This window comes from Pseudopodoces humilis, chromosome 21 (genome assembly GCF_049639895.1).
Source record: "Pseudopodoces humilis isolate 2021_Gansu_Grassland_sample_001 chromosome 21, ASM4963989v1, whole genome shotgun sequence".
Lineage (NCBI taxonomy): Eukaryota > Metazoa > Chordata > Aves > Passeriformes > Paridae > Pseudopodoces > Pseudopodoces humilis.
The window spans coordinates 4,553,513-4,675,918 of record NC_142220.1 but is presented as its reverse complement, the minus strand read 5'-3'; the positions used below and the strand labels follow the sequence as shown (position 1 = coordinate 4,675,918).

At 44.0% G+C, this 122,406-nt stretch overlaps 3 protein-coding genes across 6 annotated transcripts; 1 reads left to right on the top strand and 2 right to left on the bottom strand.

Moving 5' to 3' along the window:
- Positions 1-16,380: 16,380 nt before the first annotated feature.
- HLF (HLF transcription factor, PAR bZIP family member) lies at positions 16,381-52,003 on the top strand. 3 transcript variants are annotated; one of them, XM_088065400.1, is made up of 5 exons: positions 16,381-16,605; positions 17,768-18,103; positions 44,667-44,887; positions 47,799-47,989; positions 48,114-52,003. In XM_088065400.1, exons 1-5 carry the CDS (start codon positions 16,500-16,502, stop codon positions 48,127-48,129), a joined length of 870 nt encoding a protein of 289 aa, XP_087921526.1. In that variant the 5' UTR covers positions 16,381-16,499; the 3' UTR covers positions 48,130-52,003. The 3 variants fall into 3 exon arrangements, with proteins under 3 accessions (XP_087921526.1, XP_087921525.1, XP_005526763.1); XM_088065399.1 differs by having other exon boundaries at positions 16,382-16,605; positions 47,799-52,003; XM_005526706.3 differs by having other exon boundaries at positions 16,383-16,605; positions 47,802-52,003.
- A 9,067-nt stretch (positions 52,004-61,070) lies between these two features.
- MMD (monocyte to macrophage differentiation associated) lies at positions 61,071-102,353 on the bottom strand. Of its 2 annotated transcripts, none has more exons than XM_088065532.1 (7): positions 102,298-102,353; positions 72,231-72,312; positions 65,869-66,029; positions 65,004-65,078; positions 64,503-64,604; positions 64,046-64,115; positions 61,071-63,262 (listed from the first exon to the last, which is right to left on the bottom strand). In XM_088065532.1, the coding sequence occupies exons 1-7, from the start codon at positions 102,336-102,338 to the stop codon at positions 63,062-63,064; spliced, it is 732 nt and encodes a 243-aa protein (XP_087921658.1). In that variant the 5' UTR covers positions 102,339-102,353; the 3' UTR covers positions 61,071-63,061. The 2 variants fall into 2 exon arrangements, with proteins under 2 accessions (XP_087921658.1, XP_005526762.1); XM_005526705.3 differs by lacking the exon at positions 102,298-102,353 and adding an exon at positions 78,327-78,438.
- A 23-nt stretch (positions 102,354-102,376) lies between these two features.
- SMIM36 (small integral membrane protein 36) lies at positions 102,377-102,706 on the bottom strand. Its single transcript, XM_088065533.1, has one exon. It carries the CDS (start codon positions 102,704-102,706, stop codon positions 102,377-102,379), a length of 330 nt encoding a protein of 109 aa, XP_087921659.1.
- Between the last annotated feature and the right edge of the window lie 19,700 nt (positions 102,707-122,406).

Here is a 122,406-nt window from a genome sequence, read left to right as displayed (position 1 = left end):
TGTTGCTGAGAATAGCAGGAGCATGGGGTTCTCCAGGGATGGGGGAGCTCTCAGGCCCTGGCTGAGCTGCACATTTTAATCTCCAGTTGGAGCCACTGGGGACCCATCGTTAGGGACTGTAATTAGTCACTGTGTGGGTTATGTGTTCCAAGCTACAGACAACTAAAAACAACTTCACTGATGGCACGGCAGGAGCAGGAGCAGAGAGGCCTAGTAAGAACCTTCCTGGCACTTTCAGACCATATTACTCCTTCAATTAAATGCAGAACTGTTGTAAATAATAAAGATACAGAGGACCAGGAAACAGGCCATAACTGTTGAACTATGGCTGTCTTGTTACTTGGCTAATTGAAGGATGCAACCAAAAGAAATCATTTTGGTATTAACTGAAAATGTGAAAATGTGTAAATCTTCTTAGTCCTTTCTCTGCTCAGCTTTGGGAATGCAGTCCCTTAAGCCTAAACTCTCCATGGATGTGCTTAACCCATTTTGGCTGCAGATGCTGAAGCAGCAGTTGTGCAGGCTCTGCCGTTTCCAGTAACCACTTAGAGTCCTGCAGAGAATAATACAAAAGCCAAAAATTAAATCAATAGTAAACGTTCACTAACAGGAAAACTCCTGTGGCTGGCTGAGGATAACAGAAAAGAGTTTTACTGCTGTGCTCAAAGGTTGTTTGGTACAAAACCTCGAGGTCTGTTTCAGACCAAGTTTGTTATTGCTGCTTGTCCCGATGTTTTGGATACACAACTTAACCCACTTACAGGAAACCTGAGGAAAAGGCCTTGATAATTTTGCCACATACATAAAAATGCAGGTTCTCATTTATAAGAAAACTCAGTAGCCATCATGACTGAAGTTTTGAACAGCACCATTGGCTGCTCCCAAGGGGCTGTTCTGGGCCAGGGACACTTGCCTGGAGCATGGGGGGAATTAACAATTCAGCTTCTGATATGGCTGAGGGAAATTACAGCTCTTCAGGTAAGGAGAAGGATTGAGTTCCTTTTTTTGCTATAGCCAGAAGGGCAAGGGTAGCCAAGGGTTCTGGGGCTGGAGTGAGAACAGGGCACCCTGCCAAGGGCATCACCACCTCCCTGAGCATGGGAGCTGGATCCTAGGGAGTTACCAGGGGAGCTCTCCCTTGCTCTGACAACTTTTAGCTCATTGTAGTGAAAAGCCCTCAATCCAAAAACCAGTGTGCTCTGCAAAGGCACCAACAAGCTGCAGCTGCAGGCAGGTGAACGAGCAGAGACCTGCAGAGCAGGCTGTAATTCCTGGCCAAAGACAAGGCCACAGTTCAGCCTCCTCCCTCTGTGCCCACTGCATCCAGAAATTGTTCTGGGATCCACCTACAGCTCTCCTGCCCACCCCAGTTCTGATCATGATCCCTGCCCTGAAGCAGAGCAGTACTCAGCTCACTCTCCCTGCCACTACCACGTTTCCAAGGGAAGGACTGTAGCTGTGATAGCTCCCAAGTGGGTAAATTGAGTTGCAGTAATCCCATATACGTGAGATAAGAAGCACAGCTCTGCTATAGAGGCTGAGGGCTTTAAAAGCAGGGAGGCACAGGGACTTGGATGCATGTACGTGCCTCATGTCATGTGTCTCTGCCAGGGCTGAAGCCTAACTGGATTTCACAAATGTAACTTCTGTGCCTCTTGATCACAAAACCCAATTAAATCAACCTCAAGAAGTTTTGAATAAATCCATACCTGAAAGTTTGCCTCAGAAAGAAAAAAAAATTATATATCACTCCATCTCCTCCTCTGCCTCAGCAGGGGAACAAAATGAAAACTTCAGAACTATTGCTTTAAAACAAATAAGAGAAGCAAAGCACAGCCAGCAGATCTGAATTCCTGGGTGCACTGAATAAAATCAGTCATGTGATAATGATGGGATTTTCTAGAACACCTTTTAGGCATGCAATTTCTGCATTAAATTTATTCAGATGTCCCTAGAACATCTGCTTCTTCTATAAAATGGGAGTAACAGCCACTTTTTACAGTGTACTGACAGCTACAGATAAAAGCCTGGTAATTGCTAGCAGGAACTAGTGCCTAACCAGAGATTTTCTTCAAAGTTAGCCTGCCAAGATTTTTAAGACTATTGCACATGATAACCCTGTGCCGGCTCACACAATTCTGGGAGGTGGAGTACGTGTTTGAATTGTAGATAACAGTGGGTTTCAAACAGATTCCAGCCTCCCTTGAAGGCAGATCAGAGCGGCTGATGCCTGGAGCCGGGGGAGCAGAGCAAATCTCCAGATTCGCTGTTAATGGGACCGAAAATCAGTGGGAGCTGCTTTAGCAGGTGGGTGCTATGGGCTGCTGTGCTTCCCTTCAGGGAGACACCCAACACCTGCTAAAACCCTGGGCAGCCCCAAAAGAGAGGAGTCATTTATAGGCACTGCCCGGGAAGAGCCACAGCTCTGCAGCAACACGGTCCTGGTGCCTTCTCATCTCCTCCCTCTCTGCTATGTTTATTCATGAGTCAGGGTGCAGGGAAGATGAAAAGGCTGCTGGCAGGCTTCTCCCGGAGTCTCCACTTGAAATGGTACCACATTCCAGGGAAGCCTCACTTGTGCTCCCAACAAGGTTGATCCTCATGGGAACGCCGCTCTCTGCAGCTCTCAAGGCAGGCAAACATCGTCCATACACCAAGGCACAAAAAGTCAATAAACCTCACCTGCTTTGGTGAGATCCAGAGCTGGAGTGAGATTTTACCGCTCTTGGAAAACCCACTATTTTGATGGATTAGCCCGGTGCCAGGCTGTCCCTCTGGTGTTTACAGCAGCCACTTGAACAGCTGTAAAACAGCACCTAAAAACCAGGGGACTGCTGTCACATGGGGCTCGAGCAAAGCAAGTTCTGCTACAGAAAACCCAGCTGAGATCTTTCTTTGTAAAAGGGAATAGCAGCTAGTGGAACAGAAAAAAAGAAATCCATGTCTGAATGAAAGTGACATTAGGGAGGACTTCTGAGCTCAGAATAGCTCCTGCCATCCTCTGTCACAGCCTCACTCCATGAGCCAGGGACAGGCTGCCAGGGTGCTCAATTCTTGTAGGCAGTCCTCTGCCTGGAGCACCTGCAACCTGCACTAAAAATCAGTCTGATTTTAGTAATTTTGAGAGGAAGTGTTTAAAATATTAAAAAGAAATCACGTCTCCTGTTAACTAGTTATAAAACTGGAAAGCCTAATGGGTTTTTTAGTTGATTTCAGACTCCCATCAGTGCTGCTGGTGCTGCTGTTGTATCACAAAGGGGTCTCTGCTGACAAGTTTGTTCTCTAAACAAAGCAAAACCACAGCATTTTATGTCTGCAACTGCAGTGTGTGTTAGAGTTACAGGGTCCTCTTCCTCAAACTCACGCATTTTACTTTTTATTCAAATTTAGATGCACACTCAAATGACAGCAAATCCTATGTTTATAATAAAGTCAGTGTTCCCTTTCCAGAAAAGCCAGTTGTATGGACCACCATGACCCTTATGCCAGAAATATGACATTTCTAAAGATTTATTTGAATTTCAAACCAAGCCACACAGGGAGCAGTTTCAACAGTGAGAGTGAATTGTTCTAGTAGAGATCACTCAAGAGCAACTAATCTTAGCATAAAGCCATTGACAGACTTCCAAAGGGTCTCAGTGCAACTCTTAAGTAAATCAGTCTCACCTACTCACAACACAGAGCAATCAAGGTGTTTTCTTGCAGGAGTCATGTCTCAGTGTCCTTGTCCCAGGCTGGACCCCAACCTGACACATTCATCACCTGCTCTGAGGGGCTGAAGGTGGCTCAGCTCTCAACAACCACCAGCACACATCAGGATCAACCCCCCCAGATCCAACTGGGATCTAAGCAGCTCAGTTTTCCTATGAGGAGCAATTGTAAGAGGGTTTGTGCAGAAATCTGCAATAACTGAGATCGATGCTGACGCTGATGCTGTTGCCAAGCTGACATTGCCTCTGAGCAGTTCAGTAAAAGGGCTTGGTAGATGGAAGATCTTCATCCTAAAAGGATGTTACTGTGAGGTTCAGAGAAATCTCATGTACTGCTGTAAGACTTCTTACTCAAACAAGTACCTGGCTGCTGTGTACAAGAGGTTTGCAACTTGTCAGTGTCAGACCTTATTACCTTACATATCTAAGAAACCACACAGTTAACTCTGGCAAATACTCACCTGGCATACAGCTGTTACCTTCTTAAGATCCCCCCACCTGATCCTACAGGAAACAGCGACAGAGAGACAACACTGGTGAAAACCCAGTGATTTGTCCAAGGTCATGCAGCAAGCGGTGGCAGGGGCTGGAGAGCTGAGGTCACCAGCCTGGTGGTTCTGCACCAGTTAGCCCTGAACTGTCTCAGGAAGTGAAGGGTTCAGATGAAGAGTAACTGTATAAATTATAAGAAATTTTTGTTTTTCAAAACCAGGGTTTTTTTTGAAAAAAAAAATAAGGGTTCAAACTTTTTTATCTCCTGCTCAAGAAAATAAAAATAATAAGACAATATGAGCTTCTTGCAGAAAGGAGAGGTTTTCCAGGAAAGAATTTACACAACAGAATAGCTGACAAGTCAGATAATGACCAAGATAAAACACTGGTGCTGGATGTCTGAGCACAGCATCTGAGAAATGTTCCAAAAATCTTGTCTAAAAGTCTGTAGCAGCTGACGTTTTGTTTCTGTTGCATGGAAGCTTCTTGGCCATGGAGGCACTGCCCTGCCCGATGGCTCCAGGACAGAGGAAGGAGTTCCCTAAGGAGAAAAACAATCCCCGAGTTGTACAAGCACAAATGCAGAGTATTGTGAGGGGCTGATTGTGCTGAATGGAGCCAGCGGATGGGACTCTGTATCCATGGTAGCTGAGGAGGTGACTCATGGCTCCACTATAAATACAAACTTGCCTGCAAGGAGCACACTCGAGTAAAATCTGTAATTGTACTGCGTTTGCATAACAAGCTTGAGACTCAACTTCTCCCGGCGTTCCCAGTGCATCCCTCAGGATGAGATACTGGTGTGGAACAGGAGAGAAGCCACAGTCCCCCTGCTCTGCCTCCTCTTGTCGCAGCAGGGACATGGCAGCACATCCCGGGCTGAAGAAGGGATCATGCCACGAGGGCACCAAAGCAGGGAGGGAACATGGCTGGGTACAACAGCAAGAGCTTAACTTACAGTAATTCAAAATGTTTGCTTCACTCAAGAACAATCCCCTGGCAGGGGCAGTGCCGTCCGTCACTAAGAACAGAGTGATGGCACAGGAGGAGGAGGTGGCTGCAAATGGGATAGCCATTAAACAGCTGCACAGCACCTCACCTGGATCTCTCCTGGGAAGGAAGAACGTGGCAGTAGAATATCTGAAAGTTCCTAGAAGGAATCGCAGCCCTCGTAAAGACATCAGGCAAAGCTCTGCTGGCAGCCTGGAATTCGCATCAGCAAATAGTTTGGGATGTTTGCGCTTGGAGAGGAGACTGCAGCTTGCCTGCCTCGGAAAAAAAGGCAAGAGGCAAAAAGGCAGCCTCTCCAAACTGAGAGAAGTGCCATTGGCTTCGGAGATGGGGAGTTCAGTACCCCTGGGGCAAATGCAAAGCCTGTGGCTTTCAGAGCACGCTGCTCCCCCGGCCAAGAGGACGAGGGTGGAGATGCTCTCCCGGTACTCCTCCAACTCAGCGATGGATGTGAGTGAATCGGTGGGGAAAGAGCTACGCTCACGGCTGCTCTGCAGTCAGAGGTCTTTAAGAGACAGAAATAAGACTTTTAAAAAATATTATACCGAATTCTTAACGATTTTTAGGAGGCAGAAATAACTCTCGTTACAACCTTCTTCTCTCTGCATTGTTTAAACATCCCCTGACATGGTGAAGGTGGGAAAAAAGTCAGAAAGCTGATTTGGTTCAACACTTTGAAAAACGCTTTGAAAAAAATAGTGATAGACAAGCACTTCCTCTCCATTCAGGTTCACAAACCAAATGAAATCTCACTGTTCTTGTAATTTTTCGCAGGTGTTATTGTATGGCTTGAGATTCCAATAAAATGGAAAGATAATCAAATTGGAATCCCCATTAGTATGTACCTGTTGTAAGATTAGCAATTTCACAGTATATTATTTTTTTTCCTAGATTAGTTTAAATGTGTAACAGCACTTGATTTAACAAAGCTGCATGGGCAGACAGTATTTCAACACTGTAAACATCTGTTCTGAGTTACCAAAATTCCAGCTCAAAAACAAATATTTCCCCTATAAATCAACCCAAACATTATTCTGAGTGTTGTAACAGATGCAAAATGATTCTGGCTCCCTCTGCCCTGTGGTTTGGCTCTTTCCTTAAACTCGATGTGAATATATTTGTTTAAACACTTCAAGAAATACACATCTGAAATGGCTATTTAAGCTTCCTTGGAGTGTGTCTGATGTTGGTTCAACATTTATGGTCAGTTGACAGACTGCCTTATTAACTACAGATTCTAATAATTAGTGTAAGCTCTGTTTACAGCTTTGCAGATAAACCTGTTCTGGAGCAGCACTTAAAGTCCCACTCAAGTGTTCTGAACTCTTCAGCCCAAGAGCACAGAATTGATGAGCCTGAGTTTGTGAGAGGGGCAGAGTTTATCTTGGGGTTTATATTCATACTGTTTCAGCCTGTTTCAGTGGGCTCTTTGCCCCCATTGTAACTGCTGCTGGTCATCTTTCATGAGCTAAATTAATTAGAAGAGGTATTGATTTATCTGGCATAAAGAAATGAGATTTGTTTACTAAACATGAAATTTGGAAAGAGGCTTTGCAAGAGGGTTCCCAGTTAATGGTTTGAGAATGTGAATAAAAATATTTACTTAGGCAGAAGCAGCAATTCCATACCCTTAGGTGTTTAATTGCATTAAGCTTCATATAAGCAACTGGGATTCAAGTTGTTGTATTTTTTTTTAATAGTTTATATGTAACAGCTAAGCCAGACAAAGAGAGAACCGAATTTGTGGTACCATAAATAACTACAAACTCCTGTAGAGAGAAAAATCCTTTTGGTTCATCCCTCTTTGCACAAAATACCCTTTGGGGGCAGAAAGAAAGCCATGTTTTGAGGGTGACATTTTGGAGTTGTTAATCATTTTCTGTCTTAAATGCTTGGAGAAAAACAGTGTGTGTGGATTAAATATAAATCTGCCTTTAGTGCAGATTGGGAAATGGGAGTCCCAGGCCAGTTCTCTCCCATGAACATGGGAACACGTGGGGCACAGAGAGACAGGAGGATGGCAAAAAGGGAGAACTGCAGGACCCAGGAGTCTGTGTCAGTCAGTGGAAACCACACAGGGGGTTCAGCCATAAGAACCTGCACTATTCCCCTCAGGGATGCCAAAGTTGTTTGGAAGTTGAGGGCCACGTTTTCCAAAGGCAATTTGTTAATAAGGCATAACAGTAGAAATACCAGGGAGCTACAGATATGTAAACCTGCATAAAAGTGCTCATTTTGTTCAACATTTCTATTTGTAAAGAGATCAGAACACATTCTATATGCAGTAGGCTACATCCTTCTATCACGTTATACATTAGCTTTATATATTGTTAATTAGACCTAATTTAGGCCTCAAAAAATCTCATTAAAATTCTGATTAGTGCTTTTGGCAAGCAGCCATCTAAAAAGCTTCTATTTCTTTCTTTGATAAGTTTGAAGCCACTATAACAAACAGTAAAATAAGATCACAGCCTTCTTTCTCATGCTAATCAACATAATGTATTCTCCAGGTCAAAGTCATTTAAGGGAAAATACAGGAGGAGGACATCTTTATTTCCCTGCATGGATGCTGTCAGGTGGCTATAGAAAATTATATGTTTATGCCCTCTGGCAGTTAAAAAAACCAACCAACCAACAAACCCCAAACCTAAGAAACTTGTTGTGAAAATGCCAGTTGTAAACCTTTAAAATCAACTTACTCTGCAAGCCAATTAAATAAGGGTTTTTTTAAAGGTTTTAAAAATTAATGGGAATAAAAATATTACAAAGCTAGTTTAATATTAAAACAGTTCTGTCTGATGTTTTCTGCATAACTTTCTTCCTGATGATTTCCATAGCTTGTAGTCTAAATGCCTGGCCAGGAAAACATACAGACAAGAATATCTTTAGTCCAAATACAGTCATGTACCCACATTGCTGTAGATCAGAGCAGATAACTTTAAAAGAAATAATGGAATAAAAAAAAGTCAAAGGCAAAATAAAGCAAAAAACAATAGCAGGGCTGCTCTGCTCCTTGTGCCTGTGTATGTTGAGGGTTTGTTATGATACAGCTGCCAACTATCATTGTATTCATCTCAATTAACTTCAACATTTCACTTTAATGCAGAAAAACTTTACAAAGCTGAGCACTGCTTGAAATGGCAAACACAAGGTGTCTCTCTCAGTGTACATTGTTCCTGTGCACATCTGTCCTCGCAGGAGACATAAGCAATGAGTCTGGACTTGTAGAGGAGCCACTAGAACTCTGCAGAGCTGCTGACACCAGCAGAGAGGCAGGAGGGCTCTGATCTGTCCCTGTCCCTCAGAGGACAGTCCCCAGTGTGCAGCTGCTCTAAAAGTCCAGACTCATTGCTTATGTCTGGACACTGGTAAGACAAAGCCAACATATGATTATGGGAAAGTACCACCTTTTCCTTCTGATAAACACTCAGCCATGCCACTGAAATCCAGCTTTGGGATGCTCTCTATCTGTAAAGCTGATTCTGGGTTGTAATATACATTTTAAAGAAGTCCAACTTAATAATATTCTATTTTTCCAAGCCCTTTTAAACTGTAATCTTTAGAGGCCTAATCAGATTTACTGTATCAAATAAAGTGGGGAGATAAACACACACAGAATCCAGGGTGCATTTGCCTCATAAGACAGTGATCAGTCTCTGTGTTGCATTGATATTTGCGTAAGTAGGTTTCCAAAAACCTGGGAAGCCTGGTAGCTTGTATTTAACATATTCTGATATGATATGGCAACGAGTTACCAGCTGAAATTCCTGATGAGAGATTTAAATAGAATAAAATGGGCCAAAAGAGAGGTGGTGATTTAGCAGAATGCCCTGGCTGGGAGTATCTGGGGTACCCAGGAAGGGCACTGTGGGCTGGCAGCAGTGTCAAGAATCTGCTCAGGTACTGCGTAGAACTGAAATGGGGAGTGCATTAAAAAGACAGGGAAAAGAAAACCCCCAGTCTCATCAACAAGATTTAATGAATCTAAACCTGCAGGACAAACTGCATACAGTTAATAATGTGCTTTTCTGCACTACTTGCTGCTGTTACAATAATTCTTTCATAAGAAGACATAGCATGACTGTAATGCCCTTACATTTAGAAGTAATTTTTGTCTGCAGGAATTTTCCCAGTCTTCCTCAGAAGGTCAGGCTTTCCTGCCAAAGATAAGAAAGGTTTCTCACATTTCTGGGTTCTTAATAATTGAAACTCATATGATTAAGAACTGGTCTGTGCTTTCTGCATTTTGTTTTTTTTGAGAGGGAGCAAGGTGAATATCACAGAACTAATCACAGAAAGAAATCCCAAGCTTAGGGCAGCCTAGCAAGCCTGAAGCCCAGGGCAGAAATCACTTCAGTGACTTTGAGAAAGCTCGTTGGAGAGCAGGGGTTTGCAGTATCAAGCTGTACAGATCCCAGCCTGATAAGCCTATGCATGTGGAATTTTTCAGGCGAAATTCTGCCTGGCCTTCCCCAGCACTGTGCCTCCGGCAAGCTCTCTGAAAGCAGCCATTTGAAGTCAGAGAAATCTGGGTCATTGACTTCAATAGAAACTCTGATTAAAGGAGGGGATGATGCTCAGCTCCTGCACCTTTCACTCCTCCCTTCTGCTGTAGCTCTGCCTGGGGATGGGCTGTTTTATTCTGTGCTCGTGGGTGCTCTTCTGTCTCCAGTAAAACCAATGCCAAATTCCAAAATCAAACAGCCTGAGCATGTAAGAACAGCTATTTCTAAACTATCTTTCTGCAGCACGCAAGCCAAGAGTGAAAAAGGAAGAGGAATGGAGTGCAGAGGAATAAGTGGAATGATCAAGTTGTTTTTCCCATTGGCACCAGCTGGGAGTTGTCCTTATTCAGGGGAAGGTCTGACTGCAAAACGGGCCAGCTACTCCCTTGTCTCAATCCAGTTCTGTCATCTGGCTGCTTACACCTACTGGGTCTAAATAATTCGTCAAGACACCAAAGGCATGAGGTGCCTGGAATGGCCTTGAGAGTCTGGTTAATGCTTTACAGGGGGAAGGCTGCTTTAAAAAGCAGAGCAGAGTATTTGTTCCAAAGCTGTAGTCATCACTGAGAGCCACACTTACTGAGTTCAAACCAGGTCAGCTGCCCAGGCAAGAACATGTATTTGATCTACCCTGTCATGGTAAAGGCTGCCTGTAAACTTTGGCAGAGAAAATTATTAATCTTTCAACTCACAGCATATAAGCAATGACTAGTAATACCTATCTTTCTGAGAACTGGAATGCCTTTTGGAACCACCCCAGATTACTTAAGAAAAGTTCCTCTGCCATCACTCAAAAACAGTTCCAAACCTGTCTCTCCCACATTCAATTAAACTTAAAAAAAATATATATATAAAAAATAATGAAAAAAAAAGGCGGGGGCAGCTCATGGTTCATTCAACAGGCATTTTTTGTTTTGTGAGGAGCCCCAGCAGCTTGCTCAGCTGCACCCCATGGGGACAATAAACATCCATTTTGCAGTAATTCAGTGCTGTGGGTAGCGGCTTTCACTTGGAAAGCCGAGTGAAAGCTCTGGCCAGAACCTCTGTGGAGAGGAGGGAGGTGAGGGGCAAGCATTGCTCCTTGGTGTCTCTCGACCTTCTCTTCAAAAGCTGCTGCTTTCCAGCTCAGTTGGGTGTGGGTATGTGAGCGTTCTCATGTGGCTTTTCATGGCCCTCCGCGCACTGCGTCACATAGCTGGAAATGCACTGCCCTGCGAGGCCAGCCTGGGAACTTGCACTGCTTTGGGACAAATCAGAACTAAAACAAAGGCAGGATCGTGAGCCTCTTCCAATTCTCTCCTGTCTAGTTTTCTGGGTTTTTGGGGGTGGGTTTTGTTTTTGTTTGTTTGTTGGCTTTTTCGTGTTTGGGGTTTTTTTTGTTTGTTCTTTGTTTTTTGGGGTTTTGGTTTGGTTTGGTTGGTTGAGGGTTTTTTTGTTTGTTTGTTTTTTGTGCATCTCACTCAATCCTTTCATCCATTGTTTTGGCTCCCAAAGGGCTGAGATCCACTCAGTGGATGAACTAGTGGGTATTTAAGGTACTGTAAACCATTTGCTTTTTCAGTCTGTCCTGTGCCTTGACCCGAACACTTGTTCTGCATTATTTATCCTCTCCATCTTGCAGCTTGTTCTCTGCCTGCCTACTTTTGCAACTCTCTTCTCTAGACAGAACATATTCAACAGAGGAATGAAGTGACAATAGCAGTTCAGCTGTGACCATACAGTATCTGACTACACACTTTGCTCAGGTTTGAGAGATCTCTCACGCTGCACATACAGAACTGGCTCCCATTTAACCCTGAGACAGAAAGAGAAAAGCCTGAATTCTTCAGACCACTTGATATTTAAATACACACAGAGTTCTAGATCACAAGCCAGTACAATACCTGTCTCCCAGCACAGGAGTGGGTGTCTTTCTATCTATCAGTAACCATATTTCTGCTGAGCCATGATTATGGCATCATGTTCCTGCCCCACTTTTATTCATGTTTATGGAGAAAATACACATAGGTTCCTTGGAACATACTGGTCAGCTTGATCCCTAAAAAAACCACATTCCCTCCAGCTTTCTGTATGAGGAAAACACCCTGCAGTCATGTTTCCAGGAGATATTTCAGAACAGAGCTCCCAATTTGCATTGCAGGTTATGCCAAGGCAATGTGTAGGAGAATGGGAACTGCTGCAAAACAGTGGGGAAAATGCATCTCATGAAGCGTGCTGGAGATTTTAACCCAAAACCTGCAGTCCCTCCTTTGTAAAGCGCGCTCAAAATAACTTGGAGCGGGACGGAGAGGGGCGGGGGGAGGTTGTTGGGTTTTCAGCAAAGGGGCACGAACAGATTCAGCCCTAAGGGCAGGACCGAGCGCAGGCCGAGGGTGACCCAGACGCGGTGCCCGCTGTGCACGAAGCGGGAGGACACGACCCGGGCCAGGTCTGGCCCTCAGCGCTCCGTGCGCGGCTCCAGCGGCAGCTCCCGGGGGCCGGGGCAGCTCCTGCCTCAGCGAGGGCACGTCCCGCACGGTGTCCCGGGGCCGGACAAAGGACACGGGGGGCGATAATGGGATCGCTCCTGGAGCTGCCACTCGCCTCGGCAGCAGGAACACATCGCACGGCAAGACAACAGCCCACGGGAGGGCAACCCTCCCAGCCTGGACACCCCCTTCCTCCGGCTGCACACCCCGGACAACCCCTCCCCGGCCGGATCCCCATCCCTCGGCAGGACCCCCGCCACCAGGACGTGCCCTTTTCCCACAGGGACACCGCTCTTCCCGCGGGGACGCCCCGGTTTTGCCGCGGCGGGGGCGGAGCGGGGGAGGCGCTGAGGGGGCTGTGCGCGCTCCCGCCCGCCGGCCCCGCCATTGGCCCAAAGTAGGTCAGGGCCCGCGCGCGCGCGCGCTCACGTGACGGCCCCGCGCGCGCTGCCCCCCGGCCCGCGTGAGCGACTGGCGGGGCCCGGGGGCGCCGTGAGGGGATCGGGTCGCGGCCTCGTCGTTGTCGCTGACCCTCTGCGTGTCCTCCCCTCACGGAGCCAGCGGTGCCTTCCCCGCCGAGCCTGCGGCACCGGGGCCAGCGCTCTTCAGGTGTCGGGGTGCCCGCTCCCCCCTGGTGGCCGCCCCGCGGTGCTCGGGACCCGCTGCGGTCCTAAACCGGCCCCTGCCCTTGGGACTCCGGCTGAGCATCCCCCGACCCCACCCCGCGGTGGCCATCGGTGTCCGTGGGTGCTCGGGGACCCCAGGTGGGATGGTCCGGGGTGGTGATCATCATGTCCTTAGTGCACCTTGGTAGAAGGACCCCTGAAAAGTACGAAGATTTTTCGACTTTAAAATGGCCTTGCAGATTGTCTTTGCTAAAGATAATAATCACTCTAAAAAAAAATAAAATTTTAATGGAACATTAACCACGGGGTACTTGGTTTGAAAATAATTGGATATTTAGGCCATATAACTGATCCCAGTGATGGAAACAACCATGAGCAGGAATATAAACATGGGTTGAGATATTTTTTTTTTTAAATAAGGCACCCATCAAGATCTTTTCAATACAAAAACTAAGCAGCTGCTTAGGTCCTTCATAAGCCATAAAATAAACATTTTATGGGTGAATGCTAGGCTAAGAACACAAAAATTGTATTGCAATTGGAAAATGGAGAAATCCAGGTAGTGTATCATTAGCTCTGTTTCGTCTTGGTTGGCTTTACCTGGAGTAAAACCTTTACTTAGTGGGGTCAGCCAGTGGTCAAAACAGCATGAAGGAATTGGGAGCCACCTTTGGAAAAAAGTAGCAAGTGAAAATCAGTAATTTGTTGTACAGACAACAATATGCTGTCCTGACAGCCTGAAATTTAGGCTATTTGGGATAAAACCTGACTGTGTAGCATAGCTGGAGTTAAATTACTGTTCCTGTTGTGTGAGACCGAAAATAACAGCTCCAGCACCATGCTCAGGTACTCTGCTAAGCTTTGCTGGCTGGTCTTTAAATTAGGAAGACTTATTTTGGCTTTCTCATCCAGGAAATTCCCAGCTCCTGTGTGTTGGAAATGCAGGGTCTGTAACTACACACAGTGCTCGGAGAGGCTTCCTCTAATTCCACACTTGCACTGATCTACCCATAATTTACCCCATTCAGTGTCAAGCAGTGAAGCAGTGCAGGTTTCCTGTCCTGTGGTGTTGAAAATGCTGTTTCTTTCTGCTGAGTTGGGTCAATAATCATAAAAAACACAAGTAGTTGTCCTCAAGTTGAAGTTCTACCCAAAACTAATCTTGTTACTGGTGTTTCCCAGTATCCCCATTACTTTTACATCTTCTGTTCTACTTGCTCTTCTTTGCTGCTTATCATATCTCCTAAATGTATCTCTTTTTCTTTAGGCAACATAGAAGAAACATTCTGTACCACATCTGCATATGGATTGGCACTCACCCTAACCTTTGTGTCACTCATCTGTACCTCTGTAATTAAAGGCTTCCACTAACCATCAATTCGGCGGTCTGAGGCAACATTGGTATGTGTACAGTCATTTAATAATCCATGGGTTTTTTCCCTTGCTTAGGTGACACTTGAAAAACTCTTGTGCTGCTGCTATCACACCTGTGCTCCAGCTGTGAACCACGTGGCATCTGTGGCATCCCAAGGTTCTCCCAAGCCCTGCTCAGCCATGCCCTGAGTCTGTTCCTGTCACTTGTCTCTGGTTCTGCAGGGCCTGATGGTCACAATCCCCAGTCTTCATGTTTTTGGTTGTGCCAGTGCAGTTTTATTGATTTGAATGTACTTTGGACTTTCATCAGTTGCTTGTTTTAGGCAGATCATTTAACCACACACTGGTCAGTGCACCTAATAATAGATCATTGAATTATATAATATCCTGAGCTGGAAGGAACTGACAAGGATCATTGAGTCCAACCTCTGGCTCTGCACAGATACCCCAAGAATCCTACTCTGTGCCTGAGATCATTGTCCAAACGCTCCTGGATCTCTGGCAGCCTCAGGGCTGTGCCCATTCCCTGGGGATCATGTTCAGTGTCCCACTACCCTCTGGGGGAAGAACCTTTTCCAGCCTAACCCTTTCCAGACACAGCTCGTCATTCCTGAGTCCTGTTCCTGGTCACACATGTGATAGATAGAGTAGATACATAAGAAGAGGACATAACTGTTCCTCCAACAACTTTTATTTCTAAATACTGGGCAGTTTATGCACATAACTTATCTTTATTTGCTTCTAGTGAATATTTATGATTATTTATATTTGTTGATGATTAAAAGCCGACTTTTGAAGAGAGTCACAAATAAACACAGATGGTAAAACTTTGCAAAATGCAATCCAAAAGAAAACCCAAATGAGAAGAAGGGAGATACAGATGCCCACAGGCACCTGAAGGGTGAAGTTACTCCAGGATGAAGTTCCAGCACAGCCTGCATGGGTTGAAGGCCAGAGCAGATGGAAAGTCAACCGTGCTTCAATGAGGATAATGGTGAGTGGGGAGGAGTCCCATTCAAGTGAAAACAGGGCTGGGGGGTCTTAGTGGATGACTGTAAGCTGGCAGTGTGCCCTGGGGGCCAGGGCAGGGGTGTCCTGGGGTGCATTGGGAAGAGTGTGCCCTCTCCCTCTACTTGACCCTGATGAGGCACATACGGAGTGCTGTGTCCCATCCTGGGCTGCTCAGGACAAGAGAGACAAGGAGCTGCTGGAGAAGGTCCAGCAGAGGCCACAAAGATGATCTGAGGTCCGGAGCATCTCTTAGAAGGAATGTCTGAAGGGAGCTGGGCCTGTCTGGTCTGGAGAAGACTGAGAGGGGATCTCAACAATGCATATAAATATCTCCAAGGTGGATGCCAGGAGGATGCGTCCAGACTCTTTTTGGTAGTGCCCAGTGACAGGATGACGAAAAATGGCTATTAACTAAACCACAAAAACTTCCACCTCGTGAGGAAATACTTTCCATGGAGGGTGGCAGAGCCCTGGAACAGGGATGCTGTGGAGTTTCCCTCTCTGGAGACATTCCAAACCCAGCTGGACACGTTCCTGTGCCACCTGCTCCGGGTGACCCTGCTTGGGTAGGGCTGGGTGAAGGGTTCTGTGAGATGGCAAGAACCCTGCTTGTGCTGGTGACAGAGCTGTCATCCCGGGTGACACCCGGCACAGTGGGAAACGCTTGCAGACCCGACGGCCGGTTCCCTTAGATCTGGGTGGGACCCCCGGCCCGCCGTGCCCCGCAGCCCGGACTTCTCACACGGTGGCAGTGCCGGGTCCCGCGGCCCCGGGGGAGCCGCCACTCTCGGATGCCCCGAGCCGGGGTCAAACGTTCAGGCTCATTAACATCTCATTAACACATTCCTCCCCGTTACCGGGGAGGCGCTGCGGCCCCGCGGGGGGGTTTGGGGCGGGTGTCCCGGGGTTCTCCCCGCTCGGTACCGGCCGCGCGCGGGCCGGGGCGGGGCGCACGGGGGGGCGGGGCCGGTACCGGGGAGGGGCGTGGCCGGCGCGCCAATGGCGGGGCCGTTATCGGGCGTGACGTCAGCGGCGGCGGCGGCTGCACGTGGGCGCGGGGCGGGCGGGCGCAGAGCGGCGCAGAACGGGCGGCGGGAGCGGCGGCGGCGGAGCAGCTGCGCGGCGGAGGGCCCTGCCCCGCGCCCGGCCCGCGCCCTGCCCCGCGGCCCCGGCGCCGGGCCCGGCCCCGCGCCCGGCTCACCCGCGCCGCGACAGCGGCCACAGCAAGGGGGAAGGAACCGCTCGCCGCGCAGCTGCCCCCTCGGGCCCCCTCTCCGCCGCCGCGGGCAGCTCCCACCGACCATGTCGCGGCCACTCCCGCTGAACCCCCCGTTCCTGCCGCCCACCTACGGCGTGCTGAAGTCCCTGCTGGAAAACCCGCTCAAGCTGCCGCTCGCTCACGAAGACGGTGAGGCTTCCCCGGGACCTCTGGCAGCGCGCCCCTGTCCTGCCGCCACTCGTGCTCCCTTTTTCCCTTCCCTCCGTTCCCCCCCGCCCCGGATGCTCCCCCGGCGATGGCCCCCGGGACGGCTCGATCGGGGCGCTCTGCGGGAGCGGCGGCCGCCCCGGCCCGAGCTAACGGGACGCGTTCGGTGCTCCCATTGCCGCTCCCGGGGGATGGACGCCAAGGGCGCTCGGTGCCTCGGGTAAAGGGAGCCGGCAACATAGCGAACCGTTCCCGGCCCCGCGTCCCCCGGTTCAACGGGACAAAGTTGCTGCTTCCCCGGGAAGCGGAGGCAGCTCGGGAATACCCGTACCGTGTATGGCGAACGGATCGAGAGCGCACGAAAAGCAGAAACCGAGGGAAGGTCTTGCAGTTCCTGTCTCGTCTTTCCGAGTTCCACTGCCAAGCAACTCGCAAGATTTTACCGGGGCTGTTGTATGAGGTTAAAAATAAAATGCTGCGAAGGCTTGGTAGCTGACAGGAAGCTTTATGAGTTCAGATTCTTGCAGATCTTGCAGAGAAATCAGGCGTTTCCCTTATAAAATGTGCACTGAAATCGCTAGGGGCTGTAGAAATGAGGAAGCCTCAGTTTAACTTTTTTTTTGCTTCTACCTTTGAATATTTTGTTGTCTCTTGTGCACATCAAAACCGTGTTCTCTCAGCCTTTGCCACTGTATGTTAGTAACATTTAGAAGTGCAGAATTTGAGGACTACTTTGCTTGTGCAAGGACTAACAAGATTGGGACCTTAGTTTAGAAGAATGACGGGATCTCAGGGATTTTAGGCTAAGGCTTCCTTTTCAATAGAATATATCAGTAGCTTCCAGTTTACTGGCATACTTAAATGTTCACTTATAAGTTTGTTAAGTACTTTTTGATGCTGATGTTCAAAGCTACGCATGGAGTGGAATTGTTAACTAAAAGCAAAGCACAATCTCAAAAATGTAGTTGGTTCCCGCAGAGGCACTCTGTGACATGATCCCTCAGTTCTCTTCCAAGTCAAAGGAGTTATTTTTTTTAAGGGAATATTCCTTTCTTACACCTGAGTACAGCAGAAATAATGGAAATAATAATGATAATGGAAATTTACTGAGTTCTTACATATTTATTATGTGTTTTTGTTTAAGCATTTGGTAAAGAAAAAGACAAAGAGAAGAAGTTAGATGATGACAGCACCGGTACCACAGTCCCTCAGTCAGCTTTCTTGGGTCCAACATTATGGGACAAGACACTGCCATATGATGGAGACACTTTCCAGTTGGAATACATGGACCTGGAAGAATTCCTCTCAGAAAATGGCATTCCACCCAGCCCAAACCAGCACGAGCCTAGCCCACACCAGTCAGGTCTCCAGCAAGCTACCTCAGCATCACCTTCTGTCATGGACCTCAGCAGCAGGGCTTCTACTTCAGTCCATCCAGGCATGGTGTCGCAGAATTGCATGCAGAACCCGGTCAGACCAGGTAAATCAGCCCTTAGAACTTCCCTGTGGAATTTGGCATGAACCCCTCCTCCCCACTGTAAATCACTGCTTCTCCCTGTGCAGCTGACAGGCAGCTTAGAGCTCAGAGGATTCCTGTCACTCACACTCCAGCAAACCAAAACAATAGCTCCAGTTATCTCTAAGCTGCTCCGCCAGGATTTTTGTTTAAATTGTCAAAGGAAAGCTCTGGGAATTCCAAGGAAATTTGGCTATCCTAGTTGGTATCTTAGCTGTTACCACGTAAAAAGACCACAGACAGAATGGCATAGATGCCACAGTGTTAAAAGAGCAGGGAAAAGGACTGTGAAAGAGAATATTCCTTCAGCCAATATTTGATGTGAGAACACAGGAGTGTGCAGTTATTCTGGAGTTAAAGGTTAATGCTTCTTGAAATTTTGGCCATAATCTTACTCTACTGTGCAAAGTAAAATTTGCCACAGGAACTGAGTTTTGGAACAACATTATAATCTTGCTTAAATTGGCATAAACTGAGTGTAACTCTGACCCGAGTTCATAACTTGCATCTGTAGTTCACCTTAAGCTTAAGAAAACACCGTTGAGTCCAAGGCCTGGTTGTAATGCACAATTCCAGCCCATCTGATGTCAGTGGATGTCTTTTATTATTTTATTAGCACTTGAGATCATCCCTTTAGAGACAGCAGTCTGAATCCAGAGTAACTGCTCTGGCTTGACACTAGCATGGCTGAGATCATGGGCAGTGGAAGAGTGTCAACGTTGAAGTTTGGGAAACATGGAACTTTGCCTTTTTCCTTAAAAAAAAAAATACAGAGAGTGACTTACTTATTGTGCTGTTCTGCTCACAAGAGGTGTGCTAGAGCAAAGTGTGCTCTTGGCAGCAGGAAACCACTCCTCTCCCTTCTGCTTGATCGTTTGCCATGCTCAGCGTGCAAAGTCATTGTCAGAATCATCTGATATGGAGGCAAAATAAATAAACAGAGAGGCAAAAGTTGTGGAGCAGGATGAAATAGAAATGTCTTTCAAGTCTGCAATGTTCCTGTCTTGTTAAAAAGAAATAAAATATCCCCCAAAGCTCCCCAAACCTTTCAACAGACTCCTTGGCCCCCCATCAGAAGTGTGTGTTTAGTCATGGATTTCATTTACTTGCTTTTACTTTGTGTGAATTTGACTTTGCTTTGTGTTTCAGTTTCAAGGCTTTTCATGGTTAACTAATAACTTACAAGTGTGTCCAAAGTTAAAATATATTTGGAGTAGGCAAGAACAGAACATGAAACCCGTTGCTTTTTCTGAACCAGCTTTAAAAATAGTGCATGTGTGCTACACCATTTTCTGTCACTTGTGCACACACAAAATTAAAAGCAGATAATATGTCCTCATTCTCTTTTTTTTTTTTTTTTCAGAGGAGCCTGGTAGTGAGCCAGGCTTTTAATGATCACCTGTCAGAATTTATTTGTAATCAGCTATCTGTGTGACTTTTCAACTCATTGATTTTTTTCAGTTTTTCCTGAGCCCTTTGCAGCTCAGGGTTACAAACTTACCTCACTGTGCACTTTTTTACTGTTGTAAAGGATGTTATGTCTCTTGGGGTCAGATAAAACATCTACATTTGCAGGTATTTTCCCCAGCACCATCTTCCTTAACAAGAACAGATTTTATTTTTTTTTTAAATGTGAGGTTTTTTTGTTTTGTTTTTTTTTTTAAAGGGAGCTCATTTCACTTCTTAAATAATATTTTCTTGTCCCCCATTACAGATAGAAAGTGTGACTTAATTTAGTCTGGTTTATCACCAGGTTGTTGAAATTTGTACGTGCTGTCATGTGGAAATCTTTCTTTGACAATCAGTGCTTAAGAGAAGACCATCTCACACTTTGGCATTTGGGCAAGTTTGAGAATATAACAGCACATATTTTTAAAAAAAATTAGTAAAAGTAAAAATGAGCATTTAAGAGTTATTTAAGGGCCAAGGCAAATGTGCTGCTTTGAAATAGGGAGGTAAATGTTAACATCATTGTAATGTTAATGTATCTTAAGACATTTAAAATAGATCTTTTTTTTTGTCACATAAAGAGCGGTTTTTAGTTGGTGTGAGCTGTAATTCCAGTATGCATAGTCTTGTGATTTGTGTTACCATAATGAAGCAAAGAACAAGTAGTAGGAAGTATACAATTTCAATACAGATTACATGTGAGCTTACAACTTTCAAGAAAAGTGAATGTTTCAGGTGATAGTAATTCTAAAAATATTTCACTGGTGTGTTTTCTGAGTTTTGCTTCGCAATGGGAGCCTGTTTGAGCGTGTGGGGCTGAGGAAGGGTCCTGTGCTGTGCTGCTCCTGTCCCTGATTAAATGTCTGTGTGGGTTTGGCACCAGGGTCCCTGTCTGTGCCCTGCCAGGGCTGGGGGACGTTCCCCCTGCACATGGAGCCCCGGCTGTGACTCTGTCACTCAGGGATGCTCCCGGGCCAGGGATGGTCCATGGGAGAGCAGCATGAGGAGATTTAATTTTGTGCATGTGTTCCAGCACAAGCCTCATTCGTCTGTAGGAGTGAGTGGTGTTGCCCAAACGTGTTTTGTGATCAGGAGATCTGCACTGGCATTCCCTGAGTGTTATCAGGTTCAGCAAAGCTGTGCTGACCCTGACTGTGGACGTGACATTACCAAAATCCTCACTGATTTTCTTTCCTTCTTGCTAAAAAAATGTAGTGGCAACAAAAAGGATTTGTATGAATATAATTTAATTCTGTATTTCCAGCAGAGATTGGTCAATGGAAAGATGTTTAGGTTCACCAGTTTATCATCTACAAAGAACAAAGCAAATACCTACATCCCATACATTTCTGCTCAGGGAATATAGTTACAGAAATTTCTGGCTTTGTTTTGATGAGGGACACAGGGTAACGACTTGCGAGAGTGAAACCATATATTTATCTTTCACAGTGCTGATTTTGTTAATAAAAAATAATACTTTGATTGGTTTTTTTAGCATTCCAGACCAACATTCACTGTCATGTGCAAATGCTTTTAAAACTTCTGTTTTGTCTTGGTACTGGATGATGGTAGGTTGGTTGAAATCTGTGGTCTCCTCAGAAAAAGGTTTTCAGATTTTTATGAAGCTTTTAAAGTAACCCATTACTGTAAACACACTTTTGTGGTTCTTCATCTGTTGCACACCTCATGTAGTCTTTTTGTGGAACATAAATCTCCATTTAAATGTAGAGTCCTTAAGGAAATTTGGAGTAATTTTTAGCTGTTCGTTTGTGAAGGGAGGGTGTATATTTTGCAGGTAACTAGTTTGTTGTTGCATTTTACCTGGCTCTTTTCCCCATGTAGCCCTGATGGAGGTGGTTGGGGCAGGTGCTGTAAATGGTTTGAAAAGTGTGAATTAGAGAAGCATCAGCTAGATCTGGCAGAGAATCCTAACTAGGTTTTTGAAATTTTGTGGTTTAGATCTGAATTTTCTGTTTGCCACCAAAGCCTTGGATATGAGGCTGTGTCACAGGGATGCTGCTGGCACACTGATAACCAGGTGTTGTTTCTGCCTTGCTCCAAAGGAGGACAGAGATTTTGGGGTCTCTGAGAGAGCTCTCTCCTTTGTGTTCTCTGATGATGGTTTTCTGTCTGTGTTGCCTGCATGACTGGGTGCCTTAGACTACTTGCCAAAGATTATTTAAGGAAAGAAAAAAATGGAAAACACGTTTTGTTACCCACTGCAGAAATACACCTATGTGCAATATTTGCAAGTCTTCACTTCAAAAAAGTAAAATGTGAGGCACATTAATCACATCCCAGCCCCCAAAGATTTTTATGAAATGCTGTGGTTTATTTGATCAGTCCAGACATTCCATCTGGAGTGCAGTATCCATTACCTCTGGCTTCTCGCACAGGCACTGAGCTGCAGTGAGTGACAGCAGGCAGCACTGGGTGGGTTTCAGTGGTTTTTGGAGCCCGTGTTTGTGCCAGGCACAGCAGCCAGCTGGGAGAGGCTCGTTCTTGCTCCATGGAGCTCATCTCGGGGTGAGGGCAGCCCCCAAAGGGTGTGTGTGCAGCACTCCCTGTATTGCAGCCTTCCTTCCCCTGCATTTCTTAATGTGACCTCCTCCTCCTCCAGCACAGCTTGGCAGAGCCAAGGGCAGCATTCCCGGCTTGCCAGCCTGTGCGTGGAATCCTCTCCTAAGCTTTAATCATTGTTTACGAGCCGTCCCTGCGCGTTGCAGGAACCCCTTTTCTCCCAGAGCTTCTCCGCAGGAATTTCCCGACCTTTGGCCTCCCACGTGAGGATGGGAGCGAGCAGCTCCAGCGCTGCCGGGCCGGTAGCAGGGTCTGTTCTGCACATTGAGCCTCACGTGAGGCCGCGGGTGGCTGCAGGACCATGTGCTCCGGGCACGTGTGGCTGCCCTGTGCAGCCCGGCTCTGCCCGCTCCTAGCGCCGCCCGCCCCGCGCCCGCACCGCGCCCGCCGAGCCGCGCGAAACTGCGCCCCGCATCAAAGCACCACGCGAAATATATTCGGGAAAATATTAAAAATAGCCCGTCACATGGTAACGGGGTGGGGAGGGGAGAGAAAAAGTGCTGAATGCACAGGCTTGCTAATGCTGGAAGCAAGAACACTGTGTCTCCTTCAAGAGAGCTAATTTTAATATTCACAGTTAAGTGTTGATTATTGGTGAAATAATTGCTTGGCTGTGTGAAAGAACTTGAGGTTAGTTTGGAGTTCAGGCAGTAAACAGCATGAAATGATCTCAGGTGTTAGGCTGTACAGGGAGAGCTCCGTGTGCATGGAAGAGCTATCCAGACTTAGTGAGAGAACACAGGGAAGACCTCGGATTTGGGGTTTTGTCCTCTGAAAGATATTTCAAGGATGTCAACAAGCTTGAGTGTCAAGCTTGTTACAATTACTTAGAAAAGTACAATGTATTTTTCAGAGCGTTGCTTCCCATCTCAAAGTGCCTTGCAGAGTGAGTGAATGGTTCTCAGAGCAGTGATTTGAGTTTTTTTAAGGAGCGAGTATACCCTCAAGTGTTTCATAAAACAATATATTATAGTGAAGAGAGAAGACCTCATCAGGAGCTGTATACAAAGACACCGCTATTATCTGATTATATGAAACTACTAGGAAACACATTAAATTGTTCAATCTCTACATACTTTTGTGACAGCAAATTGGCAATTGTGGAAGCTGCAGTGGCCAGATTCTGCCAATTAATCTCAGCAATAAGTACTTTGCTCCTCATGTGGTCTCCCTGATTTCTGTATTGCTCAGCAGGTAGGCAGCTTGTTGACTGCTCTCCGTCACCTCCCAGGTGGAGCAGCAAAATGTCACCATTCACTCTCTTGTCATTCATCTTTCTGGATTTTTTTTTTTTTTTACGGGGGGTAACAGCTCTCAGTGGCCAGTGGAGTTTCTACAGGATAAAAGGACTTCGTCACCATCAGTAAAAAGGACTTTAGTACATTATGAAATCAAGTTTGGTTGCCTGGAAGTACACTATGGAGCTGTTTAGTATTTGTATCACACAAAACATGAGCACAGGTTTCTTTTTTTTTCTTTTGTTAGGTCTTCCTTTCATAACAAATAAAATATACTTTCAATATTTTGTCTGAATTTCACAGAAGACTGGGGGTCAGAAAAAATATTTCAACTAAGTTATTTTCAAGAAAAACTGTGGGTTGATCCTTAAGTTGATAATGAAAGCTCTGGAAAAAAAACATTTACTTAAACCTCAAATCTATTCTACTTAATGGACCAAGTTATACATAATCACTTGGTATAAAAAAAGTCTAAAATGCACAACTGTGTCAAAAGGAATGTATGACAAACAGGTTTCTGTGTAACTTGTATAATTTTTATTTTTTTTTTTAATTAACAAATGGTAATAAAGCAGCTCTCTGTTTATCACAAAGCTGACTTTGGTTCTGAGAGCTTGAGAGCTAACACAGGTGGGTAAGGCAGCATGTGTCACGACATTTCTTTACTTTTTTTTTTTCCTTTTATTCTGGTGTTCTTCACAGCACTTCAGCTTTGCATGACTGAGGTGTTACCTATCAAGTTTTAAACAAATGCAAAATATTGTTCAGCCTCTCACATTTCTGACATGCTTGAAGCTGTGGTACAGTTCTACTTTCCCTGCCCCATTCTCTCAACCAAGTTTTGCCAGGGCTAAATTTGGGCCAGATTTTTGTTGTGCACCCTCCAACACCATTGCTTAGCTCCTCTGATGTGGCAAGCTCTTGCTTCAGGGTTCTCTGCTCAACTTTGAGAGAAACAGCTCTAGCTTTTCATCCCACTGGCATTATTCTCTTGTTCATATTGCTTGCAATTTAATGAAAACAGGCACTGAGCATCTTGGAGCTCTTTGTTTTGGTGTATGGCTGTTGTACTAGGAAATAAAAAAATCCAAATTGCATTAGGGTTCTAGAAAACTCAGCTCCTTGTTAACTGGAACACGAATGTAAATTACTACTCAAAACAGGAACCTGTTTTGGGTGGAAACCCAAATGGGTGCATTACTATGTGTTTCCTCCAAGCAGAAGATGTAGTGACTTGGAGTAATAACTCACCTGAAACCAAATGTCATACTTAAATATGTAATTGTAAAGCAAGAGAGGCAAAAACAGAGTTTGGCAAAGATTTGTTGAAGATGGAGAATGGTTTAAAAAAAAAAGGCATTCTTTTCCAATTAGCCTTAGGGAGCTCAGCTTGCTGTAAATTCTTTGTTCTGGAACATGGCTATGGACAATAGGTCAAAGATGAAGTAATTCATTACAGAACTGGTTGGTCCTCCTGAATATAATAAACAAATGAATGGACAGGGTTCTCTGTCCACAGCAAGATCAATTAATTTATGTGGCAGTGATTGGACCTTAAGTTTTAAATAAAACACTTGCAATGTCTTCCTGTTTACTTTATGTCTATGTGGTCATTGGTGTCTTTGAGGTGACCTGGTCACTCAGCACTCATGGCACAGGTGAAGGCACTCCAACAGAAATTAAATGTGGAGAGGAAGGAAACTGTAAATTGCATTTAGAAAAAATGAAGGAACAATAATGTGAAACTTCAAAGCACAAAATACTGCAGAAATGCATTTAATGGAGCAATCAATATTTTTAGGACACCAAGATTATTGAAATAACAGCACTAAACCTTCTTGTAAAAGAGCACATTGCACAAGGCTGCAGAACATAAAGCACAGGCTCAAGGCTTGTGCTGAAGCAGAGATGACTTAAAACAATTCATTTTTACCAACTCACCATCTCAACATTTGGGAAGGAGTCTAATTCCACCAAGAAGTCTGCTTAAAACAAACAACCATGTTCTTGCCTTCAGTAATGCTTAGAAACTATGAGCTAAGCACTCAACCCCAAATTTCCTCATGACAGCAGAGAGGGTTAAACTGAATCTGAAGGGCCCTGCAGCAATCAGCCCTCAACTGCTGCCTCTCTTGTGCTGCAGAATGGAAATGTGGATGTTGGTGATGTCTGCAGTCCCTGCAGCTGCTGCCCTTCTGTGGGGCTCTGGTCCTTTGGGCACGGAACTCCTGCAGCATTTGCTTGCTGGGAGACATGAGCGTTGGGGGATTTTTTTGTTACCATTTTTCTGTGAAAACGAACCAAAACGGATCATGCTAGGGGTGTACGGCCTCTTGCTTTGTCCTGCTTGCTGGTTTTTGATTGTATCGGTAGATTTTAACCAAATGTAGTAAGAAAGATGTGATTTTGAAGAATTGATTGCAGTCCTAAAGTTTCATTAAAATAAATGAGTGGAAGTGTGAGTGGATACAGGATGGGAATGTGCTGTGAGCAGGAAGAATAATGCAAATGTGCTTTTTCTACATCAGAAAAGGTACGTAAGACCTTTAAAATGCCCAATTATGTGAAATGCTTCTAGAAAAGCTGACAACCTTTTAGACACTATGAGATGCCAATTTACTTTGAGAAAAGAATCTGCAAGGAACCACATTTAATTGGCTTAGTGTGTGTTGGAGGGAGGGAAGTTGCAAACTTTTTCCACCATTTTTTTTCTTCTTTGGAACTTCTCAGGTTCTGTGATTAGATGAGTCTGAGGTTTCATTTATAAAGAGAATTTAGAAAACAAGCTGTAAGATTTGTAAGCAAGGTCTTTGAAAGTTCTGATCCCATGCTGTGGAATGGTGTTGATCCTCTCCAAAGCCAAGAACGTTTATTTTACTGAAAAAATTTTCAACTTTATGCATCCTGGTTGTATCCTTTTCCTCTTGTGCAGCACCCCAGCTCTGCTACCTCATTTGAAACTACCTTGCAGTGATCTAACTTCAGATTTGATAGCTCTTATCATAATTATTGCAGTGTCACATGCAGGCAAGCATCCAGGTGACCTTGTGTGAGCATCCCTCCGCTCATCCCATGCTGCACATGGAGCTGGCTGGCTCTAATTTGGGAAATTTTTCACCCTGCCACCAGGGTCTGGGCTGCAGTGAGGTCAGGAGTCAGGGAGGAACAGGGAAGAGTGAGAGTGGGCTAAAAATGTTGAGGGATCAAAGAGGAGAAGTAGGTCGTGGCAGGGTATGTGCGCTGGGAGGAGGGCTTGGGGAGCACAAGCGAGGGAGAAGATTTGTTTTGCTATTGGCTTTTCAAAGTTGTGCAATTTAAGAATTGGATTAACCTGATATGACTTTGTTTTTCTGCCAGATTAGATATGTTGAGTTTCTTGGCGTTGTGAATGGTACAGTACATTGTGTGCTGTAAAATACGGGTGTGTCAGTGTGGAGCTGTAGTGACACAACCCGCTCTCGGTGTAATGCAGCACTGCTGAGTGGACTCCCCTGCTCTCCCTCCCCCAACACATCCTTGGTAGGGCATTTGCAAACCTGAGAGAACCTCTCTGGATCCCTACATTCTGTTTCCAGCACAGAATGAAGACATTTTAGTACAGTTTCTGATAAGGTGACGCTTACCTGAGGTCTAAGAACCTGTTTGGTTTGGCTGTGGCATATGCAATATTAAATGTCTCTAAAAAATTTAAAAAAATGTTTGAAAAGGCACTTAAGAATTTCTTCCTGCTTCCTCAGGATTGAATTGGAGAAAGCTTATTGGGAAATGCTGTAATTTTTTTTTGTCTGCCTTTTTTTTTTTTTTTTTGAAGAGTGAAAAAGCAGATACAGATCTGAAATAACTGCAAGTGCTGAGCTCACTGTTGTTTAAAGTATACCACAGCAGCATATCAATGTCAAAGTCAGATTTTCACAGTAGTGTGTTTGCTCAATGGTTTTGATTTTTTGGTTTTGGTGCTGCATTCATCCTGAGATAATTTGATTTGGTGTATCCTTTCTATACCCTGGGCTTGTCCTGTGAAACAGCCCAATTCTCTCTGCTTATTGCTGGTAGAGGGTGGAGTACTAAAGAAAGGTGGACAGAATCACAGCCTTGTCCAGCTGAGTGATCACTGCTCTGATTAACAGAGTGTGAAGGCTTTGGGAAGTGAAACTACACATACCTTGGGGCACTGTTGTTTAATTCCTACTCTGGTTTTTCCAGGGACCCAAGCAGGTCAATCATGAGGAACTGATCTTAGCATGGCCTTTGTCACCAGCTAAGGGCCTGTCTTCTCTGTCAAGAGCTGTACCCTGAAAACTGAGGAGTTATGTCTCTTCCTGTAGTGAAGATTGATTCTCTTGGAAGAAAAGAGCATAAATAACAGATCAGGTTAATAAATCACATATCTAGATTGTGTCATGCTCCTCAGCCATGTGTTGTTAATGTGTGTTACTCTGTTAACTCACAAAGGCAGAAAGCCACAGGGCTTGCTCACCAGCTGAAGGTGTTTCTGGAGTGGTAGAATATTTTTTTGTTTCTGGAGTGATAGAGCACTTTTTAAGAGCAACACCAATTGAGTAGAATGGAGCAGGAAGTTGACCTTGTGAACACGTGCATCACTCAAGTCTCTGAGAGAACTGGGGAAGAGTGCAGCATATTTAAAGTTAACCTGCATGTCTGCCTTCTGAGGAGGTTAAACCACAAACCTTCAGTAACACATGTTGGACAGCTGTGGTTTGAGTGTCTGCTTGAAACACCTTGCCCGTGGGTGCCTTGGCACTTAAAAAATCAGGGCATGGATTGTCCAGGCTCCAAGGCCTGATGTTGATGGATCACATTAACACAGAATCACGTTGCTGCCCTCAGAAAGGCTGATCTTTCAGCTGGTGAAAATAAAATAAACCATGCTTATCACCAGGTTTAAGCAAGCACTTTTCCAGGGTCTCTTATCTGCTCAATTTTCTCAGTGCGACATGGTTGATGTCATTGTTGAAAATGATAGTAGTCTCTGTCTGGAAGCTGTTGTGCACACGTGAAAAGGAGTCATTAGCCAAGGAGAAGGAAAGAGCTGGAGGTGTAATTGTCAACTCGTGTGCGTCTCTGATTTCACCAGGTGCTGCACGTGTCTGGTTTATCAATTTATTTCTGTTAGAAAATAAATAAATCTCACTTTTCCTACGTACTCTGGTGACTGCTTCAGCCAAGTTGCTCTTATCTGCTGCAGGGATGTACTTCTGAGGTCTTGTGTTTGGGGGCTTTTCTTTCTGCATCCACATGTAATCTGCTCTCAGGGATCACGTGCAGCTCTGACGCTGGCCAGGGATGCTGTTTGTCTCTTAAGCCAGTTATTTAAAAACATTATTATCACTGCTATCAAAATATAATACCTGATCATGGGGGCAACTGTTATCCCACATGTTTTTCAGGTTGAGTCCTTTGGCCAGGCTCTGTCTCACTCCATGAGTGTTCAGCAGTGGCTGTTCAAGGGATGTCTGCAGAGTCTGAACCCTGGTGCACCACCCATCCAGGGCCACATCCTGGCATCTCTGAGTCTCCTCAATGTGGACTTCAAAATCACTCAGCATTTTGTGTTTTTGGAGCACTGATGGGTAGCTCTCAATCCTATCCAGCAATGAACTTCCAGTGCCTTTTCCAAAGCGGGCTCTCTCAGGATGTGCATCAGGAGCTGGTGGTGTGTAACTCCAGTGGAGATCCAGCTGAACACCGGGTGCTCAGTTAACACCTCATTAAAACCCACCACTGGCAGCCCAAACCTTTAAGCAAACTCCTCAAGTAATTTTTTTCTGCCGCCCTTCCGATTTCCAGCCCGTGGCTGGTCATTTCCCACTCTCACGTTTTCCCAAGCCGCTGGTGTGTACAGTCTGAAGATCACATTTAACCAACACAAGGAAATCAGCTTGGCCCGACGGGCTTCTCTATCACGTGGCTGCAAATGTGTTCACTCTGTTCTGCCAGATTATGGCTGGCTGAGCAAAATACAGTGAAGCTCTGGGCTGCTGGCCAAGCTTTTATTTCAGTTTGGAGCTTAAAGCCACATATTTGCTCTTTGGCAGGACATCCACTGGGGTATATTTGGATAGTAATCTAGCATTGTTTTGCTGCTTTTTTTCTTCTTTTATTTATTTATTTATTTTTTTAATGCACACAGATAGTATAACCCCAACACTCTGTCCAGTCTGTATGAGATTTCTCAGTGTGCACCGTTATGTGTGTGCACTCAAAACTTGTAGCTGTGACCTTTGATAAATATAAGTCAAAGCAATTAACTTTCTTTTATTGAAAAATGCTGGATGTCCTACTCTTTCTCCCCCTCTGTGCTGATAACAGAACTGTGTTGTTACTCTTTCCAAGATCAAAAGCTTCAGTAGGGTTTGATTGAAGTCCAATTATGGAAGGAAGTAACTGTGCTGGAGCCCTGAAAATAGCAGTAATTGTTAAAATAATAAAGTGTGTCCTTGTGTGTCTTTATAATATTTAAAACTTCTTTTGGGGTGGAAGGGGGTGGCTTTCCTTTAGCTTTAAAATGAAAATATTCGCAAATGTCTTGGGAAAATAGGAGTGTGCTGTTAGAAGAATTTTTCTCTGGATTTCTTCCTTCAGTTCTATTTTCCCCCCCAAGCTACCTTCCTCAGAAGTTGTTTGCATGCAGCCTGACTCATGCAGGAAAATAAAGCTGGATTTGATTTTTAACTGTATGGGAGGCTTTGAGTTTGGGGGGGATAAAGAGTTTAATATGTGAACTCCTTTATTTTTCTGTGAAATAAAAATAGGCTTTTCAAAATGCAGCGTGTTTTGGAAAGTTGGCTCCGGTTTTGAAACCCCAACATGTCCAAGGGCACCCTTGTATGAAAAAGCAGTACAAAAGACATGCTTGGGGGAGGGATACAAAACATGAGGGCAAGGGGCAGTGTTTGAGGGGCAGTTCCTGTTGTTTTCCAAAGGGACATCGCTCTTCCAATGTGTGTGGAGGGGTTTGCTTGGTTTGGTTTAGATGGATGGGGCTGAGCCGTGAATTGTGGGGTTTTGGTGACCTCCTCAAAACCTTTGAGCTGTGAACAGACCTACACTGGCAAAGCTGAAATACTTTTCCCCAAATGTGTATGTTGGTGTTTAGAATATAAATATATTTTTGCTTCTTCTTAGTCTTTCCTGCATCCTCAGAGAGGAGGGAACCTGGGAGAGAGCCCAGTGGTGAGACTCTCATCTGTAGTCAATTGGCAGAGCTTCAGCAAGGGAGAGCTTTGGGTCTTGATCTTAAAACCCAGCATGTCTAAATGCATATTTGCCAGTTGTAGTGTTGAGTTAATTGAAACCCTGATGTGAATAAACAGAAATGAAGATGGACAGTGATTGCCATGGGGGCTGCTTTGGTGATTGTACAGCTGGGACTGGTTTGAAATTACAGCAAGATTTTACCAGGGTTTGGTTCTGTTTGTTTTTGGTTGTTTTAACTCACGTGCTTGCGCACACTTCTGATACAGGTAAGACAAGATAATCCTTACGTGAAAACCAATCCTTGTGTGCTTTTATTTCAGCCAGCTGGACTCAAAATCACTAAGTACTTGAATAAAATCTTTGCATTATAGATAAATGGTATCAAGTAATAAGCCCAGAGGATTGTACAGAGTAGGACTAGAATTTTCTTGGTCCCTTAAATCCTTATAAGAGAACATGTTAATTTATTCATTTGAATTTTACTGTTGCACTCTCTCCTCTGCAGTAAAAATTATTTAGTCTTTTTTTTTTAACTCATCTATTTATTCTGACTGTAAGACAGCTTTATGTATATAACATCTATAAAATACTCTGCCTTTTCAGCTCCCTGCTCTTACTGGGTTTGGATGGATCTTTGGAATACAAACTGCTTCATTGCCTTCTGGAAATTTTTATTTATCAAAAGCCTTAGCAAGGGGTGCCCTGTTGGTGTTTATCCAGTTGGCAGCTTGAGGCACTCTCAGAAACAGCCCTGGCTGTTCTCGAGGAGCTGCTGAAACTCATCAAGCAGGTTCCTGCTCACCAATTATCCAGTTAAGCAGAAAGAGGAAAGGTGTTTCTCATGCTTGTGTTTTTTCCTTCACTAAGTTTAACCCGTTCTTCCCCATGCCTGAGTAGTTGTGGGTGTGTAATGTGGCAATAGCAGCAGGGAGAGTCTGGGGGGAGAGGGGCAGAGGGGATCTCTGACCTTACACACTAAAAACACACCAGGATTGCATCCCTCAGGTGGGACAGGCAGCTTCCAGCATAAATCTACAGCATTCTGATTATTAGCTGAGTCCTACCCAGCGTACTTCAACCAGCTTTTTGTCTACATTTTAACAAAATCTTAGGAAAATAAAACAAATTCACCCCTCCAACCAAACTCCTCCTTACTTCAAAGCCAATAATGAATGTTTCATCGCTGCCAGAGCAAATTTGTTGATTCCCAAACACTCCTACTGTGTCTTGGTTGGAAGGCTTAAATTGCTTGCATAATAAATGCTGGGAATAATACAAAAAAATCGCTTTCTAGTAGAGTTCTGGTTTTCACTACATATTATAAGAATAAATAAATGCTCAGATGATAGCAGACAGCTGGGTTGTTCACATCTAACTGTCTTCTGCATTGATTTTTAAGACAGGCCATGTGCACGGCTGCTTGCTGGCTATCAATACCAGATGTGTCTGCTTGGAATTCAGAGGGATTGTCAAGTGACAGTGCAGTTGTGAAACAAATCATTTTTCTCATGGTTACTGAAAATAGTAAATGAGTGGGTAGGATAAAGTGAAGAGATATTCTCAATTCCAGGAGAGAACAAGAGGATAAAATGGGTTTCCTGACTGTCATTAACAGTGACTTGGTGAATATTTTTCTTTTTTTTTTTTCCTTCCTACCTTCTGCCCAAGGAATTAGCTCCAGGAGCAGCACAACCTCCATGGGCTCTCTGATGTGCAGTGAGGCTCCTGCAGCCAGGGAGGGAAGACCTTCTTTCATTTACATTGTTTTCACAAAGCTTGATGGTAGCATGTGTGGATGCATTGCTGCCAAATTTGTTGGAAATTGGCCAACAATTTCCCAAAATTTTGGGAGGGGGCTGGACAGACGTGCACAGAAGGACTGCACAAAACTCATTTCTCTGGAAAATCAGCTAAAGAATAACTGTCAAGTACTGGGGGGACTGAAATGAAGTTTGCAAAACAACTGAAGGAACTGAAGGGCTGTTTGATATCTTAATTCTGTACATGGCCATTAACCTGGTGCACTAGATGCAGTCCTTGCTCACAGGATGGATCCACGCTGGCAGATTTCTGTCTGCCTAGGACCTTTCTGGAGCACTGAAGTGTAATTTGGTGACTGCACTGATTGTTTTGAAAGTGGCTGGAAATGCTCAGGAAGAAGCAGATCAAAATATTCATCATCTTAGTCTGTGGCAGAGCTTGATCTGGATGTCTGAGCTGTGCTGCTTGAATAGTCTGTAAAGTAACCTTTGACTATAGGTAGGGCTTTTCTTTCATTTCCTGAGTAGCCCAAGGGTGTAGCTGAATATTTACTACTGTTTCACATTGCTTTTTATATTTTCAAAAGGAAGATCTGTGACTGCACATGTTGGAATGCATGTGAATAACAAAAATTGAAGAGACCCTTTCCATCATCAGGATTTTATTGAGTTTTGCTTGTGCATTGAACCCTCAAAGACCTTTTCCAGGTAGAAAAATGGAAGCCAAAGAGGTAGAGCCAAATTTTGGGGTTACTGAGCAAGGCAGCTGCAAAGCTGGATGACCACCTCATCCCTGGCAGCTTGGACAAACCCTCTGAACCAGGTAAGGGTGGGTTGTGCTTCAGTAGGTGCTTCTTCTGGGCTGCAGGTAAAGCAGGTGAGGGCTGGGGTTGGTGCTGTGCGTGGGCAGCAGCATCTGAGCTGGGTGTGAGTTGTGTGGAATGCAGGTGCATAAATAGCCTGGGCATGAGGAAGCAAAATGTTTTTACCTGTGAATAGATGAGTTACTTCTGCTGAGGTGCACAGGGACACAGGGTTAGCTTCTGTAAAGAGAACACATTAAAGGTGGCATGAAACAACTTCATTGTGAGACCAGCTCTTAATTTATTTCTGAAAATCTGGAGCACCATAAATCTGCCAGTGCCATTTTCTTTATTCCTTCTGCATTTGTAAAAGAAGAACAAATAAAATGTTCTGTAAGCTTTGCTACATTTAAAAAAAATACCATTTACATGACACAGCTCTATTTTGTATAATTTTTTCATATCCAAACTACAGAGGGCTTTAGAATAGATGAAGAAAAGCTGCATATCTGAATTTAAGATAAAATAAGATGATCCCTGTGACAGAGACAGCAGAAATGATGTGATACGACAGTTGCTGTAGCAACACCACCTACTTCATGAAAATCAGAGTTAACAGGAGTGTAAAAGGTAAAGCCCACATAATTTTCCAAGCCTATGAATTGCTGCTGCCCTCAGCCTGCAGTGCTTTCCAGCTCTCCAGTGCTTCTCCTTCCATGTGGGCACAGAATAATCACCTTTTTCCACATGGCCAACTCCTGCAGACCCCATCCTGCTTTGAACAGGGGCACACAGTGGGAATTCTGCAGGTGACCTGGAAATAGGAGGGAAAGAACATGAAGGATTTTATCCTGTCCTGTCATACCCCAAAAGCCCCAGACAATAGAACACTGTAAGGCCTGTGCTGTCTCTACAAATAATGCAGTGACCACCAGTGGAAGCCGAGAAGTCAATTTGCTTCCTGAGTGGGACTCAGCCTGTAAACACTGGTAGTTTTAATATGAATTGTTAAGTGTTATAGACACAGTAGGTCTCAGGGATAAGTGCACTTTCCTCCATCCCAAATAAACCCAAAATAGTGGTGCTCCACACATCTGCATTTATAAAATGCCAACTCCCATGTTTAAAAGCTCACATATTCAGAGAATTGATCAATGATTTGCCAGTGCACATTGGCCTCAAGGTTGCATTAAAATATATTTATTTTTAATATATTGATATTTTAAAAATATTTTGACTTAACATATTCATGATTTTTGTCATTAATTGGCAGTGGAGAGCCATGATGTGTGTGATGGCAAGAGCAAAACCCAAAGGTTTTGGTACTCGTTGCTCTGTTTGGTTCATGTGAGTGCCATTGTGAGGCACAGAACTCTCTGCAGGCATTAGTTTGGGTTTGGAGGGCTCCTCAGCAAAGCAGTTTCTTGCCATTTTCTGCTGCTCAGTGACTCCCTCACATTTAGAAGTGAATTTTTTAGTGCCCAGTGTTCAGCGCCGTAATACCTTTTAATTAGGTTTGCTTTTTGAAGTTACCTGATTTTGCCTGTGGCTGGCATGCCACCAAAACCTGTTTTATGCAGCAGCTGTATGGAGTAGTTACAGACACAGGATGTAATATATCCATATTCAACAGCCTGTTCTGGAATTTTCCCGAAGTGGTGATGTGTTCCCTTCCTTCCTCTGGCCCCCTTTTTCAGGCTACCCAGGCCTGATACATCTGTATGGTTTATAAATGGAGATAAATGCATCAGTAGAGAAAAAGCTACAACCACACACACTTTATGTGTGCTTCTTGGGAATAAAGCTAATAAATAAAAGCAACTTAGACCTCTGCAGTTATTGGGCTGTAACAACCACCCAAGTATAATTTTCCGGGATTTGCTGTTTGTTTGGGTTTTCTTTTTTTTCCCCAAAACATATTAGAGGATCCTAATCTAAGGCAGAGAGAAAATATGTACTGAACCTTACTTAGGTCCCATTCTGACAACATTTTATTTTATTTTATTTTATTTTATTTTATTTTATTTTATTTTATTTTATTTTATACAAATTTATTGTATATTATTTTATACAAATTATACATTTTATAATTTTTTATAAAAATATTTTATACAAATCATCCTCAATAAATTGTTGCATAAAAAGTGTGCTTTGCTTTAGTGAAATATAAAATGGAAAAAGTAGAAAGTGACTGCAACAGATAGTTCAGATTTAAACTGCGTGCACAGAACAGATCAAAAGAGAAGAGGAGATTTTCAAGTTCTGTAACTCTGCCCAGTGACCTCTTTTCCTTCAGGGATGTATTCCAGTGCTGCTGATAGCATCTGTTGTCTGTCTCTCGGCTCCCCATTAGCTGCTGATGGGGAGGCAGAGGAAATGTACCTGTTTCACGTGGCTTTTCCATGCCAGTTGAAATCTCCCTTGGCTGTGTTTTGATAACACACCCAGGCAAGCAGGGCTTGGGTACCAGAACTGGGTAATAGATCCACGAGTCATGGGTGGCATATGCTGTCAGAATTACAGGAGGGCTCTTTGAAAGACCTGTTTACTGAGAGCCTGCTGTCCTAGATAGGCAAATAAACAGAACAATGGGAAAGGGGCTGACTTGGAGCGTTGAAAAGCACATTGGCAGTGGCACAGACACATCTTGAGGACAAGTGTTGTCTTTGTTTTGAGCAGAATTCCTCATGAGGGTGCATTTATGGATGGTGAGGTTGTGGCAAGGTGAGGGTCTCCCAGGGAACAAGGGACAAGGCAAGAGGAAACAGCCTCAAGCTGCACCAGGGGAAGTTCTTGCTGGATGCCAGAATTATTTCTTCACTGAAAGGATGGTTTAGTATTGGAAGGGGCTGCCCACAGAGGTTTAGAGTCCCAGTTCTGGAGGTGTCCAAGGGAGGCCTGGATGTGGCACTCGGTGCTCTGCACTGGTGACAGGGTGGGGATTGGGCACAGGTGGGACTCGATGATCTTGGAGACCTTTTCCAAACTCAGTGATTCTGTGACTCTGTGGTGTATGAGGCTGTTACCTAAACCAGGGCTCTCTCTAAAATCTGGTTTATTAAAGCTGGGTACATAATTGTCCAAGGAAAGGAAAATGGATGGTTTTTTTCTCCTTCAGAGCAGGTTGACAATTCTGATGCTTCTCTGGAATCTTCCCTTGAAGAAAAGAATTACTGTACTTTACTGTACTTTTTGAGGAATCTTGCTATGTGAACTTCCAGGCAAAAAAAATATGTCAAAGGATGTCAAGAAGCACCAGTGTATCAGAGAACATAAGCATCTTGAACTGAGACATACTTCTAAGACAAGTATAAATTAAAATTAAATACTGATGTGAGCATTCTTCCCTGCAACTCTTCTTCAGGCCCTCTCCCCACTGAATTCCATCTTGGCTGATCTTTGTTAGGAAAGCAGCATCCTACAGAAAAATCAGGAAGGCATTTAGGAATGCTGTGGATTTTATGCTTTTCAAGAATATTAAAATCCCTGTTCAGTGTCGTGGGAGCAGAATCAAGCCCTCTGTTCCTCCGTGTAGCCATTCTGCGAGGGAATTGTTCAGAGCAGAAACAGCTACTGTCAGGCATCTTGCAGGGGTAGTTTGGAAGGGAATAAAAATTTAATTTCCTGGTTGTTTTCAGAGATGAGGCCTTGTTGAGCTCATAAGCGCTGCCTTCACACAGGCTAAATTCCTGGAAGGGCCTTCAGAGTATGGATCTTACAGAAGAGATGAGTCTGAAGTCCGGGAGATGCAGTGGAAGATTTTACCTGCTGGTGCCTCTTATTTGTTTGTTCATTGTTTTGAAGGGCAGAACGTTGCTGGGCCAGCAGGCAAAGGGTGTTCCATGGTAACCACAGGCAGGACTTGCAAGTGAGTGTCTCAAAGATCTGCAAACACACAACTGAAGGCCACGTGTGCAGCCTCGGATAGCAAACCTTGTCCCTTGGAAATGCAGGCTTTAATTCCATTATATCCTCCTCTTTCCCATTTTGCCTGTGGAGCTCAGACCAGCTCTGGGCTGAATCTGGGCTGTTTCAGGAAGGAAGTGGTTGTCTGTAGGATCTTGACCTCATTTACTGCAGATGTGAGAGGATGCAGGGAACAGCAGGAGGAGAAGGGAAAATCTGACAGGAAGGGACTGAAGGATCTTGTCTGGGGAGAGTGGACTTTGCTTAAAGTTTTAGCAGAATTATGAAGAGTTAATTTGATTTTGTGAACGTGTCATACTGTGTGTTTGCTTCCCTTTCTGTGAGGAGCCCAGTGTGACACCTTGGGTGGCTCTCACCTGTGTCCCACGGGTGCAGAAGCACATGAAATGTAGCCAATGACTACAACATTTGCTAACCTGAGAGAATGATGATTTGATTTAAAATATCTGTACTTCTTCATCTGCAAAGAGAAGTGTTGCCCCTTCTTTGATGGGAGTCTTGTGGGGAAGAAGCTGTTTCTGAAGCACACAGACACAGTAGTTGTCAGTGCTGGAGGGAACTCCTGAAATAGTTTCTCTACAGGAGGTTGGAATAATTGTATGGCAAATATAATATGGATTTATCTGGATAAATCAAAATGGGTGAAACAAGTGTCTCCTTAAGGAGGAAAGAATCCAGGTAAGATAGTATGTGATTGAAAATTTGAAGATTGTTGCAACCATGACTGTACTTCTTACACAGCTCTTGCACTTAATTTTAAAAACAATTCGAAAAGACAACCTAGACTTTCTCATGTCCCACTCTTACAAACAGGCACATTGGAAATTAGTAGAAATGGATGTGACAGCCCCCCACGGTGTCCTGCTGGTGGGACTGAGTAGAGGATGGCAACTGACCCCTGCTGTAAGGAGCTGAAGGACAACAGGGAGCTTTGCCAGTGTTTTGTTTGTTGAAGGGAATCTGTGGCACCTGGGAATGTGGAGCTGTGTTTGTACCATCAGCACAGGCTGATCCTGCCCTCTTCCCTTCAACAGTGCTCTTCTGCTGAATGCATTCATCACAGCCTTTGCTGGAACAGCCTACCCCTTCCAGGCTCTCTCCCTCTCATCTTTGGCTGCCAGTCTCTGTCATCCTCATCTTCCTCACCTCCTTACAACCTTCTCAGCTTTGAGTCCTGATCACTTAATGAAATCGTGCCCTTCTCCTGCCTCAGCATGCCCACAGCTGGAACATGCTGCCTGGGGAAGCATCACAGCTCTGGAGGTTTTTAAAGAAACATGTAGATGTGGCACTGAAGACATGGTTTTGTGGTGGAGTTGGCAGTGCTGAGTTAATGCTTGGACTTGATGATCTTGGAGGGTTTTTCCAATCTAAACAGTTCTGTGGTTCTCTGAAGTAACACTGACCCAGGAGCTGCTCTCTCTTCCAGTGCACAGGCTACTAGCACACTGCAGTGAAAAGCCTGCCAGAAATTTTTAACAGGTTCAAAACAAAGTATTTTTTGTGGAACCTCTTTCGGGAAACTGTAGAACCATTTTGGCAGAAACAACAGTTGGCGCACAAGAAATCCAAACAGAATGGTTGAAATCTGGCAAAGGCTGAAGGAACTGAAGACAGCATCCTCTAATGGGAAGTGTCAGACAATCTTAATAAGGCTACCAGTCCTGCCTGGAATAATACTGTAGAGGCCCAGAGCAGGAGGCACACAATGCTGAGAGAGGAAATGACAATTCTTTTATAATTAAATGCACAAGGTTTGTAAACAATGCTGATATCTTTAAAAAGTACACATTTTAAAAACACTTCTTTGTGTGCCAGTCCTCCTATAGTGTGTGTTAAAAGCAGTGAATTATGTCGTGGTTGCAGTGGGTTGAGATCCTTCTTTCCGCAGGAAGTGTTTGCAGTCACCCCATGTTCAGCAGAATCGAGTTTGTGTGAGATAAGGAATAGAGGAATACTTGTGCCAGCTTGGAGCCCTGGTCTAAATACACTGATCTCCTGTTGCTTGGGAAGGAAATAAAGCTCCTGTAATAACTGCTTGCATAAACACACCCAGAGGTGAAGTGTCTTCTTCACCCCACGGCAGAGAGTGGTTGGGTTTGTCCTTTGTTGAGGGCAGGAGGATTCCAGTGTGTGGCTTTAGTCCTTCCCACCTAAATGGTTTCTGGAAAACAGCTACAATCCAAATGGCAGGGAAATTACATAAAGTAAAGATAGATAAAATGTTGCTTATAATATTGTAGATGAGGAATGATAACCTGACAAGATGTTGCTTATAATATTGTAGATGAGGAATGATAACCTGACAAGATGCTGTCCTTAGATAAATCTTGACCTCCAGAATACCCCTTTGACTTTTCTTCCCATGGGGATTTTTGCCTGTCTCAATCCCTGCACTCTTGCTGTGTGCTCTGCAGAGAGAGAACTTTTCCTGGAGGCTGAAGGAGTTAATACAGAGCTGGATGACAGATTAGTCCAGGACAGGCTGTGATTTGGAGTAAGGGAACTATCCCAAATAGCTGCTCAGCTGCCAAGGGGATAGATGGCTTTGGAAAACATACAGGGAGAGCTGTGGAGCAGCTCTGGGTGAGGATTATTTGTCAGTTTAACCACTGTGCTGCAGAGCCTGACTGACACAAAAAAGTGCCTTCCGTTTATATAAAGAAAAATTATTACCAAACACATGTTTTATCTCTGGGCTGCTAATAAATTGAGTAGGAAACTCCTCTTTTATTTCCCTCCAATGTGTGTAAAAAATTGGGAAAAATATTTTGATTAGAACATTTTCATTCCCTTTTCTTCCTCTCTGATGCTGTTCTCCAGCCAGCTGTTGAGCTGATGAGGAGTGTAGAAGGGCTGTGAGAAGGGAGATTTTCTGAAAATCAGACACATTTCTATGGGAGTTGAGTGATTCAGAATTGTGTTCCACATAATTTACCAGGGATCTCTGGCAATACAGATAAGAAGTCTGCCAAGCAGTAGTGCAGCTGAAGAGGTTATTTCTGTCTTCACTCTCCTGGGCACAGCTGGTAGGTGGGATGTTTCAAAAAGGGGAAATTAAGAGTCAGGATATGGTGATTGAACTCCCCATGATACCAGATCAGCATTTGGGGTTTTGTAGGTATACAAAAATGCTGCTATACTTTTGGATGGTGAATTTTAATTATTGCAAGCAATTTAAAGCTGCTATTTTTTTTTTTACCACAGTTTGGTAACCTAGATGACACAAGTGAATGGCCTCAGTCCACTTCTCTCTGAAAAAGGAACCACACTGAAAATATTGCCATTACATTGGACTTCTCACTGGCAATCTCTGCTGGGAGAAGGAGGAGGATGATGAAAGAATTAGAACAGCAAACTTTCAAGTCCAGTTTTCTGGAAAATTTTCCACTATGCTAATATCTGCCAGAACAGCACCATAAGCATTGGCAAAGGCAAGATGTTAGGGCAGCAGAATTGCTGGGGTTGTCAAAACCTGCTGGTCCCTTTGGCAGGAGACACCTGGAGCTTTGTCTGTCCTGGCATACTCCTTCTTGCTTGAGTGGAGCTCTACAAGTGGGAAAGGCTCCAGACAATAGGCGAGTGTTGACATAGCTGTGGTCTCTCCAGGCCATGGTTGAGACACATCACTAGGGTGGTATGAAGGGAAGTTTCCATTAACAATTGTTCCCAGCTTGCTTCCACCACCACCACCACCGTGGAGCTCTGCAGCTGGATTTCTAAAAGAGCTTAGTGCTCAAGAGTTCCCATTTCAGCAACTTAAACAGAGGGGCTAAGTTCTTTCCAAAACACTTGGCAGTCATCAGTCCCCATTGAGAACAAAGCTTGAGCACATTAAACAATCCAGCCACTTCACTGTTGTGAAAATTTGGCCGCTGTTGTGAGCACAGAGTATTTAAATAATGCAGAGCCCAACAAAGGCATCTGGCTCCCAAAGCTGGGCACTGAGAGGCTTTACCTTGCAGAGTGGGTTTCCTCCTTGCCTGATTCCTTGTGCATCTGAGCTCTAAGCAGCCCTTTCTGTGGCTGTTGTGACAGCTGGGAAGCTTGCTGATGCAAGGGTAAGTTGGCTGCTGGGCACATGACATTCAGATTGCTGTGCTTATTTGACCTACCTCTGATTGCGAGGAATTTAGTGCATAAAAATAACACCCCTTACAAATTTGGCAGGAGGATGCAGAGCGAAAGTGCTGTGCACACCCAGGGAGAGGAGCCCGGGGAGCGATGTAACGCGAGGCCACGCTCCGCACTCCCCCAGTGACAGCGGTGCCAAGGCCAGCACAGCCCACGCTGTCATCTTGGATTACAAGTTCCAGCACCACGGAGATGTCATGGCCACTGGCCAGCAAACTAACGAAGACGGGTTCCTGGCTTGCACTATTGGCAAAACTTGATAGGATAAATAAAATATCCTGGGTGCCAGGAGTTGCCCAATGAAAAATGCTGGACAAAGCATTTCTGGTTTTTCTGCCTGGGGCGTGAGTTGCTGTTGTTAACTGTTGTTCTTGACAGAGATGCTGATCATTTGCAGGAGTATGACAGAACAGAGACTGGCTAGAGGTGAGTGTGCCATGTGGGTGTAGGATAACTCACAGGGCAGCACTCTTGGGATTCCTAGTGATGGTGTTTAGACACTTGGTTTGTTCAGGCTTTAGTGAACAGCATTCCCCTAGAACAAGCCTCTCACTGGCACTGGAACATCTTGTGTTTGCTGAAGGGCCAGGGCTGTAGTCACCAGAGCTTCCTAGAGCAGGGGAGAGGAAACGTGTGCATGGAGGGAGCAAGGCAGGACCTTGACTGCTGTGTCTTCTCCCAGACCGCTGTGGAGGTGCATTGCTCTTTTTTTTGCTCTTGCATTGCTCAGATGCAATGCCACAATGTCTCATGTTCAAAAGGACCATTTTTGCCCTTCTTTTTTCAGGGTGATAGTGTAAAATTTCTACACTACAGAGCTGATGTAGTTGTGTAATATGGCACGTTATAGATAAATGATAATACGCAAACTGATCCTGTATGTCAAGAACTTCAGCAATATTTAAATACAAGCTCACTCACATAGGACAATTAGAAAGCTGGGCCAGATTTCACAATCCACTTGACTTTTAGAAACACCCTGCAGGCTCACCAGAAATATTATAAAAGTACTCAGATTTTGTGTCTTGCTTCATTTTTATCTGTATTATAGCATGGCCATGGTTTATAGGTGTGTACATCTGTGTATTTGTCTGCAGTAAGGAATAATTGGCTGCTCCGGAGCAGGCACTCACCCCAGGAGCTTTTCTGTTTGTCCTTTAATTGAGGCTGTGGCATTGTCCTGAGACCAATCCATCCATCCATCCATCATCCATCATCCATCCATCCATCCATCCATCATCCATCATCCATCCATCCATCCATCCATCATCCATCCATCCATCCATCCATCCATCCATCATCCATCCATCCATCCATCCATCATCCATCCATCCATCCATCCATCATCCATCCATCCATCATCCATCCACTCATCATCCATCATCCATCCATCCATCATCCATCCATCATCCATCCATCCATCCATCCATCCATCATCCATCCATCCATCATCCATCCATCATCCATCCATCCATCCATCCATCATCCATCCATCATCCATCCATCATCCATCCATCATCCATCCATCATCCATCCATCATCCATCCATCCATCCATCCATCCATCATCCATCCATCCATCCATCATCCATCCATCCATCCATCCATCCATCATCCATCCATCATCCATCCATCATCCATCCATCCATCATCCATCCATCCATCCATCCATCCATCCATCCATCCATCCATCCATCATCCATCCATCATCCATCCATCCATCCATCCATCCATCATCCATCCATCATCCATCCATCCACGATGATGGATCTGCCCCCACAGCTGCCGTCCCTTGTTGGGAGGTGACACCAGGGCAGGGAGGTGACTCAAGCCCGCCCACCGCCGTCTCCAGGAGGGATGAGGCCACTCACCGGTGGCAGAAGGAGAAATGTCTGTGCTGCCATCACTTCCTGGCTGTATGACCAGGGGACAGCTGGAAACACCACATCCTTGTCCCGAGAGCGGGGAGAAGCCGGTGGCACCGCCAGTTCCCGCTGGATTAACGAGGGACAGTGGGCAGCGCGTCCCGAGCCAGGGGCGGCAGCGCTCTGCAGCGGCACAATGCGGGCAGTGCCATCCCTCCCTCTCGCCCCCTCTCCTGCAGCCACATCTATATTTTGATAACTTTGATCCTCCTTTTCTCCTCTTCCCGGCCCTCACCAGCCTTTCCTGGAAGCTGATTTTATCAGCTCTAAAATAGGAGTTACAAAAGCTCTCCCTTAGCAAGTGCAATTCCCCCAGTGCGTTTTCCGTGCGGTTCCCATATTATTAAAATAAAAACTACATTGTTAATGCTGGCCTTGGAATTAGAAATGGCATGTAATGTTTACTGTTTTACACCCTAAATATTGCAAATGTGGGCACAAGTAAGGAAATATTAAACAGCCACAGGATGTTTTTGTACTTATCATGAAAGCCGTCATCTCGCTAAAGTCAAAGTGAATTAGCAAATAGCCAATATTATAAAAGAATATCTGCTTCAATCAGAAGTCTTCCCTCTGAAGTCTGTGAGGCTTCTACTTCTGAGGCATGTGAAAACTTCTGAAAATTCTGCCCCCAGGGATAGTCTGTGCTTAGGCAGCTGACTTCAGGATCCTATTTTTGGAGCCTTTGCTTGAGATTTTAAATTGGATTTTTAGTGGGAATGGTGCCCAAATTGATGCTGTAGGATCTTGAAGGCTTTATCTAAAATAAAAAAGATAAAAACAGGAGGTATATCACTCATTTTCTGGGGATATGCTCCTTTTTATTAGATTTTATATACTATAAAAGAGAAATGCAGCATCAATAAGTGTCTTCTTCATTTTTGCAGAGCATCTTTAAGGAATCGTTGTAGCCTTTCATGCTGCTGGTTTCCTTCACTGTGTTTTAGAATATCCCTGGTAGGATTTCATCAAGAATAAATAGCAGTCTCCTTGGAGTGCTTCAGCACAGCTGAAAGTGCATTTTCATGAGATGCTATTCATGGCAAATACTGTACATTGATTGTAAAATAAACGTATGTTCAGAGGTTTAACTGTGAGGGGTTACAGTGTGCTGATAGATCTGAACTAAATGACAGTACTTTTGATCTGTTCCTGAGGATGGGATGCTAATGAAGGGGCACAGGTTGGAGCAATTTATCTTCTGCCTGCAGTCCAGTGCAACTCAGTGTTGGCTTCAGTGATGTTATGTGGGAATCCAAGATTAGCAACCAGAGTTAGGAACAGATTCTGAATGTAAAGGCCATGAGCATGTCTGGATTAGAATATGCACCTTGCAGAATGGACAATCTAATATTTAGCAAGCAAAGACACCAAATCTGAAGGGAAAGCTAAAAGAATTATTGCTTGTAAAGCATGTAGAGATCTTCTAAAATCCTTTGATACAATTAACATATTTTTTTTTAACACAGCTGTATTTATCCTGTATTTCTGTAGGTCAGATCTTGCCAGCAAACCGGAACACACCGAGCCCCATTGATCCTGAGACTATCCAAGTTCCTGTTGGCTACGAGCCTGACCCTGCAGATCTTGCTCTGTCCAGCATTCCTGGCCAGGAGATGTTCGATCCTCGCAAGCGCAAGTTCTCCGAAGAAGAGCTGAAACCCCAGCCCATGATTAAGAAAGCTCGCAAAGTCTTTATCCCAGATGACCTGAAGGTAATTTGGAGCTGGTGACAAGGTCATTCCTACAGGGTCTCTGACAGTTGCTCACTGAGGTAGAGGTTTGGAGCATGAATCTGTTCTGTCATGTGAGGTAAATCTTTCAGTCTAAATCTGACTTTGCTGTAGAATAAAACTGTTCAGGGTTCTGGATGGCACTGAAGGGAGGATGTCCCGTATTAGTTATGCAACAGTTGAAATTCATGAGCTCAATATTCATTTCCTTTGTATGCCAGAAACTTCCTGCTTGACCTTGGACAAGCTTGCTTTGTCCCATATTTCCCACTTATGAAACAGCCTGATCACGTTTCCTTTTTCTTCATCCCCTTTCTATTCATGTTTCCTTTTTCTTCATCCTCTGCCTATTCAGCACAGACTGTCAATCCAAGGAGAATGGAGGACCCTGATGACAAACTGAAGTATATTGTGTCTTATTTGGAAGTTGCTGTAGTTCTGTGTTTAATAATGAATGAGAACACTATAGTAAAAACTATTTCACTAATATATATTCACTAATCCAGGTGAAAGAATCTAGACAAGTGGTAGGAAAACAGAAGAAAACGGAATTTTTCTGCTGAGAGGTGTGTTTTAATACAATATGTAAAATACAATACTACATCAGTATTTTAGAAGAAAGAGTCTGTGCCACTCACTGCTTCTGAGATGTGAACAGCAAAGTGCATGAAGATAGAAGGAAAATTGATCAACTGATGCAGGTTATCAAACACTGAATATTATTTGCAAAGTTGTTTTCCTGGTATGTGGCTTCCAAGAGGATCTCTTTTATCAGAGGCAGTCAGGGCAGAATTTCATTCTGCTGTTGCTACTGCCCCCAAGAGACACAGCCTGAGAGCCTGTTGGAGTCAGTGGGAATCCCTGGCTGCATGTGCAGGGAGCCTGGGATGCCATGTGTTTGCACCAGATTGATAGCATTAGGGAAAGAAGCTATTTTTATCCCTGAGCATGCTGCAGTGCGAGTTAAAAGCACAGAAATCACAATTGCAGTAGTGTTCAGGTTGCTGTCACTCAGCTTTCCTTTGCAAAGTTTTGCCTGCACCTGACCTTACTTGTCCCTTACCTGGGCAAGTTCTCCTGCCTGTGATGCCCTGTTGGGTTGCAGTGCCCAAAGGAGAGGTATTTGCTGCCGGAATGGCTGGAGTTTCTCCCTTGTCACGTCTCCCAGGTACCTTTATTCATCAAAGCAAGCTTTTGGCAAAGGTCCTGTTGGCCAGAGGTGGAAGCCAGCAGTGCAGCACAGGAGTGGAGCAGGAGCTCAGGGTCTCATTCCCTTGGGATCATCCTATCGCTTGCCCTTGACTTGTTTCAGAGCACTTGACCCAAGTGCTGCTTCTGCCCTGGCATGTGGAGCAGCCTCTGGGATCTGGGGGAGGGTAAGCAGATTAGACCAGTCAATCGTCTCTGGGCTGCATGTGATTTGGAAATGCCAGCCCTACCTCTTTCAGGCCTGGATTAAGGGATTTGCCATAGCAATTTGTTAAAATAAAGAGGGATGAAGCCTAGGTGGCACACTAATAAATTGCTTAAAGCTGATTTTTATGGAGTGAATTGAGATGGGAAATTATAAACAAGATTTGGGTCATAGCTTTTTGCTGCATGCTTGTTTTTTTGGAGGATTTTGCGGGGCCTCATCTACGTACAGGTGAAGAGCCATTTAGAGATAATGCTGGCTCCAGATCAGCATTCCTGCACACTTTGTTGAGCCAAACTGATAGAAAGCAGTTCAGGAGGCCTCCTGCCAGCAGTTGTTTTGCTCCTGCTTTGCCTTGTGCAGCAGCAGAAGGTGCAGAGCAGCAGGATTAGGCTGGGCTGAAGGACCCAGGAGTGGTGGGTGTTTGTTCACTGCAGCATAGGAGCAGCTGTCTCTGCTGCCCTGTGCTGGTCCTTGGGAGCTGCACAGGGAAATGGAAGCATGTTAAGATGAAGAAAGAGGGAGTTTGAGCTCTGTGACTTTTCCAGGCAGTTTGAGGGTTGAGTGGCTGCATAACTTGTACTCCTCAGGGGGCTGAATTTCACTTTTCATGAGAGATTCTGCCTGCTTTGTATTTCCTGAGTTGTTCCAAAGTTATAGAATTTAATTCATTTACGAAGCAACATCAAAACTACCATTTTGCTGAAGACCACTGCATTGGAAGACTGGAAAAAGCAGGTGAAATTCAGTAGTTACTTCAAGTCTTTGATACACCAAGGCAGTAAGGTGATCTAGAGGCAAGTGTTCAGGGATAACACTTTGGGAATGTGCTAGCTTATGAAACCTCAGGGGGTCGTGGACCTATTTCTGTCCAATGCTTTTTTCCCCCCACAGTCAAAGCATATTGCACAAATCTCTGTGGTTGATCCCAGCCATCATCACCGTACCAAGGAATCCTCTTGCAGTGACTTAGTGGTGCAGACACGAACATTTTGGGGCTCTGCAGAGTGCTTTGAACACTGAAAAAGAGCAGAGCAGAAGATGAAACGGGTGATAGCAGCACAGAGAGTGAAGCAGGTGTTGGCTGGCAGCGCTGAGCAGGGCCAGAGGTGATTATTGCTGCTGCAGCCACTGTGCAGGGTGAATCACGGCACTTGGGTAAGGTGGATGTGCTAACTAGGTCAGCCTACAGGGGAGATGGATTGTACCTCCGGAACATTGCTTCACTTTTCCTTGGAGGAATTCCCTGTCAGGAGGATGAGGGGTTAGCGTAAACATTTTGACAGAAACATGTGACAGCATCTGCGCTGCCAGGGCGGATTGTGCCGTGCAAAGCTGCGGCTCCACGGCGTGACCCTGGAGCCACCGCGGCTGCTGGGAGCGGCTCTCGGCGGGCAGCTCTGCTTTGACCAAAATCTAACACCTTTCCCTGCCTCTCTCTGTGTGTGTGTGTGTGTGTGTGTGTGTGTGTCTCACGAGCAGGACGACAAATACTGGGCCAGGCGCAGAAAGAACAACATGGCAGCGAAGCGCTCGAGGGATGCGCGGCGGCTGAAGGAGAACCAGATCGCCATCCGCGCCTCCTTCCTGGAGAAGGAGAACTCGGCCCTGCGCCAGGAGGTGGCCGACCTGCGGAAAGAGTTGGGCAAGTGCAAGAACGTCCTGGCCAAGTACGAAGCTCGGCACGGCCCCCTGTAAATCCGAGGTGGGGGAAAGGGGGTGTTTTGATTGTTTTTGTTTTTCTTTTTCTTTTTTCTTTTCTTTTTTTCTTTTTTTTTTTTTTCTTTGTCGCAGGTTGGCATTTGACTAGATGGACAATGTGTTTCCTGTTTGATAGCACCACACCCAAACCAACCTTTCTGTCTTCAGCACTTTACCAGAAGCAGAAACAAAACTGACTTAACATCGGGATTTTTTTGGTTCTTTTTTTTTTTCTTTTTTTTTTTCTTTTTGTTTGCGTGTACGTGTCCCCGCGTGTGTGTGTGTGTGTGTGTGTCTGTGGGTGTGCATGTGCGTGGGTGCATCTCAGCACTTCCCATTTTTATCAGCCCTCTTCAAAGGGTGCCACATTTTTACCTGGACTGTTGAGAACCTCCATAGTAAGCTTTTTATTACCTTTATTTTTTTTTTTTTTTCTTTTTTCTTAAGTGCTGCTTCAGAGTAGGGGTTTTACGTTCTCGTAATCAGTTCCATCCTCCTGATTTACTTGGAAAGATCCCAGCATAAATTACAAAAAAAAAAGGAAAAAAAGAAAAAAGAAAAAAAAAGTAGATCTCAGTTTTTTTTCGAGAGTAACAAGCTATCGTTTTAAGTCTGTCTAATCAGAAAAGTTAACATGCTAATAAAGTGCACAAATAATAATTTAGTACTACACTGCAGAACTATTAATTTATAGATCGCTTTCGTTGTATTTTTAAGTTTTGGTGATAATTGTCTTCAGATTTAAAAGTGCTGTTAGACTGAGTTTAGCTATACTCATGATAGATCCCATAATGGCTTCTCTGTAGCTACTAAGGTTCCTTTTCTCTCCACGGACCCCAGGTAGGTAGGTAGGAGTTGTTGGTAGAGCACAGAGTGTGTACCTTGCACTGCCTGTACCTGAAGCAATAATCCTGCCTGCATGCTGCCCCGATGTTCCCAGTGGACATGGGATGGTTCCCTACCCAACAGGAGTCTCGATGTCTTTAACAAGGAGTTCCAAAAAGTCCCAGACACGTTCCCATGAGCATGCTGACTGTGTCCCTGCCGTGGGGGAGCGCATGTGTAAGGAGCAGGATCATTAGTTGAAAGCGAGAACAAAATTAAATAGCGTCAAATCAGATCTGATGTTGAAATCAGAGGGGCTTTTCTGTTTTCAGTTAGTTACTCCATTTTGTGATTAAAAGTTGAATAAATACCTAAATTCAGTTGTTTTTTTCCCATGTTTTGTAATATATTTTCTGTGGATTATATCTTGCTGTTTTAAAAAAAATCACTTTTATTCAGTTAGAAGAAGTCACTGGTTTGCAAAGCCCATTTTTTCCTAGTGATTGTTGTTTTGAGTGTGACATGAACTGATGGTTCTGAACTTTATTGTTTTAAACTCTGCTTTTGAAGATGTATGTTCTAATATAAAGTGGACTTCTGAAAAATGAATGTAAGAGACACTGGTGTATTTCAGAGGGGGATGGTGTTGTCATATACTGTGGTTAATCCAATCAATCTGTTTACTCTAGACCAAAAGGATAGATATTATAAAATGTATAAAGTTTATACAGAATAATTATAGTATGTTTGTTTTGTACAGTATTTTTCAAGTACAAATACTGACAATGTATTTTGAAAGACATATATATAGCAAAAAGAAAAAGCTATTCCATGTTTAAAATATATAGCAAAGATATATATTCTCCATTATTGTATAGAAAGGAAATGCTTAGGGGTTTGTTGGTTGTTGTTTTCTTCTTTTTTTAAATCCATAATAATTTAAGGCTGGCACACTGGCATGTTCTGTGCTTTAAATTAAATTTTTATGGAAGTAATATGACTTTCCAGGATGTTCCATATTACTGAAAAAGAGAGACTTTTTTCATTAGAATCACATAAAGAAACTGTTTAACGGGGCAAAGAACAATATGGATTTTAGTCAACTATTGATTGGACATTACAACATTCTGTAATGGCAGAAAAATAATATATAACACAAAACCACTCATAGTCATTTCCAATCTGCTGCTGCTGCTATAATCTGTTTCCAGCTGATTTTTTTTTTTGTTATGAACAGCTCAGATCTTGTACACAGCTGTGTGTAGTGCATACAGTTAGTAATGTGAGGAAAATACGGTGCTACAGGTCTTGCTCACAGTTTTCTAAGTGTTCTGACATTATTTTCAAATAAAAGTGTTGTTCATTCCATTAAATCATTATTCATGCTTCAGGAGATGGCTGCAAAGAGCTCAGCATTTTGGTCAGCATTAAAAACACCCTTGCATGGATGGCATTTCTCCAGTATTTTTCCACAGACATACCTGGCTTGTCGGTGTTCCTGTACCGTGCAGTGCTTGCCTGTGGACCATTTGTTCAGCAAATTGAGTTTCCGTGTGCTACAGCAAGGTTTGAAGTGCAGTGAGTTGTTCCCCAAAGGTCAGCAGAAGGCACTGCAGGGGACAGGAGGGTCTGGCACAGTCGGGGTCTCTGCAGCAGCCACCTGGGAACGTCCCTGGTTTTCCCTCTGGGAGAAGCCCTGGCAGGGCTCAGAGGTGCTGGGGACACCCCTTTAACCAGCTCAGGAACCTGCAGCAGTCTCTAATCACCCCCACAGAGGGGATTTTTGGGGTGACCCAAGAGCAGGGTGAGGTCAGTGGTGCCGCAGCAAGGGTGGGCTGTGACCACAGAACTTTGTGTGACGTGCAAAAGGCAGCTCGGAAAAGAAAAAAAATAATAATTCTTTTGTTTCTTTGGCTAGGGAAGGGGTGGGGAAGTGGTTGAAGACTGGGTATCACAGGTTTATTGAGGCATGGCCACAGAGAAGCACAGAGGTTCCTGGCTCTACCTTGCCCAGCAGTCCCAGAGCTGCTTCAGTGTCTCCTTGTCCCATCCCAGGACTGGGAATGTCACAGGCTGCAGCTTCTCTTTTAGGGTGGCACTTTCTGAGGAGCCTGGGGCACTTCGGCACTTCCCACCTCCTGTGGGACTGAGCTACTCTGGCTGCTCTGAAAAGCTCACCTGGGAAAAACAAACAAACAAACAAACAAACAAAGCCAACACAACTAAAAAAACCAAAATATGTGGGCTTAAAATTTGGAAAATCTCCAGGCTCACTAGCCCGGTTGTCTCCCTGAAATAACAATGAAAATAAATAAATGGAAGTTCAGCTCATTTTCAGTTCCCAAAGACGGCTCAGCTGGGCTCATCACACCTCTGATGGCTTTGTTGCTCATGAAGGAGCTTTTAGGTATAAGAAATTGTAATTTTATAAAAATAGAAATATATATATTTGCAGAATAATTAATAGCTTGTCTAAATAATTCACTGACCTCTATTACACTATAAGCATTGGTGAAATGCTTGTCTTTTCTTTCATTTTTTCCTGAAACTTAGAAGTGGATTTTTTCTTTTTACAAAAGAATGCCCTCTAGAAATCAGTGGGGCTGGAGATGGATTTGTGCATCTGAGCACCTTGGGGCTCTCCATGGGAAAGGCAGAGGAGGAGGGGGGTGGGGTATTTCTTTTTCTGTTTTGAGTGGTGCTGAAATCACTAAACCAAGCACCGTGGAAATAAGTTCTGACTTGAATCCACAAAAGCAAGAAATTCAGAATGCAGGGGAGGAGCCAGAGTGAGTACCAGGGATGGGATTGGTTCAGACCCCCCTTGTTTGAATGTCTTGCCTCTGTGGGTTTGTAATACCCCCAGTTATCGCTTTAAAATTATTTTTGCATGTAATTTTACAATAGAGATGTGCAGTATATTTTTATTTTGATGACTTTTATGTGAAGAAAAAAAAAATTATATTAAAACTTACATGTGATCAACCATTGTATTTCTGGCAACACCAAAAGACAGAATTAAATACAAGTTTAACAAATAGATCAAATTATCTGTATGACAAGAAATGGTTTGCATCCTGTATGCTGTTCAGCCCAAATATTTTTTTTTTGTCTGTTATTCTTAATGTTTAATAAACTTTTAAATTTTTCTTCTCTCAGCTGTGTGCTTGTTTTGGTGTATCAGGGCATGGGGCTTTTGGGAGGGAATTTTTCTCCCCCATCCTCTGGTCTGTCCCACCAGGGGATGGATCCCAGCTAATTTGGGGGCAGGGGACAAAAATCCCCCAACCTTCCCAGCTGCCACCAGGGTTGGGTATAACCACAGCAAATGTGTATTTACATGAGGTGAAATAATTCAAATTATACTATAATTAGTGCTATTTACTATTTTAACAAAATATTTTTATATATATATATATATATAAGTCATAAAGTGGCACAGTGGAAGCACTATTTCCATACATACATTACACACTTCATACATCATGAGATCTTATCATGTGTTAATTCACTATAAATTCATACAGTAAATTCATAAATTTGCATATCAAGGAGTACTTTTTACTGTTGTATAACTCATTAATTCTACTCTCCATTATAGCTAATATTTTATATGGCCCACATGACAGATAATACATCTACAGTTTTTATGTGTCTAGTTGATATAAATAGATACAGCCTGGGAGAGAAAAACTAACTCAGGACTAACTCTTACTTGTACACAAGTTATTAAATATGTGTACACATGGATCTATATATTTGTAGCTGGGTACAGAGCATGATATATAGGCACATATACCTATAAAACTCTGCATTTTAATATACATAGTACCTATTATGCACAAAATGTATGTTTTAATAACACACTGACTTAAATCTCCCCTCTGCGTGTGTGCATGCTTTCATTAGTTTTAAATATATAGGTATAATATAAATTCATATATTAAATTCATATATTTTAATACACATATTAAAGATATGTGTGTATATAAATTTATAAATATATAAATTTAAAATGTATTTTAATATACCATAATTGTTTTTATAAGCCTTTATAAATGTATCAATAGCTTTATTAATACAAAGGTTTTTAATGAGACGGTGCATTTGGTCTAATAACCACAAACACACATATCTGCACAAGCACAAATTGCTGTGCATCCACAGAGCTGTACATTGGCTAATTATACCTTCATAGAGAATATTTAACAGCATTTATTTTATTAATAAGCCTTTATAACTTGTTTTAAAAATACATATTTATTTTATTGCTATGAAAGTCTGGTTTTGCAATATTTGTTATGCACAAGCTACAATTGCTACAATACACAGTCTGAGCACCCACATCCTTTTAGCTCTATGTTTTACATATTTACAAGTTTAATAACTGTATTTCATTTAGGCTGCCAGAATTTGCTACTTGAATAAGTCTTTTTTAATACACATGTAAAATGTTTTATTGTTAGAAAGGTGCCTTTATGATACTTGCTCTGAATTATGCACAAGAGTTGTCATAATATGTGTACATTTCCACACTCAGCTAGTGTGGGTGGCCATACATGTGCCCATATATCTCTGTTTGGTTATAAACTCTGTGTGTATATATATATATATACACACACATATATATGTATATATAGATAGATATATATGTATACATACCCTATACATATATATATGTATGTATATATATGTGTACTGTGTCCATTTACTGTTGTATACACTGATATAAATTCAGTTCTATTTTCATACAGCATACTTAGCAGATTTTAATAATCTAGGTTAATATTTTTTATATTTCAATTATGTATTTTATTGCTGTAAAGGTCTGTTTTTACTACATTTTCTATATTATGCACAGACACATATATGTGCACACACACATGTGCACTCCCCTTCCTCTCACTGTCTAGTCAGACAGAAATGTAATAATATTATTTCCATATAGCTTATGGAACAGAATTAATTAGATTTCTAATATTTTTTAGATTAATCTAAAAACTGTTGTCACTGACAGGTAAAGATCTGAGTATATAATATATATTGTGCACCAAAAATGTGTTTTAATAACTCAGAAACATTCCCTGTGGCTCTCGTGCTCAGCCCCTCTACACACACAAACGTCTCTATCACAGAGGTTTTCAGGTTTAAAAAAAAAAGGATATATTTTTACTCAGAGACACATGTATAAAACAATGTGGTTTAAAGGTTAAAAATGTATATTTTCTTTTTTTTTATTTTAAAGGCTAGATGTATATTTTTGAATTTTTTTCAAAAATACTTGGGGTAGATTTAATTATTATGAAGATTAATAGATGTTATATGGGACACAACATGTGCTGCTTCTAATACACACATTCATCCTGTCTAGGTGTTTGTGCACATTTATCTTTACATGCCCACAACTAGAGACATTTAATAATTATATTTCACACTGCCAACTCATCAGCATTTTCTTCATTAGTATGGATTTAGAGCTTTTGTGTCCACATTTTATTGCTACAAAGATTATATTTGCTATATATATTATTTATTATGCACAAAATATATTTGTTATAATGCAGAAACACACAAGACCTCCTTGACTGCCTGTATGTGCTTTTAGTCACATTTTTATTATAATATTTTTATATAAAGTATAGAACAGATAACACATAAAAAACGCTTTTGGAGATGTTTTATTCTTTATTTATTTGACAGGATTTTCACATATGGTGAGGTATTTATTAGCACACATTTACATATCCAGAGAAAATGTAAAAAGTATTATTAATACAACATAGTAACATAAACATATTTTAATATGGAAGTATTTAAAATAAACTGTTTCCACCCCAAACCCAGGAGACACACCCTGAACACATCTTTATCAGCATATTTTGGAGTAGTTTGCCAGAGCTTTTGCCACTTTGGTGTCCTAGCACTTTTAACCCACCTGCTTTGACTTTAGGATAAATTTGGTGGATTTAACATTTTTGGGGTGATTCATGGATGAAACAATCCCAGAAAATCCATGATTTAAAGATAACAAAAGGACTGGAAAAGTCTGGTCTCAAGGTGTTCCCTTGGCCAGACACAGCTCTGGAGCATCCAACACTGCCTTAGGGCTGGGTTTGCTGTTTCTTTTTAACTTCTTTTACCCAAGTCCCAGTTTTCATGAAACCTGTGAAAATTTAGGGATCTTTGAGATGCTTTAAATCCTCTATCACCCTTCCCCAGCAGCTAAAAATTATTATTCTGGGGACAGATAAAGACAGAGCTGTACCCACTGTCTGGACAGCGAAGGAATCCTTGGTACTGCATTTAAGAGGAATAAATAGGATTTGTTACTGTGACTGTGTCCGGTGCATTTCCACACTGTATTGGGGTTTTTTAACATGTAATCATTCCCTAAATGCAGGTGTGGGTGGGGAAGTGGAAGAGATCCGTGGTGGGAATGCTGAGAGCCCTTCCGAGCCGACACAAGAGGTCATGCAAGAGCTGTGAGCGGCTCCCGAGTGCTGGGCTCTGCTCCAAAATACCACCAGCTTTTCCTCTTTAATATCCCCTTTATCCTCCCTCGGTGCAGCTGCAGGTGAGACCCTGCAAAGATCTAAATCACCGGTGGTCAGGGGACAATCACAGTGTCACCTCAGCAGTGCCACTGTCCCAGCCCTGAGACATCGGGGGCTGACGGTACCAGGGTGCCCCAGCTGCTCCAGCTGCTCCCTGCAAGTGTCAAACACACTCAGGCTTAAGAGGATGATGCTCAATCATTTTGCACATTCGTGGACCCAATTTTAATTGAAATGTGAGAATTAGCCCAACCTGCAGACAGCACCCAACAGCCAGGTTTCACTTGGGATGGATGAAACCAGTCAGAGGTCATTTATTGTAAATCAGCACTTTCGCCCAGCAACCTAATTCCTCTGACCTGTATTCATTCCCTGTTTTCCCTCTCCACCTCTGCAGCCTCGGGACAGAAACATCACCCCTGGGAAAGGACACAGCCCCCTGCTCAGCTGGGTATCAGCCCTGGCCCACCTTGCAGGTGAACTGGTTGCCCTGTTCTGAGGTCCCAGTAGCCCTGGAGGAAGCATGGCTTGTTAATTGGATGTTTTCCACCACTAAGTTGGGGATTTTTGTGTTACCTGGTGCTATTGACTCGGATCATGAGGGTGAAATACAAACTATGACAGCATAGACCCCTGTGCCACCTTGCTTTATACCTGCAGGTCAGAGTTTAGCACAACTTATTCCATTTTCCATTTGGTGGTAGGGGTAAACGTGGCATGGGTGGCTTTGTCAGCAATGGTCAGCCACAAATTATTTGGGTAAGTTCTATCACAACAGCTCAGCCAGTCCTGGTATGCAGCATGGATGGCAGAAAATTTAAAGGGCTTGTCAATACCAGAGCTGATGTCTCCATCATCAAAAGCTGTGAATGACTTTTTTAGCCCATGACTAAGCCCACCTCGACCCTAACTGGGGTGGGAGGAGCACAGTGCCCTAGACAGAGCTCTCACCTCCAGCTTGTTTTTGGCCCTGATGGGCAAAGTGCCTGGATTGCACCATTTATTGCTGACATCCCATGTACATTAAGGGGAAGGGATGTTTTAGGACATGTTTGGAACTACTGTGCTGATAGATTGGGTTTCACTAAAGGATCTGTTCCATAGAGAGCACTGACCAGCTGTTCCAAACTCTGTTTGGCAAACTGATGTCACTCATATTCCAGAATTTGGCTGTTTGAGATATGTTCACATATCTGTTGACACTTAGTCTTGTTTCTTGATGGCAACTGCCCACACCAGAGAGAAGGCCCACAATGTCACCTGGAACTTGCTCACCTGCCACTTTAGGCCTTCCTGACACCATTAAAACAGACAATGGGCCTGCCTACACCTCTGAACAGACTCACCAATTCTTACAGCAATGGGGTGTCTCCCACAGCACAGCGTTCCCCACTCTCCCACTGGCCAGGCTGTTGTTGAACGTGCCCACAGGACATTGAAATCCATGCTTGACAAGGGGGAGTCAGGGTGCCCACATGACAGGTTAGCAAAAGCCTTGTATGCTCTCAATTTTCTAAATTAAATGAGGTTGGCCAAACAGCATGTGAAAGACAATGTTCTTTTGATACAAAGGCTCATCCCAGGATCCAGTGGTGGTAAAGGGCCTGTTAACAGGGCAGTGGAAAGGACCCTGAGATCTACTGACATTGGGGTAATGCCTCCACAGGTCACCACATGAAATGAGCTCCTCCTTGCTGTGTGGCACCATTTGTTGCACCATCCTGACTGGTGAAGGCACTGTGAATGTTTTACCCCCAAGGACAGAAGAAGCAGATGGATGATGCTACCCAAACTGATGCCATGTGCACATTGCTCATGCCACAGGCACGTGTTGGTGTTTTTGAAGGATTATTACTGGGTTACTCCCCCTCTTCCTTGCTCAGTCATATTAGATCTGAAAATGTTTCAGGATCTGCTCAGGTTTTTCTGATCTTGTAGACAACCTCTGCTTCAGGGTATGGTTTAAACATTTCACTGGTATATGGCATAATTGTCTTTGGTGTGATTTAATGGATTAAACAAAGGGGGAGATGTGGGAGATAAGAAATCCTGTTCACTTCTGTTCACTCTTGCTCACCAGAAAGCACTCTGGGAAAGGTTCAGCTGTGTAAGCAGAGCACAAATTGGATGGCTAGTGTGTGGCTACCTCGTGCACGGGGCAGAGCTTGGCTGGGGAGATGCACAGACACTGTGTGATCAGAAAGGGTGAAAGGATGTGTGAACAGAAACATTGCAGAGGTAGGCAGCCAAGGTGTGCTTGTTTTGCTTGAGTTTAGAGCATAAAAAGGCTTGGGGTTTTGCAATAAAGGGTTTCCCTCAGAGCAAGCAAGAAGCAGGTCTGTGTGTCTTTGCTCCTTATTGCTTCAAAGAAGGAAAAGCTGCCCTCCTGGGATGCTGTGTGTGCTGGATTTGGGGTAGAGTTAATTTTCTGCCTTGATGCCCCTCTCCTGAAACATTGGATTGCAGCTCCCGCTTCCACCTCTCCCTCCTTCTGCACTGTCACAAATTCCTCATGTCCCTGTGTCACAACATCAGCTGGAAAAAGTGTCTGGAGCCTGGAACACCCTGCTGGCTCTGACAAACAAGGTGGCAGGGAAGTAAGATTGAAGGTACTGAGTTTGTTTAAATGCAGGGGAGAAGAAAGCAAGGGAAGAAGTGAGTCTCCAGCTACAGAAAACCTGCCTGGAAGGGCTCTTCTCTGAGCTGCTGCAGACTGGACAAGGAGTTACAGGCCTAAAATACAGCAAAGAAAACAGTGCTTGGGCAGCTGGAAAAAAAATAAAAATTGAAGGCAGCAGGTGAAACATTGAAATAAACTGCCTGGGAGAATTGTGAAATCCCCATTATTAGAGGCTTTTTAGAACAAGCCTGTCAGGACTGACAGGCAGAGTCCATCCTGCCTGCAGGCAGAGGAGGGGCTAAAAATATCTCACAGTCTCTTCAATCTTATTTTCAGTGTTTTGGCAGAAGGCTGATTAAGCTGCTCAGCACCACCATCAGCTTCAAGACAAAAGCCACTTTCAGGCAAACATATTCATATATTAAGGCACATCTTAAAAAAAAAATCAAATCCATATTCCCCTCCTGGACCAATCCTGAGCTTCCCATGTTCATGGGTTTGGATCAAAGACAGCTGAGTTCCCACAGCAGCCATGTTCAATCCTCCAGCATTTAAGATGCTATTAAATCCTTGCTTGTTGAAGCCAAAAGTGCCACAGGTTCCCCACGTTCAGTAGGTGTTGTGGGTTGGGTTTCAGTGTTTCAACATCCAGGATATCATCTATCCAAACATCCAAACATCCTCTGGGCTGCTCTGAATGTCCTGTTGGAGAATGGCTCAGCTGCTGGCTGCCTGAGTCACAGGAGCCACATGCCACATCTGGTCACACCTCTGGGCCTCTCCTGGAAGCCACCACCACCCACCAGACACTGAGGAGGTGCCTGCAGGAGCTAAAGCCACTCCTTCAGTCAGCCTCTTACCAACAGCTTTCCACCTCTGAAAATTTTAGGGAGATTTGCAAAGGCACCCAAAGGATTTGGGGACTCAAATCCATGCCAGCAGGGCTGGGGCTGATAAGCAACAAAGACATCAGAACAAGACCCCTCTGAGAGGCACGAGCTTCATTAGCCAGTGATGTAACACGTTATAAAACTGGCCTCTCTGCCAGCCTTTTGCAACAGGATTTTGGTTCCCCAGCTTATCCTTAGGAACAAGCAACCTGATTCTGCAAAGGGAACGAGCACTGACACCCTTACTGCTCTCCACAGACAGGAGAAAGATGCCTGGGATGGAAATAACCCAATGACACACACCCAGCTCAGTACCAAAACACCATCCACCAAACACTACCCAAATACAAATCTGAAAACTCTTATCAAGAGAGCCCTGCACTCCACATTGGACCTGTGAGAGGAACTTCTCTGTGTGTTCAGCTGGCACCTGAGACAGGTGCTCTCTGCTGAACTCTCCAGGCAGGCTGCAAATCTTACACCAACCCCAAGGCTGAGCAGCCTTGTGCTGGGAATGCCGAGTTAAAGGCATCCCAGCACTTCCAACGGGCACTAGAGAATGTTTCAGGTGTCTTATGTCAGTTCCCTTCCCTCTGGCAGTGGTTGGTGAATTTATTCAGATGAATGATGACTGAAAGCCTCCCAAGCAGCAGGATGGAGGAGCAGCCTCTGGCTCTTGGAGCTGTGGTCCATGGCACAGGCTGAGAAAGGGAAGGCAGAAAGCACCCACATCCTGGAGCCAGCTTTGCTGTGCCATCCTGATCACTCTTTTGTCAACTATTTTTAGCTTTAACCTTATGGCACCTATTGATGGTTGAGAGCAGTCAGCAGCAGAGCCCAACATCCTGCACTCTTCAAAAATAGCAAAGCATGGAGGAAAGATTTAGTCAAGCACATGATGTGACCATGACAGCCTTGGCCTTCAGGGACATCTTGTGGCTGAACACACCAGACCCAAGTAAAGCATTGTGTAGAGGTTCTGAGCAGGAGGGACATTTAAACAAGAAAAAAAAAAACCAAAAAAGTTTTAGTGTCTTCTCTTTAACTTGCTCATTCCAGCCCCAACAATGTGCATTTTATAAGATATCCTGAGTTGGAAGGGACCCACAGAGTCACTCAAGCCTCACTGGAAAGGACTTCCTCACTTACCTAGAACTGGGAGACAGCAACACAATTTCTTACCATAACCACAAGTAATGGAGAGAAATGTGGAGCAGACAGGATTGGAACAGCAGCCTGCTTTTAGACCTCCTTTTGTTAACAGGAAATAAAATTAATACTGTCCTTGTGCAGTCCTCACTGTTTAATTTAAACCAACACAATTCAAATGAGCACTCTCAGATAAATTCTTAAATGAGGCCCTTCATTTAATAGAATTATTTTTTTGATGCACAGGATATTGTGTTATTAAAACATGACCTAAGAACATACCCAGTATTCATAGCACCTGTTGCATCCCAGACATCTTCTGGAAAGGTCCATCTGAAATGTTTGCTATCACTGCTTCATTTAGATTCAGCCTACTTGTTGCACTTCTAAAACCTAGAGGCACTGAAAATACAGAAGCAAGTGCTTTTAAAAACATTTGCCTCAGGAACACACAGAAATCCTGTCCCTGTACTGCAGCAAGCATTAGTGGAAAAAGCACTATCCTTACTCCTGAGAGGAATCAGCCTCGAGAGCTGCAATTAGATGGAGGGGGGAAAAAAAAAGAAAAGACTAATTGATATGCTTGCTTTTCAGACAGAAACACATTTTTAGTTCAGCTTGTCTATATTTTATGCAATGATACTCCTCCAGGGATAGGAGCAAAATTATGTATCTCAAGCTGAAAAAAAGAATCCCAGTATATGATGGTATAAGCAAATTGACCCAGAACAGCAAAAGGAGAAAGCATTCTAAAATATTCTAAATATTTTTTAGGAGAAATTCTAAAATACTGGCCAAAATTTAGACAGAAATATATTTTTTTCCATGCTAAAAACTGAATAATTTGGATTACAGTATTTCCTACTGTTTTTAAAGCATTGGCTGAGCAGGCATGAGGATCCTAAGCTTCAACTCAGGATCCCTTTTGTCAGGAGTGGTCACAGTGTCAGTCCCTGCCTGCCTTGCCCAAGTGATGGAGAGGGAAAAAAAACAACCACCAAGAACACAAGAGTTTCCAAATTGCACCAAATGTTTATTGTTAGTCTAGTACATTCAATATCATATTGACTAGAATACAGAAATGCAAAATATTTTTGGCGAATTGAAACTTTTTAAAAACCATTTCAAACACTCCAAAAAGCAAATGCCATGAAAAATTAACTTAAAATTAGAACAAACATATTCAAGCAATAGTTTAACTTTTGACTACAGAAAACCCTTAAATGTATTTTAGTGGTTTTAGCAGTATTGCATTTCAACAAAATATATGGACTCACAAAAATTGGAAAATATTAAAATAGACACAATGTTAAAAAACTGAGGCATCCAGATGTGCAAGACTTGTAGCAGAATCACCTGCCCAGCTGTTCCCTTTGCTCTCTTCTAGGGCAGTTCATGAGCTTGCTGTGGTGCTGCCACTTCTCTGATCACCTGCTCCCACCACACAGCAATTCTTCCATGTCTTGAATTTAAAGTTTGTCCCTCTGGTAAATTCCCTAGACAAATGCAAATATTCTAAAACTTGCGACCCTCTGGCAAAACTGAGTGAAACAGGACCTTTAAAACATCCCTGTCTTGCTATTTATTGTTTGCAGACAGGCAATATCCAGAACAAAATCTGAAAAAGGCAACACATTTTGGTTTTATTTTTAAATACTGACATGAAAAACTGAGTAAATTAGAAAAAGGATAAAGTCAATCTTAATATAAGACATTCATTACATAGTGGGACAGGATACAATTATGGGATAAACAGAATTACAGTGACTCTTCTACACTGGTCATTAGAGCACATGTTCTACAATCATGACTTGCTACCACAGCTGGATTTCCTGTACAGTAACAAAGACCAGTTGGACTCTGTGTCAAGTCCCAGGATGACAAGTGACACTCCATCAAGTTCTCCAAGCCCTGCTCCCTGCCAGGCTGTGCTTGTGGAGAACTCTGAGCTCCAGGTGCTCAGCAATGCTCTGCTGCTGCTCCCACCTGGATTTCCCAGCAGAACCACCCCACCAAAAGCTGGTGGGACCAGTCAGTTTAAGTCCCCCTGGAAATCTGAGCCTCTGTGCCACATGTGTGTAGGTGGGCTGGGGAAACGAGTGACCCTGGCTTGGGTCAGGGATATTCCCCACCCTGGGCAGCACAGGTACAACCGGGAACCTGGAGGAGAAAATCACCTCAGCTATTCCTTTCACAGCTCTTCATCATGAAAAAAAGCCAACTTAAGGTCTGGTTCAGTGGTAAATAAGCAGAATGCTGCCATGTTAGAACTCAGCAGAATCACATTTAGGTTTTAGTTTGCAAAAGTGGTTATTACAATTGCAGCTGCAACACAACCTTTGGAAGAGGTACAATGTTCACTCCTCAGGACAGGGTGTGGAATGTAACCATTTCTTGCAAGAGTTTGCAACATGAGTAACTGCATAGATGACAGTTGTGTGTCTTCAGTTCAATAAATGTTCTTTTAAAGTTTACAAAAAACACAAAAAAGTTTCTATAAAAGTCACATTATACCACTGTAATGGGTGGTAAAAGTAGATTAGCTGTCTCTGATTCATGTTTAAGAAATGACTCGTGGAAAGGTGATAGAACCCACTTTCAGGTCAAGAGCATTACATTTTCACTATTGCACTGACTTCACTATTTGAATCACTCATTTAGAAAAATTCACGTAGTTAAAAATTGTAAAATTAAACTAGCATACAAAATTTGTTTGTAAACATCAGGTAGCCAGTTCTGCTAATGTGGAATGGACTCTTGGTTACTGCAGTACAGTATCTTGGTTATTTACAGCACTTGCCATGTGATGGGCAATGGCAGGACACAAACATCTGTTCACAGTAATTGTTTTCACAGAACTACCAAAGTCAGTGCAGTTTTGCTGTGCAATTTTTTCCAATTCCCCCAAATTCTTTAAGTCAAATAATACTGTTACAGAGGCCGAGTGCAGATTATTCTTTTTTTGTATATATCTATAGATTAGATATAGAGATATACATAATCTCATAAGTGACGAATGACGTCTGCAGGACTTCTGTACAGGTACTTCCAGATGGCGTAGTAATGGACAGCAGCTGCTGTGGCCACAAAGATGTGCCAGATGGCGTGGGCAAAGGGGATCACCCCATCACTCTTGAAGAACACCACGCCCAGGCAATAGATCAAACCTCCCCAGGCCACCTCCTGCAGTCCCTCGGTGTTGCTCTGCCAGGGAACAAGGACAGGTCAGGGGCGGGGTGTAAAGGGGGCAAAGTGTATTTATGGATAAAATACAAAGTGCTTTTCCCCCCCAAGCAAAGGGAGCTGGCTGTGACAGCTCAGAAAATGCTGGGTGGGACAGATGGACAAGTGAGAAATGCAGTGTATTTATATTACACTTTGTAAAATGCACAATAATGTGTTTTTATACTATGCCCCCGTAGCACTAGAGAAGTTATACAGGGACAACTCAAGAACTAAAACAAGACTGATGGTTTGCTTCATCAACAGGGCAGATAAACATCTCCATGTTTGTTGAAAAAAAACCCCACAATACTTTGTGGAAGTGTGAGTTTAAGGCAGATCCTCCCAGCAAGACTTTGATACAGCCAGTTAAGGCATCAACTTGAAAATGTGTCAGGTTTATATTAGCAGCAGAGAGGGTTAACAAACATTATTTAGAATGTTATGTAACTACATATATATTATATATAACTATAAATAAGTTTTGAGTAGAATGTTTTTCAGATGCACCAAAAACCCAGGCTCTCTTTATCTACACAATACAGCCCAGACTGAACACAACAAATGTTTTTTGTTCATTTCACTGAAATGTGAACTATAAACCCAAACTATCACTGGTTGTATTTGGTTGCTCTTCAGAGAACATTTACAAGTACAGTGTACTACAATGAACATCTCTGCAGAGGAATGAGCTGCACTGGAGTTTAAGCTGGTTATAAAAAGTAAGTTTTGTTTGTTTGCACTGTTAATAATCACATTCCTTACCATGGATGTCACTACCAGAGCTGGAGAAAATCCCATCGCTAAATAGAAAAAGAGTTCAACGATCTTATACCTAAAAGGGAACGATTTGAGTCATTTAAGGAGGTGTACAAACAGATGAACATTTCCTTCAATAGCAAAAAAGAATATTTTAAATTATGTGTTGGTATGGGGTCATTACTCAAAAAGCTTTTCATGCAGATAGATAACCAGTGTTTTATGACAAAATTAAAACTAGTGTTTATCTCTGCATTGTAGAGTTGCAGGCAATACCTTCTGTAAATACTGCCTAGGTGCCTCCACCTGCAGTATGTATCAGTGAGAATAAAACACTGGGACAACCTAGATTTTCATTTAAGAACCTTGGTAGCTCATCTCCAAAATAAAAAAAAAAAAAGTTTGGTCTTGTTCTCTGAGGATAATTTTCAGTTTAAAGTTAAATGCAAAGAAAAATTCTTACTTTTCATGGTAGAGAAATACATAAAGGGTTCCTCCAGCAGCCATCAGCCAGATAAACCATCGCATGTGAGATGCCAGAGGTCCCAGCTCACGGAGATTTAACCTGGAGGTAACAAAGATTCCGAGACAAAAGTGATGAGTGAACAGACCACACTGACTCAAGAGCAGAAGGGGTTAATAAAAACAAATACTCAGAGCTTTAACTACAGAATTATAGGGGAACAAACACTGGGACATTCTATCCACAGAAAGGCAGGTGTTTGCATTGATGGGTGGAAAGCATGAACTGAGGTATGTGGAATATAAATAAACTACTTTCTGATGTTTTCTAGCATCACTTTCTGTTCAGCAAGGCCCAGGAGATGACATTACAACGTCTGTCACAACACAGAATGTGGTCAATTGCACCTAAGAAGACATCTATAGATTTTGGAAAGCTGCAATGACAAACTGTTTATTTTGGAAAAGCTCTGATTCTGCAGCTCTGGTACCCATTTCTTACCATGGTGCATAGGATGCTGCAATGAAGACATAGATCATCATTCTGTCACACATGTGAAAGCAATGCTCCATTGTCCTAGGGAGGGAGACACAGAGCAGGTCACCGTGACACGTTTTGGAAAGATTTTTGCATCATCTCATTTTCCTGACATGCTTTGGAATTACCTTGGGGAAAATACCATCACATCCATCCCTCTTAAAACCATGTGGAGCAACTGAGACACATAAGAGATTAGCACTTCTCCAGTCCTCTCCCCTTCTGCACCCCACCTTGTATCCCTGTCACATCAATTCTGCCTAATCCAGACACTGGTACTATGGAGTGACTACTGGATAAATCCAATTTATGGCCCAGAATTATTTAGGGGTCTTAAAAGGGATCAATACAATTAAATTAAATTAATTTAAAAACCCAAAAATAGTAATAATTAAAAAATCACATGTGATTTTTGCTATTGCTGCCTTGCTCCCAAGGTTTCCTGCTCGTTAGCTGGGCACTGGCAAAAGCTGTGTCCCTCAAATCCATATCCAATCCATACCCATATCCTCAAATGCTCATGCCATAGTCCCAGACAGTGTCTTCATATCTGCAATGGGACATTATCCATCAACCACTTACGATATTTTTCCCATTCTCCTTCTGGATTAAGAGCCACTAGGGCCTACAAAAACACATCTTCTTTGTGACAAGGCAGAAGACATTCAAGTTCATTGGTACATGAGCTTGGCTCACTATTTCCTCCAAAAAAATCAAGGGTGTTTTTATCATGATTCAACAGCAAATACCACTCCAACCTCCTGTAAAATTTGACACAGAGAAACAAAAAGGGGAAACGATGAGAAAGTGAAACATTTTCTCCTGCTACCTTAAGTGACTCTTTTTCCAGGAAACGATGTGGAACACGGTGGAGACGATGAAGAGGGCGCAGAGCCCCACCCCGTACATCCACGCTGTGATCTTCTCCCAGCGGTCATCCGAGAGCCGGTGCAGGAGGGCACTGCCCACGATGGCAGGAACAATGAGGAACTGGCAAAACAAAAGGCCATTGTCAGCTCTCTGCCTCGGTGCCACCCACGGAGCAGCCCCAGCCTGAGAGATTTCTGTAGTTTAGTTTTAATTTGACACATCAGCATCAGAAATTCGACAATGTGTCAGGCATAGGTTAGATCTGGTTTTGCTAAATGTCTCCCTCCGTGGTTCCAGGGAAAGTTACTGACTCCTCTAGCCATGACAGCAAATTCTGTCTAATTTTGTAAGAATTTGCAATGGTTTTATTTTCACATTCCGCCTCATGTTTTAAAACCATGTTCATCTTACTCTAGGCCTGAATTTAAGCCACCTCTTGTGCATAGACACAGAACACAAGACAGACCAAAATAAACTTGAATCCCAAATGAAAAAACAAAATATTTAGCAAAGTGTAGTTGCAGGAATTAAGCAATTGTTTTGCAGAACTTGGGTTTAAGCTATCATAAATAAATTAGCTGCAAACTTTTCTCATGAATAGATTTTTAATGCACAAAGATGTACTTCTAATGCAGCACATCAAACTCTTCCTTCCCACCTCCCTCTTAAGCATCTTTAATTGACTTCTTCCAAAACAGGCCCTGTTCAAGCATCAGGATAAAATTACCACACTTGCATGAAGCATCCAAGAAGTGGCTGCAGGCTTCACATACATTTAAAAGTACACTCCTTTCCAGAATAAAATACATGATGTACCAGTATCTCCTTCAGGAAAAGGCAAAATGAAAAAGGGGGGGGAAGGAGAAAATAACCCCAAAGAACTTTTAAAATACCCTATATAATATTTAAAGAAGAGAGCTCACTGACTCAGACATTTCTACCATCTCCTTTCACTATCAAGTCAGCCATCTAGAGTTGCAAACTGCACAAATTCCCTCCCAGGCCCTACAACGGGTGTCTAAGATGCTAATTTGTTCCCTTGAATTGCAAATAAGTTTCTAAGGTTAAATTCTTGGTAATTTAACCCAAGACTCATATGTTGAACAATAAAGCCAGGAACAAGCAATGTTTAAACAAATCTGGGCACTTTGCATTACAGGTTTGATAGCTCAGACTGCAAAGTTCTAGTCTAGCCTGAACTGTCTGTCCTTTATCTAATTACAGAGCAGAGGAAATGGAGGTTCTGCTAAAGTGCAGAGGATGCAGAGCAAACTGAATGGATCTGAGAAGCAGCTGGTTGAGCCAGAGAATAACAACAAAAAACAAGTGGCTTTTCCTTCTGTCTTTGAAACACATCAGCTCTTACTGATGTACTACACGATTACTTCATTATTATTAAATTCCCTTATGTTCTGCAAAATTTAGTGTATTTGTGCCAAAAGCTGTAGAGCCAGGGAAATTAAAAGTATGGCATTAATATATGCACAGCATTGGAACTAGAGGTGAAAACACTTCCTGAGCTTTGTAATAAAACTATGGAAGTTGACTTGGTGCACTTTAAGGCCACAAATAGTCTGCCAGCCTGGCTTCTCATTTATCACCAACCCTAAGTTTCCATGCACACATCCTGGATAGCCCTCAAGTTCAGGGAAGGTTGAAATATGTCACTCCTCAGGAGATCAGTCACTCCTGTTTTCCACAGGACAGTGTGAATGAAGTGAGGCTGAAGCCCCTGGGACAGCCAGGAACTGATGAGATGTGACAGCTGCTTCATTTTGGTTTTGCAGGAGGACACTCAGCCCCAGAAATGGTGATGCAGCCATGTAAGCTCTACAGTCCCACTGTATCCTCATTCCTCAGTTTCCTTCCCAATTTCTGGTGCAAATTTCAGTTTTGACTAAACTTGACAGAGAACTAAAGTGTTTCAGAGAGATTAAGTACCCATAAAAACCAGGTAAAATAGTAAATTCCTACTAATTCCCTGTAACAGCCTAGGCATGAGCTGCTCAGGGACTCTGACACTTCACAGGAAAAGAGCCCTCTTTGGGCTTTAGATATTACACAGAATAACCTGCCTTTCTTACACACAGACCCCATCTTTTTGCTAATTCCCTCAAATAAATATTTTACAAGCTATGGTGTAGCATGGGATGCTCAAATGGGCCAAAACAACATTCAGCGTCAGTCACTTTTCCCAGTAATTATTGTGTATAAAGTGATATGACTAAAACAAAGAAGAAATTCTCCTATCACCTCTTTGCACCTCCAGAATCCAGAGTACAGCACATGAATGAAGACCTTAATCCCTTTTTTTGCCTTGTCCTGCTTTAAAGAACAATTTTACCTCTCACAGGGAACAGCACTGTATTCCATGAAAAGGATTGATTGTTTTTTCTAAGTGTTCTTTTTGGAACCATTTTCCTCTCTGTGCCTGATAGGCACCATGGGAACAGTCAGATGAAACAAGAGATGTTTTATTACTATTTTTTTTTTTTTTGGCCAAAAATAGCTAGATTAAATATAAAATCCAGAAATTATATCCTGTTGTTTCAGCCAACTGGATGAAAGTTCTTTAGATGGCAATGCCATAACAGGTAACATATGGTAAAATGCACTTTATCCATCTTACAAAATACAAAACTTAAGTTCATAAAAAAGGCAGATTTTCCCATGTTCATTTGAAAAAATCACTTGCATGAGACTTGCATTTTAATCTCCAGTTTTCAGAATGGAAAAGACATTAATCAGTCCTTTAAATGGTGGGGAATTTACCAAAGGAGCAGTCAGAGAATCAGAACTAACAGAATGAGTGGGATTGTGCTGTGTCATTTTACAGCATGACAAAGCATTTCTTAGTTGCCAATATTCCTTGAAAAAAAACTCCAGCTACAAGTCACAAAATCTTTGTTTATTTCATCATGGAGTGCAAGTCTTCCAAGTGAATATCATCAAACCCAGTAACTAAATGTACTGTGAGCAAACCCAGAACTGTGATGTGCAAATTTACTAATTTTAGCACCTTGATTAATCCTGGCTGCATCAGAAGTGGACCTGGAAGGGAGATCAGAAAAAAGAAAGAAGGCAACAGTTTCCTAAGCTTTCTAGAGAAATGCCAGAACAAAATGAGAGAATGAAGTTAAAAGCTCTTTGCAATAAGGAGGAAAATAAAGGATTAAAATATGTTTATTTACATCTACAGGTGGTAATCTTTCAGAACAGATTTCAGCATAACCTCTGTGTGGTGTATTTTGGGAAACCAGCTACCACAAACTCTGCTGTCACAATGAACAAAAGGCTTAAGGAGAGAGGCTGACACAATAAATAAGCTGTGAACCTGATCAGGATCACTTCAGGGAAGTTACACTCTCTGGTTATCAACTTATAGTAAAATATTCAATACCTTCCACCTGTCTGGGGCTGCTTAGGACATTGCTCTACTGGTCAGTAATTTACCTGTATTCTTTCTGTATTTCTCCAGAGAATCTCTGCCATGAAGAGCTTTAAAAACCTGTTGGAAGTTTTGCTTTTGTACACAACATTCCTGGAAAATGAAGTTATTTTCCTTGTGCATCATGCAGGCAGCAACAATGCCCTTTGATGCCACTGTAACAGAGTGTGGTGTTACTGCTGCAATCTCACCAGCCTCTTACTGGGAGGGAAACCCTGAGGCCACAAAGATGGTCCACACACCTCCTTTTTGGACAGGAAGGCAACAGAAAGAGCAATAAAGCCTCACCCCAAAAAAATGTGACACTTAGAGGGAACCATGAAGGGCTGTGCCCATCTCCAGCTGCTCCAGGAGTGCACTCCTGTTACCATCCCTCCCAACTTTTCATTTTAGGAGACAGTAACATGGAGTGGGAGACCCACAAGGAACTTGGGCTGTGCAACACACAGAGAGCAGAGAAACTGCTCAAACCAGTCAGTGGGAATGGAGACATTTTCATCAGAAGAGCCCTTCTGAAATTTTGATGATCCCTTCTTCCGTGCTCAAATGGCCTCCTAAATGCTCCAAGTCTCATTTTCTAAATATTTATACTACTTCTGTTTTTCCATGCACTTCACTAACCCAACCTGGAATACAGACTATCATTAATTTTAAGGATAGTTACTCCTTTTAAGGCAGTTGGAAGAAACATTTAAAGCAGTATAAAGCAAGCCATGTCCAAATTCTGAGGTTTCAACACAACAGAGTCTACCTTTTGTCTGATAAACCTTACATACAACAGAAAGCTTCATGGTGAAAAAGCCATCTCTGCCTCCAATTCTCACAACCTCTGCTTTCCTCTTGCACTGTTTCCTGCCTCTGAAGATACCAAATAGTTTTTTCTGTCTGTTTCAACTACTTTGCTGCTATTCCTGTCTCCCAGTGTCTGAAAGCAAGTCAATACTTCATTTAAAGCTAAAAAAAACAAAAAAAAAAACAAAGCAAGGCATTTAAAATAGCCTTAGAAGTAAGAAATTTGAAGATACCTTACTATGCCACACAAAGCTACCTCTTAAGTATTGTACCAAAAAGTTGTACCTGGGATTCTATACCCTCCTTTATCCTTATTTTTTTGTTGCTTGTTTGTTTTCTATTAAGCAGCTGCCATAAACTGATTCCTGTGTGTTTTTAAGTCCAAAACCAGATGAGATACCTACTGAGAAGTACAGCCACACTCAAAGTAGAAGTCAACTGCTTCCTGAATTGTGAATAAAAGTTTGTAATAAAAATATACTGGAGAACCGTTGTTGAATTCTCTTTTGTGGGATCATCAATGCCTAATTGAAAACTTGCAGTGTAATCTAGCAACAAAGACTCAGCCATTTCACCACCTAATGTTTAATAAGTCTGCAACACAAAGGAGATGAAAACATCCCCCCCCAGCCTTTTCTGTTCTTTCCTAGCTTAGACTCCCATTTCAAGACTTTCAATATTGATCAAAAGTCATTGCATATTTATTTTAACAGTTCATCATAGGTTTTAGCAGGTAGTTTGACTGCTCAGAAAGTAATTAGACAGCTCCACCACAAACTGCAGCCTACCAAAAAACACTGATCCACCTTGACTGTCACCTCCTGCTAGCAGTCAAGAGTAAAACATGCCTGTTTTTCAACTAGGTGAAAGCTGAAATTGCTAAGGAGCACAGCAATATCTCCCAGATATTTTGAAATCTAACTTTTTGGCCAGAGCAAACAAGATTTGCACAAGGATTATGAGATAAACTACGTATTTGTGCTAACTAACAGAATGTTGCTTCATTCCCTAGGCAAATAATCATATATTTACATAATGCTGTACATGAGATCCCTGGCTTAAGAACACAGAAGCTTCAGTCAACTTTATGTCTATATGCAAAACCAAGGTGATTCTGTTTTTACCAGCACCATGGAGCTGTATGTTGGTTATTTATGAAATACACACAAGGGATCTTTAAGAACAGAGCTCCTTCTAGAACTGAAGAGTCTTGGGCACTACTTTGAGCTTTCATATCTGCAGCTCACTCAGACACACTGGAGATAAGGGACTGAGGACAAAGTTAAACATACTTCAGATGTTTGGAGTTGAGGGATTGAGGAGACGCACAAGCTGCTTTTATAAAAGGGCAAATGCTATCTTAAAAAGCAAACAAACATTTTTAAGTCCTTTTCAAAGTGCCAGACAGCAAATTAAACTTCCTAATTACTAACAAAAAAAAAAAACAAAAACCCAAAGAGGACTGTTTTTGTTATTCTTTATGTGAATACCCTATATTCAAATCTACAGGAAGTCCTTACATTATGAAAATAAGGAAATACTTGAAATTTCAGCAGGGCTGTCAGCATTACTGGGGCCTCCTGCAAAATAGCAGATTTCTTAGAAGAGGGTAGAACAGAAGAATCAGTAGGTACCAGAATTAAAATATTCCAGCTATTGTAGCTCAGACAGTCTGATGAAGCCTTCCAATTTCTCACATGGATGAACCTTTCTTATATGTCCAGTTTACAATTTGCACAATATTATGTCAGCACATAATATCCACCTTGCAGGCTAACTTGTAGCGGCCTATACCCCCTTTACTACGGGCATCCTTTGACTCCAACAGAGGGAAATTATCAAGTTAAAGACCTGTAACATTGGTGAAAAGGAAATCTGGAGCTCCTAGAGATTCAGAACGTTACCAAACATCCAATTTTCTGTTACAGTTAACGCTTACATGCACAAAACCAGAGAGAGGCTGGAGATATGAACACAGTGAGGCAGAGGTAAGCATTTAGCAGTTCAAACCCACAAAAAATTATTAAAACATCTGGTTAAAAAAAAAAAAAAATAGGAAAAGAAGCCAGAGCTGTACTTACTGCATGTGTGTAACAGTTAGCAGCATGTTCATAGCATGTGGGCTTGTAGCGGCTGTTGGCTGGAGCTGGGTGGTTCATGAACCTGTTGAATAATTAAGAAGTACTTTTAGGAAAGTTACTAAAACATCTCTCTGAGTATCATGAAGGAAATAAAGGAATACTTCCAACCCAGTAGTGTTAAGAATTCTAAGTACAGACATGTTCAAAGTAACTGTAATTTAAATTGCAAGTTCTCCCAAGTAAAGTCTCTTACCAGACACACATGTTAAATAAATTCCTGTGTCTGCCTGGTGAAAGGGATGGGTATCTTTAATCAAGAGCTCACACACAGCAGTCAGACTCCCTCTTTTCTGACAGTTTGGTCAGATGAAAAATGAACTATTTCCTATTTAAATTACATAGTAAGAACTCAAATGATTCTTGAAATATGGAGTTCATCACAGCTGTCAGGGGTTACTCTTTTTTTAAGAAGCTCTTGAAACTGCAGCAATATTCCAGTTTGGAACACTTGAACACTTACTTTTTGACTCTGTAGTAAGCAATATTTGTGTTTGGAGCATGAAGTGGCTCATTTGTCCCAATCTCATGTCTGTAACCAAGATCCAAACATCCCCTACACAGGGATGATGAAAGGAGACTCTAATGGTCAGTTCCAAAGAATAAACATTTCAAGAGGTTTGCCATAGACATTCCCCCTTTTTCTCTAAGAAATTTCAAACATTCTAACAAACAAGCAATCACATCAAATACAGTCCATGCAAGCTGAACAGAATATGATGAAACCTGAGAAAGTTTTGGAAGATCTTGCCAATGCAAATGTTTCATTTGAGTGTATTAAAAAACCCAAACACTTGAGCTGTTCTGTTTGAACAATTTAAATCTGTGTAGGAACACCTGTAAAAGACACCACACATATATTCAACAGTCAAATGGAAGTTGTGAACTTCTCCAGCTCTGTCTGTTATCCCAGCACTGCTGACTGTCCTGCAAAAGTGATTATCTTCCACCAGTAATTCCACTTTACTCCAGGCTATTTTATAACTATGCACTGACAATTCATCAGGTATCCAAGAAGCCAGGAAGTGTCACAATAAATACAGAACACATCTGTATGCTCAGAGCAGAGAGCAGCTTTTGTTACCTAGATTTATACAAAAAGCTTGTTAGACAAACTTTGCTCCTTCCCCATGTCCTCCCTTGTTCAAATCAAAATGAGTCCTATTTTTATGACATCTATAAAATATTGGCTGGCCTCAAACCAGGGAAAAACAAACAAACAACTAAAAAAGTCCAGCCCAAATCTTACAGATGGCATAAGCAGTTCCAGATTTCTGGGATATTTCACTTGGTTTTCCTGACTGATTTATTGACTTGTAAACAATTTCTTTCTCAACTGATTCATGAAAATGTACCAGCATGGGGAAAATAACAATGTCATGATCCCCCCCAAAACAGTGGCAATTTCAAGAAACAGTTTCATTGCTACTAATACAAAGGCTAAGAAAAATGTTGATTTAATTCACAGACACCGAATATAAATGGTTGTTAGCAAATTAATAACCATGCAGGAGTTAATATAAGGTTAAAAATTGCGATTTTTTTGTCAGTGACAAATGGCACCTTGCTCTCCTCTCCAAGAAGACAATGACACTGTCATCACAAAGGCTCACAGAATATTTGGAAAATTACTTTTTTCCCAGTGCTTGTATGTCTTCAACAGCTGCTGAACACCATCTCTGCATTCTCGAAAGATGGAACATTCAGTTTGCTCAGTTCTGCTTCCAAGTTAGGAAAACATTTAAAAATAAAAGCATCTGTTGGCTCAGCGAGTGGCTAGGCTTGGACTGCCCTTGTCCAACTCCATAAATTCAAAGTCATGGGAAACTTTCCACTTATCACATCTAAAATATTATTACATTTCTCTGTGGTGGCACCTTGGAAGTCTCACAAGAAGTAAAAAATAAAAAAAAAGTCAAACTGACTCAAACCTGAAGAACCAAAAGGAATAAACTTATACTCTGTAGATGCTTTATAATTCCTGTTGTTCCAAATTCATATATAAGATACTATTATCATATAAAAATCTACAAATAATTGATGCCTCCTGGGATCTTCTATTATCCAACATTAGATTATTTTTAATTTTTTTTTCCTTTTTCTCAGTAGGAAATACACTGCATCTTTCTAAAGCAGTAACATTGGATCTAGGAGTAATGTTAGATTTTAGAACTATGAACCAACGCTTTAGAAATTAGGACCTCTTACTGTCATTAATTTAAAGACATTTATTAGCCCTAGAACAGAACACAAAGACAGTAACAAATCTATCCTTGTTCTGTTACCTACACAAAGAGTTGGGGTTTTTTTTCCCTCTCTTGTTTGTGGCAGCACAGGAATGCTGCAAATATTCTGCACCAGGGCTCCAGCAGAACCCCAGCATTAGCAACACCTCACCCAGCCCTTCACCTCAGTGTTTATACCAATAACACCAACAGCACCAGTGTGTTTTGGCAGAAGTGCTCAGCTTTACCTCTGCCTTGCAGAAATGCGTCTCACAATGCCCCAACACCAACTCTGCCAAACTTCTGAAGGACCTGCAGCTGTCCCTTCTGAGAGGGATTGCCTTCAACAGGCTGCAGAGCCTGATGCTAAACGCTGGAAATCATTTGCTCAGGTCACTGCTCACAGGCAATGGGCTTAGTAAAGCAAAGTTTCAGTTAGTACCCTCTGCCTTTTGATAATTAACTATTTATAAACGTTATCAGGAACAACTTCAGAGGGAGGGTCATTAACAAGATGGTTGGAAGGGCAATAATGCCAGCCAGTGCTTCTCTGGAGTTTGTTTCATTTCCAGCTTGACAGTTTAGGCTGAATGTCTTAAGAAACAGATATTAATTTTGAAAACAGCTGCTCTGTGATATTACTAATGTGCTCATCAAAACCAGGAAAATTATTTTGACACACACTGTTAAAGTCAGTCATATACTCCTGCAGTTATAGACACGTATGACATAGCAACACAAAGGCAGAAGAACGAGGTTGCAGACTTATTCACATTTTAGAGGCAAAACAGCTCTGTTCTTTCTTAAAGATAAATAAATAAATAAGCAAATAAACCCCATGCCACCACCAACAATGGATGCTTCTTGTTTCTTTGTGAACACTGCAACACAGGGACATTGTTCTTTCTCCTACCTACAGGTCACGTTTGCTTCTTCTAGAAAAGATAATTTTGGGAATTATAATCTCACCTTTCTAGAAGTGAAAGTTCAGTAAAGAGCATTCAGATGCTGTTTACTCCTAAACAAAGGCTCTCTATAACACAGCCATTAAGGTTATTATCAAATGCAGGACAGTCTGATAAAGTCACACTGAACTGGACTACAGTTTACAGGAAATGTCTTTAATTGAAGCATTTTTGACTCTCTAGAAAATCTCTAATGTATTCTTTAATAGAAGATCTGGTGAAACCAGAGTCATTTAATCAGATGATATGCAGCACATCTCACAAGGATGCATAAATACTTCTCCATTTAAGATACTGACAATCCAAAATATCTATGATAAAATATTAATGCCTCCAATACCAGAGTAAGAAATTTCTGAAATTAAGAGACTAAGGACTGCTTGCAGCCAGCCAGGAGAGCAGAATGCTTTCACACTGAACTGAGCTGTGCGTTCCTTTTCACAATTTAAATTCTCAATGCTCAGGATCTGCTCAAGGCCAAGGAAGTCCAAGATTCGGAATTTCACAGCAAACAAACAACTTTTGATGAACATATTCCCAATACAAGCAGAAAAAAGGTATTGAGAGAGACATACAGCAATTTAAAACGAGGGAAGACACTCATAGCCCTCCCTTCACAGTACTTGATCTTTGATCTTGAAATACTTCAAATATTTTAAATACTAACCATACAGACTGATCCATCCTTCGTGACAGACCCTGATCTCAAGCTCCTATTCATTCCCAAGGAACAGATGCTGTATGTTTCCCAGAGATTCCAGAATTAAGAGAAGATAGTATTTGGGAGACAAAGCAGAAGGAAAATCCAAAGGTTCTTAATGCTTTGTTTTTGCATGCAAAGCCAGCTTAGAAAAATAAATTACAGAACCCCAAATCCTTTGAACATATCTGTATGACATTTGTCTGGCATCACAGCAAGCTTAGACCCCAAACTGCAGAAGGGAAATCAAATCTTGCCTTACTGATGATTCCCATCTGCTTAATGAATTATTGTCTAAGCATGAAGCAAAATGTCAGTAAAAACAGCAAGCACTGATAATGGCCTCAAAGATCTGGATTTTTTTAGTCTTTTCAGGAAGTATATTTCCTTTATTCAGCTCAAAAGACCTCATATGTCCTTTGACCACCTTAAAAGTAGATTGCCCCTCTTTGTGTCTTTCTTTCTTTGTGCTTTCCAGCAACAGAAGCAATTTAGACCTAATAAACCACAAATAACAGCATATGAGAAACTGCAACAAGGTGGGCGTAAATCCACAAAACTGGCAGTAGCATTCATCAAATGGGGTTAAAAATTGCTTCATTATCTAAATATATGCTTCAGAATCTAGGATGTTATCTAGGCTCTTTGTTTTCAAGAGGAAAACAAAAAAAAGATTACAAGCAGGTCAAAACAGATTTGCACTACATTTTCCTGATGACCATTTAGATTAGATTTTGAAGAGAAACTAAAGGATTTATAAAAAGCTTGCTTGCTTTGACCAAATTGGCTGGTATTTCCTTGAAAATACATCTTCCTCTGCACTAGGCACCTTCCTTCCTGGATTTGACAATATCTAGCTGTCGTTTGTAACTGTTCACATAATCTTTACTATCACCAAGCATCCGAGGCACAGAAATAATTCAGATCAGTGCAGAAGCAATTCCCTTATTTGGAAATATCAGTGAAATCACATGCTGTGTGAAGGTTCATGTACTTACAGCATGATACTAAAGATAAAAGGAAACCTGCAATACTCTGAGAATCCACAAACAACTCTGCTATCATTGGGTCATGGAAAAAAGTGCCTGTGCATCCCACTGACAAAGCCTCCCCGGCCTTCTGGCAAGTATGAAAGGCGGCAATTCAAGCAAAAAGTGGCAGCAATCACAAGTCACCCCAGGTGCTGCAGCACATCTGAGCTCAGGGGCAAGAGACCAAGCCAACGAGGTGTGGGCTAGCATAGAAACCACGTCCAACGGCGTTCATATTTTCTTCTTTCAGTTTTATTTCCTTTTAATACTTAGGTTTCAGTTTCTTGAGCAAGTTGGTGAGAGGAGAGCAGGGCACGACAGCTCTCAGGTGGCCTCACCCAGGAGATGTCCCACTGTCCATCAACATTTACCGGCCTGGCGCCTGGACTCTGGGCAATGAAGAACCAAAGCCCACAGATGTTTATCCAAGAACCACGACTGCAGTTACCCAATCGACCTCCCAGTGAACGTGAGCAGCAACCTGAAGCTGAATGAGGGCTGATTTTTAAGCAGAAAAAGCATAGATTTAGATTGGATACTAGGAAGAAATTCTTCCCTGTGAGGGTGCTGAGGCCCTGTCACAGAGAAGCTTTGGCTGTCCCATCCCTGGAAATGTCCAAGGCCAGGTTGGGCAAGCCTTGGAACAACCTGATCTAGCGCAAGGTACCGCTGGCCCATGGCAGGGGGAGGAATGAGATGAGCTTTAAGGCGCTTCCAACCCAGAGCATTCAGTGATTCCATGGTAGTCAATGCGCCCTCGGAGGCAGCAGAAGAAGGAGCTCCGTGGCCCTCCGAGGCCACACGGAGCCGGCCGGTGCTGACCCAGCCCGGCCCAGGAGCCACAGGTCGGGCCCCGCGATGCGCGGCTGTCACCCGGCCGGATGCACGAACCTTCACCCATTTAACAGCGGCGATGAACGAAAGCACCAACAAAAGACCCTCCTCACCCCTCCCCGTTCGCATCCCCCGGGACCTCGCTGCCCTCCTCGCCCGCTACCAGCGAGAAAACCTCGGCTCTCCCACCCACCCTTCGCCCCGGCCGGCGGTCCCATCCCGCGGGGAGCGGCTCGGGTAGGGAGGGGGAATCCCATCCCCGCCGGGGGTCGCGGCGAGCTCACCTCCGGAACCGCTCCCGGAGCCGCCGCATGGGTCCGGGGCGGGGGGTCGGGCCGGGGGGCTGCGGGCGGCTCCGGGGGCGGCTCGGGCCGGGCTCCGGGCCCGCGCTGGCGGGCGCGCGGGGGCGGCGGGCAGGACGGCGGGCGCCGGGGGGGCTGAGCGCGGAGCCGGGCGGGCGGCGGCCGCTTTAACCGGCCCCGGCTCCGCGCAGCCCCCGCCCCGGCCCGCCCACCGCGGCCCGGCCCCGCCGCCGAGCGCCAGGGGGGCCGGCCGGAGCGGGAGCCGGCGGCATCGGCCGCTGAGAGATGGGGCCGGGCGGCTGAGCCGCGGTGGCAGCGAGGAACGGGGTCGGGGGGGCAGCGGGGTGGCAGCGGGGAACGGGGCTCGGGGGGGCAGCCGGGGGGGCAGCGGGGAATGGGGCTCGGGGGGAGCGCCGGGTGGCAGCGGGAGCCGCGGCCTGGCTCCCGAGGGTGGCCGGGCCGAGCCGGGGTTCCGGGAAGCAGTGGATGGCGGCGGTGCCGGGGCTGGCGGTGCACAGGGCCCGGCTGCAGCTCTTCCCGCAGCCCCGCAGGGAAATGGAGCAGTGAGGGGGACTGGGGGGGACGGCGGTTCAATGGGCATTGTCTCAGTTCGTTCCTCGCTTCCTCTTCCCGGTCTGGGAAGAGGCTGTAGCAGCCTTTGTGCGAGGGATTCGGCTCAGACTGACCCGGGTGACTTCACCCACCCATGGTCCGTGGGGCCCATCTCGGGCACAGGAGAGCGCAGCAAAACGCCGTGGCTTTGCTGTCACATAATCCTGCACATGGGATCATTTACTCCGCTCCAAATCGAGGTTGCAGTGGCCATACTGCGTGTGATAAACTGGCTGGTAGCGTTCCCCTGTCTCTATGCCTTAATCTTACCTACTCAAACCTAATTTTGCCAAGCAAGGGTTATTTCATTAAGTGAAGGGACCATGTAAAGCGTATTTCCATAAGGTGAACGTGGTATTGCCTTGTACAGTACAAATCAGGGCACGAATTAGGAGAATATTAGGTTTTATTCACGCTATTTTTCTAATCTAATATCTTGTTTACAGTGGGATTTTGAATAGTTCCAGCCCTCAACAAAAGTGATTAGTAGAGGCACACCAAAGCAAACCATGGGTTTAGACAAATAAACCATGCGCAGTGTCAACACCTTTCATGGTAGGACTAAGACACAGGATCTGTTGGCAGCTGAGCTGTGGTTTGTAAGTCATCTCCCAAGCTAAACGTGTCACCTGTGCTAGGTAACCACCTCCAGCACAGGGATGTGTGAGCGACACAGCTTGGCTGCAAGTCAGGCTCAATCTGACTGTTCATGGCTCAGCCCCAGTCGCCAGCTGTTCCCTGGTGCCAGCAGTGAGCAAAGGGTTAGGTGGTAACAGTTCTGTAAACTGCTGTGGCAAGACTTGTCCCTCAGTTTCTGTAGCTCAGAATAAGCTCTTCTAATATGAATTGCAGATTTTGTTCACAGGGGCTTGCTTGCTGCTAGGATAGGTGAGGCTGGGCCAGAAGACTTGTGCAGACAGACTTGTGCTAACCCTGAAATGCAGAGCCAAGCTAGTTCCCTGAGAAATACTCCCATTAATCTTAGTGAGATATGACTGTTAATATGTTGGTACAATCTGCCATGTGATTTAACAGTGTCACCGGTAATAAAGTTTCATATAGCCTATGTTATCTGTTAATCCAAAAGGAGCAAAGTTTGAGGATGCTGCTGAAGAGCCCAGACCTTCACACAGCTGCACTTCAACAGCTGAAGTGCCAGCAGCGTCCCAATATCCTGGTTTTATATTGATGTAGGGATTGTGGTGGTGCAGCTGCCTTCCTGCTCAGTGCCACACACCCATCCTTGCATTCCTCTGCAACTCCCCCAGTAGTTTGCTCTTTCAGGCTGTAGAAATGTTCTGGAACATGTGCACACCATGACTGGAAGGCTGGCTGCTTTGTGACTCTGGCAAAAAGCTGGGCTGGCTCCTGTAAAAAGAGTGCACTGACACCTTCAAAGGTGCACACAGAGGTGTTGCATCTTGTCTCTATCTCCTCTCATTCCCTCTGGTCCTCTTGGAACTGTTTCTTCTACCTTCTCCCAAGCCACTGTTGTTTTCATTTCCTTCCCTGCTGCCTTGGACATTTGATCTAGACTTTACTTGGAAATGTGTCACAGTTTTTCTCCTCACTGTTTTCAAAGCTTGTTTTTCCGCCTTTGTTCTGTGGACACAGATCTCAAACTTCCTGTTGCTGGAGCATCAAAGATATACAGATTCAAGATACAGTAAAAAAATAAAAAAATCACTGTTCAGACTTGTTTACTTGGAATGAAAATAAGAACATTCATATCATGCAGCTTGACTGAGTAGAACCAGGTTAAGAACACCCCAACCATCATGACAGTGGTGATTAAATTGGAAGATTGGAAGATTTTTTACTGGAAGTCTGTGTCTATTAAGGAGAGCACTGAATTACTCAGCTCAGGTATTGTTAGAGCAGTTCTGACCAATAACATATTTTTAGTACCAGTGACTCTTGTTGAACTCATCTCTGTAATTGCTTTTGATGATCAAATGAATCAGAGCACCTTAAAAAAATTCTCAATAAAAGAAACCCCTAATTATGGACTAAGGAACCATTAAGTCTAAATCCTAAAAACTGGCATTCAACATACAAGATTAAGGAAGCAAAAACCTTATTCGTTTGGTTACTCTTATTTACAAAATAAGGAGAACCAGAACCTTCAAATACCTGAAGCAGTCTTAATTAAAAACATTCTGAAGACTAGAAATATGTCATTGTGCACTCAGCCAGAAATGCATTTTAATAAATGAGTCAATTACAAGAAGGGTGAAAACTTTTCTCAATGAATGCATTACTGCTGTGGGGCCCAGTTATGTCGTGTGCCTGGAAGGAGCAACATACTGAACATGAACGGCCAAAGGCTGATTAATAAGACAATTAACCTATTAATTTTTTTTCATGGGACAAAGAGACTTTAGTTCTGTAAGATATTTGTAAAATGGGTTTCCAAAATGAACCAGGCAATCCCAGTGTGATACCAAACAGACACGCATTGGATACCTCATAGATATTTGCATAGCAAATCTGTTACTAATTCCAGTTCTTGACACTCACACATACATGAGCTGAGTGGTTTGCCCTTATTATTTTTAGGTCAAATTTTAACCATGTACAATCTCCTGCCAGCCCTTCACAAGCACTGTCTACTTGTCTAGAGATGAAGGAGTTTGTACTCCTGGACTATTGATGAGCATTAAACTGTCACATAAGGACATACTGAATTCTGAAAGAGACATCAAATATCTATATAGGATATACAAATATCCTATATGTATATCCTATATGTATTTATATCAATATATGTATAGGATGTCCCAAAGAGGGACACAGAACTGGGGTCTGTGGTTTTCTTTGCATTGCAAAATCATCCTGTGTTGTACAAATCCATCAAATGAATAGGCAGGATTTGCTGAAAGCTTCCTTTTCCCCACCCAAGATGAAAAATGTAATTGCCAGTGGGATGCCGGCCGTGAATGAGATTCTGTCAAGAGGTTGTATTGCTAAAAGTAAACATCCTGCACAAAAGCTGAGTTTCTTTTGGCCACTTGGTACAGATGAGTTCTTATTCTAAGCCTGCACAATAACCAGTCCCGTGATTTATTAAACAGATAACAGAGAAGCAGTTCCTCAGTTGCCAAAATGCATGTATTAGTGACAAGACACTGCTAATGCTCCCAGCTACTCACTTTTTGGAGCTGGCAGCAGTGATGGGCTGGCTTCAGAGGCAGCAGAGCAGGACACCATGGCTCAGTGGTTAAATGCAGTGGGGAGGGAGCAGAGCAGCCCAGGCCTTAGTGAGGCACAGGAAATGGGTTTGGCAGGTGAAACTCCACTCCTGGTCTACACTGGAGAGTAAATCAAGCATTTGGGGTAAATAAGGGGGAAAAAAGTACCCCTCTGCTTTCTTTTGACTTCATAACAAACAGAACATGAGGCTCTAGCCTTGCTGTTTTAGGGGTGTGCATGATAATGGAGGAAGGTGGGGGTTTCATTAAGGTTTGATTTAGAAGCTTTAGTGGTAAAGCTCTTTCCATTTCTTGGATTTAGAGAATACAGGCTTTGGGCTTTGTTAGCATGTTCAAGGACGTGTGGCAGCAGAACTACCCTGTAAAAAGTTTATGCTCTGGGTCCTGCAGACAGCATGGATATAGCTTTTTTTTTCCTTGCTGCAAACTGACCCAGATTTCTGCTTTATTTGACAGTCTTTTTGAGCATAGTGTGAAGGAGAAGCATCGCTTCTGGAAATGCGTGTCAATGGTCTTGTGAAATGAGCGTCTCTCCCTCAGCCTTCCCCTAGTCTAATTAATAAGGTCATCCCAATGAAGGCAGGCTTATAAATAGCTTTCCAAACAGTAATGGAATTAGTTCTGGCCTGGACAACATTTCCAGGGTGACACAGGTATCGAAGAAGGGTTGGCTCCTTGGCACAGACAGCCACTTACAGTAGGAAATATTGAACCATAAACATTTACCTGATGTCCCAGCTCTTGCTGCCAGCACTAAACCTGAAATGGGATTACAGCATTGCTGCTCACATCATAGAAAGACTTCCTGCAGGTGAAGCAAGGGATTTTAGAGGGATGGGCCTTGTTTTAGATTACATTAATCTGGATAATGAAATGTCAAATTCTGCTGAAGGTTTCTCTTTTGTCACTATTTCTGGGAAAAGTGCATTTTTCATGTCCCACAAACCCACAAAATTTTGTGAGGATAATAAACAGTTACCATGGGGAATAAAATCGCGTACTTCCCGTTGATAGGAATCTTTCCTATGACAGCAATTAATGGGAAAGGAATAGCACAGCTAAAAACTCTCAAAACAGAGCAATGATTTAAGATTGACTATTTAAATTATCAGTGAATGGAGCCATTAAACCCCTTCAAAAGCGATGGCTGAATTATTAACATTTAAAATCTGGCGCGAGACTGGAATTTTATAATGAAAATAAAACCTAAATGCGTCATAGAAAACATAAGCTCTGATTGTTTAAAAAACCTGAACCAAAATGTAAAGAGAATGTAACTGATTCAAGAACTTCAAATCAATAAGCATGAAGCTTGTTCATGAATTGGCCTGTGTATTGCAATAGTCCTGCCATGTATTGCATTTCCAGTAAACAAAAGGACATTTCACAGATGTCGAAATGCATATTGGGAAAATCAATGAAGGTCAAATTTTATATTAATTCGTATTTTCAATCAAATGCCTTGCTGTTGCATGTTCTGAATATAAACTTTTCCTTAAATGAAGAAGCTGACGTGAGGGCAGGAGGTGCTTCATGTAACTGAGAAAAGATCACTTTAGAGAAGGAGAGAAAAGCAGCACTTTTCAGTTTCTGAAATGGCCTTGGACCAGCTGCACAAATTCTGAGTCATCTGGTGAATCAAGTCTCTTAATGACTGCAGAGAACTTTTACTTCAAAAAATGCAGAAGCATCCTACTTTCAGATATCTATTCTGTAGTACTTCCTTTGGGAAGCTTTAGTCATAAAGATGCCAGATTTCAAGGATTTTTTAGAAATAAAATATATGAGAAGGGTTTGGCTTTTAGTAATTGTACCATAAAAAATATAGTGGCCCATAGCCCTTGGAATATCTATCAGTTCCTCTAGCAGAAACCAGTATGGAATTTTGGCTGACAGGCAAAGAGGGAGTTATTAAAGGTAAAATTCACTCATAAAGATAATTTTGTATGAAAGGCCAAATCAGGACAACCTGACTCAGGAGCTAAGCAGCTGCCATTGCCTTCATCTTCAGACTGCGGAACACATGAAAAATCACAGTTCAGTTTCTTAGACCAAAGGGATAAGAGTCATGAGGATCTATGTTGTAGCCTGCCTTTAGGAAGTCTACAACAGAGAATAAAGAATTACTCTACTGTATTATAACAGTATAACCTCTCAGTGTCATTAGGTCCTAAGAGATGAGGTCTCTCATCCCATCCTCCACTTGTCTCGCTATTGTTGCCTGCAAAGAAAAGCCCCAGCTGTACCCCACCCTTGGGGAAAAAAAGACCATTTTTACCCTCTCTCAGATGTTTTAACACCCAAAAGTGGAGGCTTTTGAAGATCTTCTTAGCTTGTGTTACCCATGCAGAACCAAATTATTTCTTTTTGGACCCAACATTTTAATATATCCCCAAGTTCTTCCCTTTTTAGAAGTAAATTAAAAATGTTCACCCTTGTACCAAAATAAAGCATTCCTGTGTTTGAATCCCAGTCCACAGTGGACCATCTTTAACTGATAAAAATATATATATATGATATATACATGTATATCATATATATATGATATAAACATGTTTATAACACTGACATGCAAAATCTTTTCCCCTCCTTTCTTCTCCCCATCACTGGGTTTTGCTCTGCGAATGTGTCTGCCATCCATAATCACTCTTAATTCCTCATCTTTGACATTACAATCAATGAAGGGAAATAAGCTGTTACTTAATGGGGCTGACACAAAATCCATTTAAGTTAACGGAAAGACGCTCATTGTTTCCTATCAGCCCTAGGTCAGGCCAAAGTGAACAGAGTGGGTGGAATTTAGCCTGTCATTTGTCATCTGAGAGGAAATGATTCCTACATCCCATTTGGACTGCTTAGAGATTTTAAACAAATTCAGCAAAAGAAAACAAATTGATTTCTTGTCAGTTGTTAAATGGTTGAAATTTTACTCTGGTTGGATAGTTGCTCACTTTGTTTAAAATAGTACACAATTTTCTCAGTAGTTAAAAAAACCAACAAATACAGGAAAGATCAAGGTGAGTGTAAGTCAGTGAAACTGAAGAGGTGCCTGACTGCCCTGTGCAGGTCATGAAGCATCATCTGCACAGGAGCTCAGCCTCTCTGGCTGGGCCTGTGAACTTACCCTGCCCTTCCTGCCAGCTAGCTGACAGCCTCTTAGTTTTATTTATTTTTGGTTTCCTAAATATATTTGGAAAGGGAGAAAACATCTGTACTCCAACACATAGCGTTGTCTCAGGTCTTCTAGGTTTTGTAAACAGACTTAATATGAATCCATTTTTCTCTATTGCTCACAAATGCTTACAAATATCATTCAGAAGCAAAATTAACATGTTCTTTCATAGAGCCTAACAAACATCAGACTGTCCCTACTACATCTCCCAATCTGAATAATGCTTGTTAGCCTTGGGAAGAGGGAGCAGAGTGCCTGGCAGGGACAAGAAGATCTGAGTGATTGTCTAAACTGCAATTCCCCTGATAAGTTTAGAGACTGTTTCTGCAGAAATAGCTTCTGTTGTTTAAGGACAAAAGTCCAAATGTTCCGTTTCTTGTTTATGGTGTTACAAAGAGTAAAGGGAGTTCTGTTTTACCACATCCCTTCTAAACAGCAGGAAACTCTTGGGATATATCATTTAGTTGCTGATGGCCAGGCCAAGTTGCTGAGAGGTCAGAAGACTTGCAAGAGACAGAGACATCGAGAAGTTTGATTCCAGTGCAAATTTGTCTACTCTGCTCCAAACAGTGATTGCAAAACAAGTGTTACTGCTATTGGCAACCTTTCTGAGGTTACATCCACTGTCCACTTAATTCTGTCTGTCCTTGAATTAGAGTTATAAATTGTGTTATCTTTGATGAAAGGGGCAAGTTTTCAGACAGACTTTGACCTGACTTCTCTTTCTGCTGTGGTGGATGAAAGTCTACAGCATTCCTGTGATGTAAGTGTGGAGCTGGACTTACACAAATGAGACTCTGACCCCTCATGTAATTGCTGGAAGGACTAAAGGGGGAAGAAACCCCTAATAGTTGAGAAGTTTTTATGAGCCATTTGGAAAGTGACTGAGTAAACAACAATCCAGAGGGGCACAGGAGTCACTCAACTTGTTTTTAGGATCCCTCAGACAGCAAATTCCTGCCCTCCAGATTCCTGGGTCTTGAGGCTCAGTAGCAATTTTTATAAGGAGAGGCTTGTTGAACAAAAATCAAGAAATAAACAGACAATGCCCCTGATGAAGAGCTGAAATAGAGATTTTTGTGGGCACAGATGATATCTGTCCAGAAACTGTTCTTTCCCTGGGGCTGTCATTTCTGAGCTGCTTCTGGTTACCCACAGAGGGAGCGGGGATGCTCACAGGGCCTAACCTTGTTCTGCTGCACTGGGCGTTACAACCTCTTATCTGTAGCTTGTGGGTGCTAAATTGCAAGGCCACATGTTTGGGAACAGAACCCAGAGCCTTGGAGGAAGGCCATGCTTTCAAACTGTTTCCTCAGTAGCTTCCCCAGTGCTGGGGCTGTGGTGCTGGCAGCGGATCAAAGCCCAGGAATTCCTGCGCTGCGCTCAGACTGTTCCTCCTGGCTGAGGTCACACCACTCTCCTCCTTTCTGTTTGGTTTTAGCAGGATCAGTTTTATAAATTGCAGGGCAAGATACAGCCCTGGTGTGAGACTGGGGAGGGCACAGGGCCGCTTTGTCCCAAAGAAACCACCTTGGTGGCATCTGCCCTCGGCTGACCCCGCTGTGCTCTGTCCTGCTCCTACCAACTGCCCAAGGCTTATTTCAAACAGCCTCACATCTGATAGAAATAGGAATGGTGGTTTCTGAACTGCCTCCAATTATTTGGAACTTTGCAGGAGTCTTGTAATAGCATTCTACTTAAGTTCTAGAAAACAACCCCAAAGCTATTAGCAACCTCGCTCTGGAAAAACCTCTGTGGAGGTTTTGTCAAAATGACAAGTCTTTATCTGAAATTTATAAAGGCATTTTCAGTTTTTCAGTGGAAGTCCAAATTCCCATACTTTTGCAGTAGAGCTGTACTGGGTACATTTGCAGTAGCATTAACAATTTAAAAGCTCCTTAGTGCCTTTAGAGACAAAAAGGAGAATGCCTCCTTTGAGGGAAGATGCCCTTTAGCAGAGGGCATCCTCTAGAGGAGTTAATCTCTTCCCTTTTGTTCTGGAATTTTGGGGGGCAGAGGCTCAACTTTTGGATGGTGACATTAATCCCACACAAACTGAGCACTGGGCTGCGCCCCCACTTGCATTCCTGCAACATGGAGGGTTAAAATAAATGGTTGTTAAACTCCAGGCTGCATAGTGCACTACACATTATGGCTGCTTTTAGTCATCATTATATTGCTATTTAAAGATGACTGAGACTTTTAAGTCTGATGTTTATCCATATTAAAAGTGTTTCTTTTTCATTTGAGTTTTTATGCTGTCATGCAGATATCTCCATAATTAAATATGTGCTTGACTCTTTCTGCCTCCAGTTAAGTAGACATTAATGGGGAACCTACCAAAAACAACTGCCAGAAATGTTCCTGCACTTCAATTTAAAAATATTAATATCAAATTACAGTGATCACTAAAGGGAACCAAGGCTAAATGGCTTTGGAATCATCCAAGGTAGTTCGTTCAAACTGCTCTTTTTCTCACAGTTTTTCTATGGTCACAGCAGAGACCTGTTCTCCACTGCATGAGGAGGGGGGTTTGAAAATTAACACTTTTAAGCCCAAAATCTTTCCACTTATAAAAGAGTAGTACTGAAGTTGCAAAACCAAAGACCTTAATATTAGGGAGCATCAAAATTCAAGTCAAGTCTGTCTTAGCCTGTCTCTGTCTAATATTGCACACTATTTAATGCCGTAATCAAACAGTATTTTTCCTGTGGGAAAAATCACACAAGTGAATGGACTATGTTCCCTTTGTTCCCTTTGGGTGCAGCTATTCAATATTTCATTTTTCATAGGGTGGCACAGTGTTTAATTCAAGCTGGGAGGGAGGGGTCTTGCACACTGAAGTCTTAGTAATCTGATTTGATCCTTAGTCATTTACAGAGCAGCCCTAATCTAACCTGGGCACTAAATCCACATGCTAAAATTTTCCTGTGGATTTTTTTATCTTTAGAATTTTCTTTCCCTACAGTAAGAACAAATGACCTGATGCAGTGCCTGCAGGAGGGAGTGCCTCACTGAGTAAACCATCGTGTCTTGATCCCACCTTCCCAGGGAGCAGATGGATGCCTGAGATAACCTGAGCTATAGATGGTATTGTAGCAATGACTGGAGATGCCAAAGGTGCCCTTTTTGCAGCTACATCCCAGGCCCTCCCAGTGCAGGAGGATTTCCATCCTTGCAGCACTGCTCTGTCATGACTTTACCTCTGTTCCAGGTTATGGAGCTGAGCTACACCTTACACAGCCTGCAGACCAGGCTGGAGGCCCACAACACGACCAAAATTGGATCAAGTCTTTTGTAACAAGCAAGTGGGACCTTAAATGGGGATGTTGTTTGTACTCATCCCTTTGCTGCTAAGGAGCAGAGACCAAATATTTGTACAACTGTTTTCACAAATCCAGTTGACATGAACCCTCTGCCCTCCCTGCAATAAAAGCTGCCAAAAAAGATTGGCTGTTTATTAAATTTTGCTGTGGATGATGCTGCCTCCAAAAGCAGTTCTGCCCTCAACACTGAACACAGCTTGGCAGGAATGGCCCAGCTGTTCTGACTGGCTTGGAGGGCAGATCCTCAGCCTCTCCTGGGAGCTGTGACTTCAGTGCAGCCAGGGCTGCTCTCTGGACCTTTATTCCAGCTGATCAGTTGCACAGCTTTGCATCCCAAATCCTGCTTTTTATCCTGAAATGTGAAAACCCAAGCCAAGCAGCTCAGAGCCTCTGTTGCAGTCACAATTTACCCACTGCAGCAAGGGTTTGCTGGTGGAGGCTTGGAGAACAGCACCATGAAGTTATGTCTTCTCCAGCTGGGAATGTCTGTGCAGTTCCTGGCTTGGAGGGGAATGGGACAATGCCCATCCTTCTGTCAACAATCACACAGAGGAGGTGGCGAAGCTGCTAGTGTTTGTTGTCAAAAATGGACATGCTAGCAGAGGCCACAGCCTGAGCTAAGCCCATGGGAATGTGGGCAGCCACTCTGCATGCCTGCCCAGGGAGCTGTGCCAGCTCACCTCCACCCTGACCTCACACAGCCCCTGATATTCCAGCTCTGAGTCCAGCTCTGAGCAGCAGGTTTGTCCTCAGCGCAGGAGAAAGGTTTGTTTTGTCGGCAGGATAAATAATGTGCCTCAGCTCCATAGCTGTAAAATCCCTGGGGAGACGAGGCATGTCTAATTTGTATTGTGCCACAGCCAGGTGAGCACAGCACCGGGTCCCTACTTGGGCATGATCGTGCTCAGGCTCAGTATTTACCTGACTGCAAAAACTACAGCTGATTTCCTCATTCTATAGTGGCAAAGCTGGTATCCACTAACCATTCCACTTGGAAAAATACCACCCAGCTCCCTAGAGAGGCCACAGTGAGAAGCCATCAGCTGTAGCAGTTTTTTTTTTTATGGGATCAAGGAAATTGCAATCACTTCCCTTACCCTGGGACTTGAGGCAGCATTGAAGGACCAAGCTCTGTCTTCTGCTCTTCTGCAGGTGAGGCAGTGAAGCTCATCTTTTTTTTTATTAAAAGTGGGCTAAAACCAGTGTAGGAAAAAGCCATCCTTAATCAAAGAAGCCCTTGGCTGATGGCAGGTCCTTCCCTGCAGAGCAATCCTGGCCTGGGGCGGCATCACTGCAAGACTCTCATGATTCAAGGCCTGAGGGTATTTTGTATTTGCACATTCATCCTTATGTCCATGTTCACGTATGGCTGCTCCACATTTTACCCTGATTTCCCAACCATCAATCCCTGTCCTTTCCTCCTTGAAACCACCTTGACTCACCTCAAAGCCAAGCTGTTCAGTGCTGGTCTGGGAGTGCTCAGCACTAGTGTTGGGTAAATGCACTGAAGCAGCAGCAAGGACAGCTTTTGTGACACTCTTCCCATATTTCATTGTGGTTTATTTTATGTTCACTATAGTTATTTTATTTTTTTTTTTATTTTGTGCTAATAAACTCTGCAAATATAAATATTGAGCCAGACTGGTTTGTGTGGGTATTTGACATTGATAGAACAAATTACCTTTCCTACATATTTTCCATTATACATTTGTTTCCATTATGTGCTGCTCACGGACATGAGAAGGAAACCTTTGCCATCACAGCCCTTTGCAAACACAGTTCTCTTCCAAGTTTTTGGTCTTACTACTAAATAAATATGTATGCAAGATTGCACTGGTGTAGAAAAAAACACAATTATTTATACAGCTTTCAAACCTACACAAATTTGAATTTTTCACACAGCAAACTTGTTCTAAGGCATGGAGATGCAGAGATCAGATCTTCCACAACTGTGCTTACCCCACCTCCAGGACCAGAAACCCAAAATGCACATTAGAGACCAAACTTGTGGTTTTTTCACTGAACCCAAATGAAATGTCACCTCAGAGGAAATACACCTGAGAGTTGAATTTTCCTGGGAGGTACCCAACCCTCTCCTTTGGCTGTGAAAGCAGACTGAATTTCTAATCAGGCACTCAGTAGGTAAAAGAGGAACAATTCCATAGCCATGAGCTTGGGACTGAAATCTGATTGATCCCATAACACTGGCTCTGGAAGAAATCATCTCATCCAACAGAAAGGGTAAAATAAGGAAATTTTTCAATACCCTGAAAAGTAACAAGATACCTGGCCAGTTTTGAAGCTTTTTGGTAAAAAAAAAAAACAACAAACTCCAGCTTTTGAGTTGAGTTTTATCAACTGCTGACAAATATTTTATTTTCATTTACAAACTCCTGCAGCCTGTGTGTGGGTGCATAGCCCCAAACCATCACTCCTAGAGCAGCATCACTCTGGCTCTGAGGAAAAAGTCCTGTCCCATCCAGGGAGAGCACTGCAGCTGCTGGGCTCTGTCTCCACATCACCCAAATTTCAAACCTGCACTGGGCACAGTTCAGACCCACATGGCCAAGAAGGGGACCCACAGGGAGGAAGTCAAGCAGAGGAGAGCCCCAAACCCAGCATCTCCTGAACTCATTCCATTCTCAGCCATTTCTATTTAGTTCATTTTCTTCCACTTCACTTCTAGGATGGTTAAACACAGCTGCTGGAAGCCTTGCAGAGATGTTTTTATATTGCATCTTATGTCATTATATTCTTATGTATTATATACATGATACATAAATCTTATATGTATTTATGTGCACACACACAGAGGCAGGTCACCCTTGGTTTGCCAGCTTCACTGGACTGCACAGGTGGCAGAGGGGGGAGCAAAGGCTGGGGTGATCTACAGATCTGCTCTATACATTGCAACAAACCTCATGCAAAGTCAACATGGCCTTGCATCATAAAGCACAGGCTGGAGCCAAGAAACAGCTCAGCTGGAGAAGCCACAGAATGAGGAGAGAACAAGCCTGATCAGGTAAGAGCTCTGCATCTAAAAACATGCCCTGACATATTCACAAGAGGAGGTTAGGTATTTTTGAAGCTGATTTTTCTTTTCTTGCAACTCCCCAATCCTCTGAGCTCATTAAAATGAAGACACTCTAATTTCCAGGAGTGGCCAACAGGGGAAGGTCAAGGAAGGACTTCTTTGTAATGTAGACTCTCAAATTCCAGGGAGAAGAACAGCGGGATTTTCATTAAACCACCACCAAATTATAAACTACTGCACTGTTAAAGGAAAGTAGGACTGCTATTATGCAAAAGTGAAAGAAAAGACCTGATGATTTATAGCTTGTATACAGGTCTGTCTGAAATGGGCTCTTGGGCTGACAAAAAACAAGGGTCTGGTTACCAGCAGCTGGGCACAGAGCAGGCAGAGCTGCTGGATCAGTGGTGTCACACATCCCCTGCACAGGAGGGGATGTGGGGGCACATCCACAGAGCACCAGTTCTGAAGATGCAGAGCTACTCAAAGAATGTTCTAAAGTCTTCAAAAGAAACAAAGCAGCGTGTTTTTTTTGCTGTTGCACCAAACCTCAAACAAAGAAAGCAAGCCCTGGGAGCCCAGTGAAATCTGTACTGAGCAGGACAGTCCCTCAGGGAGGCAGTCCAGTGTAAAATCCAGAGCTGCTGCTTGCTGCTTTGTGGTTTGTATTTCCATGGATAGATGCCAGAGGAAGACAGTCTGATTAGACAGATCAGTTTTGTTAAAATCAAAACAAATATTTGATTTTATTCATCCCATCTTCACTTGAAAAATGCCATCTCTTTGCTAAAAGGCATCCTGACTTCTGACCAAGAAAAAAACATTGCTTGAGGCCCTCAAAGGGAAAACAAAGGGAGGAGCTGAATCTCCCAGGTGTAGCTCTAATGACATGAATTTAGGTTGTTCAGAGCTGTAGCTACCTTTGTCCCTCAGGAAAGCTTGGCTTAGAACCATGGGTTGCATCTGAAGACCGAGACACTGTCTTTTAACAGTTAATTAGCTGCACCAATTAGTGGTCATGTTGTACAGAGTGACAAAATGAGTGAAAACCAACAGTAAGAGAGAAGCTGGATCTGAAAGCAGGGAGGGATAGCAGAAAGCTGGGGCAGCACATCCAGCAGCCAAACTGTGACTTGACAGAGGCTCCCAAGTGTGGCAGCCAAATAGAAATTGTGGTTGTACCCATGCAGATTTGGGCCCCTCTCCTGCTGCAGATGCTCTCATGTCACCCCCAGGTATTTCCACTGAAATCCTGTTGAGTTACCTTGAGTAAACCTCCTGACTGCAGCAGGGACAGGGAGAACAGAGCCCAGCACATGGGCTCCAGGCCTGGTCCAGGGTCACATCCCACTCCCAAGCAACAGAATCTGTTCCCTGCAAATCCAAAACCTGGAGCATGGAAAGACCAATGGTTTGTGGGGAGACACCAATGAATATCGTGTGCTGTATCCCAGAATATGCTTTTTGGAAAGCTGATGCTTAGGGCAGCACTTGCATGTCAATGTCGAATAATCTGCCATGTCCCTTGAGCTTCTGGAGGAAAGGGGTGTGACCCAAGATGAGGTGAAGAATGAGAATCAAGCTGGGGTGACTTCTGTATTGAATTTAAGACAATACAGGGTTAAAATAGAAGCACCTGCAGCCTTTATGTGCACACAGACAGGTCTCAGCACGTGGAGCTGTGTTTATGCATTATACATTAATATGGGGCTGGCAACCAGAGAAGCCGATAGGGTTGCTACATTATTGCATTCTATATTATCTTTCATTAGGAGACATGCATTAGGAAGGTTCCATTTTTTAAATGCAAACATTAAAACATTTTCTGACTTCAGCACATGCAGGAGCAGCCTGCACTGTGTCAGCAACCAGGGCTGCACCTGCAAACCCAGTTATCTCTCTGCAGCCTTGCCCTGCTCTGGTCATCTGGGGCACTTGCTGTCCCCATCTCCCAGGCTGAAGTCATGATCAGGCTCACTGGGAGCTCTAAGCCCAAAGTGCCCCTTTGAACTCTGGGCTGATCTGAGCCCTCTGGCAGGTTATGCTGGGAGTTTGAGACACTGTGATCTGGCCAGCAGAGGTTTATCTACTAAGAGAGAAAAGCTGGTGCCCTGTAGGAGCAGAGCTAATCTGGCAGGGTGGCACTTCAATCAAATGGCAAAATGCTTCTGACCCAAGAGGGTGCTCTCGAGCTTTGCACTGCCCAGGAGCAGTGGCAGGAGCTGGCAGGGCTCCCAGCACTGTTACACACTGCTAGCACACATCCCACCTGGTCCTGCTCTCATTCCTGAGGAATTCCTGCATGCATTCCTGCCATCCAGCCAGGTCCTGCTGCTCATCCTGGGGGAACTGGCCCCTGAGCTGATGAGACCCAGCCTCCACATCCAGCCATCTGCACAGGATGGGAAGTACCTGGAGATGCAAGGGCTCCCTGTGCATTGCAGGCAGGTGAGTGCTGCTGCACACCTGCCTGGAAAAAACCCACAGCAAAAGGCTGGCCCTGCTCCAGCCCAGGTAAGAGCAAGATTTTGCTATGTGTAGAAACAGAAGTGCTTCACCTTCGTGTGATGAGAGCACAGCCTGGGCTTAAGCCTTTTGCCTTCATCCATTTCATCCAATAAGTATGCCTAAAATTCTGCTCAAAAAAATAAAAAAGGAAATTGTCCAGCTTCTGTAACATCTGTGACTCCAGATTACCCTGAATGCTTCCCAGCAGAGAGGGCACAGAAAAAGCATGGTCATCTCCTCCCTAGCAGCTGTTAAACTAAACAGGAAAAGGTGGCCCTACAGCATGACCGTGTTTTGAATCTCTGCACTGCGGGTCAGGCCTTGGCCACCTTTGGGGAAGTTTTAACATCACCATTCATCCACCTCCCTTGCTGGTGGTGGGACCTTTCTTTGCCTTCTTGCCTCAAACATGCCTGCCTTCTCCCCTGGGAGCTCTACCCCCAGTTAGGGCATCCTCTATTTCACTGCACTTGAAGGGCAAATAGACAATGAAATAAAAGCACACGTTCACCTTCAGCAGCTGAAGAAGGCAAAGCATTTTCTGTTTGTAAAAGGGGAAGAAGAGCAAGTCTATCTGCAAAACACTTTCCATAAACCAGCCCATGATAATATCTTACCCTCTCCTAATGGCTGTTTAACTGTCACCCTGACAAACAGATGGACATTTGTAATACTGAGGGCACAAATTCACAAGAGAAGGGAAGCCTCAGGATCTGATGGCCTGCAGAGTTGGCTGGAAGGGGTAAAAAAGGAGTCCTTTGTCCCTTCAGCCCTCTAGAGGCAATAATGGGGGGGCAGCATGTCTCCTCCCAGGCCAAATAACCCCGCCAAGGCAGTTAAAAACCACATAAATGTGACAGTGATGAGCCCTATCTTCTCCTTCAGTCATGGCTTAACACTCCCACCTGTCCCAGCAGCTCTTGAATCTCTACCACCAAGAACTGCTGAAAACCTCCCTCCTCCCAGGGAACTCGAACACCAGCACGTTTTGTAAATACACACCCCAAAGATGTGTTCATACTTAACAATGACTTTTTCCGTGCCAGAGTGAGTTAAGGGAGGAATCTCTGTCCTGGCTTCAAATTTCCTGGCTTTCCCCTGTCTGCGTCACGACATAATTCTTTCCAGCAGCGTTTTCCTCAGATGTTCAGAGTTAGCATTGGGATCCCTGCCAGCTCTCCTTCCCAAAACAAACACGGAGCCTCCTGATGCCAAAGATTTGCCTTCTATTCATTTCTCCAGGGATAGAACACTTGGCTTTACAAGAGATGCCCCGATTTTCAATTCAGCATATGTATATAAATAAAGATGCAGCTTTACAGAGCCTTGTCTGCACTAGAAAAGACTGTGTGGTGTGCCTCTAACAAGCTGTCTCTCTCCATCAACTGTAAATAGAGCTTCAATTAATTAATGAGATTATCTGCCAAGTTAGTACACATTGCTTCAGCAAAGAAAATAAGGCTTATTGTCAAATTACTTTTTGCTGGTGTAATCATGTCAGCATCAGAGTTTTTGCTAGTAATAAAAACCCATTATCAAACCACTCTGCTTCCAGTGTAAACCTGATCTAAAACTGAAACCCTGAAAAGTGATAAAATACCATTCCCATCTCAGTAAAAAGCTTTTCTTTCCCTCCAGTGTCCCTGGGCTCATAACACCTCCCCTGCCCTGGTGACCTGCCTGCTTTGCCTGGAGGGCTGGAAATTGCAGAGCTGCTGGTGGCTGATGAGAAATGATTTAAAGGAGGCGATGCTGTGAGCCCTGCAGAGAACAAACCACAGCCCTGCACTGCTCCCCGCAGGGGACAGCTGAAATTTGGGTAGATTCTGTCTCACTGAGGGACATGTCCTTCAGGCTCAGGACAGGTGGAGTGTTTGTCCTCCAGCAAGACTAGGCTGCTGCTGCCTGCTCTTCTTTTGGAAGGAAAAACAGTAGGTTTCCTCTTTTTGAGGAAACAAATGTGTGACTTACGTGAAATCTGTGTTTAATATGCTCCTGAAAGAGGAGAAATATAGAGAATGGGAAAGAAACCACCTGTAATAAGCACTGTTAATATGCCTCCATTGAGTATTGTCTTTTTTTGTTTGTTGGGGAGGGTATGAGGTGCAGTGGCTGTACCCAATGGACCTAAGATGACATTAAATCATCTGCTGCTACTCACAGATTTTTTCAATCCACCTTTTATGCTTATTATATTCCCTTTATACATGCCCAGTTTCCAGCAATAAACTTAAGACAACTCCCATTAATCTCTCAGAAATTCGGGGAGTTTGTCATTTGAGGAAGGCAAAGGTGGATATGCCCAATCCCTGCCTCCCCTCCTCTTTCTTGAAAGGTCTAGCCCTAGAATTGGCCTGAACTTGTACATTTATTTTACATTAAAGAATTGGCAGAGATAAAAATAGAATGTGAAAAAATATTATGTAATGAAGTGATAAAAATATATTGATTACTAAGGCAATGTAATTATTACAAATAAAGGTGGATGCTGAGCCTATATTCCTTGCTCATGCTGAAGTCAATAGCAGTTAAATTCAGTGTATTTTTAGAGTAATAAAGAGCTACACTATAGGTCCAATCAGCTTCAATACTGAAGAAGTGTAAAATGAGAATGCTTAAACAATATGTACAAGACTTCTAGGTATTCAGGAAGAGACACAAATATATAATCATTCATAATTAACAAATTCTCCATAGCACCACCCATGAAAGATCTCATGTTCCTTCATAAATATTAATTAAATCAACCCTACACCCCGCTTGTGTAACAATTATTACTGACATTAACAGATGGAGAAACTAGGGCACAGCTTCATTGCCCACACAGAGCATCTGCTGCAGATCTGGATGAGACTGACCCATCCCCAGCCGGGGCTGAACCATCAGATTCTGGAATCAGATCCCTTGTGACAAGGATCTGCCTCCAAAAACTGCCCCTGAATTGTCACATTAGGGGGGAGATGCCTCTTTGAAACGTTGATGTCAAACAGTGTCAGTGTTAGACAGGGAAACCAAGGAGCAGAGTCTCCAAGGAAACCAGCACACCTGAGGAGGAAGAAGTAAGGAAATAAAGCAGGAGCAGAACAGAAGCTTGAGAAGACAGCTGTTCAGATTTTCCGATTTTTTTATCATTCTGCTATGATTTTCTCTAGTTAGGCCAGATAGCTTTCTGCTGTGGATGTCAGAGCAATTTATTTATAAACAATTAATTAACTTTCCACTACCCTAGTGTGAAGAGCCAGCCCTTCACCTCAGAGCCCTGAGAGCTGCCCCAGGAGTCCACCTGCTTTCCTCGGGGGCAGCAGCCACCAGCAGGCTCCAGGACATGTATACCCATGCCTCCCATCCTTTCTTTGCCTCCCATCCTCGCTGAGGCTTCAGCTGTCATTCCATCCAGGAGCCCCCCAGGGACCCCAGCAGGACACCTGGATCCAGTTTCAACCCCCAGAGCCCACCTGACAGAACAGATCCTGCACACTGAGTCAAGCACTGGGAGAATCACAAAGTAATTTGGGCTGGAGCAGGGCCAGGAGACCCAGGTCAGTGCTTTGCTGTATAAAATGTACACAGGTAGCTCAAGAGACTTGGGATCAAACCCTCTGAAAGATGGCAAATGGGCTGTAGGGCTCCCCAGAGCAGCACTGGCTCATGGCCAGAAGAAGAGTATTTCCAATTAAACTCCCAATACCAGTTCTTCCTTCCTGGCATTCCCACCAAAGCACCAGTATCACACCAGCTGAATGACTGATAACACAAGGTGATGCAGTTCTAGGCAGTAAAAATTATTCTTAAATTCTTCTTGCAGCCAAGGGGTTTGACTTGGACATGTCACTGTGCTTCTACACTCAGCACTATCAGAGGATGAAACACTGTGCTGATAAAAAAAAATGAGACAAGATTAACCCCTTTTTAAATTCAAAACAATCCCTGCATGGGAAGGAATTCTCCATGGCAAATATGGGTTAGTCTGTCTGGACTAATCCTCTACTCATATGTAGTGGCTTATTAGGGATTTTAAAAGGAATCTGAAGACCTAGACAGTATGTTTACAGTGGAACAGCCTCACATGAAAGATGAATTTTCAGTGAATTTAATGACATGTTTGAATTGAATTAATATTGGAGAAATCTAGAATTCTTTTTTCCTGTTGTTTCTGTAAAACCCTTTAATAAAGGCTTTACAGAAGCAGTAATTTGTGACTTTAAAAACACAGTAAGCCAACTGTAAGCAAGCCAGTGCAGACTGAATTCCTGCTTCCTGCAGAACAGCACTAAATCTTCCCAGAACCTCTGAGTTCCCTTTAAATCACAGAGCTACAGATATCAGAGTGCCAGGGTGACCACAGCTCACCCAAAGCAGGTGTTGTAAGGAGGGTTTACCCAGATTTCATGTGGCTTGTTCATCGACTTCTCTGATCCACCTGCTCCAAGAATTGTTTGTGGGAGAATATTTTATTTTGTTCTCTTGGATCCTACCAGAGTTAGTCCATGGACTGACATTCAAGTGCAGACCCTGTGTGCCAGTTTTGTAATTATAAACCCTTTATGAACTGCATAAATAACTAAGAAGAGAGAAATCTCAGTGCAGAAAGCAGAAGAGCAGAGAAAACTAACCAGAGACACATGGAGCAAAGCACAGAGGACAGGAGCTGCCCCATAAACCAAGGGCAGAACAGGGAATAGAGCCTATTCCCCAAATACTTGTCAGTCCATCCAACATTCTCTAACTCATATTGCTGACAAATAAATGTTAGTACAATTTTACCCACATCTCACTCATTTGCAAAGGGCACCTGCTGCAGGACAGGATTTCTCTGCTGGATATCCTGGCCTTAAAATCCTGCCTAATCCTCTGAGCAAAGCACATGTCTCCATAGGCACGGGCAGGATTAAGGAAGGCACAAACCCATCCTGGACTGAGCAGAGATGGAAGAGTCAGATTTACAGGATGTGCAAAGAGCTGCACCATGGCTCTTTCCCTGAATCCATGGATCCCCACAGCCACGTCCTGGCGCTTCCCCAGGTGGGACAGGGCTTGGAAGATGCTGCAGGTGTCCCAAAGGGATAGCTCAGTCTCTGCAGAGCTCCTCTGCATGGCTCAGTTGTGGTAGAAAGCAGCAAAGCCTGGTTCAGGATGTTTTGTGCTGTGTGAATTCCAGCAAGGGACTCACATTTTACACACAACTTATGCAAACAACAACCCTGCTGTGGGAGTATTCATCCCTGTTTTCTCACAGTGATGCAAATGGCGTGGCAGAGGACTGCAAACACTCAAAGGAACACAGCTTCAAGGCTGATTTCTGGCAAGCATGGCCTGATAAAAACCCATTTGCATGCATTAATCTTGACACAGTCATTAAGTAAAGTGTGGCAGCAGAGACCTCCCCAAAGCAGTAATTTCACTCACAGGGACTTGATTACTTGGAATTCTCAGTACATACTCAGGGGCTCTCTCCCAGTAATAATATTCCAGTCCTGGTCTAGTATAAACAATATTCCAATATTGGCCTAGCATGGCAAAATACTGCAATATTGGTTTAGTATAGGCAAAACTAAGAAAGACATTTTATTTTTGTTGGGAAGACAGAGTCCTGATGCACTTTAGTTTCTCATTTTCCAGAAGGGGATTTACTCTATGTTTACCTTCCTGCTATCAGAAGGAAAGTACCATTTACTGCTTTTACCTCCACATTTTGGAGCAGAGTCCACCAGCTATCACAACTGACAAATTTCCTCATGAGTGAACAATGGAAACTGCTCCTGTGCCCGCAGCCTCCCCAGGCACAGCTTCCTAAAGCTTAAACCAGAAAACTTACCCTGACAAAGTCAGCAGCTTTGCCATCAAACTTCAGGGATCCAGGGATCTGTGGTTAATGCACACAAAACTACATATCTGGAGAATTTCAGCTATCTAAAAGTATTTATTAACACAGCCTTGCAAGTCTGTTTTACCCACAGAAACAAAAATAGTGGCAATGATTTGGCAACGTGGCGGTGTCATGACGTTATTTGCAAATAATGTAATGCAAATAATGTAACCTTCAGCAAAGAACCACAGCTTCTCTGCTGGCACTGTGGCATTTGGTGTCACACGAGCTGTGCCATGCTCTTTGTGATATTTCTGAGCTCTTTTTAGTCCCCCCACAAGTTCTTATTAACAAAGGTTATTATTTCTGTTCTTGAATGCCAGGGATCCATTATCACCAAGAAGGCTCCTAGAATGTTAAATGATACATGAACACACAAAAAGCTTTAAAGAGCTTAGAGGCTGAAGGGAAGGCAGATGGGAGAGCCCAAGGAGAGATAACCCAGCCTGTGTGGGTGACAGCAGCCATAACATACGAGCAGTTCAGTCACTGCCACATTTTTCCAAAGCAGCTACAACTAATTGCACTTTTTCAGTGCTAAATAACCGAAATAAGACATTCAACGTAGTTATTTCAGCATGATACATGGAAGAGGATCATGGCACCAGCTTCTGGTTTATCAGTTTCATCCATCACATCAAGGGTTTTCCTCCACCCATCAGGAACCTTCCTTCCAATTCAGGCTTCCTTCCCAAACCAGGAATATCCACCACTCCCAGGCTGCAAAGGACAGCTCGAAAACATAACCTGGGGTCACCCACAAAAACTTAGAAACCAAAAGAAAAGCCACTAAGGATCCATTCTGGATCCTTTTCTTAAAATACAGTTAAATAAAAAGATACTCTAGAGATTTCTTTGCCAGTGCCAGGATGCTCTGTAGCTGATTCAGAAACCAGCATGTCTGGGGATGTAGCACAGGCAGACTGTTGCTGCCCAGCTGGAGTACAAACCACACAATCCAGCCAACAGCTTTGCTCAATTGTGGTTTGAATTCACTGCAGTTTATTTCTGGAAGTATTTAAAATGCCTGTCCTGAAGGCATTAGGACCTCTGCATCCAGTGAGTCATCCATGACACCTGACATAGGTAATAAATATCACTGTGTTTACTAAAGCTTTCTGTAGGACTCTGTGGGAACTTCACATTAACACAAGTAAATATCCTATGGGACAGGCATCTGCAACAGTCTGGGCCCAGTGCTAATTTTCCCTTAATAACCAGCTTTAAATAATATCACATATAGGAACTTAAGTATTATTTAGAGGGACACAATAACCAAGTGTTTAACATCCCATTGAGCACTGAGAGGGAGAAAACCAGCAAGATACAGAAGAAACTTGTTAACCAAAAAGGCCTTTAGCTCTGAAATTATGGGAATAGCAGGACCTGGTACAAATAGCATTAGATTTACTGGAGATACACTTTGATGTGACCCAGCAGGAACATGATAGAGCTGAAGGAAGGCTCAGGGCAAGAGGCAGGATCAGACAGGTGGAGATGGACATTGAAATCCAGGATGTGGGGTCAGAAATTCCTGTTCCAGTGGACAGTGGTGACACACATTTCACATTGCTGGTAAATTCACCTTAGTTCCCAGTTCCCCTTGTGCAGGAGGCATTGTACTCAGCTTTTCCAGGAAGAATATTTTATTGTGGGCTCTGTGCAGGGCAAGGAGTGCTCTGCCTCATAAGAGCAGAGCTTGTGTTCTGCCCACAGAAAATAAGTTCCAAGACAGGCTTGGCACTGCCCTCAGGAGAGCTCACAGCCAACATGGAAAGTATTGAATTCTGATGGCAGCAGCAGCTGGCTTCTATAGGAAAGGCACTATCTCTATCCTTTGAAAATCCTTGATGTTTCTGTTCTCCCTGGGGAGGTGGGAACAGCCTCCCAGGGTCATTTACACAGCTGAGGAAGATGTGCCGAGGCTGTGGGGCAGCACAGCTCAGCCCATGGGGGAAGGATGCTCTGAACAACACCGAGTCTCTGCCAAAATAACTGCACCGGGCACAACTCGAGATTAAACCAAGGCCCCTCATCAGTGCCTGAGAGGATAACAGCGTCACTGCTGCCGGCTGCCAGTGGGCTCCAAGGCAGCAGAAATGGAAATTAGTCTCTTTATGGCTGGCAGGCAGAACTGCAAGCTCATATCCATGCAGAGCACAGCTCAACATCAAATGATCCCCTGAGCAACGGCACCACATCAAATGAATCTGCATCTAAACTCACCTGGGGATCGCGTTATCCTTCTGCACACGGGGAGCAAACATAGCAGAGAGGCAGGAACTGGAGCTCCAGACAGGGTCCCTCACACAACTGTAGTCCTTTTCCCAGGCAGATCAGCAGGGTTCTCGTAGGCAGAGACGAGCCCCTTTGCCCAGCGAGTGCCAGGGGAGCCCTGCTGCATCACCACCAGCCGGATCGGGGGCTGCGTGTCTGCAGGGACCTCAGGAGCATATTCCTTGCTGGGATCCTTCCCTCTGCAGTCATAGAGCACGCAGGAGATCAGAAAAACCAGAAGTAAAATGACATAGCTAGATACCAGAATGATGAGATTCAAGGTAACGGGGTCAATCTCCAAATAAAACTCCATTTGGTCCCATGCTAGAGAGGGCAAACCCAGAGAATGAAGTTTCATATGCATGAATGAGCAAGTGCTAACTGATCAGAATAGATGTATTGGCTTTGTGGTAAAAATACACTAATCCTCAGGTCTCCTGTAGCAATGGATTTCCCCGAACCGGACGATTAAAGCAGCTCAGTTTAATAACTTAAGCTCCTTCTTTTAATGCCACGTTGCCTACAGCGGCAGAAACTAAATTTGATTGCTATATTGACAGGAAAACATCCCACTTGCCCAGGGACCATCTCTTTCCTTGGTGGGTAGGTACCAAACTGGGTTTTCTCTAAGGGCATTTTGCAGACCCTCCCTTCCCCAGGTGTGTTTGGACTGGTGGGCTGAAAAAATCCGAGCTATGTAATTAGTAAATGAATGCAGAAAAAATTAGAAAGTCCTTTTCAAGGTAACTTTTCTCAAAATCTCACAAGCCTGATCCTGATTTTGACTAAGACCTTTCTGCCCTGGGCTAGTGCCACAGAAGTGGTAGTTTTAAAGTGAATTATATGTTTACTGTAGGTCCCTATCAGGATGACAAGGTCACACTGCTGTCACACACTGCCCAGCCAGTCCTTGCACAAATTCCTTTGTAGGACCCTGCTTCCCACAGGCTGCTCTGTCTCGTTTGAGTCTTCCACCTGTTAGAAGATACAACAAAACTGCAGCATTTCTGTAGCCTGGGAATTGCTGATTTCTTTTTCCTGTATAGACCCTCTGCTGAAAAGAGGGTGAAGTCTGCGAGTGGCTGTGCCCTGCCTGGCAGTAGGGCCAGGCTCCTGAGCACAAACCCTTCAAGTGCCTTTTGCACCTCCCAGATTTCTGTCTCTGAAGCTAATGAGGGAGTAGGGACACACAGAGCTGCCATGGGTCACCCAAACAGTGCCTGGACAGAGACCACCCCAGCTGCTTGAAGACAGAGGTGTCCAGTGTCACTGTTGGACACAAAATGATTCACACAGACACAGCTCAAAGTGTGATGGAAGAAGGAGAGCGTTTATTCTGTCCTTTCAGTATTTATAGATTTTTGACAACGACCAGGGATTGGATAGTCAGGTCACCACCTTCCCAATCACACTGGCCATGAGGGACATCCATCAAAAGGCAAATCTTTAATGGAATGTACAAACACGTATGTTTATGGTTACTTTCCTGGGAAAGTGGCCAGAAATTATGAAAACAATATCAAAAAGTCTAATTCTCAGGGGAACAGTCCAGGACACCAGGGAGGGCGACACAAAGCACAGGGGATGGTGCCAAGCAGCTCCACAGACCCTACATCACCCACCTCTCCATGCAAAGCTCCAAGGTTTTGGTTACAGCACAGGAGGCTTTTAGGAAGAGATTAGGCTGTCCCAGCTCTTAGCACTGCTGGAGCCGTGGAAAAGGGCTTTATGTGTCAGCAGGAATCCAATCCGGCGCGTCTAAGCTGTAAGAAATATGTCATGGGGCCATCCTGCCGCCTCGACCTCGACACATGCCACTCGCTTTAAGGTCAACATCAGCTGCATCCCCCACCCACCATCTGCCCTCACGGCTCTTTAGCTGAGGAGAAGTTTGGATCAGGAGTAATCCCAAGGCTGGCCCTGCCAGTGGCACGTTTGGCAGCAGGAGGCAGCCCCACGGCACCCAGGATGCACATCTGTGTGTCCCTGCTCCTCTGTGCCTGTCACACTCCATGTGCTGAGTCTGAAGCTCAGCATTTACCTGTCAGATGTGGTTTTGATGAGGCTGAGATTTTTTTTAAGACAGGCTCTTAATTATGCACTTCCCATCCAAAGTAATGGCAACGGGAGCTGAGATTTGGTGTCAGTGTTCACTGGGAATCTGAAAGTCTTTTGGAAATCCCTCCAAAATTCTGCCAAGCACCAGCACATTTGAAGGGCAATAGGGTTCATGGCCTTAAATTTCAATCAATTTTTGTGCTACAAAAGATCAGTGCCAGAGTAATAAATATTATATCATTTCCATGCTTGAGACAGAGATGGGATTTTACATTAAATCTTTTAAACTGTTCCTCAAATGGCAGCCTGGGTCCTGAACTTAGCACTGTGCTAAAAAAAAATATAAATTATGGGATTTCCAAACCTGAATTGTCTCCTTCAAGGTCCTCAACATCAATAGCTTTGTTTCAGATTACTGCCTAACACTGCAGCAGGGAGATACATGCCATAAAGTGTTTAATTTAGATAGGAGTCATGCCAGCTTTTAGAGGGACTTTTCAAAATGTTAAATCTGGTACTACATTACCACAGCATCTCCCATGTCTCCTGGAGAGAAAAAAGCCTCCTTGCTTCTACATCTCCACAGCATCTCAAAACATTCTCTCAAGGGTGAAAGTAGATGATAGTTTCAAGACACTTTCTCTCAGGGCCTGGTTTGCAGCAAAACCTCACATTTACGCTTTTGTTGTACTCCCAGGATTCCTGTCCTTCAGTCTGAGCAGCTCCCAGTAGCCTTTGTCCAAGTCACTGTGCTGAAAACTGAAGCCTAGGAAGGGATTTGGCTTCAATACCATTTATTTCCTCCTTCCAGCCCATGTCCAGGGCAAACCACAGATGTTCACTGTTTGATATTCCTGTGCCCAAGGATTGTCAGGGTCTCATACCCTCTGCCAGCAGCCCTGTTGCAGGAGAAGGAGCACCACAGCAGCTCAGGAGCCTCATCTGCACACACACTGGAGCTTTTTATGGAGGAGCCTCACTGCAACAAGCTGGTCCTGCTCCCAGCATCAGTGTCCTGGAGTCCTCCCCTGCCCAACACTGCCCCCTCCTACCCACCCTGGGACCTCAACCCCATCACTGACCATCCCTCATACAAGTCATCATTCAAGAGGGAAATTGCAGAGATTTCAGGACCTCAGGGAGAAACCTGGTGTGATCAGGAGCCACAGTCCAAGGAGTACACAGGAGTACACAGCCCAGGTACACATGAGTACCTACAGTCCAAACTGAGCGTCCAGAGCAAACCCAGGGAACGCAGATCTGCTGCAGTCGTGCAGCCACCAAGGGCAGAGGCTGAGTCCCTCTGGGGTGCCCAAATGCCTGTTTGATCAGTGCAGGGTGTTTGAGAGGGGCCATACATGACTGTGTACATAGCCCAAGGCTTTTGAGGTCATGCCTTCCCTTAGCACAAACTCTTCCAGGGAGCAGAAGCACCAGACCCCTTCCCCTACTCCGCTGGTCTCCTATTGCCTGTGCATTTCCCTAGTGCAAGAATAATTCATAGATCTGAATAGATCATAGATCACAGAACATAGATCTGAGAACCTGGTGAAAGGGAGCTGGAATTCACCAGCACCACAAAACATAATGGGAGGTGAGGCACAGACAGAAGCCAGCAGCACCAGAGACCTGAACTCACAGAACCCAAAATGTACAAGGTGACAGCGTGACTTTATGTCTGGGTTTGCTGTTCCTCCCTGCAGACCTCTTCCAGCTGGGGATTTTGAAGCTGTCACAGAGCTCCCCGGGTCTGACCCCGGCCAGCCACACGTAGGAGCTGTTGTTTTCCTTACGGAGCATCCCGGAGCCAGCCGGGCCCGGCAGGTGGCACCGGGGGACCGCGGGTGGATCTCTGCGAGCTCCAGCACCGCCCCTCGCTAGGGACCCCTGCTCTTTAACCTCTGCTGACCCTGCTCTTCAACCTCTGCTGACCCTGCTCTTCAACCTCTGCTGACCCTGCTCTTCAACCTCTCCTGACCCTGCTCTTCAACCTCTGCTGACCCTGCTCTTCAACCTCTCCTGACCCTGCTCTTCAACCTCTCCTAACCTCTGCTCTTCAACCTCTGCTGACCCTGCTCTTCAACCTCTGCTGACCTCTGCTCTTCAACCTCTCCTGACCCTGCTCTTCAACCTCTGCTGACCCTGCTCTTCAACCTCTCCTAACCTCTGCTCTTCAACCTCTGCTGACCCTGCTCTTTAACCTCTCCTAACCTCTGCTCTTTAACCTCTCCTGACCCTGCTCTTTAACCTCTCCTGACCTCTGCTCTTTAACCTCTCCTAACCTCTGCTCTTCAACCTCTGCTGACCTCTGCTCTTTAACCTCTCCTGACCTCTGCTCTTTAACCTCTCCTGGTCAATGGTGACAGCCCTTTGGCAGCCCTGAAGGGGGACAGGAGCTCCCAGGTCGCAGTGGTTAAATTCCTTCCCGATTTACAGATGCGTTTGTTCTGTATTTCATCTCTACAGCCGTGAAAATGCTGGTTTTGAGACAGGAATAGAAATTCAAGAAGAAAAATGAAAAGATAAAATAGAAAGTAGCTGTTAGGATGCAGAATGGATCTGATTGGTTATTTGTACTCATTGCCCTCCTGTGACCCCAACCCCACACACAATTCAGTCAGGGAAGAGTCTGGCTGGGACTGTGAAGGGTCCTACAGAGGTGAGACAGACAGCTGGCACCTGAGGTTCAGCATATCCTGAATCATGCTAAATAAAAAATCAAAGAAGCTCAAAGCAAGACTAAGGTTTTACCAGATTAAGCTCACAAACCTTGCTTACAGATCTCTACTCCCCAAAAGTTCAGATACCACTGCTACCACACCCATGAAAATAATTCCCACTTCCAGCCTCTGGTACCCAGCAGGCTAACATACTAACTTATATCTAATTTCCTTTATTGCAAATCAGCTTACTAGAAAAGTCTCAGCCAGAGAGGATCTGGTCCTCGAGAAAATTAAAGCAGTTGCCATGAGGTGGCAGATGCTGATCAGATATTTCCCTGATTGCTTTTTCTTGGTCTGAGGCTCCAGGTTTGAGATGTGCCACTCAAACCCCTGCCCAGCTGAGGTTGTTCAAGCAGAAATGGGGTGCTGGTGTTTGTTTTTATCCCAGCTTCCTTCTGGAGGCTCTGTTGGCACCAGAACTGGCTCTATTTGGTGCTACAATGAGCAAAAACCTAAAGGAGCTGATTTTGTGCCATGACATTTTTGCTTTGGATAGGGATTTTGTAGACAAAAAAGAAAATCAATTTTAATTTAGGGGGTGTGCACAAGTCCAGGATGCTGCATGACAGAGGGATAGATGAGTTAGAGGTTTGACCCAGACCAGTGGGGGCACAAGGTGTGAGTCAGGAAACCTTTCCATGATCTCCAGTAGGATGTAACTGAAATGGTGCTGAATGTTCATACAAAATAGTTAACATTTAATTGACTTTTTTGTTAACCAGAAAGACAGATTTGATGTGAAAGAGAAAATTCATTGCTTGAATTTAGAATAGTGATCTGACTCTTCATGTCAGATAAATCCTTACAACTTTATCAACCTAACTGTGCTGATATGAACAGATTATAGGGACACTTAAGTCAGTGCTACTCTGTAGGGAGAAAAGTAATAAAAGATTAATACCTGGAGGAAGGAAATATCCTTATTTTTAATTTCTAGGTAACTTTCCAATGAAAGCTCAATTACCCCAAACTGTGGCAAATCTGTTTTGATGTGCTGTGAGATATTTAGTCAGTCTGCTTGTCCTTGTCCCTAAAAATGTGAATTCTTTCTCATTATTAATGGTGAAATCACTTAAAAATAGGAGGAAAAAACATGAAATGCTTGATATTGAATGCAGGTGTCCTGGAATAGGTAAAGCTGACTCAAACTGGGTTTCAATTTTGTTGTGGCTGGGCTGCTCACCTGATTTGCCTTCTGTCCCATAACTCAAGAGCTAATCAAGATGATGCAGATATAAAATTAATGATGTAGACATGCTTGCACAAAATTCAGTGAAACTCCTTTTGCTTACCCCATCTGAGTTTTCTATCAAACTCAAAACTACTCCCTATAAAGTGTCCTATCTTTTCCACTGCTCTGACTTGCTGCTGCACAAATAACTTTTAGGATACACTGCCCTTCTTTCCCTGGCCCTGAAGTCCATGCTGACATGCTTTGCTGAGCTGGGATGGGTTTAGGTGCACACAGGGCTCTGCTCAGGCATGTGTGTCTAGCTGAATGGGGGCTATGAACTAATTGTGACTGCCAGAAATCAAATTAGTATTGTAGGTAGCAATGCACTTAATCTGAGAAATCACAAAGTGAAAGCTACAGCTTCTTGTTTTATTGCTTACAAAGATTAAAGATTGTACTATTTCTCTCCTCATTCCTAGTAAATGAGGATTTTTCGGGTCTGGCTCAGCTGGAGTGGTAGCAAGGGTCACTTGGTGTGCCCAGATCTGGGGGTGTCCTGGGCTGGGTGACCTCCCCACCACAGAGCAGTGGCCTGGAAGAGGAAAATGGGTGCTGGCACCCTCCCAGAAAAGTCAGGGGCTACAGACACCCAGGAGAAGCTGCTGTACCCAGGGGCAAGAGGGGAGCTGAAGGCTCCAGCCTTGGGCAGTGATGCTCACCAATTTCTGCCATTGCAGACAGAGCTGCTGAACTGTTCCTGGTTCTGTTTGCCACTAAATCTGTGTGTCCTCCCTCAGGGTGACACCATTCCTGGGGCATGGTGATGCTGCTGTGATAGTGTTACCAATCTCTGGGCAATAAATCAGTTTTGCTCCTGAATTCAGTCTGTTTTATCTCAATTTGCATTCAAGACTCTGCACCCCTGAGAAGATTGGCAATGTGTAGCTGCTTTTCTAGGAACCAGGGGACTTGTGGGAGCTGGGAATGGGTAGAAGGTCTTTGCCCCAGTGAGCAGATTTGCAGGCAGAATAAATCATAGGAGTCATTTCCTCAAAACCAGAGGTCTCCAGGCCTGGCTCCTGAACCCTGCTTTGAGTAAAATGTTGGGTGAGGGAGGCAGAGGGGAGTTAGATGATGAGAAAGGAGTCTCTAGAATTAACTTGGCAGGATCTGCCTAAAGAGGCCCTGCAGAGCACATTGCTTGATTCAGCTGGGGTGCAACTGGAGAGAAAAAACCCTGAGGTTGCCTGGAGCAGCTTTTCTTGTTTGTTTTGCTTTTTTCAGGCTTCTTTCAGATCTGCAAATCTGTGTCATGTCATGTGTGAAGGCAGAAAATAAAGTGAACTCTGGATTAATTTTTGGGGTTGTTTAGTTTTGTTTTCAGGGAGCACAGGCCTCCCTCAAAAGAGGATACTTGAATACCAGTCAGACACCTGGTGAGCAAACCAGCTGTTCACAGCTGTTCTTTCCATCTCTCTTTTTCATTGTTTGCAGGAACAATGAAATGATCCAGGACTAAGAGGGTTGAACTGAAAAGAAAAAAAAAACAAAAAGGGAGCCCCAAGTACCAAGCTGTTTAGTGCTCTTTGTAAAACCCAAATAAATGGAAAAATAAATCAAGCTTAGACACCAGCAGGAAATTGAAAAGTTACATCAATGGAAGGACAGAAATGTATACGTCAATCATTTGGCTGGAGATGTTGTGGTATAAACAGATTTTTATCACTTATAGTTCTCTATTCAAATAATTCTGTCCCAGAGTTCTTTTGTAACAGTACAGAGCACAGTTTTGCCAACAAGCCTCTGGGAACAAATATGAAAAATAGAGCAAGACTGGCTTTGGCCCTGTTTTCAAATTTGCAAAGTTTTAACAGCATTGGCTTAATTCAGAAAAACAGAAAAAGCTTATACCTAATGCTCAGTCAAGGCAGCAGGAGTTGTTTGATGCCAAAGTGGGCACATCCCAAGGTGTTTTGTTGAGTAGAGATGGACTCCTTGAATGCTCCATCCCCACTATGCTCAAACCTAATCCTCACTGTCACCTCTGTTTCCCCTCCTTCACAGCAGCACACATTTCTGGGAGCTGGTTTATTTGCCCCCAGGGAAAGGTTGGATGTGACAGCAGATTGTCCCCATTCCAGCACCCCAAGCTGCCATCCCCATCCCTGCCCAGGGTCATGGTGGCTCCAGCTCCATCAGGGACATGGTCCCTGCTCTCGGGCGTGGATAACCGGCCCTGAGGACAAAGCCTCTGCCTTCCTTTTGAGATATAAGATATGGGGATACAAACAGTCATAAATAACTGATGTCACTCCAAACTGAATCCTGTTCCTTGCCTCACCCACTTCCACTCTGTTTACCACCAGGATTGTTTGTTTTGTCTCTGCCTCTTCCACACCCTCTGGTTACTTTGTGTTCCCTCAGGCAGCAGCAGGACTCCAGTCTGCAGCAAGGGGCTTTCCTGGGAGATTTTCCTCTCTGATGAGGAAGGAACTGTGTCCCCCTGCTCTTGAGACATTTAGGCCTCTCATCTCGTCCTTCTGACACTTGGGCTCTCCCTCTTGTCCAGACCAGCGGACTGCAGTCAGTCCTGCCATGCTCCTCAGGTTTCTTTCCTGGCACCAGACATGGTTTTCTGCTGCAAACTTAATACAAATAATTTTTGCATTGTTCCTTCCTGGCCACTGTCTTATCATCTCTTCACTGTCCCCTCTTGGCTTCCTCTGTGGTTCCCATCTGTCTGCTGGCTCTGTGTATCACTGCAGGCTGAGCTTCAGTCAAGTCCTGATGTCATTCATTGGACATCTTGTTATTGCTTGTCTCAAAATTCTGGTTTCTCTCTGTTTTTCTCAATGCATTCCATGTATTTCAGCCTCAGCCCAGTGTATCCAGAAAGCCCTGAGCTGAAGGGGAAGGCAGGATGGTGTGAAGGTGCCCATGAAAATGTTCACAGCCACAAGCTGAACTGAGCTGAGCCCAGCTGGCCAAAACCTCTAAGATGCTCTACAGACCTGTGTGAACTCTTGCCAAAATACAGCTCTGTTCTGAAAGCAGGCACTGCTTGGAGTTTTACATGATTTGCTGGAAAATCACGAGTTTCCTGTCCCCATGTGACTGCTGAGGAGCTGGTTTGCCAATCTTCAAGCAGATGGCCAACTTAAAGCACATGGGAATAAAATTACTTCATGCTTCCAGGTAAGTAATTACCTATCTGGTAAGCATTTAACTGTACCTTGGGTCATTCACTGGAGACAAATCAGAAGCAAAATTGACACAAATACATGATACTCTGAGAACAGTTCCAACACTTTTAGAAGTTGCTCAGAAACCTTCATGCAGCAGAAGTGGCAAAAGAGGAAATTTTGAAAATTTAAGCTTTAATCTACCATTTGTGTCACCCTGTGAAAAGGGAGGGTGATACCACAACCAATTTATGCTCTTGGGCTGGGTGCCTCACTGTACAGGGACATCTATTTTCAGTTTAATATAACAAACCTGTCTTTTGTCCAATGTTCAGCAGTTCTTGTCACAAATGATTGCTAATCCCCTGGGACAGAGGTGTTCTGGTCAGACTGTCAGCAGTGTGCCATCTCTGGCTGGGAGTCAATGATATTTTTCAGCAGCCCAGCAGCTGCAGCACAAAAAAGAAAGCTTTGTGTCTTATGAGACAGGGCCATGCCAAGCTCCTCTTCACTGCCCACACTTCACAGTAGGGCTACACGTGGGAGTGAAGGCTGAGCCCCCTTATAGCCACCAGTGTGAACCCCACCATCAGCACTTTTGGGCTTTTTGGCATCGGTTTGGGCAGCACCTCAATAAACTGAGTGCAGCCAAGAGTTGTTTTCATTCTTACTCTGACAAATCAGCTAATTAGAGTACAAAATAATATTCTCAGGCTTGGCAAATCCTTTTGACTTTGAAAGATTTTAAAATTTATTTTGGTTTTTCTTGCTCAGACAACATGGAGACTCAGTGCTAAACTACACAAAACAAATAAAATATCCAATTACAAACAGTTGGCTCTGGTCTGGAAGCACTTCAGTTGACTGCCATGATTCAAAGGAGAAAAACTATTTCATTTTGAATACCATAATTCTTTTTAAACACAGCTCATTGTCTGACCCACCCTGGATCACGACCTCAAGAACTTCACGTACTTGTTTTTGAAAATGAGGTTTGTACCTTGTCCTGTCAAATGGATGTTCAAGCTTCAGTGAGGATTGAGGAGCTGCCCATCTGCCCTTGATGATGTTTCAACATTTCTAGATGCTTCTAGAGGTCTAGAGTGACCCCGGTGTGTTACCCCAGGCCTAACACCAGTCCTGACCCCTTGGCCTGGACCACAAAGGCTTGTCTGGCAGTGCAAGGATTTAAAGGGTGTTACATCCCTGAGTCTTCCATGGCAATATTCACAGGTGCTGCCATCAGGGATTAACCAAACAAAGCCATCCTTTTGGGCTGGATTCACACAAAAATGTGTTTTTCAGATCCAGCACTGAAATTTCCTGTGATGACACCAATTCTCACTGCTCAGGTGGACATTGGTATCTGTCCTCCAGTATTTGTCCTTCAGCTTCATAAAGGACAGAGTTTTAAAGCAGCACCACGTGGCTTTAAAATCTGAAAAATCTGGGGGTGTTACAGGAGGTAAATGAGGTGCCTGATACTGCAGAGAAGATATTTGTGCTCAGAGGTGTGTTAAGTTCCACAAGACTCAGTGCAATACCCAGGTTCCATGTGGACCACCCAGCTGCAAGGCAAAAAACCCATTTTTTTTTTCTCATGGTTTTGTCCATACTTTAGCTGTTTTGCAGTTTTTTACAGCTCCTTTGTTTTCCCAGCTGGTTTGCCTGAGATCAGGTCACAGAAAGCAAAGGGCTCAGTCAGAAGTTAAACAAAAGCTCTTTCAAGTTTAAAAAGAAGAAAGAAGAAAAAAAAAAAAACCTTCTCCAATGAGGAAGAGTTTGATCTGGGGGCTTTTCTGCAAGAAATCCAAGGTTAACTTGACCCATGACTAGCATTGTCAAGGTGTGTGAGGTGGGTGAGATTTGACCATCTCTGTAAGGAAAGAGAATTTCAGGAAATGTGAATATTTTAGGTCATAGGTTGGACTAGATGATCTTAAAGGTTTTTTTTCCAACCTAGTTAATTCTGTGATTCTGTGAAAAGACTTCAACAACAGAAATACATACCCAGATTTAAGACAAGGGATAAAGTCTCCTTCCTGGTAGGCAGCCATCAGAAAAACCAAGGAGGACGTAAGGGATTGGCTAGAAGAAGATCTAAAAAGAAAAACTCAGAGGGATGCAGAGAAGCTCAGTTCCTAGCACAGCCATGAACTGGAAGGGTGATTGAACACAGTCCCTGTGAGGGTGAAATCCCAGCCTGATTGCAGGGTAGCAGGACAGCCCAGTCCAGAGCGCAGCAGGACTGCAGGGCAGCACTGAGGAGCTGAGAGGGGCAGGTTTCCCTGGGCACAGAACAAATGCTACCAGCTTTACCCCTGGTCAGATTTCCAAGAACCAGACACTGCCATCAAGTAACTCAATGGCAGCTTCTTTTTGTTCCTGGAGCACAGAGATCAAGATTTCTACTTGCCTGGCAGGAACTGAACAGGCTTTGAATGAACCAGAATTACTGGAGGAAAGCATGAACTCTTTCATTTTATACATGTAAACCCCACAACCCCAAGGGTCTTGTGAGCACATTGGGGTGTCATACATCAATCCCTGACGTTTTACACCCATGCAGACAGAGCATCCCTCATTTTAAACAACTGCAAGAACAGAAATTTTGTTCCCATGAAAGCTATTTTTTTATTACACTCCTAAACCTAATCTGAATACTTCCAAGTGTACTTTGGAGCGTGGCCAAGCTGTGCACGTGTGGTAGGAAGCTCCGTGCAGGACGGGACAATGGAGAGCGGCTCCACAGCTCCTCAGGAGGCAGCAGCAGCAGCTTGGCTGTGAGGAGATGGTCAGTGTCACCCCACAGGGGCCAGGCAAGAGGCTGCTGTGACTGTGACAGGGTGGAAAAGCAACATGGAGAGATTAAAAATTAAAAAGGGAGAGCGAGTTCCTTTGATAGCCTCAATATCACAATCAGGAGAGACTTCCTGGCCTCATATTTTCCATATAAACACTCTCCAGTGGATGAAGTTAATGGTTCCCTAACTGCAAGGCAGAAGGGCCCGATCAGTTTAATTGACGTCACAGATTGGGTATTTTAATGAAATGTGCTGTGCTTCCCCCATTTATATGTTTGACCCTAACCTTTACCAGATGTTCAATTCCTGCTCCCTCGCAGACACTGCAGCTCTGTGTTTGGGAGGCTCTTGGAAAGCTGCAATGCTGAAGTTGAAATAAAATCCTCTGACATGAACCCTTTTGTTTGAGCTGCTCCCTGCCACGGGGACGGGCTGCACGGAGGGCTCTGCTCAGCAGGAGTGTGCCCAGGAGAGAAGGGGAACACAGCCACAAGGATCATATTGTGCTTTGCCTGCCTGTGTGGGAGGGTAAAACATACAGTGCTGCTTCCCTGCCACTGCACAGGGATGAAATCACAGTCTTCCCTTCCAGCCCCTCCAAACTGTGGCTCTGAGACCAAAATAAAGAAGAGCCAGAAAGCCTGGATGGGATTTGGCTCTGCCATGTCCCTTTGGGCACTCTGTTCCTGCCTCTCAGCCTCGTTTCCCAGGCATTAAACAGGACAATGTTCCTTGCCCAATTACATCCTGTGTTTATCAGGGCTGGGCTGGGGAGAGGCTGCAGGGCTTGGATCAGGAGAGCTCCCTCCTGTCCCCTGGGATAGCCCAGGCTCTTCCTTGGGCAAGAAAAACACAGTCCCAGCACCACAGACCCAGCACCCCTGTGTTGTTCTGGATGCAAATCTGCTCCAGGTTGAGACCCCTCAGAAGGAATAACTCCCTGAGCTCTGCAAGCTGGAAATAAATCACCAGGAAAAGGGCATGTAATCAAAAAAGATGCCATCAAAAGTTTTCTAGTGTTTGATGGTTATTTAGAATGCCTCCTGCTTATTCTTTTTTAAAGAGAAGATAAAATGATGGAGCAAGAGGGGGTTAAAGGAAGATCCACGTTCCCAAACCTCAGCTCTGGTTTTCAATCATTTTAGATAAATTGCAAACTGGACCCCAGCCACCCTTTAGTTCTGGGTTTGGATTACCAAATTGAAATTCACAGATGAGGTTTTGCAAAACCAAACCCATATCCTCCGTGGCCTGCTCCTGGCTGAAACTGAGCTTGCCCTGAGCAAAAATGAGTGAATCACTCTGTAAAACACATACACTAAAAATGCTGAACTCAACAACCACAGACTGAGTGAAGGAGAGTATGAAAGCCTGTGCAAGACACTCATTCCTTTTAACCCTGGAGAGACTGAACTTGCAGCACCAGCACTTCACAGCAAATTAGGCAGCAAAAACATTTGGAAATGTCGAAAAAAGGAAAATGGATGGTTTTGTTTTTGGTAATTCCATGCACACCCAAAAAAGCTATGTATTCTGTGGCCAAACATTTGTCCCTGAGCAGATGACAGTGGCTGTTAGCATGGCAACCTCAGACCTGCTTGTGTTTCACCTTGACATTGATCCTGCAACAGGGTTCAGTGGATTTAATCAAAGTGAGTCTGGGGTTCTCCTGAACCTAGGATAAAATCCAGTCCAGCTGCCCTGCCTCAAGCACACACCTCACTGTAACCCCAAACAATACCCACCTGCAGGTTGAGTCTAAAATGTTGATTATGTTCTTGAAAGTCACATCTGATTTTCAGCCCATTTCATTACAAAGGAAATCCTCCTCCTGCCTGGTGTAGCCAAAGGGTGAAGAGATGCTCATGAAGGACAAGCCCTCTCCACTGTCAAGGAACACAGGACAAAATATGATGTCTCTGCAGCACTGCCCAGCAATGACTGCCCCACAGCACCACCAGCCTGGGGTTGTGTTCCCAGAAGAGGCAGAAAGAAGTGGGAAATAAAACAGATCCCATCTCCTCATCACAAACCTGTTAACATCACCACAGTTTTATTAGCAGGAAATCCTAAATCCAGCCATCAAGATGTTCATGTAATTGCAATCTGATAAAAACAGCAGGTAGGTCCCCTCTCAGCCCCAAGGTGGGTGGAGAGGCTCCACTGAGTTCCCAGATCACACAGAAAATACAGCCTGACCACCAACACTTAAGAGTATTTTACCAGTGGCAACGAGAGGGATTCCAGCAGAGTAGGAAATAACATTTTGTTTTGAATCAGGGCTGAGAATGAGAGCAGGCTGTGTTCCCTGCCATAATTTACACATCCTCACAGACAGACATATTGGAAGTGACTTTTACAGCCAGCCAGGAGACAGCCACACAACCCACACCAGCTCTGGCAGGACTCACACGCCACAGTGTCCTACAATGTGTCTGTCTCTCTGGAAGAAGCATGTGGAGGGTTGTTTTTCTGCTTAAGCCCATTTGATTTTATTTTCCTTTACTTACTGGCAACGAATTGTTCCACTTCTCTTGCTTACCAAACACTTTATGCTGTGGGGTTTTTTGTTTGCTCATTTGTTGCAACAGGAGTGGCAAAAGATTGTCTGGGCTCTCAGGGTCACACACCAAAGCTGACAGAGGGCAAGCAGCTTCTTCAGCTTCTTTAGAGACACTTCTTAAACCCCACTTTCAGCCTCACATTCCAGCCACCCCTGAGGGTCACAGCCGTGCTTTGAGGACACTGGACCCTGAACTGTCCAGGCTTTCCCACCTCCTGCCTTCCTACACATGATTTTTCCACCAGCACCATTCAGGGAGGGTGAAAGGATTGATGCATCACCAGTGCTTGCTGTGTGTGCATTTGTTGTGGTTTGACACCCATGAAAGTCAGTCACCCTCCCCTGCCACAGCTGGGGAGAGGAGAGAAAAAATTAATGAAGGCTTCATGTGTTGAGATAAGGACCAGGGGAAAACACTTCAAGACTCAACTTGGAGGTACAAAGTGCATTTATTCCCAATAAAATCAGAGGAGGATAATGAGAAGTAAAATAAGCCCTTAAAACACCTTTTCTTCCCCCAAAACCAAAAAATCACCCAGTCAAGAGCCTGAGAGGGAGGAAGTGCAGGTTCTTCTCAATGAAACTAATAACTGATAATTAAATAGCCAAAAGGAAAATTTTCTTTTTGTCTTCTCACTGAGATGTGCCACTCCTTCCTTTTTGTACACATGAATGCATTCATACATTCAATAGCATGGATGAAAGTAGGGTGACAGGGCCAGGCTGGCAGGAAGATGCCACCAGCACCAGCCTGGAAGTGACAAGTGCAGAGAACTTGGTGCTCTGATGCCCTGGCTCACATGGAAAGGGAGGAAAGAGCAGGAATTTGAAGATGGCTGTTGCCTTGGGCATGCTGAAGTCACTTGATTTTAGGCCAGGGAAGGATGATCTGATCTGCTGTGTTCACTTGTTGTCTTGGCTCCCACTCATAAAGGCACTTAAAAAGCTGTCTAGCTTCAAGTATGTGCTTAAGTGCTGAATTAGTGAATTAGCATATTTACTTATCTGCAATCTCTTCAAAAGCCAATTGGAAGTCCTGGGATTTTGATGAATGCCTTTGATGGCCCGTGGGACAGAGCACAGGTCCCAGTTTACCCTCCCTGACCACACCTCTGTGGCAGCCCTGTCCTGAGGAGCTGCTGTGTGAGAAAAAGCTGAGCTTGGATGCTCCTCTCTGGTCATCTCTAAGCTATACTGACATAAATTTAGGGATCAGTTTCCTCCTGTCACTTGCCACACTCAGTGCCATTTGGAAACTTCTGGTTGCATGAAGCAGAGCTCACAATCCCCCTCCAGAAACGAGTTGATATTCTTTTGCTTGGAGTCTGCTTTTCCTGCTAATTGAGGCTCTGAAGTGCAGCAATGCTTTTCCTTTGATTAATTAGGAGAAGCTGTTTCCGAGGAATCATAGATCTAGCTCACATCAAAGGCTCCACGGGCAGTGATGCACCCCAAGATGCAGCGGATGTGACTCACGGTGACTCACGGGCTGTGTCCAGCTGCTAAATGAGTCAGCACTGGCAGAAACCTCATCCCAGTGCTGAGACCTGTGGTACCCTGCCCATGCCAGCTGGAAGGGGATGAGCCCCACATGTCCCCTTGCTCCTCAGACCACAGCAGTGCCCCATCCCCAACACTGTCCCCTGTGGGACCTGCAGCTCTGCACCATCAAACACTCTGCACTCCCCAACAGGGAACTTGAAATCTTGGCTTGTTCACGTCTTTAGTTTGTTCATGGGTGCTTACAACAAATAAGAGCTGCATTTCTGGTGAATATCAAGCCCGGGTGCAGAAGACCTCAAGTCTTCTCAGCTCATTAAAAACCAGAGAAGCCAGTTCCAAAGGAACTTGAAGCTAGATGATGTGTTGAAACAAGAAGTTTCTTTTAAAACTTCTGTGGGAGCAACATCCTTATTGCTGCAACCCCAGAGGGGGATGACAGCCCTGGCCTGTGTTCCCCTTCCCCTCTCACTTTTGCTAAACTGCAGAAAGTAATGGATTTTTCCCCTTCAGTGCGAAGTCTAAGCTAAATTCTTGATGATTCTTGCAAAATCTGGAATCTAACAAGCCTGACTTGTTCACCCCGGTGTAATTTGTGGTGTGGCTCTGCAGGTGCAGGGGAGAACCGTGACCATCTGGTTTTTTGGATGGGAGGGGGAAGGAGCCACAAGGAAAGTTCTGGTGGGGCAGCTCAGCTCTGGGCTGTGATTTATAACTGTAAATACAACAAATCCTCTCCAACTGCCCTGGCATTGGAACCAGCCCACAGAGCAGGCTCAGGTCGTTCAAGTTTAATGACCACTGACTTGCAAAGGTGTGGAAAGGCAGATAAATTGCTGCCCTAGGTCCAAGCTAAACCTCTGCAGGCTGCAGCTCTACAGCTGACAGCTGGGATGGAGTGATGGACACTGCCCTGTCCTGGTGACCTGACTCACAAAATGAGGCTTAAGCTGCAAATGGAAGGACTCATCCCTCTCTTCCCCATCCTGGAGGCACCGCTGGGACCAACAGCCACAGCAACTTCATCCTGGCAGCTTCAGCACCTCCACTTGAAAAGAGGAGGCAAGATTGAAATTTTATTTTTTGAATGACTAAAAACATAATCCAAAAATCCAATTTTTTTTTTCTCCACATTTTTGAGGTTTCAATTTCTCCTTTTTTAAAATTTTATTTCTCATTTGGAGGAAACACCTTAGTTTGAGAATGTTAGAAGAGGTCATCAAAGTTATCTTTAGAGGAAAACCTGAAAATCTAAACAAAAGCTTTGGCAAAACACAACATAGGCTCAGAAAGCATCCTGATGTCTGCAAATCTGTACTTTTCACTGGAAAAAGATGCATGAGAAACTATTGCCTGTGTTACAGAGAGCTGATGGGAAGAGTCTGGTTTCTGCTACCCCACAAGGGTCTGCTCTGTTCTATCCCATCCCAACCATCACCTCCAAACTGGGAACCCCCAGACCCCCTCATGCACAGCTCTGCTGGTACAAATGGCAGCAGCAGAGTCAAATGGATGACTTAGAGGATCAGCAAGGAGCTCAAATTGCCCAGCATCTTACCAGCTGCTCTCTCTGAGGACCACACTGGCTCACAGCAGAGCACATCCTTGAAACCACTGGTGGAAGCAGCCAGCAGGAGGGAAAACCATCCCGTCTTTCAGTGAATTCCATGTCCAAAACAACTGGGTGTGTTGTTTAGCTTAAATGATATATTAAATATTCTGGGTTTTTTCATATCCAGCAAGGCAGACTAGGTAAGTCAGAGCTAGAGTATTCACAAGTCAGTTCCATTGGAATAAACAGCTCTTCCCAGAGCATTTTCCAAACTGCACCAGAACTCAGGGACACGCTGGGCTGGGGCTCCTCACTCTGCTGCAGCTGGGTGCTTCCCTCTGTGGCTGCGTTCCCCATAGGAGACAGTGGGGATGAACACTGACAGTGAAACTTCCTCACACACATACATGGCCCTGTGAGTGCCTGGCAGCCTGTAGGGATGTCCCAAGGAGAGGGATAATGGGCACTTTGATAAAAACCCAGCAAGAGGGGCAAAAATCTCTGACTTTGCTCGCTCACTTCACCACTGCAGATAAATCACTGCTTTTACAAGGCATTATTGAACTCTTTCCAGGCTGACCATCCAGCCCCTCCACCACCACCGAGCAGACTGGCACAGGGTTGTCCAGACAGGATATCCTCCAGGGAACAGCCTCTGCACAGCCCAGAACAATAGAGCCTCTGGAACTGTGGACACACAGCATGCCCAGCCTCTTCTCCCCCAGCCCTCAGCTATCTGCTCTCAGCACAGCACCACGGCACCAGATCTGCATCAGCATCTATTTCCTGTTTGTAAGAGAGTCCCACCAGTGCTCCATGGAGCAGAGCAGGCTCTGTCCTGCACCTCTGCCCACCCTGGATGCTGCAGAGCTCAGCTATCTCCACACCTGTGCTCTGAGCTCCCAGTGCTAAATGGCACAGCAAAGCCAGCAGCCAGTCCTACCCATGGCAATGGCTACAGGGCCTTCTGCAGCTCCACTTCCATAGGTTCCCATCCCTGTTTTGGGATCAATGTACATAACATCATACCAAAGTCTTCCTTGAGGGCTTTGGAGAAGCCACAGGACTGAAGCATCCTCCAGTCACCTTGTGCACCAGGTGGAGAACATTTCCAGTGGGTATAAAACACCCAGCCAGTTGCTCACAATCTCCTTGGTTAAGATGCACTGAGTCAAGTGCTGCCAGCTCAGCTGACAGGCCCTATTCTGCTCTCAATTGTATAAATTTGGCAAATTTGGAACAGCTTCACTTTCACAGCATAACCTGATTTAATGGGCAGCAGTGTCTGGTGTGCTTTCTAGGTTCATGCTGTGTAATAGGGAACAGACTTGGACCTCTGACTCATTTGCAAAGGAACATATATTGAAATGAATCTCCCAACAGGTAAACATCACTTGAGCACAATTTTTTCTTGCCCTGGAAACAGTGTGAGTTAGTACTGAACTGCAGACTGTACTGCATGCAAAGGACTTCTGTAGCACTGAAAAGTTTATCTTCTGCTTGACAGTGAAATAGAGAAAGTCTCTTTAAAAGCCATTTCAGACTTAATGCAAAGCCCTGAGATCCTGCCCCTGGAAGCACAAGCACCCTGATGGGCCCAAAGGGATGGCACAGCACTAAATCAAATAGTTCCAGGAATATTTCTTGTGGTGCATCCACCTAGTTCCTCCCTAGTGACTGCCCTGGGTTTGTTTTGTTAATGCATTCATCAGTGTGGACACTGTTTATACGGGATTCTGGGAAGAAAACTCTTCATGAAGAGGTTTGCTACCATGGGTTGGCTGTGTCTGGGGCCAGGTGGGTCCTTGCTGGCTGCCAGTGTCCTCTGGCATTTCCTGCCCTGCAGCACCCACATCTTTTGCAAGCACCTGAAGACAAAGAGGACAGAAAAAAACTCCTTTTCTCCCACAGGCAAAGCAATGCCATACTGCCAGCACTAACAGGAGGTGCTGCTGGGAATGCCCAGCAAGGGAGCTCAGCCTGGGTTTCAGCAGTGCAGCACCAACTGGCCCATCATCACTTACATCCCACGACCTGGCCATTGCTGAGGATTTTAATCATTTGGGATTTGAACTATGCCTCAATTTCCCAGCCCATGCAGCAGACATGTACAGCATCATGTCAGTGTGTGAGAACAGAATGGAGTGAAAGCCCTTTGACTGAGGAACATTTCTCAAAAGACTTAAAAGAGGCTCAAGCAATTTTTTTAGCATTTGTTCTTGTTTGAGCCCCAGCAGTCACTGTGTCTCAGGTGCACCCAACTGTTTCTCCATTCCCCTGGCACCTCAAGGGGGACCTGACAAACCCACAGGCCTGAAACTCAGTTTCTACTACTCTTTTTGTGCAATCTTTTAGATGTCTGGGTTTTGAAATCAATTTTTCTCCCACAGACTGATTTTCTTCCATGTGCTGAGTACCCAGGGTATCACAAATAAGAAGCAGGCCACAAAAAGAACCTTAAAACCCTCTAAATAATCTCTGGTGTAACTCCATGACAGACTC

Excerpts from the sequence above, each read along its gene's own strand:
- SMIM36 (XM_088065533.1), bottom strand. The coding sequence starts at position 102,706 with ATGAAACTTCATTCTCTGGGTTTGCCCTCTCTAGCATGGGACCAAATG.
- MMD (XM_088065532.1), bottom strand. The coding sequence starts at position 102,338 with ATGTTTGCTCCCCGTGTGCAGAAGGATAACGCGATCCCCAG. Across the intron at positions 66,030-72,230 it reads CTAACTGTTACACACATGCA|TTCCTCATTGTTCCTGCCAT; the intron begins GTAAGTACAGCT and ends TTGTTTTGCCAG. Across the intron at positions 64,116-64,502 it reads GTATTTCTCTACCATGAAAA|GTATAAGATCGTTGAACTCT; the intron begins GTAAGAATTTTT and ends GTTCCCTTTTAG.
- HLF (XM_088065399.1), top strand. The coding sequence starts at position 16,500 with ATGTCGCGGCCACTCCCGCTGAACCCCCCGTTCCTGCCGCCCACCTAC. Across the intron at positions 16,606-17,767 it reads GCCGCTCGCTCACGAAGACG|CATTTGGTAAAGAAAAAGAC; the intron begins GTGAGGCTTCCC and ends TTTTTGTTTAAG. Across the intron at positions 44,888-47,798 it reads TTATCCCAGATGACCTGAAG|CAGGACGACAAATACTGGGC; the intron begins GTAATTTGGAGC and ends GTGTCTCACGAG.